The 137,691-nt window shown below is 50.3% G+C and overlaps 9 protein-coding genes across 15 annotated transcripts in view; 4 read left to right on the top strand and 5 right to left on the bottom strand.

The window, feature by feature from the left end:
- dph3 (diphthamide biosynthesis 3) overlaps nucleotides 1–2,712 on the bottom strand; it is a 3,066-nt gene extending 354 nt beyond the window's left edge. The window contains exons 1-2 of the mRNA XM_086148697.1: nucleotides 2,526–2,712; nucleotides 181–255 (exon numbers count right to left, since the gene is read on the bottom strand). Of these exons, the coding sequence (XP_086004823.1) occupies nucleotides 181–255; nucleotides 2,526–2,708 (258 nt within the window). The 5' untranslated portion in view covers nucleotides 2,709–2,712. The remainder of the gene's footprint in view (nucleotides 1–180; nucleotides 256–2,525) is intronic.
- Nucleotides 2,713–3,257: 545 nt separating this feature from the next.
- On the bottom strand, nucleotides 3,258–7,304 carry cavin2b (caveolae associated protein 2b). The gene is made up of 7 exons (XM_086148695.1): nucleotides 7,076–7,304; nucleotides 6,672–6,945; nucleotides 5,743–5,883; nucleotides 5,508–5,609; nucleotides 5,110–5,382; nucleotides 4,873–5,025; nucleotides 3,258–4,794 (listed from the first exon to the last, which is right to left on the bottom strand). Exons 2-7 carry the CDS (start codon nucleotides 6,924–6,926, stop codon nucleotides 4,357–4,359), a joined length of 1,362 nt encoding a protein of 453 aa, XP_086004821.1. The 5' UTR covers nucleotides 6,927–6,945; nucleotides 7,076–7,304; the 3' UTR covers nucleotides 3,258–4,356.
- Nucleotides 7,305–8,618: 1,314 nt separating this feature from the next.
- vps16 (VPS16 core subunit of CORVET and HOPS complexes) lies at nucleotides 8,619–15,537 on the top strand. The gene is made up of 24 exons (XM_086148694.1): nucleotides 8,619–8,900; nucleotides 9,529–9,617; nucleotides 9,693–9,784; nucleotides 10,169–10,297; nucleotides 10,384–10,528; nucleotides 10,618–10,733; nucleotides 10,811–10,933; nucleotides 10,997–11,052; nucleotides 11,125–11,214; nucleotides 11,374–11,545; nucleotides 11,765–11,896; nucleotides 12,319–12,446; nucleotides 12,548–12,583; nucleotides 12,665–12,773; nucleotides 12,908–13,042; nucleotides 13,273–13,381; nucleotides 13,544–13,641; nucleotides 13,810–13,914; nucleotides 14,172–14,249; nucleotides 14,336–14,422; nucleotides 14,695–14,777; nucleotides 14,860–14,956; nucleotides 15,033–15,136; nucleotides 15,222–15,537. Exons 1-24 carry the CDS (start codon nucleotides 8,851–8,853, stop codon nucleotides 15,361–15,363), a joined length of 2,505 nt encoding a protein of 834 aa, XP_086004820.1. The 5' UTR covers nucleotides 8,619–8,850; the 3' UTR covers nucleotides 15,364–15,537.
- A 132-nt stretch (nucleotides 15,538–15,669) lies between these two features.
- rgn (regucalcin) lies at nucleotides 15,670–21,465 on the top strand. The gene is made up of 8 exons (XM_086148696.1): nucleotides 15,670–16,013; nucleotides 18,502–18,672; nucleotides 18,891–19,073; nucleotides 19,143–19,243; nucleotides 19,326–19,440; nucleotides 20,528–20,659; nucleotides 20,914–21,068; nucleotides 21,140–21,465. Exons 2-8 carry the CDS (start codon nucleotides 18,510–18,512, stop codon nucleotides 21,188–21,190), a joined length of 900 nt encoding a protein of 299 aa, XP_086004822.1. The 5' UTR covers nucleotides 15,670–16,013; nucleotides 18,502–18,509; the 3' UTR covers nucleotides 21,191–21,465.
- Nucleotides 21,466–21,535: 70 nt separating this feature from the next.
- Nucleotides 21,536–32,626, bottom strand: fmnl2b (formin-like 2b). Its single transcript, XM_086148691.1, is given in 29 exon segments — nucleotides 21,536–23,226; nucleotides 23,305–23,428; nucleotides 23,555–23,647; nucleotides 23,721–23,822; nucleotides 23,912–24,072; nucleotides 25,090–25,219; nucleotides 25,304–25,384; nucleotides 25,455–25,523; nucleotides 26,116–26,350; nucleotides 26,423–26,625; nucleotides 26,805–26,929; nucleotides 27,032–27,052; nucleotides 27,413–27,598; nucleotides 27,669–27,696; nucleotides 27,698–27,773; nucleotides 28,221–28,441; nucleotides 28,682–28,783; nucleotides 29,023–29,172; nucleotides 29,249–29,359; nucleotides 29,452–29,526; nucleotides 29,610–29,703; nucleotides 30,214–30,290; nucleotides 30,370–30,496; nucleotides 30,577–30,720; nucleotides 30,813–30,896; nucleotides 31,024–31,100; nucleotides 31,480–31,560; nucleotides 32,015–32,098; nucleotides 32,350–32,626. Coding segments are annotated over 29 exon segments (3,267 nt in total). The 5' UTR covers nucleotides 32,467–32,626; the 3' UTR covers nucleotides 21,536–23,137.
- A 1,049-nt stretch (nucleotides 32,627–33,675) lies between these two features.
- bco1l (beta-carotene oxygenase 1, like) lies at nucleotides 33,676–40,263 on the bottom strand. 2 transcript variants are annotated; one of them, XM_086148692.1, is made up of 11 exons: nucleotides 40,103–40,263; nucleotides 39,635–39,763; nucleotides 39,421–39,550; nucleotides 38,847–38,994; nucleotides 38,612–38,759; nucleotides 37,916–38,136; nucleotides 37,556–37,822; nucleotides 37,377–37,482; nucleotides 35,836–35,930; nucleotides 35,474–35,585; nucleotides 33,676–33,909 (listed from the first exon to the last, which is right to left on the bottom strand). In XM_086148692.1, the coding sequence occupies exons 1-11, from the start codon at nucleotides 40,164–40,166 to the stop codon at nucleotides 33,752–33,754; spliced, it is 1,578 nt and encodes a 525-aa protein (XP_086004818.1). In that variant the 5' UTR covers nucleotides 40,167–40,263; the 3' UTR covers nucleotides 33,676–33,751. The 2 variants fall into 2 exon arrangements, with proteins under 2 accessions (XP_086004818.1, XP_086004819.1); XM_086148693.1 differs by having other exon boundaries at nucleotides 39,635–39,899; nucleotides 40,103–40,218.
- A 1,172-nt stretch (nucleotides 40,264–41,435) lies between these two features.
- On the bottom strand, nucleotides 41,436–86,248 carry kalrnb (kalirin RhoGEF kinase b). 3 transcript variants are annotated; one of them, XM_086148689.1, is made up of 57 exons: nucleotides 85,868–86,248; nucleotides 78,166–78,240; nucleotides 77,924–78,038; nucleotides 77,596–77,788; nucleotides 76,863–77,086; nucleotides 76,375–76,696; nucleotides 75,015–75,137; nucleotides 74,740–74,931; nucleotides 73,826–73,957; nucleotides 73,586–73,720; nucleotides 73,406–73,498; nucleotides 73,155–73,277; nucleotides 72,890–73,006; nucleotides 72,688–72,762; nucleotides 71,924–72,046; nucleotides 71,761–71,813; nucleotides 70,989–71,136; nucleotides 70,716–70,912; nucleotides 70,545–70,642; nucleotides 65,979–66,142; nucleotides 65,445–65,564; nucleotides 65,122–65,201; nucleotides 64,790–64,928; nucleotides 64,082–64,216; nucleotides 63,764–63,911; nucleotides 62,852–62,967; nucleotides 62,566–62,688; nucleotides 61,951–62,133; nucleotides 61,286–61,410; nucleotides 60,964–61,030; nucleotides 60,587–60,696; nucleotides 60,154–60,223; nucleotides 59,975–60,064; nucleotides 59,402–59,494; nucleotides 58,880–58,991; nucleotides 58,477–58,667; nucleotides 57,853–57,954; nucleotides 57,623–57,777; nucleotides 57,175–57,277; nucleotides 56,345–56,506; nucleotides 56,021–56,222; nucleotides 53,294–53,353; nucleotides 53,134–53,216; nucleotides 52,935–53,066; nucleotides 52,703–52,816; nucleotides 51,196–51,266; nucleotides 51,048–51,114; nucleotides 50,828–50,931; nucleotides 50,671–50,740; nucleotides 49,754–49,840; nucleotides 49,514–49,606; nucleotides 48,906–48,956; nucleotides 48,175–48,252; nucleotides 47,887–48,072; nucleotides 47,564–47,735; nucleotides 44,387–44,544; nucleotides 41,436–44,312 (listed from the first exon to the last, which is right to left on the bottom strand). In XM_086148689.1, the coding sequence occupies exons 1-57, from the start codon at nucleotides 85,920–85,922 to the stop codon at nucleotides 44,127–44,129; spliced, it is 7,095 nt and encodes a 2,364-aa protein (XP_086004815.1). In that variant the 5' UTR covers nucleotides 85,923–86,248; the 3' UTR covers nucleotides 41,436–44,126. The 3 variants fall into 3 exon arrangements, with proteins under 3 accessions (XP_086004815.1, XP_086004813.1, XP_086004814.1); XM_086148687.1 differs by having other exon boundaries at nucleotides 57,623–57,954; XM_086148688.1 differs by having other exon boundaries at nucleotides 52,703–52,813; nucleotides 57,623–57,954.
- Nucleotides 86,249–87,406: 1,158 nt separating this feature from the next.
- Nucleotides 87,407–93,968, top strand: iqcb1 (IQ motif containing B1). Its single transcript, XM_086148686.1, has 15 exons — nucleotides 87,407–87,543; nucleotides 87,716–87,826; nucleotides 88,326–88,494; nucleotides 88,588–88,705; nucleotides 88,783–88,858; nucleotides 89,307–89,406; nucleotides 89,591–89,757; nucleotides 90,390–90,493; nucleotides 90,596–90,714; nucleotides 91,286–91,352; nucleotides 91,585–91,660; nucleotides 91,766–91,929; nucleotides 92,571–92,708; nucleotides 93,022–93,178; nucleotides 93,267–93,968. Exons 2-15 carry the CDS (start codon nucleotides 87,727–87,729, stop codon nucleotides 93,479–93,481), a joined length of 1,770 nt encoding a protein of 589 aa, XP_086004812.1. The 5' UTR covers nucleotides 87,407–87,543; nucleotides 87,716–87,726; the 3' UTR covers nucleotides 93,482–93,968.
- Nucleotides 93,969–97,703: 3,735 nt separating this feature from the next.
- Nucleotides 97,704–113,868, top strand: LOC147233671 (protein EFR3 homolog B-like). Of its 4 annotated transcripts, XM_086147535.1 has the most exons (22): nucleotides 97,704–97,781; nucleotides 100,328–100,404; nucleotides 100,501–100,628; nucleotides 101,320–101,470; nucleotides 102,363–102,484; nucleotides 103,259–103,414; nucleotides 104,730–104,825; nucleotides 105,140–105,218; nucleotides 107,448–107,583; nucleotides 107,721–107,873; nucleotides 108,544–108,655; nucleotides 108,807–108,858; nucleotides 109,019–109,191; nucleotides 109,293–109,368; nucleotides 109,528–109,689; nucleotides 109,782–109,913; nucleotides 110,049–110,116; nucleotides 112,183–112,319; nucleotides 112,411–112,502; nucleotides 112,918–112,966; nucleotides 113,149–113,252; nucleotides 113,474–113,868. In XM_086147535.1, exons 1-22 carry the CDS (start codon nucleotides 97,775–97,777, stop codon nucleotides 113,606–113,608), a joined length of 2,397 nt encoding a protein of 798 aa, XP_086003661.1. In that variant the 5' UTR covers nucleotides 97,704–97,774; the 3' UTR covers nucleotides 113,609–113,868. The 4 variants fall into 4 exon arrangements, 2 of the variants coding, with proteins under 2 accessions (XP_086003661.1, XP_086003660.1); XM_086147534.1 differs by having other exon boundaries at nucleotides 109,293–109,689; XR_015106235.1 differs by lacking the exons at nucleotides 112,918–112,966; nucleotides 113,149–113,252; nucleotides 113,474–113,868 and having other exon boundaries at nucleotides 109,293–109,689; nucleotides 110,049–110,103.
- Nucleotides 113,869–137,691: the final 23,823 nt, after the last annotated feature.

Here is a 137,691-nt window from a genome sequence, read left to right as displayed (position 1 = left end):
TTCGCGGGCTGAGCTGGTTCAGAAGACGACCCGGGGAACTTTGCAGAACGCTCAAGGAGAACATCGGGAAAAGGACGAGGACCCGGGTTTACGGTTCATGGGTGACGCCGCCGCAGTGAGACGGCTTCTGGAAAAGGAACATCAAATGTGACTTTACGTCACGGCTTTGGGTCGACTCACCTTGTCATAGACGACCTTCACGATCAGAGAGCAGCTCGGACACGTCGCCACCTCCTCGCCGCTCTCCAGCTCCTCCTGCCACACGTCACAAACATCTCAACGTTAACTTGCAAAACAAGCCAGAGGCACAAAGGGGAAAGTGACAGCTTGGCGTTCTGTCACACACACACACACACACACACACACACACAATGAATGATGAGTGACTGCCTGCTCCCATGGTGCACATCTCCAGGATGTGTGCATGTTGTTGGTCTTTGGTTTGGCCCTTGTATTGATTGAGTTCATCTTCTTGGGTTTGACGATCCTATCGATGACCTTGGTTCCCTCGTCGGACCTTTGTTTCGATGTGCGGAACCTTCTGCGATTTAAGATACCGGCGAATCCCGATGGCCGGGAAAGCGATCACGGCGATGGAATACTGAGCGCCAACTTAGGCTTTTATGGTCATTTTGGATCTCGCTTGATCAGCGAGGACGCCGACAAACACGTCGAAGAATACGACAAACGAAGCATCGCTAGATATTTGTCGGACCAAAGGATCGGCAGCGTCTGCAGAGCTGCTGAGGAGACGCGATGTTTCTCCTTTTTAATCGCCGAGGAACTTCAGCCGGGACTGGTGATGTTGAGCAGAGCTTCTGCCTTCCAGCGCGTGAAGGACACCCGGGTCAATAGCGCTCGGTTTGTACGACGCCTACCGACCGACGTCACGGACACATTTGTGGACAGCGGCTCCTACCGAGGAGCTCCTACCGAAGATCGACAGAATCATCCCCGCGATGCGAGCCCACGCCGACCGGGACCAAACACCGGGCCGGCTGGACCAGAGGACAGAGGAACCCCGTCGACGGCGGGAGCTTCGATGGCTCCAGGGAGGGTTGGACCGGGACGCTCAATGCCTCATTGCAAAGGCGGTACTGGATGATCGCAGGACGTTCAAAAGAACAGACGTCCGTCCCGTCAGGTGATTGACGCTCAGGCCAGCCGGTCAGATGACCTCTGACCTCCTGACACTGAGGTCACCTGAGGTCACCGCACGTGCGACGGCGCCACGTGCAGCAATAAATGACCTCCAACTTTTAGCCCTCGGTGTTTGCTTGTAATAAAGGGTTGGACATGAGAGGGAGAGCTGGGCCGAGGAAGAAGACACTAACTCACAGGGAACATGAGGACTTTCTTTTCACGTTGACTTTTTCAAGGTGCGTTGGCCTCCTCCGTCGGTCGACCTTCTCAATACCAAAGGAGGGAACGTGGAGCGGCATTTTCGGACCGTTAGCGGAAAATACGACATGGATGTCCTGACGAAGAGAGCCGAGGAAGAGAAAAGTGAAGGAACTCACAGCCCAGTTCTCCGGACAGCAGTCACTTTTATCACAACACACTTGGCGGCCAGTGTGTGTGTTTGGCGGCTCGTGTGTGTGTGTGTGTGTGCTGCAGGCCGGCCGTCAGCAGCCGCTGTCTGCACCATCTTCCACCCCCTACCTGTGGCCGTGGGCACGACAAAGAATGTGCTGGCCAATATTGGCTCAGCAGGTAAGCAACCTACATTGTGCGTCTCAAGAATGCTTTGCGTTTCTGTTGCGGGCAGATCATGTTGACTTGGTCCGGATCCCGACGGCACCAAGAGAGACGCCATTTCCATCGGCCGAAACCTGCTCGCTCCTCCTGCTCCACCATCTCCACCTCCACCAGCAACCAGCTCCAACATCCATCTCCAACATCCAGCTCCAGCTCCTGCCTCCTCACAGCCCGGTAGGACACTGGGCTGCACACCGAAGCAGCTCCTCCAGCGTGTCCCTGGACTGCCTCCCCCCACGGAGCTCTGCCTCCTCCCACGGAGCTCTGCCTCCTCCCACGGAGCTCTGCCTCCCCCACGGAGCTCTGCCTCCCCCCACGGAGCTCTGCCTCCCCCACGGAGCTCTGCCTCCCCACGGAGCTCTGCCTCCCCCCACGGAGCTCTGCCTCCCCCACGGAGCTCTGCCTCCCCCCACGGAGCTCTGCCTCCCCACGGAGCTCTGCCTCCTCCCACGGAGCTCTGCCTCCCCCCACGGAGCTCTGCCTCCTCCCACGGAGCTCTGCCTCCCCCCACGGAGCTCTGCCTCCTCCCACGGAGCTCTGCCTCCCCCACGGAGCTCCTCGCCACACTCCGTAGTCATGGACTTCTTCCCAATAGTTGCGTGTATGTTCGGTGTCTTCTGTTTTGTGAAGCGTCTTTGAGTGCCATGACAAGCGCTATACAAATCCTATGTATTATTATTATGATTATTATTGGTCATTTTGTAAGTTAAAAAGTGTGAGCACCCGTGGGAGCAGCCCCGTGGCTGCGGCCGCGCCCCGTCACGCACCTTGGTGATGGCGAACCTGTCCCCGCACGGACACGGGAAGTAATAGGTCTCCGTGTCCTCGTCGTACTCGAAGTCTTCGATCTCCACTTCGTCGTGAAACACCGCCATCCTCCCGCAGCCCGCGGCCGCTTCACGCAGGAACCGACGCGGGGCGGCGCGCCTCGATGGCGTCACTTCCGCCATCCGCGGGAAGCCCGCTCAACGCGTGAACCGACCGGCGCGGATCACGCAGAGCAGCGGAAAATGAATGTAGAGAAGAAACAAGTTGTGATACGAGCAGCCGAAAGACTGGAGGCGGAGTCCACGCGGCGGGACAGTCAGAGGAATACAGGTGATAGGGGCTGAAATCAAAAGAAATAGTTGTAGTTATAATCCCGGTTACTAAAATAATAATAATAATCATAGTAATAATAATGATAACAATAATAATCATCATCACAGTAATGATCATAAAAATAATAATAATTACTGTAACGATCATGACGTGTACAGTATGTGACCGTTCCCGGCAGCAGGGCGCCCCCTAGCGGCCACTGTCGGTACTGTCAGCAGAGCGGCCGTGCAATGACTCCTCTGGAAAATGTTGAAGGAAAAGTTTGAAGTCGCTCTCAGACGTCCATGAATAGGTGAAAGAATCGACCCCGTCCCTTGACAAACGCCATTTACACCCGAGTTCTCAAATGTGCCCCGCACCTTCACACGTGACCCCTTAAAGATGGCGAGTGACAGGAAGATGGTCACAGCAGACTTTATTGGTCGCATGCGAGCTTCATTTCAGTCTCACCGGATCGGCGTTTGACAAGAATTCAGCTCGGCAGAAAATGCTCTTTGGTGGCGCAAATATTGACAATAAAAAAGGAAGGAAACAAACACAGCTTCATAGCGCTCACCGGGTCTTCCGGCTTGCTTTTATCACAGCAACATGTTTCCAAATGGTTTTAATACTTATGTGTCTTAAAGCGGCTATATTAGCGTTGTGTGTTCTTAGCATTGAGTGAAGCTTGATACAATAATAGTGTCGCACACACACACACACACACACACAAACCAATTCACACTATTTCTGTGAAAAGGATCACGACTGGTCGACGGGACGGCAGGCAGATGGAGACACAAACTGATGGAACTTGTGAAATGGACAGGAGAGCGTCAGAAGATGAAGGGCCAGTCGCTGGAACCTGAGAGGGAATGTGTGCTCGGCCCTCCAGGAGCTCAAGGGAACTCCAGGGGAAATGTGAGAGGAACCTTCCAGGAGGAACGTGAGGGGAACCAAGTTGGAACTTTGAGGAACCTGAGAAGAACGATTGGAAAAATGTTGTAAAGCGGTTTCATTTGAGGGGGAAAGTGAAGGAAGAGTGACGGGCCTCGGCTGACATGTATTTGTATTGATGCGGCGGCATTCGTCACACCGTGAGAGACACCTGGACATCAGCGGAGCGCGTTTAGAACTTTGCTGGATTTTAGCGCCCACCTATAGTCGTGCTTCTAGAAAAAAACAAACCTCGCTCAATGTTGTTGGGACACGAGTGGAACATTCTGGGTGGGTTCAGGAGCAAACCCGGTGACCTGCTCAGGGGATCATTTTACATCCCGCCAACTCCTAAAGAATCATCCGTCGTGCTTGTTGTCAACAGTAAACAACTTCAAAACAAGGCCGACCGAAGGATTGAAGGAAATCTTTGTGGTCCTTCAAAGTAAGCTGAAGCAAAAATGTGACGCAGGTATTGGTCGGGTAACAGTGGAGGATTAGGATGGTGAACGTGCGTGTGTTTATCAGTGGAAATAATACTGGGAGATGAGTGGATCTGCTCGATGGTCACCCGTCTGGATGTTAAGACTGGTTTTCCTTCTCTTCCTGGGGCAGAGTGGCGGACAGGGCGTATTCTGCCGCCAGGCCTTCAGAGGCCAGCGACATGTTGAACTCTGCACCCGAGGCTCCGTCAAACTCCTCCTCCTCCTCCTCCTCCTCCTGCGCCTCCTCCAGCCCCCTCCTCTGCGCCTCGCCCAGCTCCTGCCCCGGCTCCTGCCCCGGCTCCTGCCCCGGCTCCTGCCCCGGCTCCTGCCCCGGCTCCCCTTCCACCTCCTCGGCCGGTGCTTTCCCGGGCAACTCCTCGTGCTCGGCCGGGGCGAGCTGGGAGTGGATCTCGGTGAAGGAGGCGGCCTGCTCCGCACCCTCCAGCGGAGAGAGTTGTATTTCTGCCTCGGCGCCGACGGAGTCGCCGGTCTGGACCGGGGCCTCCTGGGGCTGAGAGTCAGAACTGCTGCGGGGCTGGAAAGGAGAAGGGGTCGGAGGTCACCGAGAGCGCGGAGATGTCAGGAGTCACGCGGAGATGAAGATATGTCGTACCTTCCTGATGCCGAAAGTCAAAGGGGAAACTTTTAGGCTGGAGGTTTTCTGTTTAATCTTCTCGCGTTGCTCGGCGGAGACGATTTTGGTTCCGATTTTTGTCATCTTTTTCTCGATGTTTTGCCGGGAGAACGCCTTCTTTATGCTGTCCACCTGCAAGAGGAAAGACAAGTTCACGCGGAGACGCGTCCGCCGTCGGTCGGTGGGTTCGGACTGCCGGTCCGTCCGTCTCTCTACCTTCTTCAGACTGGACCGCTTCAGCTTCTCCGCTTTGGACTTTTCCATGGACTCCAGATCCAGAGGCCAGACCTCCTCCTCCTCCTCCTCCTGCTCCGCCTCCAGCCCCACTTCCTCATCGGAGGACAGGTCGATTGGCTGAAGGCCGTCCTCCTGGGATCTATTACTGTCGGCGGCCCCCGGCGCAGATTCTTCAGCTTCTTCCTTGATCTCGTTGAAAGGGTACGGAGGAAGATCCTTCACAAAGACGCTAGAGGGGATTTCGTTCTCCTCCTGCGGGGAGGAAAGGGAGAACCCTCAGGAAGGGGAAGAACCCAGCCAGAGCTTCCGGGGACGAGATGAGGCCGGAGAACGGGACGGGTCGGGCGATGAAGCCGCTCGGATCGGCTCACGCACACCTGGAAGATGAGGACTTTGAAGTTGTTTCTGTTGATCAGGTAGGCGTGGTTGGCCTCCAGCTTCTTCACCTGGACGCCCTGACGCTCCATCTTGTCCCTCACCTGAAACACAAGCGGCACAACTGTAACCCCGACCCCGGCGGCCACGGCGAAGGGAGCGAGAGCGAACCCCCCCGAGAGGCGAGGATCCTCCCGGCCGTGGAGGATCTGTCCGAGGAGGGAAAGCCGGCGTTACCTCCTTCATGGTGACGGACAGCCTGCGGCTCTTGTCCAGCAGTTTGCTGACAGTGTTGGAGGTGTGACTGTGACTCTTTGACAGTTTGGTCATGTCTGCCTGGATCCCTCGGACCACACCCTCCATCTCCACCTGGTGTCCCTGCAAAGCCACGCAAGAAGCGGAGCGACGCTCGCGTGAATGGAACTCAGCAAAACTGCGGCCGGACGGACGGACGGACGTCCTTCCGGTCACCCGACTTCTTCCTGGCGGTTGGATTTCAACGTTTTCCTTCATCGCCAGAAGGATCGGGAAGTCTGGCGGCAGAGGGAACCCGTGGTTTGATCTTGAGACAAAAGCTATTGTTCGGAGGCTTCGAGCGAGTTTGATTTGTGGCCGACGGAGCGATTTTAACTGACGTGACTTCATATGGCAAACATCTGTGGAATGTAACCCGGTGAGCGGCCGCCCGAGACCGCGGCCTTTACGGCGAGGAGAAAACACAATTCCGTATCCACTAATAAACACGTCACCCTGTTGGGCGGGGTGGGACGTGACGTTCACTGTGCTGGGCATGAAGGGGAAAGGATGTTTCTTGGACCCCTTGAGGACAAAACAACCGTACAAAGTTAGCCTCTATTCCCAGATCAAACTTGTTCTCTCAGGACACTCTGTCACGTTGCAGAGACTTCAGTTAGTTGTGGAAATGGAAAACTGCCTCTCGGGAACGCGTCCGTCTGGTACGTTTATAACGTTATAAATCCACGGGTTTCATGGGACGGTTTGGTTCCGACACTTTTTTTAGTGAACTTGGAAACGCTGGGAAAAACCCCGGCGTTCAACACGGTCAACTTTTTGTGGGAGCGGAGTGCACGTTAAACAGTTTCACAGCAGGAGCCCATTTTATCAAGCGTGCCGCCCAGGTCCGGACGGCCCCACCCTTCTCTTACCTCCATCTTGTGCTGGTTCTCCTGCACGGCGTCCAGCATGTTGACCAGCTTGTCTAACAGAGTCAGAACCGTGATGGCATTGACGGGGCCTTGGCCCGCAGTCTCTGGGTCATATCTGGCCACGGCCGGACTCTGCTCATTCTGCTCATTCTGCTCGTCCTGGTCCTGGAGCTGGTTCTGGATCTGCTCCTGCAGGTCCTGAATCTGGGCTGGGACCACCAGGTCCTGGCTCTGGTGGCTTTCAGTGGTCACCATGATCCTGAGCGTCTGAACACTGCCGAACAACAAGTGGTTGCCAAGTCTGAAAAACACTGGGAACTGTGTGTGTGTGTGTGTGTGTGTTTGTGTGTGTGTGTGTGCTCGAGCTGTGATTGGCTAGCCGTCAGAGAAACTTTCCACCTCACCTCCCAGCGGTGAAAACATCCACACCCTTAACTCCTTCAGTCCACCAGCTGCCTCAGGAAGGAACACCAAGGGCTGAGCCGTCTCTGTAAAACGCTCTGCAACTGCGACTGAAAATAGATCACGTTCTCAAGGATGTTAAGATGATTCACCTCAGATTATTACACACATGTTAAAAGGTAACACGTCCAAAAAAACTGAATTCAAGACATAGAAAGCGGTGTCCTCCCCGCCCATGGAAAGAACGCAGTCCAGTGGCCAAAACACAAGCCTTTCCTGGACGGGAAGGGGTTAAACTCCTTTCTGCAGCTCAGTGCCGCCCCAGAGACGTTCTCATGGCAACCGTGTGTGTGTGTGTGTGTGTGTGTGTGTGTGTGTGTGTGTGTGTGTGTGTGTGTGAGAAAGAGAGAGAGAGAGAGAGAGAGAGAGAGAGAGAGAGAGAGAGAGAGAGAGCTTGGGGGGGCAGCAACATGTCATAGAAGTGAAATCATATGGAAAGAAGGAAGGAAGGAGGGAAGTCAGCCGTCCCTGGCCCCTGGTCCCCTGGCCCCTGGCCCCTGGCCCCTGGTCCCTGGCCCCTGGTCCCTGGCCCCTGGCCCCTGGTCCCCAGTCCCCTGGTCCCTGGTCCCTGGTCCCCTGGTCCCTGGTCCCTGGTCCCTGGTCCCTGGTCCCTGGTCCCTGGTCCCCGGTACCCTGGTCCCTGGTCCCCTGGCCCCTGGTCCCTGGTCCCTGGTCCCCTGGCCCCTGGCCCCTGGCCCCTGGCCCCTGGTCCCTCGTCCCTGGTCCCTGGCCCCTGGTCCCTGGTCCCTGGTCCCCTGGCCCCTGGCCCACCACCGGGCTCATCAAGAGGTTGTCACCAAGTTTGGCTCAAACTTGGTGGGAATGAAGGAGGGAATGTTCACCTCTGTGGAGCCTGAGGTCTTAAATCTGCTCCACTGTTTCGACCGAAGAAAACGACACATGAAATCAACAAACAACCTCAGTTTGTCAAATGAAGTTAACACACCGAATGCAGAGAATATTGTATGTTGTGGCTGGAACTGGCCAGCAGAACCCCAGGATCCTTTGCGAATGAAGATGAAGATGATGATGATGATGATGATGATGATGATGGCTGTCGGGAGCTTCTCTTGGATTTATGTTAAAGAACTCCATGGTTGAATGATTGTAAAATATCGGATGTGTGACACTAACCGGCGCCGTCCGGGACCATAACGGGGGAGGGAGGGAGGGAGGCTGCACCCTCAGGTGGACTGTTCACACTGAGAGTCACCCCAGGTTCACACTGAGAGTCACCCCAGGTTCACGCAGAGAGTCACCCCAGGTTCATGCAGAGAGTCACCCCAGGTTCACGCTGTTCACTGTCCGTTTAATTAGAGCCATCTTCTAAAGAGCAGCTTATCTTTACTCCCATTGTTACTTTGCTCGCCAATAAAAGCAATATGAACGGATCTTTTCTGCAGCGCGGTCGGTATTTAATCCCATGTTGATCAGATACTGTCGTGCGTTTCAACCGCAGGGGAATGAAGTCCTGGGATCAAGCGTGCAGGGGGCGCGCCCGGCCGCCAGGGGGCGAGCACGGGCACGGGCACGGGGACGAGCACGGGGACGAGCACGGGCACGCACGACAGGCGCGCCGTAGAAGAAGAAGCAGCCCGTTGTTGTGGAGGCAGTCAGCTGACCGAGCTAAAGCCTAGCCGAGCCTAGCCTAGCCTAGCCTAGCTTGGACTGCAGCCCGGAGACATCGCAGGCTCCGGGAGAAAAGAAACAACAGGCCATGGCGCTCATCACTGCCAACTGGAACCCGCTCGGAGAAGCTTTTTACCGGTGAGTTTCCTCTCGGCGTGTCATCGGGCAGCAGCCGGACTCCACACAGCCTTGGCTCCAGAGCTAACTTACAGCAAGCTAGCTGACAGCACAAGCTAGGCTGCGTCTCCACTGGCCGCCTTACGCAGACCAGCACCCGGGCACGGCTGCTCACACACCCGCTGAACCCGGGGGGCAGCCGGGGGGACAGCCGGGGGAGCCCGGGGGACATCCAGGGGGACATCCAGGGGGACATCCAAGGGGGGACAGCCGGGGGACATCCAAGGGGGGACAGCCGGGGGACATCCAGGGGTGTCCAAAGAGCCTCCCAAAGCTCCGCTGAAGGATCACATTAGAGTTGGAGAACATATTTTTCTGGACTCAGTGACGGAGATGGATTTTAATATATATTGTTTAAACCATCAGTTCACCCCAGTGTTTTGTTACAAAGAGTTCACAGTTATATTACAATATTATTACCTTTATTATTCTATTTTATATTATAAAATAGACGTATGACTATCCATCATGACCAGCATCTTGCTCTTGATGTCCTGAAGTCATGCAGTAGTGTGTGCCATGATGTTAAATAATTGTGTGTGTGTGTGTGTGTGTGTGTGTGTGTGTGTGTGTGTGTGTGTGTGTGCAGGAAAACAGAGCTTTATGAGATGGGCTGGAACCTTAGAGATGGACTTCGAGACTGTCTTGTGGCTGTTGCTCCATATGGCGGCCCCATAGGTACAGAGACACTGGGACACACAGAAAGATGGCCTTGTAATGTGTGTGTAATGATAATATGTCTCTCCCTCCCAGCTCTCCTGAGAGAACCTCTGAGACGCTCTCCCAGTTCTCGTCCTCAACTGGAAATATATTCTGCCTCAGGAGCGGCCATCACCAGCTTCCCGGTGAAAACCGCTTGCGACGTCATCACAGCAGCGCACTAGTTTTGTCTCAAACGAGGTTTCTTTAAAAGGCGACTTTCGATAAAACATTTCCAGCGAGACATGTTAAAATATCGCCACTGTGCAACACTGGAAAATATGACGGCTGTAGCAGCACAGCCTGCTGATCTGGAGGCAGGGACCCTTTACCTCGCCTGGCATTTCTCTAAACACGAATCTTTGGTTTAAATCGGCCTCGTCGTTGGCAATCGTTATGATTTCTGTCGGTTCGGAGAGATGGTAACACTTGTTGCCCTTGTGCTTTCTATTTTATCAACGCAGTCACAGTTTTGAATGAGTTTAGTTGCATGCTGTAACGGCGGCGTACTGACTGTCTGACTGTCACAGTGGAAAAGCGGGCCGGTGGTTCAGCTGGGTTGGACTGTCAGCGACGAGCTGTTATGTGTGCAAGAAGATGGTTCCGTTCTTATCTACGACCTGTTTGGTGCCTTTAAGAGACACTTCAGCATGGGGCAGGTACAGGTGGAGCGCTCTGTAGAGCCATGCAACAACCACCAGAGCCAAGCAATGCAAACTGAACCTGGTGTCCCCTTGTCACACAGGAAGTGGTACAATCTCAGGTTCTGGAGGCCAAAGTCTTCCACTCTCCGTACGGGACCGGGGTTGCTGTCGTCAAAGGCTCTGCCCGCTTCACCCTGGCGACCAACATCGATGATCTGAAACTGCGCAGGCTACCCGTTGTCCCTGGTGAGATGAACACCGTGTTGCCACGAGGAACTGTTCTAGAGAGAAGGTGTGGTTCTGGATCTGCTCCCGAGCACGCGTTTCTTCCTCAGGTCTACAGGGTGTGCCGTCCTGCTGGGATGTTCTTACGCAGGACAGAGAGACCAAAGTTCTGCTTGCCATAGGACCCGATCTCTACGTTCTGGACAACACGTCCTGCACCGCCGTGGTGAGAGAGACAGGAAGTTACATCGTACAAATTTATATTTGAGCCAGTTCTCACCTGTGTCACCTGTCTGTCCTCAGTGTCCCCCAGGTCTCGGGCCAAACCTCGGAAACATCGTTCACATGTCCCTGTCCTTCAGTTACAAGTACCTGGCTCTTTTCACTGACATGGGACACTTGTGGACGGGCCCCTCCAACCTGCAGGTGAGATTTCTTAGGAGAGGGATGATGTCTTTGTGATGGACTGACAGACTATTTGGCCATCAGGAAAAACTGAGCGAGGTGGACACCAAAGTCAGGACTCCTCCGAGACAGATGGTGTGGTAAGTGTCCGTCCCTCCCTGTCATCATCTGTGTCCGTCTGTTCCTCTCACCTGTCTCCTCCTCTTGCCCAGGTGTCGAAGGCCAAAGTCACAACAGCCATCTGTGATTTTGAGGTGGGACCAACTTCTCCTGGTGGTCGGGCTCTGTAATGACACGATCCAGTATCTTTTTGTAAACATTCAGCCCAACGTCCGGGTCAGTCCAAGCCAGGTAAAATCTGGGTCAGAAGAGAAATGTTTGCTTGTAAAGATTTACGGTGGCAAGTTAAAACGCTTTTTAAAGAGGCTCAAAGTTACGGTGTCGCCCTTGACCGAGCTCAGATTCCCCGTGGAGGATCAGTGCATATGTGTCGGTGAGCTTGATGGTGTACGCATTATTAGCTCGTGCAGTCAGGAGCTGCTGCAGGAGGTTCCTTTGGTATGTCAGGACATCTTCAAGATAGCGTCCATGGCACCCGGAGCGCTGCTTCTCGAAGCTCACCGCGAGTACGAGGTATTGTCAGGTTTGATTGAATGGCAAACAAACTGACTGACTGACTGACTGACTAACCTGTGTGTGTGTGTGTGTGTGTGTGTGTGTGTGTGTGTGTGTGTGTGTGTGTGTGTGTGTGTGTGTGTGTGTGTGTGTGTGTGTGTGTGTGTGTGTGTGTGTGTGTGTGTGTGTGTGTGTGTGTGTGTGTGTGTGTGTGCTTGCACACATGCCCTTGTGTAGAAATCCAGTCAAAAGGCCGATGAGTATCTGCGGGAGATCAAGGAGCAGAAGATGCTGGGAGAAGCAGTCCGCCAGTGCGTGGAAGCAGCAGGACACGAGTACGACACAAATACCCAGAAGTCTTTGCTGCGGGTGAGCACTCCTGAGGAACCTCCACCACGTCAAGAGAAATGGGACAAGGGTTAACCCTCAAGCTTCATCCTTTAGTACACGTGTACTATTTTTGCACGACATATTTGAAATGGCTGGCCTCAGACACCTGTAATTTAACAACTTGCTTTTGATACTTATTCCTGGTAGTTGACCACCTCAAATCAAACAGGGCTCCAAAAGAAAAGGGAGACCATCACATTTGCTCTCAGTAGGTAGAAGACTCTGGAGTTTCCCACAGCACCTTGAACTCAACACACACAGCCAGTTTAGAAGTTCCTTTGTTACGTGTTGTGCAACATGCATGCAAGAGCGATGGCGTCCCTCGGGGGGGGATTTCCTGCCCTGTGCTCGGGTAAACTGTGTCTTTCTAACTTGTGATATCTAATGTGGTCGTTCCTCAGGCGGCATCCTTCGGGAAGTGTTTCTTGACAGACTTCAGTCCCGATCCGTTTGTGGTGACGTGCCGAGAACTGAGAGTTCTGAATGCCGTCAGAGACAGCCGAGTGGGTTTGCCCCTCACACATGCTCAGTATCCTCCGTCTGTCCCGTCACATCCTGGGGAATGTTTTTCCTTCATCTGTTTTTTGACCCCTTTGACCCCCGTTTCACTTCCTTCACTTTTGGCATCAGATTCAAACAGATGACGCTGCAGGTGTTGATCGACAGGTGAGTCCCTTCGATTGTACATGACCGCAACCGACATGTGGTACTCAGACTTGACTGTCTCATTGACTGTCCGTTTTTCAGATTGGTGTATCGTCAGTTTTATCCGTTGGCCATTGAAATCTGTCGATATCTGAAGATTCCAGATTATCAAGGTGTCAGCAGAGTTCTCAAACACTGGGCGTCCTGCAAGGTAACAGACTCCACTCGCACCAAGTGACCCAGCCTTTTCCAGCCCAACCCTAGTGAGGCCTAGTCAGGCTTTGTTTGTGCTGCACAAGTCTGGACCTGTCAGGTCCTAACTCTTGTTTGTCGGTGCGAGATCAGGTGCAGCAGAAGGACCTATCAGATGATGCCATTGCCCGAGCAGTCTGCCTGAAAGTGGGAGACTCGCCCGGTGTCTCCTACTCACACATTGCAGCCAAGGCTTATGAATGTGGACGCACTGAGCTCGCCATCAAGGTGAGGTCACCACGCACTGTTACGTGTTGTGACGCAGCTTTTGAAACACATTAGATTAGTTTATTTCAAAAGGGGACGATGCAATTTCATAAAACACATGAATAAAACATGAGTAAAAAAAGACAGAATTACCCAAAGAAGCTATTTTTCATCTGTCGTCCCCCGGCCATGATTTCAAAATGGCAGTAAAATGGACTTCTATTGACCTCTATTAAAACGTTGTTTTTCAGCTGCTGGACTTTGAGGCACGTTCGGGTGAGCAGGTTCCCCTCTTGCTAAAAATGAAGAGGAGTCAGTTGGCGCTAAGCAAGGCTGTGGAGAGCGGAGACACTGACCTGGGTGAGCTTGCATCACCTGCACATCTGGAGAACCCGTCATAATCGATTCATGATTCGTGTCCTCCGTGAACACTGTAGTCTGTAGCCATTTATTCATTGACGATCACTCGGTGATATGCGGCTACGGCCAGTTATTGATCGTTCATTAAAAATGTGTCCTCAGTGTACACGGTGGTCAGCTATCTGAAGAACGAGATGAACAGAGGGGATTTCTTCATGTTGTTACGAAGTCAGCCGGTCGCCTTGAGTCTCTACAGACAGGTCACCGTTTTATCTTTGTCTTCCTGTTCCTGCTCCACATTCAGCCAGTCATTATTTGTGAAGCTGATTTAGATACTGAAGAACTCACATGTATCGTAAAAGACTTTTAAGTTTAATGACTTCTTAAAATGCTGACATGTTCTTGAATGGATGTCCTTTGTGTATTAGTTCTGCAAACTACAGGAACAGGAAACACTGAAGGATCTCTACAATCAGGACGATGATCACCAGGAGCTGGCAAACTACTATGTCACTGCCAGTTACAGAGAACAGGTAGTGGGCGACCGCTTTGACGCCACAGTAACCACCTTTCGCATTGTCTCGGTTATGAAGTCACGTTGGGTCGAACGGCTTGGTTCGGGGGCATTGTTGTCTCCAGAGCCTTTTTATTTCTATTCACTGATCATTTATTCTTTAACAATAGAGTCCATTAAAAGATAAAGCGGAGGCAACGGCTGCTCGCTTTCCTTTAGCGAGAGACTGAACTCACCCCTGTCTGCTTGCCTTTTGTCGGCTCTGTCTTCCTGCAGAGGTTAGAGACGCGCCTGTCTTACCTCCAGACCACTGTAGATGAGTACAACAAGGCCAAGAATGAGTTCGCAGCCAAGGTAAAGTGTATCTTCCTGTTGAAGACCTGCTTACACCACAAGCGTCAAACAGTCGGTTGAATCGGACGGTCATGCCTTCCCTGCAGGCCACAGAGGACGAGATGCGTTTACTTCGATTCCAGCGGAAACTGGATGATGAGAAAGGGGCGGGGCTACAGGGTCTGTCTCTACAGGTACTGTACACACTATTTACAGCTGTCTCTGCAAAAGGATGAAGGGAAAGGGCCGTCACGTCCGTCCCTACGGATCGGAGTGAAGCTCCCACGTACGCCTCGACAGATTCAGGGTTTACTGGTAGATCGGGGGTCGGCCGCACCAGGTCTGCCTCTCAAGGCAGATAGGCAAAGGAGCGGGCTAAAGGATGGGATTGTTGCTCAGTAAGCAGATGATTTTTAGCGTTTTGTTTGTAATCATTCCTAAGGCTTCACTTCCTGTTTGTTGCCAGGCAACCATGGAGGCTTTGCTTTCGTTAGGACTTCACAAACAGGCTGAACAGCTTTACAGAGATTTCAGAGTACCCGACAAGAGGTGAGATCCATTTATCAGCCCAAATGGGTATACTTTTGTCCGCCTGCCTATTTCCGATTTGTTTCTGATCACGGTTCCTAAGGTATTGGTGGTTGAAGCTCAAGTCTCTGGCAGAGAAGGAGGAGTGGGACGAGTTAGAGAAATTCTCCAAGAGTAAAAAGTCTCCTATTGGCTACCTGGTAAGCCCCCACGGTCCTCCCGTGGTCATATTTTTATTTGCATTTGCAAGACGTCTCAGGATTGTCTCCTCCTCAGGCTTTTGTGGAAGTGTGCATGAAGAGTAACAACAAATATGAAGCCAAGAAGTATGTTTCTAAGGTGTCGCCTGAGCAGAAGGTCAAAGCCCACCTTGCCATCAGGTGAAAACCGCAGAGCCTGACGTCGGAGCCTCTCCCCTGACCCTTGTTGTCACGCTGACATAATTCTTTCTCTCTCCGCCCTCAGCGACCTTGAGGGAGCGGCCGAAGCGGCGATCGAGCGCAGGAACGAGTCGGAGATGTCTGTAGTCCTCTCCAGATGCTCCACTTCTGACCGGCTATTGATCGAAAAGTTAAATCGAGCAAGAGCATCCATGGCCAAAAAGTGATTCCACCTAGTCTGTTAGTACGACCATTACCGTCTGTGACATCTGCATGTTAAATAATCCAGTGGAAATCATCCATCTTAATATTCATTAGTTTTTTTTTTCTGTTCAGTAACTCCACACTTGTCAAGCCAGTGAAAATTAAAGTGAATGATCAATGCTTTCCTCTCAAGGATACACCTGTTATTCCTTTGGCCTTTCTTTCTTTCCAAGCAGGTGTCCAAAGACGCAGCATGCAAATTCAACATAGCTGAAGGGACTGGATTTATCACTTTCACTTTGTTTAACTTCACACTGACAAGCCACTGCAACTCATTTATAGGATGGGATTTTTTTTCCTGTTCCAAACAGGTCCGTCTTCTTTTTTTCATATTTGGTCTCTCGTTATTCCCGAGTATTATTTGTTTTTCCACTGCATATCATTGGCACCGATCCAGCGGATGTTTGTTTGGGTCGCCGGTGCGGGAAGCTGCTAGCTCGTTAGCTCGTTAGCTAATAGCGGTGTCAGATGGGGTCAGTGCGCATGCGCCCAAGGGCAGGCTAGCTGGGTGTGCTTGACCCCCAGACGCGCCGGGTCGCTCGCAGGGCAACAAGCCGTTCTTCCACAAACTGGATCTGCGGGAGGTGGAGCGTCGTCTTCCTACCGAAAAAAGGTTTAAAATACAGCCGCCGAAACACCGAGCTGTTTTTCGGTGCCGTCTACTGTTTACGAATCAACTGTTTTAACCCGGCGACATGTACATGTGAACAACTCTGTCACCAGATTGTAAAAGGTTAGCTAACTAAATCAACTCCGTCCATCTCAAGATTGGATTAACAATCATAGGATAAATACCCAGTGTAATCCAGTTTAAAGTCCACCTCTTAAAATGGTCAGCGTGAATTGTTCAAGTGAATTCGTTAGTGACGCGCAGAACACCGAGTTAGCACTATTAGCTTTCCAATGAAACTGATTGCTAAAGTTTGGCCTCTAGAGGGCGCAGTTTCGTCCATGTTCGTCGGAGCTCCCGGTCAAGAACAGTCTTATTTTCACTCCCAGAACTTTCACGGAAACACGCACGGAAAGAAATTCCGTATGAAGCAACATAAGAATCAGAAACGTGATCATTCGTATCATAGTTTACATGTAATCATACTAATTAGACATGTCAATGGCATGACTCCATGGAGTGGCTGTGTTGGAGACCCCGGTGAGTGGGCGCGTTCGGTCGCAGCGGACTTGATGTGAACTAATGAGTTGCAAAAGGTGAAGAATTTACTCAAAAACTAGTCGTGTAGTAACAGCAGCATTGTTTCCAACGAATTCTGGTGCCTTGTTACCTTTGTGAACGCCACGTTTGATACATTGGATGCATGGAAGGCTGCCCGAGGTCAGCTAATCTGTTAGCCTTCAGCCGCACACTTTATGTAACGTTAAGATTATTGATAGGATGGAAGAAAGAATTAGAACATAAGCACTAATGATGCGACTCTTTTACTGGCAGTTTATTATCTTTATAACAAGTGTTTCCTCTTATTGTCACTGTGACGCATGACTTTTTATTGTAAGTTCTTGTTATTTTCACTGTGTGTGATTACAAATTGTGCAGCAATAAACTTCATTTGCTCACCTTGTGAAGCTTACCTCTCCCTTGAACCTAAACAGATGTTTAGTGCTTTGCCAAGTATTGCTTTGCCCAGATGAGCACGACCCAAGATAGCGGCAATCCAGCCAGGAGAGGTTTTGCTTCTTTTCACTGAAGGGTTGAACTTTTGATAGTTTTACCTGGGTTTATTTTCCCTTTAAACACTTCGCATTGGTAAATAGTTTACACGAGGGAGATAATACAGAAAGAAAACCTCAAAGAGCCTAACTCACCGCCCGTCAGTGGTTTAACCAGTGATGTGGTTGACAGTGGTGTAATGGAGTACTTGGGCACTCTCGGTTCAACCTACAGCACAGTCAAAATGACTGGTGATGAGCAGCGATAGGGCAGTAAACATCAGCTTGGCCCATTACATTTATGAGTGGCTCTTTGCCGGTGATCCAGATATAACCCTCCTCATTCAACTTCTCTCTGAAGTGGATGTAGCAGACAAGCTTCACTGACACTTCCTTAGCCAAGCTCAAAGACATTGGAGCTGATATCAAGAAACTCTTAGAAGAACTCTATGAACTCCAGAAGTCCACTAAAGCACCCGGCCCTAGAACACCGCCCTCCGATTAAAGTGTCACTGCTGTAATTGGTTTAGACCCCCTCAGGCTGCAGCCCCATCTTCCCGAACGTTTTGCCCCTCCCCAAGTCTAGCATGCGATGGAGAACAGTGACTTACCTTCGTCATAACAAGACCGTGTCAAGTTAAGCCCTTTCTGGAAGAGTCTCGTGTCCTCGTCCTCTGTCCAACCGTGACACCCGGTGCAGCAAGTACAGTTCCTTCTCACTGTGTGTCTGACAAGCACTCTCAGGAAGATAGCAGAAAGTCTTCTGCCTCCCGCCGCTCGCATTGTGAAGCATCTTGGACCGTCACCTCACGGCTATCTCACCACCGTCTCCTACACTCAGGTTACGACAGTGTTGAGCATGGGCCTTACATCCCCTGGCCCTGGCCTCCTTCCCAGGCCCTCACCTCCTCCCCTGGCCCTGGCCTCCTCCCCAGGTCCTCACCTCCTCCCCTGGCCCTGGCCTCCTCCCCTGGCCCTGGCCTCCTCCCCTGACCTGCAGACTGTTGGCGTTGGCCAAATTGTACAGCAATAAAGTTGTGGCCTTGTGAAGCTGACTTCTCCCTTGAATCTAGACACATGTTTTGAGCTTTACCAAATACTGGCTACATACAGCGCTGGACACTGATACTATGACTTATTTTACTACCACTATGGTGATGATAATTTAAGTGAATAGTTTCTTCTTACAGTTTTAATCTTAAATCTCATTTACAAAAGCTGTCAAGAGGCAACAAATATACACATTCTGAAATAGCAAATTTAAAGTCAAAGTCCAAGTATTTCTACTGACTTAGAATCAAAGAGAACAAATAAGATATTCCTTTAATCAATGTATACTTGTAATGAAATGTTTAGCTCTGTTGTGCACATGCTGCGATGTCCAATGATAGGTTAAGCTTTGTCACGGGTTCAGGTAGATGCTACAAGTCTGATTGCAGGTGTGAAGATGTCATCAGTGAAGGTGGAGCCTGTGGTGAAAGAGGGCGCTCTGATTGGCGAAGGACCCGTATGGGAGGAATCCGAAAAAACTCTGTTGTTTGTTGACATTGTCGGGAAGAAGATACACCGCTGGGGTCCATCCGCCAACCGGCTGGAGTCGGTGGAAACAGGTGACTGAGTCGCGGTGCGGCGGGGATTTGTCTCTGCGTTTGTCTTTCTGTCGGTGCGGATCATGCCGCTGTGATGCCTCGCCGTCTTCACAATTGTGTCGAGAAGCTCAGTGATGAGATCCGTCTCAGGACAGAAGTTCTTAGATCATTTGAACATTTTACCCGTAAACATCGTTGTCAGAATGGTAAAGTTACTGTGACGTCATCGCCCTCTGCAGGAAACGTGGTCGGCTTCGCCGTTCCCCGCTTGTCCGGTGGTTATGTTGCAGGAGTGGCTCGCAGCATCGTGGCTCTTGATTGGTCAACCGGCACTATGAGCTCACTGGCAGAGGTCGATGAGGAAAAGCCAAACAACCGTCTGAATGATGGGAAGGTGGATCCGATCGGACGTCTCCTGGCAGGTCTGTCTATCTACCCGTCGCTCTCTTCTTTTGTGACGTGGCCATGGAAAGACTTAGTCCTCTATCCAGGTACGATGGGGATGGAGGAAAGTCCGGGCGTGGTTCAGAAGCAGCAGGGGTCGCTCTTTTCCTTGACCTCTGACCTCAGCATCACCAAACATGTTGACAAGGTAACGAAACATATCTTCTGTGTACCACAATGCTTTGTAGATATACCATAATTGTGTCTGCCTTTCCTTGTCTGTCTGTCAGGTGGACATTTCAAATGGGATGGACTGGTCCCTGGACCAGAAGACCTTCTTCTATATTGACAGTTTGACTCTCACAGTGGACGCCTTTGACTACGACATCAATTCTGGAACTATGGGTAACTTTTTTTTCCCATCGTAAACTGTCCATTCACACGCCTACCAGCTTTAACGTTAACTCTCAGGTGAAATGACAAACATTGATTATTGGCTTATAATGGCACCTGTCAGTGGTGGAACGTATTTCTTGAACGTTTCTGTGTTTCAAGCTTAAAAATAGCCAAGCATTAGCGGCCGCATACTGTGTTGATGGTTAGACGACTGCATCATAGCACCTCCAAAACTTTGGCTCTTGTTGAATCTTTTCTAAGATTCAAGATCCAAAGTGTGTATCGTCATATGTGCCGCCTGGAAACGTGTTTCCCTGTACAACGAAATTCTTATTTTGCCGTCTACAGAGCATGCAGATAGTAGTAAGTTGGAGGTTGCCAACTGAAAGTGAGCAATGGAAGGCAAACTGAGGAACCCGTGACAGTGACATAAACAAATCCCCATCAAGTTAGTCAATTCTGACAGAAAGACCTTGTCACCGACAGCGCAGCCCTTCTTGTTGTGGGTCTCAGGCTGGTGCAGGTGTTCATGCTGACCACTGTCCTCACTGAAAGCACCGACAGGGGGTACGCAAGCATTCGTACTGGACTAAGTAGCAATAGCTCATTCTAGTAGATCCCAATTCCTTGACATCTTGTTAATGGCAGCTGTGTGGCGGTGGGCATGGTACCTGGAAGTTGTTTTGATAGCTTCAGATTGCAGCAGACCATGTGCTCCCCATAGTGGACCAAGCGTTCACTAATAATACTGACTACTAATTCACCCTTAACGCACTGCAAGAATGTCTCAGACACGTCCTGAGGAGCACAACATGTTCAATGTTCTGGCACCTTCGAATTCCCCGGATCTCAGATCTATCAAGTAATTGTGAGTCTTAGCGAAATGCTGTGACTGATCAGGGTTCTTCTACTCAGCAGTCTGTTTATGAATTCCAAAGGTGTGTTAGATGTACTCCTAACATTTGCTTTAGCTTTTTTTTTTTTTTAAATTATACTTGCTTTTGTATTGAATAAGGCTGTATAGACACAGGACTGTCTCCCTACATACAACTGCTCACGTCCTAAATGTCCCTTTTTTATCGTGTCCGTTACCCAGGTAACCGTCGTGTTGTTTATAAAATGCAGGAGGAGGACGGACTTCCAGACGGGATGACTATTGATACAAATGGTCACCTGTGGGTAGCTTGTTACAACGGGGGGCGAGTCATCAGAATTGACCCCCAAACAGGTGGGTGTCACAGGCCACGATCTTCCCAATTATGTAATCATCTTTTGAGTTTATGTCATCAATCATTTTCAACCACATCCTCAAACATTTTGCAATCTATTTTCGGACTTCAAACAATACACCGTTCAACTTAACGTGCTACGCCATCAGATTGATGTCTTCAGAGATGTAGACACTCGGTCTTTAGATACCAACTCTACATCCTAAGAAGGCGGCGGTGCAGTGGGCCGGTCTGACCTGCTGTCCTTTGTCAGGTGTTCGTCTGCAGGCGGTCATCTTGCCAGCAAGTAAGACGACCTCGTGCTGTTTTGGAGGTGCGGACTATTCTGATCTCTATGTGACGTCAGCGAGCCTCGGCCTCAGCCGGTCGGAGCTGAGGCACCAGCCGCTCGCCGGAGCAACATTTAGGGTGAGTTGTCTCACCTGTGTGACCACGAGATGTTGTACGTCACTGACCCGCCGACCGCCGTGTGTCTACAGGTGACAGGACTTGGGGCCAAAGGTCGTCCTTCAAACAAATTCTCTGGATGATCATGGGGTGGCACTAGTAAACCTATTACTCAAACCAACCCATCCCACCGCAGCCAACCAGAGGAAATTACACAGCATGATTCATTTCTATCCAAATTACAAGCTCTTTTTAGTACCGATTATGATGATCGATAACCTGATTTTTATTTTCAATTATAGTCTGTATTTGACCCTTTTGATAGGAAAAGACAATGGAAGGACGATAGTTAATTAATGTTAGTGAGTCTGTATAATGGCACAGAATTGATTAATAAATCACGCAAGTGGTTGCGAGGACTGTATTTTATGTTTTCAGTCTATTGACTGATTCAGGGTGTTTGGATAAAACACACAGGCGGCGCGTTCTGCGGCTATTACTGATTGTTTTATTTACACCAAATGTAGATTCACATACATCAAACACAAAGAAGCTTGAAGCTTCTAGAAAACATCTGTACATGTAAAAAAGTTTGTGCTCTTTTTTTTTTTTTTTTTTGTTGTCTCGACACAATTGGTAATCATTTAAAGGTCTGCCGGGGCGGGTCTGGGTGCAGGGGGTCCCAAGTCCAGGGGAACGATGTCAGAAACAAAAAACAGATGAAATTGTCCATCAATTCAATTCACACAAAAAGTAAGAGAAGGGTGTGAAGTAAAAGTGTTGACGGCAGAGAGGACCAGCAGGACCCGCAGGACCAGCAGGACCACCAGGATCACCAGAATCACCAGGTGACACGCCAGTCTCACTTGGGTTGACACTGTTGAACACATTCTGCTCGTCTCTTCTCTTACCACCGTTGAAACCTTGTATTTTTATAAGATACCTTTGGTGAAATCCGGTGCGTTTCACCCAAATGTCATCTCCTACCCATCCCAGGATGAGAATGATGAGGGTCGACAACTGGTTATGTAAAAAATATGCTGATGTTTCCTGGGTCGGGGGACCCCCTGGAGAATTTACAACAGAGAGAAACGTAATCCTTTCAAGGAAGGAAGGTGAAACATCGCTTGGAGACGGTTCCTCGCCATGATGTTTGGATGGATGCCTGTATACTGTATTCTATGACCGTAGAGTGTTTGCAAAACATAGTGACCCTTTATTGGAGACAGTCTGGCTCAGATTTCAATCAGAATTTGGAGGTTGTTTGTAACAGCAGTTTTGGGTGTTTTTGATTTTCCAGACCATTGGGAAGTTTCCAGCAGAAGTAAAAAGTTCAGTTGAGCCACATCATTTTTCAGGCGGGATTTGTCAGATTTAATCTTAAACCCAAATTAATGTTCAGATGGAGAAGTAAACCGGCCTCGTGTTTGTACTTCCTATCTTCTGCTTTGAGCACCAAGTAGAAGGTACAGTTAAATGTCCTTAGGACCTTTCCAGTTCTCCACAAGTTATGCACAAACAGTGTTTTCTTTTTCTTTTTTTCCCCCGATGTTTAGTTTTGGAAAGGGGGACAGAATTGTGACCGTTGGTTAAGTTTGAGGTCATTTTGACCATCCGATGCTAAGGGGTTGATGACAGCTGGCAGGTTGGCAACAGGATTTCTGGAATGTAAAGAGTGTTTTCTGGCCTCTGGTCAATCAGCAGAATGGAACTCAGTAGAAAACAGTCCAGGCCTAACCTGGAACCCTGTACAAGGTCCTCTCAGGCGACCAGCGGCGCTCCTGCACCGCTGAGGAACACACTTGGCCTCTGAACCAACTTTTACTAACCGATCGAGAATTTCTTCTCCGGTTAAAATTGCGGGCGGCACCCGAAGTGGTGAAGGGAACGACATCACGCGCCTCCGGTCCTTCCTCTTCATCTTACCAAACGCCTCGGTTGTGCTCTCGAACAGATAAATAAAACGATATATAGAACGTGATGTCGCCGTTGGTCAGTTACATCCAAAGTGCTGATTGGTTCATGTCAAAGTGATATGGTGGCCACATCGGCGATGTTGGCGACACCGGTGTTGGTCGTGATGTCCCACGTCAGTAGTGTTCGTCGGAGTGTGCGGGGTCGCAGAAGAAGCGGGAGCTGCGTTTTGCCGATCGGGCGGTGAACGGGACGGTCTTCAGCGCTGGATAGGAGAGAACACCGTTCGTTCAACGGAGAGACGCGAGTTAATTTGCTCTCTGGGTTTGTGAAGGAGCATTACCTGTGATGATGTCCTCGATGGCGCCGTCTTTCCCCTCGTAAACATGCCGATTGTCTTTACCCTGACGACGTCTCAGCTCAGTGATCAGTTCCTGCTGCTGCCGCTTCCCTCGATGCGAAGGAGACTGAGGAAGAGAAGCATCGAGATCTTTCAGCCGGTACGTTCGTAACATGGTGCGAGTCGCATCGTCACTTCCTGGTTTTTCTTAGATCGTCATGAAACGCTTGTGTTTAATCCAACATGTCTGCACCTTGGTCTCCTCCTCCTGTTGCTCCTCCTGCTCAAGTTTCTCCAGTAACATCTGCTCCTGACGCCGCCGCTGCTCATTCTCCTCCTCTGCCAACTGAGCCGGCGACGACACGCAGTAAATATGATTGATTTATAGGTTGACATTTTGACCGATTGACTCGACTCACCCTGTACGCCTTGATGAAACGCACAAAAATAGGAAAGAAGACAGACGGCGGCATGGTTTTGGAGCTTTCCCCAAAAAATTTCACCACATCTTCGAAGGCATCCTGTTAGGTGACAGACACACGACGGCCACGGTGGCGTTACCATTGAATCGGGCGCACAAGGACGACCGCCGGCACATCTGTGCGCTCACCTGCGCGATGCGTGCGTCCTCCTGCAGCTTGTTCAGCCGCGACTCATTTCTACTGATAAAGTCTTTGAGTGTGGCGTTGTGCTGCACACTGAACTCCCTCCAGGTGAGCTCCATTCCACGTTGAAGATCCTTCACGTCACACAAGACATTCTCTAGACTGACTGCATGGACGAACACACAGACGGACACACACAAGGTCACCCGGTGTCGAAGAGGAAGTGCGTTTCGATAGTTTCGTTAAACCGTCAGAGTTCTACTCTTCTATGAAAAAACGACGGGCTGTAGTTTTATCCTTCCTAGTACTTCTTTGCTGCGTAGACTGGCAGGAGCATCATCGCACCATCTATCAAAATTGCAAAAAACTGAAGCCGGAGAGCTGCTATTCTGGCTACGATGCGTGTTTCCTCTTCCAGTATGCCAAACATGACAAACAGTCCTTTGTCGCAGCGGCGCAACAGTTATATTTTGACACGATAACTGTTACGCTGCTGTGACAAAGGAATTTCCCCTTTGGGGATCAATAAAGTTGATCTTGTGATGACATGCTCGAAAGGCATGACCCAAACTATTTGGCTCAAGGTATCTTGTCCTGCATCTTTGCCAATGGCGGTCCATGTTCCTCGCGGTCCTCGTACTCTGAGGCACAGCGACGAGACACACCGGCCCGTCTCACCTGCAGTTTGACCTGCACGTCCACCTGCAGATCCACCTGCACATCGACCTGCACATCGCTCTTCCTGTCCGGGACAAAGTCAGTCACCTCTGTTCATCCCGTATTGTAAGTGTTAAATATCACCGCTTGCCCAAAGCAACCGAGGAATCATTTTTTTTGGCAAAGCTGTCAAAAACCATTATTGTATATAATTCTGATTGGACCCGTCTGCGGCAGGATCAGGTTTTGAAGTGCGCTTTTTGTAAACACCAGACAACACCAGACTTCAGACCGGCATCGTGTAAAAGCGCACGTCGCCATCCGACCGCTTTGGCTCTGTGGTCGTTGTAAACGTCGTAAACGACTCCGGGGAATCGATATTCACCCGCAGGGGCCCGAGTCCATTCAACATGGCGATTTCACTTAGCGGTGCGAAGCCCGACCACGGCGGCGCTTCATGGTGTTCCGGTTGTCTGTGTGTGCTTGTGGTCTCGGTACCCTGGTGGTTCCCCTCCGGGGGCCTCACCTGCGGCGGCCTTGTCCACGTAATGCAGCTCATTGTAGAAGAGGGACACGGCAGCATATTTTTCTCTCACCACATTGGCGATATAGTGAAGCAGTGTCTGCGTGCGGTCGGTGGACTTGGTCTCCAGGAGCTGCGACGAAACAGAGAAACAACCTCAGCCCTCCTGTCCTAACTTACAAGGAAAAAAAATACGCCAAAGGAGACCTTTATTTACCAAATCTAAGCTCTGCAGTTTGAATCCATAAACGGCTCCTCTCTTGCTGCTGTTCATGTAGTTGCCGAGAGCCAAGATGATCTGAACGGCAGACGGTGCCGGTTAATGAGGATGTATTTGGTTTCAGAGCGTCTCACCGGGACACACTCACCTCCAGGATCTTTTTCAGTTTCTGAGAAGATTTGATGGACACGGAGGCGGCGATGATGGCATGGAGTTGCTGAGAGAAGACACAAGCATAAGAGAGTGAGTGCTTCTTCGGCGGCCCGTCTTTCTGCGTGTTAGTGCCATTGTCCGTTTTTTGTAACTTAGTCTCAGATTTGGATATAATATTATTTACATTATATTTTGGTGATGGTTGATTATAGCATAATTATTTATGATTACTTTATTGGATTGAATTTTGCTTTTTTGTTGAGTACATGCTTATTCATGGCATATGTATTTATGTTTAGGTTAACCAAATTAGGTTAGGTGCGGGCGCCGAGCTATGACGTGATCAGTTCAAATGTGTGTAAAGGTAAAAACTGTCGGAGACCGTGGCTGATTCAGTAAAGGACGGAGCGAACACACTGTTTTCTACCGTCGTCAACAGTAAACACGCGTAGAGACTCGTTCTTTCCTTCTTAGAGTGGTTAAATGAGTGAATACTTTGGCAAATACTTGGAGGGAACTTTAGCCACTACACTGCGTGTCCCGTGTTTTTCTACCCGTGTCTTTCCACATGCTAGCGTCCCGCACTGCGTCGCCTGTGGCTCGCCCTTCGCGTCCGTCTCTACCCGTCTGTCCCGTCAAGCGTCCGCGAGCCTCACCGGCATCAGCATGGTGACGTTGTCGTTGAAGTTGCCCATGAAGGTCATGATGGCCATCCTCTGATTGACCCTCTCGATGCGGCTGAACTGCATCATGAATCGGTCCTCATCGCTCAGCGCCTCGAGAGGTTTCCTGTCTCTCTCATACTGCCGCAGCAGCTTCACTTCTGCCTCTGTCGGCAGGAAACGCATCAGACACTCCACAAAGTCAACACGGACTGTCCTCAGGTCAAACCTACACAAACACAGGTGTGGTGAGTGACCGCGCTCGCTCGCCGTCCGCCGCCGTCTAGCACCTTGGCCTTACATGTGGATGGCGCGGCAGATGACCTCCGATCCCTGGCCGGCCTTGCGTAGCGTTATAGCTAGGTTCTTGGCCCTGTTGGCCTCCAGCAAAGACACTTTGGACGGAGCCTTCTGAGGAAGCTTCTGACGAGACAGTGTCAAATCCACGGCCGGACCCTGTGCTTTGGTCTTGAAGAGCTCTTCGAAGCCTTCCACGTCCAGATCCTGCAGAGAAACGAGCCGAGAAAGACACTCGTAGACGGAGGAAGGACCCGTAGATGGTCAGCCGGAGACGGACGGACAACGTGGCAGTTAGAAAACCAGAAGGGCGGATAGGATGTTGACAAATAGGGAAGAAAAAGCGTGACGCAGAAAGCGACTTGAGCCGGCAGGCGATGGTTCACCTGCAGTATGGACTCGTCGTCGATGTCATTGAACACCGTCCCGTTGATCTGACTTGGTTTTAGAGCCACCCAGTTTAGGACCGGCATCCGAAACTTTGTTTGGATGGGCTTCTTAATCTTCACCGCTGAGGAGAGATGAGACGGGCGTGAGAGACAGACGGAAGGACGGACGGACGGGCAGGTCGAGTGCAGACGGTATAAAGAGTAAAAGCGAGAGGAAAACGTACAGAACAACTTGAGTGGCCCCTCTGACGGCAGGAGGAGGGAAAAAGGGTAAAGAAGAGAAGCGTAAAAGCCTGTTAGCACCCAAACTTTGTGCGACTGTAAATTGTGACCAGTTGAAATAATTTACAGAAGCAGGTTGTGGACAGTTTCTGTCCTAGAAGCCACGTGCTCACAATGCTAATAAGAAAGTATTGGCCCTGTCATAGAAACCCTCGTCGTTATCCTTTGCCAGATCCGGGCACGTGAAACTAATGTGGAGCTGCTTCGCTTCCGTTTCCCCCGAAGTCCTCGATACAATCGATACAATCGGAGCAGCCGTGAATCTGGTGCAAAAACAAATGCATCCTCTCGGGTTACCGCTCAACTGGGGAAATGGTACTCACCGGCGAGGCCCGAGTTGAAGATGACAGTAGGTGACCCCCCGGAGCCCGGGAGGGGGGGGGCCACCGGAGGAGGCGGGGGGGGCATCGGGACGGACGAGAGCTCGCTGGTGCGACAAGGAGGAGGCGGCGGCGGTGGAGGCGGCGGGGGGGCCGGGGGAGGCGGCACGGGGAAGGGTCCGTTGGATACTGTGGGGAGAGACCGGGTGAACGGCGGCGTCCCTCGTGGGCGAGCGGCGGCGCTTAGCTTACGCTTTACCTGTCCCCGGCATCGGAGGAGGGGGGGGGCGGGGGCGGAGGGGCCGGCACGCCCGGGGCCCCGGAGGCTCCCGGGCCCAGGCTGTGATAGGACGCGGTGTCCGGACTGTACGGGGGCAGGGATTGGCCGGTCAATACAAACCATCGGCAAAAAAGTGGCCCGTTGGCCTCAAATATACCAGGAATCGCCGACATCGCGAACAAAGAATTCTTAGCGTCTTACAATTAACACAAAACATCAAACTTATTGAACGTATGCCGTTTAAAAACAGGGTTTACCCCGTTGATGGACTATTCTACAGTCATTCTCTATTTATCTATTTTCTGGTCGTTTGTTAATCACTTTTTCTCCCCCTTCACATTGCCGAAATAAGAATCAGAAAAACGTATTTGTCCTCAAGGGGCAGTTGGGGGCTCGTGGGCAGCAGCATCAAAATTACGAACATCAAGAATAACATTTTAGAAAGGAGAATAATATATATATATATATGTGTGTGTGTGTGTCTATATATCTCCCTATATATCTACATCAATCTCTCCATAGGTGTTTTACCTCGGGGAGAGGTTTGCGCAGGGAGGAGGGGATGGAGAGGCGGAGTCGAGGACTCCCCCGTCTCCTTCCCCTCTCTGGGGCTGAGGAGCCGCCGGGCCGCCGGCCTGCTGGGCGTCCGCGGCCTGACGCTCTTGCCGACTCTGGCGCCGGATGGTCTGGTCCTTCTCGCGGACCATTCTCCTCAGAGTGTGCACCTGTGTGTTGGCGCTGGCGTACACCTCCTGGTGGGCGACGGGGGACGACCACACATGAAGCTGTTTCCACGGCGACCGCTTGGAAAAGATCATCCGGATATACCGGATCCATTTCGTGCAAACGAACGTCTCGGTTCGTGGCGCCCGACCCGGAGGTGACGTGCGCTTTTCTGAGCTAACCGCGTGTTTCCGTGGTAACTGACGTAGAGCTGGCGTGCACCTATGTTTTCATGCTAACTGAGAACAGACGTTTCCACGGCGACTTACCCGCAGCTGGTCCAGTTCCTTGTTGGTCTGCATCAGCTGTTTCTCCAGTTCCACGATCTTCAGCATCGCTTCGTTTTCCACGTCCAGGAGACGCTCGGACATCTGTGCGGGAGACATTTTGGTATCTCCCGACTTTGTCTGGAGGGCCACGTGGAGCCACGTGGAGCCACGTGGAGCCGCCGGCCTGTGTCTGCCCACCTGCCCCCCGTCTGCCTGTTTTTCCTCTCCTACCAGCGTTCTTGTCCACGTTCCCGTCCACCTGCCCGTCTCTCACCTGCGTTTGAATCCCACGCCGCCTCTTCCACCCCCAGACCCCGACCGTCTCCACCTTTCTGTCTCACCGTACTGAGATTCTCTTCCAGCTCTTCTACTCTCTCCAGGGCCGCCGTTTTGGTCTCGGCGTCCTCCAGCAGGGTTCCGACGTCGAACACGTTGTCCAGATACGCCTGGATCTGAACTTGCAGCCTGTCGCTCTCCGTGTGTTTTAGCCTCTGGAGAAGGGACGCGGGACCCCAGTTGTCACAAACCGCCACGGGTCAAGCGACGGGCGCTCGGGCCCGGTCTTACCTCCAGGTGCTCATCCAGGTTTAGTTTAGTGAAGTCATACTGCAGGTGAACCCTGAAGTTCATGTCCTCCACCGAGTGGACCACGATGTTGATGAACTGCATGCAGGCCACCTGAAAGCCACGGTCACAGTCGCACACGAGGTCCGTCAGCGGCTTCCGCCAATCTTATTATGGAATTCGGAAACGAAAGGATCGATTTTTACCAGGAAGTCGATGTTGTCGTCCTCGTTCTTAAAATGTTCCATCAGCTTTTCGAAACGCATGGTCTCCGTGCACACCTGCAAGAACTCGAGCGGTCATTCTGCCGGCCAGACGGACAGTCCGTCATAACTGAGGATCTGACCGCAAGCCGGGATCTTACGGTTTTGAAGTTGTCGAAGGCGGAGAGAATGATCTCGTGTCCGCCTCGGACCAAACACACGGCCGCCAGCAACTCCAACACCAGAGCCTTTGTCCTAAGAGGCAGACAGGAAGGCGGTGGACAGAGACAGACATGGTATCATTGTCACGGGTGCCGGCGAGCTTCACCATCAGCTTTTTGCACGTTAAACGTTGGAGACGATCTCTTGGTGGTTTTCAAATGTTTGTCATTCTAGGTGCTGTCGTCGTCCCTCCGTGCAGTTAGCGGACGGTGTTTTTTGTGTCGCTGTGAGAATGCGGTTTTGAGGTTTGTGAGGAAGTTGTGCGGGTCGTGGCTTCACGCGGTCGGCGTAGCATTACTTGTGTCGACGGGTGTCGGGACGCCGTGCGTGACGTAATGTGCGTAGTCTGTCGTTTGTGTGGCTGTGAATCCGAGAGGCGGCGGTCGGTGTCGTCCCTTTATCTGCTGGTGGTTGTGAGTGCAGTGAGTGCGGACGGCGCGGCCGCAGAAAGTGCATCTACTGAGGTTGAAACAAGCGTCATTTCGGTCGCTGGAGACCGAACACCGGTAGCGAGTGTAGTTTGTGGTTGCCTCTGTCACTGACCGGGGGTTGCGATTATTGAGACTCAAGGCGATTTCATTGACGGCGTGCGGGTGAGACATGACCATGTTGAAGCCGTACTGAGAAGAAAGAAAAGCTTGTTTAGACCTCGACGGTGAATTACTGTCGCTTGAGATGCTCCGGACTTGAGCTTCTGACCTGGTAGTTCATGATGGCGCGCAGGCACATGATGCAGACGTGGACGTCGTCCTTCTTACAGACGAGGCGAGAGTTCTTTAGGGTGCGGCGGCTGGGCAGCGTGTTGGAGCGCATCACCAGGGTGGAGCTGCCGGAGACAAAGACATCGTGGGGCGTCCGACAGCGTCGCCGCCGACCTCCTCCGTCGTCTGGATGTTGTCAAGGTACCTTATGGAGAGCCGAGCCGCCCGGGGGACGGAGGAGGACGGCGACGGGAGGCTGCAGTCCCCGTGGAGGTCTTCGATGGACCGGCTCCAGGGAGAGTCGATGGAGGACGCGTCGCCTCCCGCGTCCGACTGCTCGCCGTCAAACCTGTGAGGTCAGAAGGACCCGGCCTTACGTCAGACCGCACCGAAGCGGGAGCGTTTGGAATCGTGCGACGAGATGCCGATCCCTAGACTTACGTGACGGCGTACTGAGCGAAGGAGAGATACTCCACCAGCACGTCCAGACCGCGGTTCTCCTCGTTGAGAAACTCTCGGACCCACCTGGACGGAGGCCGACGGTCGGGTCAGAAAGAGTCGGACGGCGCGAGCCAGCGACCGACAGGTCGGGACGGGTCGGCGGCGAGCAGAAGTGTGCGCCAAAGAGCCGCCGGAGACGGTGCCAACTCACCCGATGTGGTTCGTCCGTAGCGAGATCTCAAGTTCGCGGAGCGTCTGAGTCGATTCCTGGACTCTCCTTCGAAACTTCTGCGGCGAGACGGTTAATTCAGTTTGTTTTTGATCAACGCCGATCATGATTTCAGAGGTGACCCGAGGGGACAGGGTGACGGCTCCGGCACCCTCTCGCCGCCGCTCGACACGGCGCCGCGGCGCCGAGGGCTCAGAACACTAGCATGCTGCGGGCGCAGTGAGCTACCGGCCACTTGAAGGCATGGGCCACCGGCCAGCGGGCCAGCGGGCAGCAACAGCAACTTTGCTTTTTCATTCATTGCTCATCGGCTGCTGGTCACAAAGGTGCTGTCGTCAGGGTTTCACCCCGGAATGATGGACGGTCGCGGACCGACGCCCCCACAAGCGAAGCGGCGGGTCTGCAGGGCTGTGGGACTGCGAGGTGTCGTTCTCTTACCTTGCGTGTGACGGCCGGGTCGAGGAAGCCTCGCAGCTTCTGGATGTAGGTGTGGGGCGGGTTCTTCACCTGGAACCTTTCCTAGAAACGCAGAGCACCGGCTTCACCATCATTAGCTCCGGCACGGCGTCTCGTTTTGCGACCGTCCCCCTTCGTCGTTACCGCCTCGCTTCGACGTCGCCGTCGCCCTCTTTCTCCCTATCGTCAGGATTATCTTCACCGCGTCATCGCATCGCCGTAACGCTCCTGGTCATCGTCCGTCGCCACCCTTATCGCTGGACCTTCTCATGCGCTCCGCGGTCGCCGCCATCATGGTGTTCATTCCCCCTCCTCCTCCTCCGCACCTCTGTTCCAACCGTGTTACGCCGCCGTCATCGTCAGCGTGAACATCATCACGCCGACGTTCCCCTCAATTTACAACCGCCGTCATTTCCAAAAGACCTCACGCCGTCGTCCTTGTAATAACCGTCATGGTCCGTATCTACCGGCGTCAGGACCGGCGTATCGGAGGCGGCGGCCTGAAGCTCAGACCTACCTGGTCACAGATCAGCTCCCACTTCTTCTCGTTGTCATAGGAGCGCAGAAGACGCACCTTGTCGGGTGGAAGATTCATGGAGTTCTGGAAGCGAGGGGCCACACGGGGAGCAGGGGTCAGCCTCACGCAACAAAGACCACACCATCCCTGGTGTGTGTGTGTGTGCGTGTTACTTTGTTGTGTGTACACACAGATGTGTACCCATGTGTATAATCTGTGCAGTGTGCGCACATAATGTGTGTGTTTGGATAGATAGATACTGCATCTAGATTATACACTGTATATGTATATTGTGTGTGTGTGTGTGTGTGTGTGTGTGTGTGTGGTGCAGTCACCAGTGCGATGGAGAACCTCTCCTCCAGCTCGGCAGCGTCGGGCATCGGCAGCCGGACCGGCGCGGCCCTGGACCGGATGACGGCCAGCTGGCTCTCCATGCTCTCTGCGTTCCCCATCGGACACACACGGACACACACACACACGCACGCACGCACACACACACCGAACACACCCACCTACAGTGACAAACGCAGCAGCCTCTCACACACGCACAGCTGCAGGAACATGCGGTCGGCCATCACACAGCGAGGACGGCGAGCAGTGATGATGATGGTGAAGATGATGATGGTGAAGATGATGGTGGTGATGATGGTGAAGATGGTGATGGTGATGGTGGTGAAGATGATGGTGATGGTGGTGAAGATGATGGTGATGGTGGTGATGCTGCCGCCGGTGGGTGTGAAGGCCTGGCGGATGCTGGCCTGTCTCCCGTCCGGTTGTCTGAGGTCCGGTCGCTCTCCCGTCCTCCGGCCCGTCCGTCTTTGTCTCCGGGCGGAGATGCGGCGGAGCTCCGCCGGTGTGTCACGCGTGATCAGCCGGTTAATCCTCCCCTTCCACTCCCACGCGAGACAGCGAGAGTTCCCCGTCTCGGTCTTTGTCTCTCTCTCTCTCTCTCTCTCTCTCTCTCTCTGTCTGTCTCTCCTCCTCCTCCTCCTCCTCTTCCTCCCCGGGTCTTTGTCTGCGCTCCCCTCCCCCCCCACTGCCCCCCCCACCCCAGACAATGAGGCTCCGCCCCCCGCACGCACACGCACACGCACACGCCACACGCACAGGCGATCAATGTCACATCCTGGAGGAAAGTTGCTTCCCCCCCGTCAGAGAGCTGACTCGGTTCAGCTGATGCGTCCCTGACGCACGGCCCGTGCACGTTGCGTGTGAGCGCGGCTCCGGTGCTTCCCGTTGATCCCGCGGGTGTTACCGGCGGGTGTTACCGGCGGCCGGGGGGTGAGACGCGGCGGCCAGACGCGTCCTGCCGGGCCCGGGGTTCATGTGTCCGGCCGGGCGGGCAGCAGCGCCCCCTGGCGGCCGCGGCGTGAAATGCAAGAGCGAAGAGGCGACGTCCAACCGTTCAGCGTTGAACCTTCGGAGTGTCTCCGTCTCCTTGTCGTGGGCCTGAGAGGCCCGAGAGGAGGCAGGCCTGCCCGGCGTGACCTGGGTTTATTTTTGCATCCCTTTTACTCATTTACATTTCCCCTTTTTTCTTCCCATACCCCTCTTGTTCCCTCTTTTTCTATAAACTATGTTGTTTCCTCTCCTGCGACTTCCTCTCACCTTCGTGCAAACCGAACTCAAACTTTCTGTTTCTGCGCTCGCCGCCGGTGGACGTCACCGCGGGTTCATCTGCGACGTCCCGATCGACCGTCGGCGGAAACGGAGACAAACATGAGTTGCATGAACTCTTTATTTCGGGTCGGCGGGAATGAAAAGTCCGTGCAGGTCCATGTGGACGCTGGCGGCGACGGAGGCCCGGCCCATCTCCTTCATGGTCCTGGCGTCGAGCACCAGCATGAAGGGAGAGACCTTGGGATCGGAGGAAACGATGGAAGACAGTATCACACCTGGGGACGGAGCAGAAGAGGTCGACGGTCAGCAAGAAGGATAAGAAACGGCTCCGGAAGCCTCGGCCGGCGGCGGGTCGGCGTCTGTCGCAAGGATACAAATGCTGAACTCCCCGGCATCGGCTGCCTTTAACCGCATGTTTGGAGATGGAACTCAGTTTTTATCACTTATTAGCAATCAATGCCGACACATTTGTCAAAAGTTGTTTTTTTGTGTTTGTTCGTTTCATTGTTGTGTTTGTTTTCTAATGACAGGGTTTCAGAGTTTGGATGACAGATGCCAAGTGAAAAGCGTAAAGAATCATCCAAATCTCCAAGCGGCTGCAGTGCTGGAAGCCTGTCGCCGGCGGCAGGAAGAGTCGCCGCGGATCACGAAGCAGTTCCTGTCCTGAGGAGGCGGCGAGAGAGAGAGCGAGGAGAGGGAGGACCGACGGAGAGGTGGGTCCTCCTGCAGATCCAGCTGCTCCCGGCAGCCGTTCAGGGTGCCATGTGACAAATACCATCTCCAGCATGTGTCAGCACCGTTTACATGGACATCTGGAGCGCACGTGGCGTATAATCTGGCCCTTAGTGGCCGTCACAATCATAGTTTTTAAAGTTTACGTTCATGTGTTTTTTTATTCTGTGCATCACACTCACTGCGATCCATGTCCTGCACGTTCATGGGCACTAATTGTTTTTGTTTCATCCTTTAGTCACGCCAATCACACACACTCGGTTATAAATGTGCAGTCGCAGCATGGGAGATGTTTGTTGTGTTCATTCATGCAAGTCCATGTCTCTGGTTCTCCTCTTACTGTCCTTACTACTACTGCTGCTGCTACATCTTCTTCTACATCTTCATCTACTGCTGCTGCTACATCTTCTTCTACATCTTCATCTACTGCTGCTGCTACATCTGCATCTAGATCTTCTACTGCTGCTGCTGCTGCTGCTGCTGCTGTTAACACTCAACTTGCCCACTGAGGGGCTAATAAACAACTGCCTTATCTCATCTCATCTCATAAGAAAAAAAACTTATTATAATTAGTATATCTTTATGAAATATCTTTTGGTTGTAAATCTACATACTAACGCGTGTTGGTGTAAATACATTCCTTTTTTACTCCTTACTGCTTATGTGGTTGATAAAAGATCCCCTTTGCCCCCAACAGGAAAAGATAAAAAAAGATAAAACTATAGCCAAACTGCAATAAAATGATTAGAATAACTGTGATTGAAATAAATAAATGAAAAATAAATATATATAAAAAAACTGTACAGTTACTTTTGAAAAAACAAGCAGTGCAGAATTCATTTTTATACAATGAATTGTGTATATGTATATATATATATATAATGTTCATTCAGCATGTATCATGCTAAACATTCATGAGTGGGACGTTCTGGAGATAAAGTCAAAGCCAGAAAAAGAAGATCGTGCAAAAACATAGAGCTACTTATTAAATCTATGTACATTTGACCGGATTGATTTGAAGCCCAGATCGGCGTCGTCCACTATCGTGCGTGTAACTGTCGTGCATGTTATCCTCAGCCTTTGTTTGCTGCGAGGCGAGACGCTCACCGTCATCTTCCTCCGAGGCGCCCGGCGACGCCACGAAGACGGGCTCGGAGGGGTAGCAGCTCTCCTCCTGCCACTCCAGGTGTGTCCGCGAGACCATGTCAAACTTGGTTATCTGTTGCAAGAGGAGCAAATATCAGGTGAAGCTGCAATGGAGAAAAAAACCCATTCTTGGGAATGTCTGAGAATCAGTTCAGTTTTTTTGTGGAACAATAAAAGTAATATGTCTTATTCTCTGATGGTTTGTGAGGGTCATTATGTGTGAAAAGACAGCGCTGGAAAACTTCTCATGCAAATGAAACTCAGAAACACATTAGAGTTCATAATGTTTGTCAGATTAAACTAAATCCGCTCCCGGCGATCACCTTGTTGGGGTCGGGGGTCCAATCGATCCTGGAGCCGTAGAAGTATCGGTACTTCTTCCCGTTGAAGTTGTAGTTGATGCCTGGGAGCTCCAGACCTGCAGGGAGGGAAGAGCCTTTACAGGATGAAGCGTGATCGGGTTCTGGCCTCACCAGACTCCACCTGCTTATCCAAGGGCCTAACGGGCCTAACGGGGGTCCAGAGTGCCAGCGGTGCCGGAGAAGAAGACACGTTCTCACAGGGCCGACCCAACCTGAAAACAACATCGTCTTTCATTTCAAACAGAAGCAAATTTAAATTGTGTCATTTGTCCAGGAGTTGTTTCTTATTTATATGTTTATGTATTCAATGCAGCCTCAGGGGACCCGGGCCGGCGTCCCCCCGAGTCGGTCCCAAGCCCGCAACAAAGGGTTGCGTCACGGAGGGCCTCCGGCCAAAAGACCAAATATGCGAAACGAACCTGACCCGGATCGGGGGAGGCCCGGGTGAACAACGACTGCGTTGATGACCAAACTGGGCTACCGTGGGTGGAAGAAGAAGAGGAGGAAGGCTCGTTTGGAAGCAGAGAGAGAGGAGGGAAGGAAAGAGTCTGAAACTGAGAGGAGGGACTCTGAATATCAGGACTATGACAGGAAAAGGTAGAGAGTTGGTGGACATGATGCAGAGAAGGAAGGTGGAGATACTGTGTGTCCAGGAGACCAGGTGGAAAGGTAGTAAAGCTAGAAGCTTAGGAGCAGCTTTAAGTTGTACTATTATGGTGCTGACAAGAAGAGAAATGGAGTAGGAGTTATTTTGAAGGAGGAGTTTGTAAGGAACGTCCTAGAGGTGAAAAGAATGTCAGATAGACTTATGAGTCTGAAACTGGACATTGAAGGTGTGATGCTCAATGTTGTTAGTGGCTATGAACCACAGGTGGGATGTGAATCTGAAGAGAAGGAGAAGTTCTGGAATGAGTTGGATGAAGTGATGCAGAATATTCCCAGAAATGAGAGAGTGGTCATTGGTGCAGACTTCAATGGACATGTTGGTGAAGGCAATAGAGGAGATGAAGAAGTGATGGGCAGATTTGGTATCCAGGATAGGAACGCAGAGGGACAGATGGTGGTAGATTTTGCAAAAAGGATGGAAGTGGCTGTTGTGAAAAAACAGGAAGATAGGGTAACTTCTAAGAGCGGAGGTAGGAGCACGCAGGTAGACTACATCCGGTATAGACGAGGTAACCTGAAAGAGATCAGTTGAAGGTGAGAGTGAAGCCCCACATTTTTGATGATCATTTTTGAGTTTGAAAACACATTGAGTGATGTTGTAGAGCTGAAAACAAGGCTGTTCCTGTTAGAGTTCCAGTAATGTGAAGGTAATGGAATGGATTCTCCAAATCCTATGGTTGCACTCAGCGCATCCATCATTCATGCTTCTCAGGTTCAATCGGTCAAGAGGGCCGGAGCCAATCCGAGTTGAGAGGACAGTATTTGGGGTTTGTAGCGGCAAGCTTTCAGAGGACGAGGCCGCGTCAGACTGTGGACTACAGGCGGTGACCTCTGACCTTGGAACAGCGTGTCAGGCCGGCAGTAAACCGATCCGTCCTCCCGTGAGACGGCGCTGGCCGCGGTGTCGGTCAGCGTCACCAGGTTGGTCCCCGGGAGCGAGTCCTGCGGGCGACGTGGCCGTCAGGGCTCCGCTCGCGGCGCCGTCGCAGGCGCGGATGTGCTTCGGCGGCGTTACCTGGACGTCGGCGAGCGGCAGCACAAACCTCTGGCAGCGCGGCGGAGGGAGGCCAGAGTTCACCTGCGTGAAGCTGCTGCTGCTGCGGCGCATGTTGTGCAGGTAGAACATGTCGTACAGGCTGGCGTCCTCGTAGCTGATCAGGTCAAACACCACGTGGCGCTCCTCCTCATAGGCGTTGATGTGGTGGAAGACCACCAGGGCGTCGCTATAGAAACGCTTTCTCAAAACCTTCCCCGTCTTCCTGTCGATCAGGTGGAACAGCGTCTGGAACGGAGACACGACCTCTCGTGAAGCCGACGGTCGGCCGCCACTTGGACGCACCGTCCTTCGGCGGCGGCGGCGGCGGCGGCGTCCCACCACGTCTTGGGGATCGAACTTCAGGCAGTTTCCCCAGTTGATGCCTCTCAGGTAGGCGGTGGCCAGACGCAGGACGTCCAGCTTGTAGGGCTGCTCCACGAACACGATGAAGTTCTCCGTCAGGCCGAAGCTGTGGAAGTAGCTGGGGAAAAGAGTGGAGCGGAACGGCAGCGCGCAGACCGTCTGCACCTTCCTCAGCGCCGGCTTTCCTCGCGAAGAATCTGCCGCATAGAAGTCGCATTCGTCATTGTCACCGAAATGAGAGGTTCTTCTTTTCGCGCCGGTCTAAATAAAAAAAGAGTCCGTGAAATGAGAGCCCCGCTTTCAGCGTGTGCGGGTGACGTGCTCATGTTTAAACACAATCTAAACTTTAGATTTAATCGCCGTCAAAGGCGGTGTTCAATTTTGAATTGTTGTTGTAACGACTATGTGTTCTTGTTATTCACCCGTTTTTAATCTGTTCTAGATAATGAGCCCACGGCGTGATTTAAGTTATAACACAATAACTGGGACGAAGGCGGGTCACAAACCGACCCCAAACATAAACATCTGTCTAACAGCAGAACTCTGACAGGGTTTCTCCTGCGACGTGTTTTCCCGATGCCGGTCTCATGTCCGTCTGGATGCTGACTGACGGCTCGGGAATCCGTTCCGTTCGACCCCGAAGGCCGCCGGGATTCGGCGAACACCTCTGACCTGAAGCGTCAGCCGGGACTCTGAAGATGAGGTACTTGGGCGGGCCCAGGCCCATGATGGCCGTGCCCATGTTGTAGGTGTGGCCGTCCTGGTCGTAGTGCGGGTGAGCCGTGGCCAGGTTCAGCGCGATGTGGTTTCTGTAATTTACCTGAGGGCGGACGGAGAGGCGCGAGGATCCGTCAGAAGGTCAGCATCGAGCGAGCGGCGGCGGCGGCGGCGGAGGGTCGAGACTCACGCGGCCCACGGTCTCCAGGGTGACGGGGTCGACCTGGTTGATGTAGTTTATCTCGGACGAGGCGTAGTAGTCTTGACCGTAGCGCACGATGTTGATCAAGTTGTTGTCCGTGAAGTCGGGGATGAGGTTGCAGAGGTGGGTGAAGGCTCTGCGAGGCGCAGGGAGAGGACGGCATGGATTAGGCTCCGTTTGTTCCGGGGACTTAAGCATGAAGATGGCGCGTATTAAGTACAGAAAAGACGCTTAAGCCCGTGACATACAACAATCTTCTTAACCGGCTGAGAAATAAGTTTGTCTCCAAATGTTATTTTTAGCTCACGTGGGAAACGTGGGACGCAGATTCAGCTCTTGTTTGCATTAAATGAGCTTGAATGATGATGCGGAGTGACATTCTGGTGATTTTATGGAGGACGGCATGTCGTCACGTCCCACAAAGCTCTCTGTTCATCGGGCCTCGGAGGGTCTGAGAGTTTCCCTCTCCCGAGTCGAGCCCGACCGGTAGCCAACCTTTTTTATTTGAATTTTTCCCCCGATGCCGCGAGCTCCGTCTCTCTCTGCCGGGGCACATTCCTACCTGGAGAAGATGTTCTTGCAGGGGTCGGGGTAAATCATCGTTCCAAACTCCGACACAACGATTCGGTTTGCCTTGATGTTCCTCTTGTAGGTGTCGCTCTTCAGGAATTTACTTCTGTAGAAAACCTCACCTGGAACATCGACACATCGAGCGATTTGAGCCGAAGCCATACGGCGTGTGATTTATCGGCATCATGATAACGACAGGATCTCACCGTCGCCGAATGTGAAGCTGTGAACCAGCGACATCCCGTCAAACCAGTGGTTGTATTCGGTGCTGCCCACGGAGAACAAACCGGGCCCGTTTCTGAGCAGCGTTCCCCGTAGCCAGGCCGGGATCACGCCTTCGTACGGCAGGTCAAAGGTCATACATAGGGTTACTTCACATCGGCCTCTTTGCTCGTACACGTCACTTCAAATCCAACTGAACATCAGTGAAAAGGACATCAGGACGGAAGCGCAGCTTTGTATGCAGAGTGTCTGTGAAGCAGACAGATACTCTGGAGGAGCGGCGAAGCAGCAAATCATGAGCGACCTCCATATCCAGACCAACATGATGGAACGGGTGTCCATCAAACCCATTACAGTCGGAGGCGCGACTTGCAATGCGAACAATGAACAGACGACCCAGAAAGACAGAAAATGACCTTTTTACTTGGATCGATTAGAATTTCTAAACTCACCTTGAACCTCGGCTTTCACCGGGTCTGGAGTTTCCTGTCCGTTCTGAGCGATTATGGATTGCATTGTGCTCGATCTCCGGGATGCACGTCTGACGCGCCGTCCTCACGCCGGCTGGAGCCGAACTCTGGCAGGCTGAGACCTCTGAAGCCTAACCTTCTGAACCGCACATAAAAACACTTATGCAACCACCCTCACTCTCGACTGTCACAATAAAAGATCACCGTTTGGTGAGACTTCACAGTAAAAGCTGACGGTTAATTATTGCCGGTACTGCAGTTTATTATCATATTTAGGTATTTCTGGTTTACTGCTTTTGCAGCAATATGATCATCTTTTTTAAAAAAGATGATCATATTTAGGTATTATTTGTTTTGCTGCTTTTGCAGTATCTTTGCAAAAATCCTTTTTTAAGTATCCATGTATCTGCTGAAATGTAAATCAATTAGCGAGCAGCCTGTGCTTTTCGTGTTAAGTCGGCGGTGGTCCGGATTAATCTTTGAACTCAAATCTAATCAGAAATAAAGGACTTAGTCAGAACATCTGTGTTTGCCTTTAGCGCTGTGATCGGCCCACCACATTAGAAATGCTTTCATTTCAAAGAGAAGTCAAATATTTATACATTGGAAACCTTTTGCCTGAAACCCATCTTATAGCTCTATTTTATATACTATTCCTATTGTTGTCATTTGTTAAGTTGTATTTTTACAATGGCAGCGTACGAGGCCCAACGGTCCTTTTTTTGAACCCCGCTTTCCACATTTCATGCCGGATTAGATATTTGCATTTGTGAACGTGATGTTTATTTATAACTTGATTACTTGTGTGTTGGTAGTTATAGTTGTGAGCACATAAAGGTTTAAGCGGATGATTCATTTTATCTCTGACACACAACACGCCTGAAATAGGATCCCAGTCTGAACTTCAGCCCCTTCTCTATAATTGGCCTAATGAGTTTATGTCTTTATGGCTGCTCTAATCCTGATCTATCGAATGACGGAGGCTTATTATCGCTGATAAAAACTGCCTTTTTCACAGGACTTTCAATGTGCAGACAGTTTGTTCCTTAAACTTGTCTGGCAAGAGTGAAAAGTTCACGTCTGACGTGGCCTTCGGGAAGCTACCGGCCAGTTCTTCACGCAGATATTTTGTCTCTTTGTACCATCCAGTGACACGTCGAACAGTGCGCGTTTCTCCGTCGGCGGACTTCCCGCTTCATTTTGGGTGGTATTTAACAGGGTCGGCGTCGGCCCTCGAGCCGATCTGTCCGCAGCGTGAAGATGTGGCGAGCCGCGGATCCTGACATTGCTGACGTACACCAGAGAAACAACCTTGTTTTGGATGAAAAATGAAGTTTATTACAAACAACAACAAAGAGCTGTTAGCGGTCAGTTAGCAGCTGTTAGTTTTGTACAAATAACACTGTTTGATCGGTTAGTCAACTTGGCCTGCTGGCAACGAGGCCGGGTCTCAAACGGCACCCGATGCCCTCCGAAGTGCACTATTGCGAAACCGCCAGTTTTTCAGAGCGCACTAATTACCATCTAAAGAAGTTCATAATGCAGCGCTTTGCATCTTTAGACGGGTACGTTGCCCCCCGGGACCTTCACGGTGCACCACGTCCGTACCGAACAACTTCATAATGACCTTCTCTCCTTCCACCCGCCTTCGCAGTGCACGACTCCCACCGTAAGAACCGAACTCCACCTGTTCTCCAGACCCAAGCTCTCCATAGTGTGGTATTTGAACCCCTACTAGTGCACCGCGCCGTTCATAAACCCACAACAGTGCACTTATTATAATATTATGAACTCTTTAAAGAACAATGTTTTTCATCTTAACCCTTAATTCACTGTTCATGCTGCGTAGCTCCTTAAGGACTAGGGTGTTGTCTGAGAATGGCACCAGAGACAAAGACACAGAGGTAGAGAGAAGGGGAGAGATTGTTGAGAGGGAGCTTCAGAGAGACAAAGAGGAAGGAGATAGCAGGAGAGATGGACAGGCAGAGATGGATAGAGAGAGAGAGATAAAGAGACGAAGCAAGCCGGTGGAGAGGTGGAGGCTCTGCGGACAAAGAGACGGACGGACGCGGGGCCTCGGCCTCCGGAGCCACGACTCGGCAGAAACACCGAACGGCCTCTGCGGGTTTGAGACGCCGGAGAAACGGAAAATAGACGTGAGAGAGGCGGACGGACAGATGGGTGGCGATGGAGAGGTAGAAAGATGGAGGGGGACGGAGAAGACAGAGAGACAAAGCGTTTTCCGGGTTTAAGCTTGACCGTCTTACTTGGACAGAAAGACAAAAGGACGGACGGATGCGTGGATGGAACAGACAAACAGTCCGGCGCTGGAGGATAGCAGTCAGAGGTCTCGTCTATTTACACAAACAAGAAATGCATATTTAGAATATCCAAACTGACCATAGCTGCGGCAAGAAGGCTGCCGCAGGGAGGGGGTGCAGAGCGGGGGGTCTTTGCTGTGTGTTTTGGGGCGCGGGGCGGCCACTCGCAGCAGCTCTGGTCGGCTAAAAGACCCCAACACATTAACAACTGGTGTCACTGCCAACACAACTAGTCGTCATGGCAACGCTACACCGGGGACAACGCCACACTGTTGGTGGATACACAGACATACGGGACGTGCGCTCTCTCTCTCTCTCTGTCTCTCACACACACACACACACACACGCACGCACGCACGCACGCACGCACGCACGCACGCACACACACTTCAATATGACAAACAGTTTGTTTCTATTGAGGTGAAAAACAGATTCTATTATTCTTCAGTATAATAATCTTCATCTTCTCAATGTGTGTGTTCTTATGTATGTGTGTATATATGCTTATGTGTTTGAGTGTGTGTATTCAGTCTCTTTATACACACTATTAACATGATGCGACCTCAGTTCTGATGGGTCCTCCCGTCCGCCGAACCTCCAAACTCTTTTCCCGCTCTCTCGTTGCTGGGCGGCGCAGGTTCTCGGAGGCCCGGTTCGACGGTTTCGCTCGAAGGCAGTAAACTGGAGACGGAGCCGACCTCGAGGTCCGACGGGTCGGGCGAAGCACCAGGGAGGAGGGAGAACCTGACGGCAGCCGCTCTTCTTTTTTTCCTCTTCTCGTGTGAAGGTGTGCGTGTTTGTGTGTCGGGCTCGATGGCGCCGTGGAAATGGTATCGTCATCTTTTCGATCGCTGCGTAAATAATAAATAGAGACGGACGGCAGGCGGCGCCATCCGTCCGCTCGCTGGGGTTTGAGCCGCGGAATCGGACGAAACCAAGCGATGAGGTCGTTCCGTCGAAGGTCGAGGAGACGCCAGTTCATTCTCTAGCTAATCTGAGTTTTGCTCTCAGAAAACCAGCATTATAACCGCCGTCGAGGCCGACGCGCATCCGGGGGGGTGACATCGCTATCGACAGATTGGACTTTTGGGGGGTTTTGGAACTCAAGTTCCACAAATAAAAACACCACGATGGGGATTCTGTGAGAAGAGATCGGGCCGGATGGACTACAGTGTTGGACCAAGCGTCATGCAAATCACCTTTTCAACTTTTTCAAACAAGCACATTTTCTTCACCTTGTGGGAATTTCATTCAATAGTATCATTTTATAAAGTGATTATAAAGAATCATCAAAAACGGAAAGAAATGGTTTCGTAAAGTGAATTCAAACTAAATTCAATTTGTTCATCTAGAAGAAGTAGGACAAAAACAGCCTCGTGATGCCGTTTCAATCATTGCTATTCTTACTGCAATTACATTGCAGTTGAATCTACGTCGGACAAAGCGGTCGGCGAGACTCCGTCCGTTCGGACGATCGTCAAAATGCCTGTTTTCTGAGAGGCCCGGAAGATTCCCTTGATCGGATGCTCTGCGGTGAATGTGTGTGGACTGGCGGGCGAGCCGCCGCCGCCGCCGCGTGATGTGTACGTGCGCTGTCACCAAACCCATCTCCCTATCATTTCACCAGGCCAAGATGCAGTGTGTGTGTGTGTGTGTGTGTGTGTGTGTGTGTGTGTGTGTGTGTGTCAGTGTATGTTGAGCACGCAGCGCGGCACCCAGCCCTCGGCCGCAGGGGAGTCACTATTAGCTGGCCGGTAAACTAGACTCTGACCCTGCTGGTTGGATGCCAGAATCTGCACCTTCTCGCCGCAGAACACTGAGATTTCGTCCTCGCGCACCGCCACGAAGTCCTGGAGCACCACGACCAGCTCCTGAGGGGCGACATGTCAGGCGGTCAGGGTTTTGGCCGCGGGGGGACCGACGCCGCGCAAAGATCGACTCTGACCTGGTCGTCCTGGTCGCTGTCGGGCGGAGGCTGGGACGTGTGGCCGTTGGGCGTCGGCGGGACGGAGGGCGGGACGGAGGGCGGTCGGCCCGACGACAGCGGGCGGGCGATGGAAACGCCTCCCTCCTTCCTCTGGTACTCGATGGGAGACTGGAGAGCTGAGGGAGCAAGACCACATCGGCTCAACGCGGCGAGTTTCTTGTTATTATTTAAAGGTACTTTTAAGATTCACTCCCGGGTCTGGAGGCCACACCTTCTGGACCCTTGGGTGAGGATGGAGATGAGAACAACTTTATTTATCCCCAAGGAAATTGTTGTGCCAGAGTTTCAAGCAAAAACATAACCGTAATAGATAATAGTAGGAAGGCGGAAGAATAAGAAATACAATGAAATATAAAGTGTCTTAACTGTTTTAAGGTCTTAACTACAAAGATTTGAAGATTCCCTTCGGCTGAAGGAAGAGGAATTAAAAAGTCTGACAGCCTCAGGTAGGAAAGACCTCCTGTGGCGTTCAGTGGAGCTCCTTGGTGGTATCAGTCTACGACTGAAAGAGCTCTGACGGGACGTCAGTGTCCATGCAGGAGGTGATGGACGTTGTCCATGATGCTGAGGAGCTTCTCTGACACCTGCACCACAGACTCCAGCTCTACTCCCAGGACAGATCCGGCTCTCCTGATGAGCTTGTCCAGTCTGTTGGTGTCAGCTGTCTTGATCCTGCTGCCCAGCACACAACAGCGTAGAAGATGACGCCGGACACCAGCGAGTGGTAAAACATCTGCGGCATGGTCCTGCAGACCTTGAAAGATCTGAGCCTCCTGAGGAAGAACAGACGGCTCTGACCCTTCTTGATGATGGCGTTGGTGTTCAAGGTCCAGTCCAGTTTATTGTCCAAGTGGACACCCAGGTATTCGTAGGTGTCCACAATGTCCACTTCTGTACCCCTGATGGTGACCGGATTCAGGTGGGTCCTTTGTTTCCTGAGAATGTTGGGGGAGGGTGTTGGTCACAGTCGCCAGACCCAAACGTATCGCGAGGGTCTGTCGGCAACGTCTAGCAGAGACTCAACGGGGGCCGCGGGCTCGGACCGGGCGGCCTTCAGCGCCTCCGTGGTGGTGGGTTCGGGGGCGTCCCCGGCGGTGAGGGATGCCGTCGGGCCGGAGAAGGAGTCCCGCCGAGTCCTTCTGGGCCGCGGGGCTCCGGAGGCAGCTGACGGGTGCCGGCAGGCCGAGCGGCACAGCTGTGGTGGTCGGCGAGGCAAAGACTCTGGCGTGGGAGGAGTTGGGCGAGGCCACGGAGAGGACGTCCCAGGGCTGGTCTGCCACCAGGCAGCTGGCGAAGGGGAAGCGCTGCGCCGCCGACACCGAGTCCAGTGGGGGCGGCGAGCCGCTGACCTCGACGCCGCAGGTTGTGGATCGGTGGCAGAAATACTCCCAAGGCCTCCATGAGGAAGCAGAGTCTGGGGGACTCATGTGGACTCTCACATTCCCGGAACTGAGATTGCAGAGGTTGTGGAAGAGCTCCTTGGCATCGGAGCCGGGGCTCAGAGATCCCGGGTTCCTCAAGGCCCCGGATGTCGTACGGCTGTTGCTGTCAGCAACGGTGCAACGGAGACAGAAGAGGACAGCGTCTCCGGACGGGCAGAAGTAAAAGGGGGATCAGAGGGTGTGCGCCGCCTACAGGGAGTCACACTCCTCAGCCTCCCTGGAAAAGTCTTAAATGGGGCGCCGGAGAGGAGGGTCCCACGGGTCGCTGAAGCTCGGATGCAGGAGGAGCAGGATGGTCTTCCTCCTGGTGTTTGAACAGTGGACCAGGTCTTCACCCTCTGCAGGGTTCAAGGCAGTGCCAGGGGAGTTTGCCCGAGCGGTCTGCATGTGTTTATGGACCTGCAGAAGTCATTTGTCCGTGGGACTCCTGTGGGAGCTCCAACAGGCCGGGGTACCAAACCCTGTCCTAGTTCCTGGTGAGGGTCGGACTCGGCCAGGACCCTTTGTGGATCCTGGGTCTTGTTCAGGAGTGGAGCAGGAGACGGATGGGAGGACCTGCGGCGTCGGCAGGGAAGAGGACTCCGTACCGGTCTGTCCTGGTGAAGACGGAGCAGAGCCAGAAGGCGAAGCTCTCAGTTCACCGGTGGATTTCCGTTCCTCCCCACACGTTTGGTCGCCAGCTGCCGGCCTTGACCGAAAGGACAAGGTTGCGGATGCGAGCGGCAGAAACGTGTCTTCTGCAGGACTCAACCTTAGAGACTGGGTGAGGAGCTCGGCCATCCTGGAGGGGCTCGGAGGAGAGCAGCCAGATGAGGCTCGGCATGCGGTCAGGACGCCTCCAGGACGCCTCCAGGACGCCTCCTGGAGGCCTCCTGGACACCTCCAGGGGAGGAAGAACCAGGCGGCGCTGGAGCCGGAGGACCTGCATCTCCAGGCCGGCCGGGAACGCCTCGGCATCTCCAGAGGAGCTGGACCGGCGGCCGCTGCCCCGCCACCCGGCCCGGAGAGGCGGTAGAAGATGGATGGATGGATGGATGGAATATTTCAGGGGATTTAAGGATACTTTTGCAACACACAGTTTGATAAAATGAACCACTATAATAATTAACTGAATCCAGTTTCAGCCGTCTTGAAGGATGTTTTGGAGATCGAATGTTTTCTGGCGAGTTGACGGAAATACATTGCAAAGACATTTCAGACGTTCAAGTACTCGGTCGCCTTTTTCCAGCAAACCTTGAAGGTTCTGGTTTGAGGGTGTTTGCGGTGAGTCTTAGGAACATGTAGCTCATGATGTTCAAGGCAGACTGAGACAAAATGGGAATTCTGACCCTCTTATGAGGGTTGAAGGTATTTCAGAGATTCAACGTGTTCTATAAGGAATTAAGTAGATGCTCAGGAATCCTTGGATTCTGACTGCAATCCAAGGACGGACTGATGTTGTGGGGATGTTGACCGTATCATGAAAGATACATCAGATGTTTCCAGGAGCACCGGTCGACTGGGATTTCTGAGAAGGTTTCGGTGTTTATATGGGATTGAAGAAAAAAAGGTCAAGGGAGAGTCAACGCTTTCACTCTCAATATTTTTCAGAGGTTTGTAGATGAATGACATTCAAGCGATGTCATATTCAGGGGTTTCAAAGATGACTAGGAAGATTTGAGGGAGACGGAGCCGATCCGGGCTGATCACCTACCTGACAGGAAGTTGTTCTGTGCATCCAGAAGGGCGGTGATGTTCTCCACCCAGGTCATCTTGATGTTTGCGGATGAGGCTTGAAGCGTGAATCGTTCGGCCGAGCCCCGAGACCAGAGCACGAACTTACAGGGGTCTCCGTCCACGCTGTCCTGCATGGCCAGGTAGCTCACCTGAGGAGATCAGATGTTCCGCGCCGTTACGACTCATGTAAACGTCTTCCAGGACAAAAACCCATTTGAAGCGGCGTAATCTTGTCTGACCTCGCAGACGAGGCCGGAAACAAGCGAGCGAAGCGGACGGGGAGCGAGTCTGCCCGCCTACCTTGATGCTGTTCTTGAACTGGTATCCCGGGTTGCTCGATCCTTTGCGGAGGAGCTCGCTGAAGATGACGATCTGCTCGAACAGGAAGACTCTGCGTTCTTTACTGCGCGACAGAACGCCTCCGTCCTGCTCCCAGACGCAGAAGGTCTCCTGCTGCAGCAGCTTGCCCTGAGACGTCAGCTTCCCCTGGGAGACAGGCGGGACACGGACGGGTGAGGAGATCCGGATCCTCCGCCGAAGAGACCGTCCTTCGGGGTTTTCTCATGGAGACGGGAGTCTTTGTTGTACCTCGTATCCCTGCAGGCGTCCCAGGTTCATCATGTCGTTGCAGCGCTTCGGCACCAAGGACATCAGCTCAACCGCTTTCTGCACAGTCCAAAAACATGCACGGTTATTACATACCAGTTTGTTCGGAGGTCGATCGTGAATTGCCGTGCACCGACCGGCGCAGTGAAGGAGATGCTAACGTTTAGCATTCTCCCCTTTTAGTTGTGTCATTACCACCATATATACTGCTCAAAAAATAAAGGGAACACTTGAACAACACAATGTAACTCCAAGTCAATCCCACTTGTGTGAAATCATAGTGTCCACTCAGGAAGCAACACAGATTCATTTGGACTTGTTTTAAGGACATTACATCAAAGTTGGATCAGCCTGGAGTTTGTTTTTACACTTTAATTTGGAGTGTGAGTCCTAATCCAGACCTCCATGGGTTGATACAATTGATTTCCATCGATCATTTTTGTGTGATTTTGTTGTCAGCACATTCAACTGTGTAAAGAGCAAAGTATTTCATAAGAATATTTCATTCACTTAGATCTAGGGTGTGTTTTTTAAGTGTTCCCTTTATTTTTTTGAGCAGTGTATGTGGTCATGAATCACATCTTCACAGTGATGCTACGTTTTCCCAGTGATACATTTGAACGGTTCTTTCGGTCGGAACTTTGAAAAGAACATCCGTCAATTAACATGCCCGGCGCTGAGACCACGACACGGACGATGCTGAAATTTCTCACCTCGATCTCCTCGCTCTCCAGTCCTGCTTTAGATGTGTACTTCAGAAAGTCCTGGGCAAAAAAATGAAACGTGCGTCAGCCGCCTTCATGAATGCACCGCAAACCTAACATGACGGCCGTCATCGGCCTTAAAGCAGACAGACGGGGGGAAAATATGAATTGTGTGAAAACAAATATCTGGGATATCTGAACATCTGGGGGGCTCACACACGAAACACCCTCATGAAAACTGTACGCTGACCATTGTTGGCGGTTGAATTTACAGCGAGAGCGTGCGGATGGAGGACTGGGTTGGATTAGCGAGGGTGAGACGGAGGAGGCCGAGGAGCCGAAAGAAGAAGAAGAAGAAGAAGAAGAAGAACGGAGTGAATTAAGAACAACTGAAGAAAAAGGATTTTAAAATAGTTTAAAACTGAAACTTGAAACAACATTCAGGAACTTTGGGATTTGAATGTCCTGAGCTTTAATACTCGGGTCACGGGTCACGGGTCATGGGGTCATGGGGTCATGGGGTCATGGGTCAACGCCTGGCGCTCTGACGGCTGACTGGAAAAAGGTTTTTTGGCGTCAGCGGCGTGAGCGAGAAGAGCTCCAGTCATGTGACCGACCTTGAGGAGCAGCTGGTACTTGGTGATTCTCTGAATAGGTTTGATGAGATAATCACTGATGGACATTCTGCAGCTGATCTCGTGCTGGATCTCCTGTAGACGGTTCGCAAGACGAGAAATCACCATTGGAAAATTATAACATTAGATTGAAAGCCTCTGGAATCATTTCATATTTACTTGTAATTATATCAATAAAACCAGAGTCATCTGGTCACATGATCAAACTCCAAACGTTCCTACCTCAAAGAAGGTCTCGTATTCGATGACGATGAATTCGGAGCGTGGCTTGTTCTGACAGTACACTATGTACATGTGGAGACGACGCTCCTGTCACACACACACACACACACACACACACACACACACACATATGCATGAAGATCAATACTGGTGATGTAGAGCTATGTTGTACATACAGCAGTTTGCGGGAGCTGCTCCTGATTATGTTCTTATGGTTGCCGAGCAACCGGTGCCTCCTGCTTCTTTGGCTAATGAATGACTTTCATAGAAGTGAATGAGAAGGAAGCTTCCACTGATCAGCCGTGACACCATGACCCTCCCTGGGATGACCTGCAGAGTTCATCCCAGGGAGGGTTGGGTCCTGCAGAGCCCCTGCGGTGGAGCGTCTCCTCACTCGGCCTTCGGCGGTTGGTTCTTTTCAAAATGACAGCGAAATGAGGAACGTAATGACAAGTTCGACTCGGGATTCTCCAGATCTTCGTCCGCTTTAGCGTTCGGGAACGTGCTGGATAATCACGTCCGACCCATTTCACGACCTCCAGGGCCAACGGGGTCAGATGCTCATGTTGTGGTGAGTTCTGATGGACTGACACTTCTATAGCTCATGGCTGTTTGGTGCAAGAAGGGGCCGTCCGCCATGTCCGTGGAGTTATGGCTGAACATTACAACACTCCATATTCTCCACATTGATATAGTAATAACAATTAATAATATGATATATATGCAAAAAATGTATAGAATTGCATGCAACAATTCTCATCATATAAGTGTGTAGATTTGTTCGAAGTCATTGTTGTCCTGAAGGATGAAGACCTGAAGGATGAACACCTGAAGGATGAAGACCTGGAGGATGAAAAACTGAAGGATGACGATCTGAAGGATGAAGATCTCCAGCTGGAGGTGGAGCTCGTACTCACATGTCTGATGAACAGGTCAGCAAGCAGGTCGTGATTCTGAGCACAATGTTCCAACTCCACCAGGAAGAAACTGCAAGACACGTTCAGTCGGTGATTGTGAGGGTACCTTGTGTGTGTGTGTGTGTGTGTGTGTGTGTGTGTGTGTGTGTGCACCCACTCTCTGTGCCAGTCATAGATCTGTTGGATGTTCCCAAAGACAATCTTGTCTTTGCCTCTCATGTCCTCTGGGATCCCTCTGACCTCCAGCCTGGACATGAAGCCCTGAGACACAAGGACGCACATGGGTACACATAGGCACGTACGCACGCACGTGTGCGCGCACGTTTATGTCCGTGGACAGTAACATTATGACGCGTTCATGTGCCGCTCAAACCCACCTCAATGATGACACCCAGGTCTTTCACATAGTCCTTCTCTGACTGAATCATCTCATTGACCACAAACCTGAAGACAGACAGACAGACAGACAGGAGTCAGTGAAAGATCCTCCACGTCCGCCAGGTTTTCCTCCGACGTTCATCTTACATTCTCCCTCGGAGCGCCTTGTTCCGCTGCTCGCTGTCCGATTCATTGGATCCCTGGTCGGAGTCCAGGCCCTGCGGCCACGTGAGAAAAGAAGAATGTTGCTTGTTTCCATATTTCTGCTTCGTGTCTGCTTGGTTATTTGTTAAATGCGCATTTCTTTTTGATTTCTCCAATCTTTACCAGCGAATGTACTTGTTTTCATCTAGATGACTAGATGTGCTAGTAAAACAACATTTTTTTTTACAGAAGGGAGTGGCAACTTGTCCAATGAAGTGCCAAGAAAACTACGATCCTAACAATAATTCCAGCAATGTACTTCATGGTGAGTTTCTTTACCATGATTCACAAATTGTATTTACTGACAGACTGGAGGGATTTGTCATCTGGAAATGAGTCCTGTGAGTTTTGTTGCATAAGCTCAGTGGTCTGACGCTCCTGTCGCTCCGCTATTGAGGTCAAACGGGTCAGAAAGCGCCGCTCTGCAGAATCTTCTTGCCCAGAAATGATCGGCGTGGAGCCGCGAGCGGCTGGAGGAGCGGCCGGAGTCAAAGCGGCGGAAGGGACGTGTTTGCATTTAAATCCATGAGAATCAGAACAAGTAATGACAGGCCGGGTGAGGAATGGACGGTAATCCTCGCAGCGCCGGTTCAAGACCAGCGCCGCGGCGCTTCGGGAGCCCGACAGGCAGAGGGTGTGTGGAGGAGGTCAATATCATGAAGGAAACAGACAATAGCTTAACGCTAACGATGTCGGCGCGCCCGGACTTGACCGAATATCGACGACGTTGGCGTGGCCTGGAAAAATGCTGGTGTATTTTGTAGTGCGATCCCTGCGCGGTGCCTCGAGTCCAGCAGGTTGTGCTGATGCTGCTGCTGCTTTAAAATGTCCCAGTTTGGGCATCAGCGAGGCGCATCCTGTTCTGCTCCGGCGGCCTTGTGGATGACCACGTCCCTTTTTTTAATCTCGGGAAAATTTCAAGCAAACGGTCAAAGTGAACCGAAGTGGGATCGTTTCGTCAAACAATTTAAAAGTCGTCCTTTTGTACTTTTGGAATTGTGAAATGAGCTCAGAATCACAGCTGCACTGAGCAGGCGGCGGCACCGGCAGCACCGGCAGCACCGGCAGCACGGAGGAGATGAAACCCACCACAACATCCAGTCATGAGCAGGTGAAACCAAACATCAGGAAGTAAACGAGAAAGGTTTGGTTCTAAAAGGCCGAAGCACATTTTTTGTCCTTTCCTTCCAGTAAGCGCCGGAGCGACCGGCTCGCCCAGACGCCCGGGCCGGGACGACCCCGCCGTTCCAGCGCTTCAAGAATATAGGCGGTTTAAAAAATGCAGATGACTATTTCATGTCAGGGAGTTTCCGAGCCGCCACTTCGACGGCATCACAATGGGTCGACGTGAGCGAGCCGCCCCGGAGTAACGCCAGTTAGCTCACGTTCACGTCAAATCGGGTTGACGTTCAAACAAACGGGACGGACGGAGAGCCGGAGGGCGGGTCACCTCGGGGTTGTTGGGGTCCTTGATGATTTGCATGGGCGGCGGTAACGGGGTGTGGCTTTCCTCCTCCGGTTCTTCCTCTCCACCGCTTTGCGCCGCCTCCTCCTTCCTGGCCTTCTGCACAGACAGGCGCTCATGAGGAGGACCAGAGGGTTCCATGTTCATCCTAAAGCTTCCTCCGCACCCACGACGAGTGAGCGAGCGAGCGAGCGAGCGAGCGGCGTGACTTTCGTACCGAGGAGGCGCCGGCGTTGAGGGGCGTTGTCAGCTCCGGCCTGTTGTCTCGCCTCCTCGTTCTGATCGGAGGTTTTTTCTGCGCGTCGGCTTTTCCCTGGCTGAGTCTGCGCACGGGGCTGGTGAGCCAACGCTGCGAGGAGACACGGCTTCAGACGGCGGCCCTCCGGCCGGAAGCGCCCGCCCGACACCAAGCCTACCTTCAACGTGTTCCCCGTCCCCGAGCCGCTGCGTTTTGGACCCGGCGACCCCGCGGCGCCGCACACCGTGGGAGAGATGGCACCTGGGGGGGCCAGGAGGCGGGGTCAGAAATGTCGGCGAGGTCGCGAACCGCGGCGTTTGTCGGCGTCGGAGTCTTACTGTGGCCGGGCGGCGGAGCCGAGGGCTGAGCGGAGCCTTCCAGAGCCAACAGGGCAGAATCTGAGGAGGCGCACAAACACAAACACAGGCGCAACAAGTAAAACATCGGGAAGACGAGCCTCCGGACAAACCTGCCACCGGCCGACGGCGACGTCTGATAGAGGAGGTGAGGATAGAGGTGTGAGGAAGATCACCGCAAAACATCACGTCTCCTCAAGTCATTACATTTTTTGCAAACAAAAGAGACGCGCTTTTGAAATACAAGTCAAATAATGATTAAGCCTGGAACTATTTAACATCTGCACAAAACTGCTTCGAGACACTGATCGTGGCAAAGATGGACGATTAAAATGTTGAAAGTTGCTGAATATTTGGACTAAAACACAAGAAGCTACACAGCAAATGACGGCTGTTTTGTTCTATTTTAACGTTTTGTCCTTTCCAGTGTTATGAAGTCGATCTTTTCCCAACAGAGCAGGTTAAGAAGCTTTCAAACATTGATCCTTCAGTTAGACATTAGACTTCCGTCAGTGTGTGAGTGTGTGTGTGTGTGTTTGCGCACGAGAAGGTCTGTCTGGCTTAGTCGTCTGCATGACTGTGTGTGTGTGTGTGTGTGTGTGTGTGTGTGTGTGTGCGCACATGTGCCCATGCGAGTCTGTCTGGCTTGGTTAGTCATCTGCATGTGTGTGTGTGTGTGTGTGTGTGTGTGTGTGTGTGTGCGCGCGCGCCGGCGACAGCTCCAGAAACTCGCTTGTCCTGTTTCCGTCCTGCTTTTCTTTCCCTCAACAACATGATAGAAACCCACCTGTTTTGTCCTCCATGGCTGCACGTTCACACAAACCAGAGCAGTCCCAGCGTGCACGCCTGCCCTGCCACATGCTACCGCCGCCGCCGCCGCCGCCGCCTCAGGAGAAACGCCGCGGTCCAGGCGTGGACACCGGGCTCATCTGAAAAGCCGGGAGGCGAGTGCCGAGGAAGTGCACTCTCGGGGGCGGAGACACAGCGAGAGGTGGGGCGGCGGCGGCGGGAGGAGGCGACTTCCATCCAAATGTAAGATATCCAGGTTAAAAAGTGAAACTAAACGCTGGTGTTTAGCAGCTCCGAGAGGGACGGTCAGATTTCAACTGGAAAAACTCTAAACTTCAAACTGCTTTGAAGACTTGAGGAACATCATTATCCTCGTCTTCTTGGGGGTTTCAGTTTTTACTTTGCTTGTAAAAACAAATGTAGAGAAATTAAAAATGCATTTGATAATATGAACATGGCGACAATCATTTCCAGCAGCCTATCAGCATGGATCGAGATAAAATAAACGTAAAATAGAATTGAGCGTGCCTTTCCGCAGATCACGGCCAGACATTCTTCCCAACAATGGAAAATAGATTTTGTTTTTGTGACATAACATGAAATCTATTCCTGCGATGCACAGGGACGCGTGGGATTTGTTTTTAACACGACAGAGCTTTTCAAACAAATGGGGAATTTTGCTTGATTTTTGCAAAGTCTGAATTTAGTTTCTGCCATGACAAACAAGTCATTTATTGTGACAACGGATATTTATTTTACATTTGGGAAATAAGGGGACATTATCTTTGCTATTTGGTGAAACTGAAGGAAATTCAAATGGTATTTCAAAAGCGTGGGGACATTTTCTGGCTCTTACATGCAACATGGGAATATTTCCTTTACGTAGATGTTCATGTTCACCAGTACTTTACCAGCTGACCCAATCTTTAATGATGTTAAAATTCAATTTAGTATCTATTGGATTCATTCTGTGTGTCCTCTCATCACCTGTCCTGGAAGCACGTGAACAGTGAGGTGTGTGTTGGCCAGCAGACACGAGGTCAGGCTTGGCGGACGCCGCCCGGCCCGACCCGACCCGACCCGGTCCTGGACCACGACCGCAGAAAGACCCGACCCGAGCGTGGTTAGGGTTCGGGTTTGGGTTTGAGGAGAGAGACGACCAGCGACGGCGCCGTGCGACCCGTATCTTGTGGTTTACGAGCTCGTTCCTCGCCGTTCGATGTTCGTCGTTTTCCTTTTTTCCCCCGAATGAACGCAGACACACAGATGTGAACTGGGTCGCCGAGGCGGTGCTTATGTTTTCTTCCAGCAGTGCAGCCCGTGAACGGAGGCCGATCCGAAGCCATGACCTCGCTGCGTCGCCTGGATCCCAGCGGAAAACACAGATCGTCGGCGTTCCGCGTCCGAGGCAGAACCGCCACCGGAGTGTGTTTACCATCCCAGACTTAAATATTTACAGGCAGGATGCGCCGTGATGTCGGAGACGGCGGCGCGGGATATTTTTAAACGTTTCCTTTGTTTTCAACAGGACGCGACACGGACGACCGAACCTTACGGATGCGATGATGGTACTGTGGCGGCGGTCGAGGAACACGAGAGCAGCCCGGACGCACACGGAAGCTACTGGATCATCCACGGGGGCCGGACATCGAAACCGTCATTTGGGCATCGGTGACATTCATCCGAGTTTCGATCTCATCTGGGAAATCGGTCGGAGCTTTTGTCTCCCAATGTCTTTCCTCTAAATCCAAATGTCTGCGCGAGCTTGTTGATTCCTGCTACATGTCCAGCATTCCAAGCCGCTAACATTCTACTGTAAATCCAAACGGGCCCCCGGTTACAATCGGTAACGCTAAGACGTCGGTTCCGAGGGATTTGAGGAAGCCACGGGGAAACCTTCACCTGGACGGGAGGACTCACCGCGGCCGCCGCTCACAGATGAGACGGCGGAGGTGTTGCAGGAGGAGGTGCCGGCGGTGGTAGAAGATCCGCAGGACGAGGACGTGGTGGCGCAGGTGGACGAGGAGCCGGAGGAGGTGGTGGAGGCCGGGAGGAGCCCCTCCATATCAGCGGCGCTGTGGGAGTGCGACAGGCAGAGGGCGCTGGTCGGCAGCATTCCCTCCTGCGCACAGAAGGAACCGTCAAACGCCACGACCGCTCACGGAAACCATCCGCGCGCGCATATCGACGTCTCTATTTGCCGGGTCCGTCTCAGATCCTTCGGCGCTTCGCTCGGCGTCTCACCTGCTGGGGAGTTTGATCGGTGGTCCTGACCAGGCACCAGCCGGGCCGCTCGCCGGACCGCTCCACCAGCTCCACCGTCTGACCGCAGCGCACGCTGATCTCTCCGGGGGACCCGGAGGAGAAATCCAGCAGCACCACCACTAACTCGCAGCCTCCTGACAGCTGGGCGAGGAGAGGGAGCGGGTGAGACGGCCATCGGAAGGATGCTCCACGCCGCCGGACGCGTCGCCTGACCCGCCCTGGAAAATCTGAACACGGTCACGTCCGCGATCGCTCTTCACTCTTAAGTTCAAACTCCGGGATGCATTTTGGAAAAGTGCACGAGACTTAAAAGAACCGCATTTTTAGAAACCGGACGCTGAACGACGGCACCCACGCCTTGCCCTTCCTTCCGCGGAAAACTAGGAACGGACCGGCGACGGTCCTTCCACGTCCCGACCCTGCACGAGTCATGTCGCACCAGAATTTCAACACCTCCTAACAACCGGAATCTCAGCCTCTCCCCTCCTCTGAACCATTCCTGCACAAAGAATTAACTCTCACATTCCTGCACAAAGAATTAACTCTCACATTCCTGCACAAAGAATTAACTCTCACATTGCAGCGTCCAGATAAACGAGCAGGAACCCACCTTGTCTGAGGAGCCGAGAAGTTTCCACAAGTTATGACACAAACAAGAAGAGGGAACTCCCGGCACACACATAAAACACACACACACACACACACACTCGACAGCCAGCTGCAATGGTGAGGTCACCAGTTTGCTGGACACACCCCTCTGCACTCTGTGTGTGTGTGTGTGTGTGTGTGTGTGTGTGTGTGTGTGTTACCTTGTCGCTGTCTGCAGTGTTCTGTGAGGTTCTGGAGGCGATGGACACGGTGTCCGGCTGGCTGCTGGCGTCCCCCAGACTGTCAGCGTCTTCGCTCGTCTCCCTGGACACAAACAGATCATCAGATTTCTCCACGGGCCGCTGAGACGCCGCCTCTCCGCTCTCAGGCGGCTTCTACGGCCCAGACTTTAGGAGAAGGAAGTTTAGAGGTTTACATTTAGGAAGGTTCAAGTTATTTTCCCCTGCAGATGTTCTCCTTTTGTCTGCTAAATACATTGCGATTCCTCGCTTTGAGCAGACGGTGGACCCGAGGCCACCGCTCGGCGGTATCTTTGTAAAACAGAGCGCCGCCTCTGTGACTCGCAGCCGACTTTGGCCAAACAGAGTCTCGTGTGTGTCCTTCAGTCAACCGGAAAATGTGTGCGGCGTCTCAGCCGTCCGGCGTCACCTGCGTGAGATGCTGCGCTGCCGACCCAGAGTTGGGTTGGGTGTCTTGGGGAGGGGGATGGGCTCCCTCAGCGCCCCCCTCAGGTGGCCCCGCCGCTCCTGGATCACCTGCCGGATGCTGCGGACCCACTCTTGCTTGAGTTCCAGGGACGCCGCCTGAGACGCCAGAAAAGGTTTGCTCAGCCGCGGCGCGCAGACGCAAAGACTTAACGGCGCGCCGGCTTCGGTTACCTTCAGGACCGTTTTGTTGTCGGACGTCGGCGTTCGACCGACCCAAAGAGCGAATTTGCACGGATCGCCCTCGATGTGCTCGGTCACTCCCAGCTCCGAGGTCTAGAGAGGAGAGAGGTGCGTGCGAGACGCCGTCGGCGGATCAACATCTCGAGCGTTCATGATGAGGTGGGACCTCGGAGGGGGTTTTTCCCGCCGCCTCTCGCCGGACCTGATAGTAAACTGGACAAATGCTTAATTGTTGCCATTCAAAGGCGACTGAAACCAAGAGTTTCTACGGCACCGCAAACCCTGAGGACTGCTTGAGGACTGCTCCAACAGTCGTTCCGAAATAAATAGATAAATAGAACTCTGGATATTCAGTTCAAATGTGCCGGCCGTCCTCTGACAACCGCAAATGGTCACTGTTTTGTTTAAAGTGAGGAAAAGAGCTGCGGCTTCATTCTATCCAAAGTGTGACCACGTGTCTTCATGAAGCTGGACGGAGACGGACGTCATCTCACGTGTCAGTTTGAAACACAGATGTTGCCAAAGGTACAGAACTGCTTTATCACAGTCAGTTGCCCTGACTGTGTGTGTGTGTGTGTGTGTGTGTGTGTGTGTGTGTGTGTGTGTGTGTGTTACCCTCAGACGATTCTTGTACAGGTACTTGGTTCGTCCGTTGGAGTCCTTCATCTCTTTGCTGAAGATGAGTGAGAGTTCGAACAGGAAGAGGTGCCGGTCTCGCCCCTTGCGGATCAAAGACTTGGGCTCCCAGACCAGGAAGGAGTCCTGGAGCAGGAGCTCCCCCTGGACCTCCAGCCCCTCCTCCAGCCCTGCGGGGACACCACGCCAGGTAACGTCGCCGTGACGTCCGTGCGTCTCAAAGCCCTTCTATCGCTGCCTCACAACAAGCAAAGTGAATGTAAATAAAGCCAGGCGGCGGCGGCTGCACCACAAACCACCTGCAGCTCACAGTAACACGCCGGATCTTCCTTTCCTGCAGAGCCAGGCGCATCGTACCAGATCGGACGGCGTGAGGCCTCACCTTCCAGCATGCTCACGTGCATGGCGTCGTTGGCTCTCTTCGGGACGCTCAGCATCACCTCCAGACCTTCCTTGATCTCTCCTTTCCCCTCCTCGCAGCACGCCAGCAGCTCCTGCACAGATGCACGCCAAACTCAATCCCTTCAATCTTCAGCTTCTATTCAGGCAGAGCTGGACATTAATATTCATTGGTCTGAGAAGCAAAGACCGGAGGCTTATAGTAAATAGTAATCATTTTCTCACACCTCGTAATCTCCTCCTTTCTTTTTAACTCAAACGCGTGATAACCGACGATAAACTGTGAAGCCAAATACTGCACATCGACATAAATACTGTTTATAGCAGCAAATTAATGCCAGTCAATGGAAAAGTTCAGCCCTGTCCTGTGAAAAGAGAGAATCTGGTGTGTATAAACATTTCAAAGAACAAAAAAGATCATTTTAACCTTAGCGGGGGATTATAAAGAAGTGTTTCGCCGCAGAGCCGCAGCCAGGTCAACAATCCTTTAAACGTAAATGTTTACCTTTAGCAGCAGCTGATATTTGGTGATCCTCTGCACAGGTTTGATGAGCGCTGAGGAGATGGAGTTGGTGAGCGCGTGTCTCCGCTGGACGTCCTGCACACCACACACACCACACACACCCACGCCATCACTCACGCGCCTGGAATCCTGCTGTATTTGTTGTATCGCGCCGGTCGGCTTTCTTGCACATTTCGTATTATTTCTTCTCCTTACTTGGCTTGTTCCTCTGAGATCTTCTTCCATTAGTGTGTGTCTGGATCAAATTGGTTTCTAACTTTCTACCATGAAATATATCATTACTGACTCAGCGTGGAGTCTTTGGATCACAGTTTAAAGCCCGTTTTTCATGGAAAATTTAAAGAAACTATTGTGGCGTTGCATATATGTATATATATATATATATATGTATGTATTTGAACACAATATCTATGTTTGATATTAACATATTGTCAATGTGGAAATATTTTCTACCTTCAAAAATAGACTGAAAACACTGGTTCAATTGGCCGGGGCTTTGCAACCAAGTATCTTTTGTAACAAAAAGTGTCGATTAAATGTGAATATCTGGAAAACCTCAAAGAATCCGCCGCCGTGCTGCTGTATCAGTAAACTGGAGTCGGGCTTGTTTCGGCAGTAAGTCACATACATGTGGAACTTGTCGGCCTGGAGGAAGAAGACCGTGTTTAATGAAGACGCGTTCCTCTTCGGCGTGGAGTTTAAAAGGAGGTTTTCAGATGGTGAGCGGTCATTACCCAGGTGACAAAACAGTGTCCAACGTCTTCGGGAAGCTGCTCATAGTTCTCCAGCTCTTTTAAGAAAATACTAAAAACAAAGAAGACGGGATCAGGACACAAACAGAACACGCGGAAAACAGAACGCGCGACACTCGCGGTATTTCTGGTCTACGACGCGCTCGTGTATCCGGCGGCGTGGAGGACGAGCGCCGCCTGCCGGGTCAAGACTTTGGCTTTTTATCATTTATATGGAAGTGAAATACACACTTGAGCAGGCTTTCAACTCAACTCAAAGGCTTCGATTCATCTCACAAACGGGTGTTCAGATTTTGCATTGCTGTTTATGTGTGTGTCCATTACAGTCTGATGTCTGAGTGTGTGTGTGTGTGTGTGTGTGTGTGTGTGTGTGTGTGAGTCCACAGTGTGATGTGTGGTTTATGCACGTGCGCACCTGTTGTGGAACTCGTAGATGTCCTGGATGTTTCCAAACACGATGTCGTCCTTGTGCGTGAGGCCCGGAGGGACGTCTTCCGAGCCGCTGGTCATCTCCCACAGGTACGTCTGCGGCGGACACACACACACACACACACACACACACACACACACACACACACACACACAGTTCTACACACTTTCAATGCACGTGAACGCGCCGTACAACACGCTGCCACACGAGGCTTCAACACAAAATAGCAAAGCGTCAAACACAAAGAACGGCTCTCCAAATCTTAGGTTTGGAAGTGTCGCGGAGAAACTACGAGACTCACGTTCTCCGCTTCCAAACACCAGGTCACTGAATTCCAGAAGGATTGCCCGACGCGTTCATACCTCAATGCACTCCTGCAGGTCTCGGACATAAACTCTCTCCGTCTTCAGCAGTTCAGCCATGATGTACCTGAGAACACGAGCCAGTCAGCCGATGTTCTCGCCAAGCTGCCGCCTCACCGGTTACAATCATCAAATCAGTTTCTCTCTCTATACATGTACATATACAGTATATATGTTTATCACCAACTCCCGCCATGACAGTTTAAATGTGGAGCCCGGCGAGGACAGGCTGCCTTTGTGGTTCAGAAACCTTGAGCTGTGCGCGGCCTTCTGGCGGCGGTGAAAAGAGCGGCGGCGGCGGCGGCGGCCGGCTGTCACTCACTCTTTCTTGCGGGCGGAGCGCCTCTTTTCGTCGCTGACCTGGTGACCCGGGTCCGACAGGTTCACCTCGGGATCTGAATCCGACAGACTGTTGGGGATCAACTCCAGTTCCAGGTCCTTGTTGTCCTGACGGGAACAGAAAGTTACCGCGTCAATTCCGCCTGCATTCCTGCCGCCGAAGACGTCGGCCATCCTGATAATCCACACTGGTATTTTGCGTCACGTTGTCGCACGCCGCTGTTTGGAAGACACTCGTCGTTTCCATCTTTTGCGTTTTTGTTACTGTGTGTTTTTAGGGCGCCGCGCTGCGCCCCTCAGCTCGGTGCCATTTTAGATTTGAAGTAGATTCATTTATTGACAGCCTTTTGTTCGTCACCAGAACCTCCACCTCCACAAGTGGGATCTCAAAAATACTCAATAAATTCATTCAGATATGAAGTCATTTTTAACATTTGACCGCAATTTCTTCCAATTTGATAACAACAGACTATTTTCAAATCTAAATACACAAATCATTTTTGTGATCTTTTTCTGTTGCACAATCCAGGAAACTGGACTCCAAGCTGACTTTGGAAAGAACCGGACATGATATTTTTGAATCGATTCACAGATTGTTTGCAGGAGGAGCGTTTGCTATCAGCTGTCGGACGTGCGCTCAGGTCTTACCTGGGAGCAGCCGCCCAGCGCCGTCTCCAGCAGGTGACGGTACTGTCCCATTCGGACCGTGAAATCGCGATATCGCTTGTCCACTGTGGAGACGCAGCGGCGCAGCTCCACCCGGTGGGCGTGGCCCTTGGCCAGCATGCTCTCCGCCAGCTGGATCAGCAGGTGAACCTTCTCCTGGGTGTGCTGGGAGGCGGGGGGGGAACGTTAGGAGATGTTTTAAGAGCCGGACCGGGACGGAGAACCGGGTCAACCATATCCGCGCTCGGCGGTTTCAGAGGCTCGAGAGGCAGAGCCACACCGGGATGAAGACGGATAGAAATGGGAGGTGAAACTCAAGCGCCTCCTGAGTTGAGCTGAGCTTCAGGAGTTTGGATGCAGAGTTTGGATTCCAGCTTCGGAAATGATGCGGTGGAGCATCGGATGAAAATTGAAAAAAAATGAAAACGTCACCGAACCGTTTTCACTATTTGATTTATTTGCCGAAATTTGATCGATGAGAAATCCGGGAAAAGAATTGAAATATTATACTTTTGTTCTTGCGAATAATCAGATCAATCAATGAGTCAGCGGCAACCATGGGAAGGGAGACGGAGTGTGTGATCTCTGCCGTCTCACCTTGGCTGAAACACAGAACTCTCTGTGCTGGTTGAGGAGCTCCTGGGTCTCCACCAGCGTCGCCCCCGGCGACGTGTGCGTGGCCAGGTAATGGTCAGCTGACTGCTGCAGCCAATCCAGAGCCTGTATTGGCAGACGGCGCCGTCAGCCGAACGCAAGCGACGACGACGATGAAAAGTTCAGGTTTTGCGACACTGATATCTAGCGGTCGGGACATTTGTCCGAGCGAGGAAAAAATAAAAATAACATTGAGGGTGAGCAGGTGCATGTTTGCGAGCGTGGCGACCTGCTGGGTGTGGTTCTGGAACATCAAGTACTGCTGACACTGGTCCAGGCGACGCTTCTTCAGGGTCCAGAAGTGAAGAACTCGGTTTTCTCTCTGGAGCAACTCACTGAGGATTCCTGCACACACACACACACACACACACACACACACAAGATATTGACAAATGATGCTAGCCACCGTACGTCCTCAGTCAATCCATGGATTATGATGGCTGAAAGGATACAACTTTAATATTTTTCATCCGGCCCACCAAACTATTTGCTATGTATTTTCAATCAATATTGAATTTAGAAACTCCTTATTTTTTCCTTTTGTTTAATTTTGTATGGATGATTACAAACAAAATAATGGCAGTATATTTATATGATCATTAATGATTTTCAAGTTGAAATAAAATGCCAAAATATCTAAATTGCAATTTTCATTTTGCTCAATTTACATGATACCTAGTTGGCCGCGGCATAAAAATTAAATAAGAAATGTGGCCCGGCCGTTCAAATAATTGCCCGGCGTTGGGCTGGCCTGAGCCAAGCCTTGCTACAAGCTTTCTCAAGGAAGATTTTAAGCCTGTTCTCAAACAGGAAGGACGTCCGGTTCCCAAATCCAGATCGGAGGATGATTCTGCAGCCAAAAAACAATGTGCAGTAAAACTACACAAAGCAAAATGGGATAAACACTACTCACTTTGCATGTAGCTTTTCATTTTTTTAATTTCTAAAGATTCTCTCCGTTGTCATTTTAGGGCCTGAAAACGGGAAGGCAAACACGTCGGGCTGCGCAATGGAAATATTAGCCTGAGCTAACACCTTCCTTCACTGGTTAGCCTCGTACTTTCTGACGCGGCGCTCCCCGAAGTCTACGGCGCCGTCGCAAAGACGACGACGACGTGGCTCGACAGTCACGACGTCTCACCTTTGACCTGCTGCTCTGGGACCCTGGAGTGTCCGGTGATCTCCGTGACTCCGGTCACCCCGTGGCCCGAGATGTTTGCCATGGTGACGCTGTTGCGGTGGATGTACTTGAGAAAAACTTCGGCATTCCGACGAGCCAGCGTGCAGGCCTATCGCCACGGAAACAAGGCAAGACCGACGCATTCGTGATGATACAACGATGTGCGAGCAGGACCCGCGGCGTCAGATTAGCCGTCCCGGGGTCCCCGGGGCTTCGGGGGCTCTTCCCCCCCCCGGGGCTTCGGGGGCTCTTCCCCCCCCGGGCTTCCCCAGGCCTCACCTTTAGAAAGGCCTCCTTCTGCTCCATGTGCTTGTTTATAAGGGGCAGCAACTGCTCCGGCTGACGATCCCCTCCTCCGCACCAGTCCTCCTCCCGCCGGTACTCCTGCTCCAGGCTCTCCAGGACGCCACACACCTGGAAGAGGTGCAGGTAGATCAGGAGACTAGCAGTACCTTTTTCTGGCTCTAAGCGATCTCAGGCAAAACTGTTCTCAGTTCTACTACCTCAGTGGTGGAACAAACTTCCGGAAGCAACAAGACTAGCATCATCTCTCTCAACCTTCAGGAAACAGGTAAAAACTTTTCTCTGTCAGGACTTTTTACTGCGCTGATGCCCCAGATCAGGTTAGGCAGCAAGTTTGGCTATGCAGTGTGTGTGTGTGTGTGTGTGTGTGTACGTTTGTGTATGTCTTTGTCAAAAAAAAAAACAACTCACTAACCCCAGCTTACTGTTCTGTATATTTCCTGTGCATCTTGTATTTGCAAGTGTATTTGCAGTCCCTATATCCTTTATTGTAAGTCGCTTTGGATAAAAGCGTCTGCCAAATGTAATGTAATGTAATGTAATGTAATGTAATGTAATGTAATGAGACGGGGGAGGAAGGGCCCGTCCAGAGGGAACCGGGTCGGATAGATGGACAGAAAGCCAAAGAGATAAGGGGGTGACAGACAGCTTGGCAGTTAATCAGACGGGCGGACGGACGGGAACCTGCTGGGACGTCCGGTAGAAGGCGGCGGAGGCGTTGACCAGTTTGAGCCGGTCTTCGATCCTCAGCATCAGAGTCTGCCAGTGCAGAGCCACCGTCTGAGCGCACGACCTCACGGCGTCCGGGTCGTAGTGGCCCGACCTGCAGGGGAAATGAAACAGCAAAAATGAAACGGGCGAGGGAAAATAAAGCTGATTCCAAAAGACGATCGACAATCAGGAAAAACTCCCTAGAATGACAAACACATTTGAATGTAAAATTGGGGCGCAAGATTTGTCATGAAGTTTTGTGACACAAACACTGAAAAGCAAATGCCAAACTAGCAAGAAACAACCTGACGAGAAGTTCTGCTCGCTGCTGCAAAGCCAGAGCCACCTGGTGAGTCCTCTGCAGGGAGTCAGCATGGAGGAGGGCCTGGAACACACACACACACGCACACACACACACACACACACACGCACACACGCGCACACACACACACATACACGTAGTACTGTCATTAAGACAGGAAAATAAACATGCATATTTGTGGAGAAGTCTGGATGTCATTAAGTGTTCTATCTCTGAGTTTCACATCGCATCAGTCTTTCGTGCACGGATGAATGGAAGTACGTGTGGACGGATGATGTAAAGGTGTGTGTTTGTGTGTCTTGTCACCTCGATGGCCTGCTGAAGACGTTCATGTTCCCTCTGCAGCTGCTCTGCTTCAGATAAGCAGCTGGAGTTCAGCATGCATGATGACAACATGACCTCCCCCTCTGAGATCCAGCCCAGCACCTGACAAACAGCCACAGACGTCTCATCCATCCAGATCCTACAATTCAGGTTTTTCTTCCTTACATGACGTTACATTCCAGTCATTTGGAAGACGCTTTTATCCAAAGAGACTGACATAAAGCGCAATTCAGTCACCGAAGATCCGAAGTACCAGTGGTCGGAAGTCAGAAGTGACCACTTGACCAAGTAGCCATCTCAGAACCACATACACACATTCTTTTTGTTTTTATTTTTTTTTCTAGGTGGGTTTGGGGGCTCAGAGTGATTAGTGTGGCAGTGCTTGGTGAAGAGGCAGGTTTTCACCTTCTTCACGTGGTGCAAACCAAGCAGACACATGATGCTTTGACGCCAGAGGGCTATGAGTTCAGAGATGAACGGCAGTGTGTGTGTGTGTGTGTGTGCGCGCACACTTACCTGCTTCACCTGGCTCTGCAGGTGTCTCAGCTGCAGGTTTTGCTCCAGGTGTGTGTGTATGTGATCTGCAATCTGCTGGAGCTCCTTCTGCTTCTCCTGGAGGATGTGATGCAGGTCGTCCACCTGGGAGGAAAGACCTCCTTCGGCCTCTGAGAGCTCCATACCTGGTGCGCACGAGACCGCACGCGTGAGTAGACGTGCACACATACACACACACACCGATCGGTGTTCACAGTGCACAAGATGTAGCGTACGAAACATCCTCATGCGCAGCGACACCGCAAGGAGCTACCGGCGGTTTGAGAAGAAAACAAAAGTTGTGTGGGCCGGTCGGTCAGAGTCTGGGTTCTGTAAATGGGTAAAGCGTGTGTGAAAGCGCACGGTCAGACATGAAGGAGACTCAGTCACATTACGTGTTTGGAAAAAGTCTAAAAGAGGAGTTTCAAGAAGCTTTACAAATGTTAAAACACGTTGGTCGGTCCCATCGCCTGCCAGCCTAAAATGTAACTGTTGACATTAAGTCAGAATCAGAATCTCTCTATCCGTCACATGTCCAGTGAACAAAGGTACGACAGAACCCTGGAGAAGGAAGATTTAAGATTCCAGAATATGCTAGAAGAAAAAGACATGTTAACTTAGCAATAAAGAAATAAAAAAAACAGAAATCACAGGCTGTGCTTTGAAACTAGCTTCACTTTAAGTGTGCTGCGTTCAGAGTGAGACAGAATGAGCCTCTGGGAACGGCGGCGGCCGCGAGGACCAGTTGAGGAAGGTGACGGCCTGCGGGAAAACCTCTGGTCAAACGTGTCCTGCTTGCAGCCCTGATGGACCTGAGCCTGCGGCCGTGGACGGGCGGCGAGCGCCATGTGATGGTCGCCCGCTATCCTGGAGCCACCGTGCACGAAACCTCGAGGTTCTCGCTGTTGGCCGGTGAGACGACCGTTACGGTCGGTTTGTTGCGCGCAGAAGATGCAGGAACCACTCGGAGATGGAGGAGGCGAGGACGTCCTCGATGGCGACCACCGCCTGAACTGCACGGCTGTTACTGAGCAGCAGGAGCTGAGTTGAGAGGTTGAGTGTCTCGGGATGTTCTCGTCGATGTTGAGCTCCAGGTCCTTCGGTGGCACCGCGTCCCCGTAACCGGACTCTTCCTTGTCCTTGACGCTCCGGGCTTGAAGGAGGGGTGCTGGAGGTCTGGTCATGGGTGAACAGGCCGAGCAGACGACCAGCGAGGACGCGACCTCGTGGAGCTCCGGCGCTGTGGGTCGGGGGGGCGATCAAACGGCGCCCCGGGTTCCAGGAGCTGGAGTGTGTGTCGGAGGCCGAGGTCGACGGCACCGTCCGGCGAGCGCTTCGCTCTGTAGGTGAGGCGTCACGGGTCCGAGAGGGCCGGTGATCGGTTTGAGGGATCAAAACTCTTCATGAGCACAGATGTCAGGCCCTCCGGTCGGCCGCACTGAGCCCGGCAGCCTGGCCGTCTTTGGAAACGCTGCGCCGGAGGACGTCCGGAGGCAGGAAGGCACCCGGCCTTCAGAGACGGACCGACGGAGGACGTGCGCGGCCTGAACACGTCACCCTCCGACCCTGAGGTCGCCCTCTCTAAGCTGCTGGAGAAGCTCTGGTTACTGCACCTTGCGATGGTTTCGGTTGAGAGGCAGACCTGCTCGCAGAATGCTGATGCACCAGCAAACTGTCAGCTGTCATCCTCAGGGACCTCAGAGTCTCCATGCGGTCCTGGAGCAGGTCCACGGCCTCCAGAGTCCACCTCCTCGCTGTGGCCCTGAACGCTTGGACTCCTGTCAGTCGCTGCCTGAATGCAGGGGCCGCCTGTATGAGCCCGAGGTCCGAGGCCCGAGGCCCAGGGGTCCGAGGCCCGGGGGTCCGAGGCCCGGGGTTCCGAGGCCCGGGGGAAGGAGCGGGGACAAGGTTTGACGGTGCGGTCCGGGTGGCTCCCGGAGGTTACATGAGTTTAGAGAACTATCCAGGTTTACTGAGTTTTCAGCAGCTGATCTGCTCAGATCTGCTCAGCCGGCCGGCGTGGTGCTGCCCGTCTGGGCTCGCAGTCTAACCCGGGCTCGCAGAGGGATGTAAAAATCCATGAGGAGAACGGAGGAAAACGCTCCGAGTGTTCTGGTTTACTCTCAGTAAAAAGCCATTCCTGGATACTACAGGAGTGTCGGTGTAACATCACCGCCTCCGCGCCCCACTTATTATTTAGGTAAAAGCGCAAACTTCCTCCCTTGGTTTCCTGCAAGCCTGCGCGTCACGGTCCGCTCCAAACCACGAAACTTCACCGCCGGGTTTGAAACGCCGCATGAAGCCAGGTTTAAAAAAACAAAACCGAGCCGTGCTCCCCCGGCGGTATGAAGTCATTTAAAGTAAGCTGATCTCGTCAGATGGCGGGGGCGGAGAACGCTACCGGCCGGCCGGAAAGGACGCTCGCGTGTCCGTCTGCGTTCAGACTTTCCTCCGCAAGACTTCAGCTCCTCCAATGGAGCCAAAAAAGTCAGAGAAAACTTAAGAAGCGTGGATTCCCTCGGGTGCAGGAGGGGGTTCTGGTTGTAAAGGTGGCCCATATGGATAAAGTGCAGCGATAAAAACACTACGAATAACAAAGATGAATAATTCAATGAAAACACGGCATATAACACAGTCATAAAAACCACTTCCAAAAAGCACATGGAGTCTGGAGCGCTGAAATACGGCGGCTGCGCAGACGCAGATCAGGCGGCAGGAAGCAGCCCGGCAGACGTGCACGTTCAGATGTGCACTTCAGCAGGGGAAGGGACAACAGGAAGTTCGTTGAATGTACCCTCTCACACACACACACACACACACACACACACACACACACACACACAGATGGTGTATCATTGGTGTGTGTGTTCCAATGGCAACATTCAATACGGTGGTTTCCATGGGGACCAACGAAGTGCTTCAGAGAGCAGTTTCCATGGCAACCTTATCCCTCTTTTCCCCCTCCCCCACATCATCTCTGCCCCCTTTCCCCGAATATCATCGGCGCTAGCGAAGCAGCAACTGGCTATGACTCTAATGATTTAGACGTGGTAATCAAATGAATCCTATCAGTTTTATGTGGAAACAAAAGGATCCGTCTTGTTTTACACCTTCAGGAGACTTAGATGTGCTGTAGGAGACGGACCAACACTGGAAAACCATCAGTCCCAACTCTGGACTCCTCACCAACTCCAAGAAAAGACCCACTGATTGAATGTTCAAAACACACACACACACACACACACACACACTTATTCACTCACTGGACATGCTCTATTTTTGTACCAGCGCAGGACTGATCCAAGCGTCGGTGTGTGTATTGGTGATTGGATATGCTACATGCTGATTTCTTGTGGTTTGCAGAGTGTTTCCTTATTTCACGCCTACCTGCGGTCATCAGTCATAGGAAATCCACCAGGACTCTGCAGTCTTGGTTTTGGAAAAAATAATGTACTATTTGACTAGACAGAGGTAAATATTTCTGGACGCACGCCCATGAGGACAAAGCGGGAGTGTGTGCGATCATCCACACGACACACTGCAGGGTGAACGGACGGAGGGTTGGATGAATGGATGCTGTGTTTGAGCTCTTTCATCATCAATAATTAAGATGAAGTGAATATGACCTTCTGAATTAGTTACAGTTAGCTATACATGAAATGTCAGGTAATGTAAGCGTAAAGTAGTTTGGTTGTGGCAGCAGGTCTGAGGCATCCAGTCATCCTGCCCTGCATTCACGGGGTCCTGGGGTTCCGGACCCGGTCCCGGTCCCGGTCCCGGCCCGGACCGCTCGCCAGCTGCTCGCAGAGCCACGTACGGACGCACGGCCACTCGTGCGCTCGTTGAACATCTTCAGGACAGCTTCACGGATGTGGATGAACTCCATAAGCTTGTAACTACCGTACCTTGACATGGTTTCACTGTCGCTTCCAGAGAGAGGGTTACAAAGACGCTACTTCAACCCTGAGGCCGTGCCCAGAAAACTATAAAATTCTGCCTAAGTGATGCAGGTCGATCATTTGCATCAAGCGTAGAATAATGTGCTTTGGGTCCATCATCACCAAGATAATGGCGACGTGAACGACAGCGCACACGGTTGCATGACGATTCAGCGTCATAAAGTCCAGGTGGGCCAGAAGGACCGGAGGAGGTCAGTGCAGGGCCAGAAGGACCAGAGGAGGTCAGTGCAGGACCAGAAGGACCAGAGGAGGTCAGTGCAGGGCCAGAAGGATCGGAGGAGGTCAGTGCAGGGCCAGAAGGACCGGAGGAGGTCAGTGCAGGGCCAGAAGGACCGGAGGAGGTCAGTGCAGGGCCGGCCAGCGGAAGACAAAACAAGGCTTCAAATCCCACAAGTTAATGGCGTCTTGCTCAATCATGTAAATGTGTATGTCCGGTGAAGGTCGACGCCAACGGATCTCTGCTTCAAACGACCCCTCCAAGACACTGCCGATAAGTCCCGACGGTCCCGACAACAACCTCCAGAAGATTCAGCCCCTTTGAGCCATGACACCCGCAGCAGGAAACACCGTAAGGAGAAGTGGACCTCACCTGTCGCCTGGACCTCGGTGACGTACTGCTGGAGGTCGTGACCCTGCTGGATGACCTCATATATCATGTTGTTCATGGCCAGCCGCCTCTCCATGTGCCTGCAAACCATCCATTCGTCAGTTCGTAGCTTTTCTTTTTGAGTTGCGCGATGGATACGGTCACTGGTTCTACCTGTGGATGCGCTGCTGTGCGAGTGTTAACGCCTCTGGGCTGGCCTCCACCAGCCTGGACTGGCCAAGAGCTAACTTGTCTGGCGCTAGAGCTTCCTGGTTAGCATCCGGTAGCCGTGGCGACGCTAGCTTCTCCGCAGAAAAGTCCTGGGATTGTTTCTGAAGATCCTGCTTCCAGGCGTCCATCTCCCCGGTTACCTAGAGAACATACTTCAAACATGTTAGCCCGGCTGGGCCCGACAGAGCCGCTGAAATAAAAGGAATAATGCATCACCTCCAGCATGCACTGCTGCAGAATGCGCAGCTGCAGATACACATCCAATCGAATCTTCTTCTGGTGGAAAAGTTCTTCCAGCTGCCCGTGAGATTCCTCGAGCTGCTGGAGCACCGACTCGACGTGGGCCACCGAGCTTCCCTGGGGCCTTAAACCAACACACCCGCTGTCACCATACCAGCAAACCTGCGGAGCTCTCGTAGAACCAAAATGAACAACGTAAAAAAGAAAACAAACTCGACCGCAACGAGGAGGCGACGCTCGATTTGACAAACGATAGAAAGACACGTCCAAACAAACGTGCGAACCTACTTGGTTACTGGATAAAAAAAGAGAACAAATAACACGGATAATGCAGATAACGGCACGGTCACCCAACCGACGTGAACAAATGATTCTACACGATTGAAAACAAACACCCCGAACAATAACACAGCAGAAGGACGGCGACGGAACTGAAACCAGAAGCTGGACCACCAAACACAGATTATGGAAACCGGAGAGCAGAGGCATCCTGGCTGATCTTGGTGAGCGGGAAAGAAGGGAACTGAGATGATGATGAGAAGTAAAAAAAAAAAAACATCTCACCCAAACCGGTGATCCAAGCTAAACTACGCTAAACCGATGGGAAGACCAACGACGACGGGTTTACTGTCATCACACAGGAAACGCAAGCGTGCAAAACGGCCGTTCGAAGTCAAAGACGTTCTACGAACTCGGCGCGACAAAACCAGACCTCGGACGAGCGGCGCCGCACCCTGCATCCCTGTACCTGAGCTGCAGGATGAGGTCTTCTCCTTCCCGGATGACACTCATGGCCGCTTCCTGTGGCCAGGGTCAGAGGAAGGGTTAGCGAGAGGGTTAGCGGCTCCGGCTGGGAGGGGGATGTTACCCAAGGTGTTAGTGTGAAGCGCAGGCGTCCCAGAGGCCGTTACCTGCGTGTTGGCCTGTTTCTGCTGCTGCTGGTTGATGAGCGTCTGCAGGGCCTCCACCGTGTCGGGACACACGCACAGGTCAGAGGTCAGCTGCTTCTGAAGACCCTCCATCCAGGCCGACAGCTGAGGGGGAGCATTTCGATGCCATTGAAACCACCGCGGCCATGATTGAAGCGATACAATCCACTTTATTGATTTGCCCGATGATCTTGAGTCTCAGTGCTTAATTAGTGAACGACTTTCCTCTCGTTAATTATCATCATGTGAAATTCATTCACAAACTAATCCGCTTATCTACCGCGCGGGCTTGTGGAAGGACGAGAGCCAGTTCTCGGAGACGGTGGCGAAAGGCAGGTTTAACCTGGACCAGTCAGTCACACGGCAGCACAGAGACACACAACCACGGCTCGTTCATATGTTCGGAAGATGGAGAAACCAAAACAAACGTGATGAGGCGTATCGATCGATCGATCGATCATCAACAATCGGTCTGCCAATCCGTCCATCCATCCATCCTTCCATCTCTCTATGGTGGGGTGACGATATTTTCATCGAGACATATTTTTGGAAAAAGATTCCCTACATGAAGCATCATCTTGAGGAAATCGCATGTTGATGTTTTCATAAAAAATAAGCATTTTTACGGCGGGCATCAACTTTGAAGGAGGTAAAAATGATTGTTTCCAGACTCAAACCCCAGGAAAGACACATGCAGAATCTCCTTCTGAGCAGACATGAACGTCCTCCCTGCTTGGCCTTCTTACCTCCTTGGTGTGAGTGTAAAAGGACACGGCCAAGTCCAGCAGAAGCTTCCTCTGCTCCACCCGCTGGATGAAGGCCTGCATGCAAAACATATTGACATCCCACATGCAGCGCCGCCTTTATGTCGGCTCGGATTTCGCTCCGAGCGTTTAACCGCCCGTAAAAAGGGTATAAAAATGAGAGGATTGCGAGAAGTGGGTTTGCCTGCATGCGGAGCTCCAGGTCTCGGGCGGCCCGGTAGATCTCCTCCTCCTCACACTCCCCAGACTGAGCCAGCTGGTCCGCCGCTTCGAGGAGCTTCTCCGCATTTGTGTAAGTGTTCTAATTTCCAGACAGGAAGGAAGCGTTTATCTCTCCCGGTTTTAGCTCCCGCATCAGAATTCATCCCTTCCAGTTGAAGAGACGCGACGGCGTCCGTCGGCAGCTCCTCGCGCCTCGCCTGACCCCGATTTGACGGGCCGCTCATTACCTGGGCCACCTGCTGGAAGTCATCGTGACGTTTCTGCAGCGCCCGCGCCCGATGGAGAGACTTGCCGACGCCGCTGTGCTTGTTGAGGAACACTTCACCGTGCTGCTCCACCCAGTCCAGGACCTGCGAGAGAAAAGGCAGGAACACACCACCTTCACCGGTGCGAAGCACAACGTACTCTGGAACTGGACGAGAACTCCTTTAACCGTAACATTTCCTGAACGTTCCTCCGGAAAGACGGCGCATTGTACCTGTCTCACGTCCTGCTGGAACACACACAGCTGCAGACGCTGGTGGAGGCGAAGCTTCCTGTGTTGCCAAGCGCCCTCCACCTCATGGTGACTCTGCAATCAACCGAATCCAGACCGATCTCATCCGTCTGTGGACCGACCGCCCGTCCGTCTACCGGTGCGATTCAGAAAGAGGTCTACCTGCACGATCTGGTGCAGGACTCCCATGATGCCGTGCGTCGCAGCGATGAAGTCAGGCTCGGCCGCCGAGGCTTCGCAGTCGGTGGCCGGGCAGAGCTGCAGGACGTCCAGCAGGGCTTTGCCGCTCTCGCTGACCTGAGGAGAGACGGACTGCTGACATACAGACGGACAGATGACCAGCGGACTGAACCGCAGGGAGAAGATGCTCTTCTGACCAGGACACACAGTCAGGCACGGCACCTGGGAGAAGTTGGCAGAGATTTCCTCGTTCAGTTCTTGATGCTTTTTCACAGCGGCTTCCAGTTCTGCTGTTGCTGACGGCATCGTTCCTTCAGAACACACTTTCACCCAGCTCTCCACCCTGAGAAGAAACTGCAGGTACAGGAGGAAGAGACGGACAGCAGGTCAGCAGGCCTTCCATCCATCCATCCATCCATCCATCCATCCATCCATCCATCCATCCATCCATCCATCCATCCATCCATCCAAACCCTAACCTTAATACTTTCTCTTTTCATTCATTCATCCCTCCATCCATCCATCCATCAAACATCCATTCATTCATCAATCAATCAAAACTTTGATCAAACTATTCAAAATTGCATCCATCCATCCATGCATCTGTTCGTCCATCCATCCATCCATCCATCCATCCATCCATCCATCCATCCATCCATCCATCCATCCATCCATCCATCCATCCACTGCAGAGCCACAGGCCAACCATTTTTCTCATTCCTTCCCACAGTCTTTGGCCTGTGGTTGGAACCCCAGGCAGACGTGGAGAAGATGCAAAGCCTCCACAGAGTCAAAGGTCCTCTGCTGGAATCTTCACCCTCCACAGGCTACGGTGCCGCCTGCCTTTCTTCCTCAACAACCAAAACGATGATAAAAATAAAAATCTTTGACTCCACATTGTTGATCCAGTTTTTAACCGCGGTTCAACATGACGGCGAAAAACAGCCAAAGACTTCACTTGATTATTTTTCGGAACACAGCAACTCCAAATGTCTGTTTCTCCGGAAGGTTTTCAAGACGGCCTGGAAACGACCAGGGCGACTCGTCCGTACGACGGCATGCGGAGGTTGTCGGGCTCAGAGTGAAGCCAAACTACTTTGAGATGTTCTTGAAGCCGCTCATCTCCTCCGGCTCACCTGTTCTGCTCCCTGGTGGAACCCGGTGGCCATCGCAAGGGTGTCGCTGCGCTCCTCCAGCGCCGCGGTCAGGGCCTTCCAGTCCTCCTGCAGCCGCGACGACACCGTGGCGATCCTCTCTGCGCCGTAATGACCCGCCTCCGCCAGCCGCGTCGCCACGGTGACCACGCTATCCACGTTGACGCTTCCGTTCTTGGCGGACAAACACAAAGGCGGAAGGATGAGGGACGGCAGCCTTGGCGGCGCCACCCTGGGGAGGAGGACTCTGCACTGACCATGCAGTTGGCAGTGAAATGCTGATGCTGAGTTTGCAGATCCAGAGCATGTTGATGGTTCTGACCCACGTCTGCCAGACTCTGCACAAACAGCTCCTTACTGTGGGCGATCCACTCTGACATCTAACACACACACACACACACACACACACACACACACACACACATCATTAACTGCTCTATGATTTACTTCAGTCATTAGAATCATAAACAGCTTGATTTTAGTGGTGATCTTAATGGTCCTTCAAAAAATTCAATATCCAGCAGATGTATGCGCCGTCTTTCTGCATCTGCTTCTTTCTTTTCCTCCCTCTCTGCCTCTTTCCTTTGCTTTCCAGGCCACTCGCCGCTCAGCCGCTCAGCGGACGCCCCTTCCATGCAAATGTTGGCGGTTGGATTCCCAGCTCCTCCCGCATACGCCGAACTCCAGTGCCGTGGAAGGTGTGTGAGAGTGTGTGAAGGGGTAAACGCTATCTCGTGTAAACTGCTGTATAAGTTGTGACCCTTTCTGTCTCTTACTCTCTGTTTGAACCATTTCTTTCCCCTCTCTTTGTTCTTCACATCCTCTTGTAAAACAGCTTCTCCTTCTAACACTCACTTGTGGCTCTAGAAGTCCTGTGAATCCAAATTAGCGTCGTATGATTCGGCCATTGTGTTGATACAACAGCAACGAAGGCTGCGCTGAATGTTTCCTCGGAGGGAACGTCCCTCGCAAGCTGTGGATGGTTCATTCTGAGGTTTAAGGTCACTTATTTTCTGTAGCCTCACCGCCAGGTTCATGACAAACTTTTCTTAAATGTCATTTTGGGCTTAGTTTTATCATAGTGTTGCACATTGCCACGGTCTGAGAGCAGATCAGAAACCGAAGCTTCCGGTTTACGACGGGACGGATGAAACAAAAATGCATTCCAGATTAAAGGCTCAGTTATCTTGGTCAGCCTTTCACTGTTTAACACAAATGGTCGCCGCTGACTGAAACTTTCACCGCCTTCCTCAGTCTTGTCTTCTCACTCCTTTAGATTTTTCTCTCCCCGTCATCGTCACTGCAGTTGCCACACGAGTGCCGGCTGCTTTCCTTCAGAAAACATGTTTTCCACGCTTCCACCCTGTGAAGGCCTGCCTTATTTAGCAGGCCTTCACCCGCTCGGCCGTCACGCACAGGTAGGATGACCCTTTTGCTTCGTGGTGTAGGAACGTAGAGCTGCCGGTTATATGCGATCTAAGTGTGTAGAGCGACGAGCTATGTCCGAGCTATGTCGGCTCATGCTGCGGGCGTCTGGACGGGGATGCCAGCGCACCTCCGTGCGACCTCTGAGCTGGGGTACCCGTCCCCATGAGAAAGGGAAATGTAGCGTCTCACCTTCGTGGCATCCTGCTCAAACAGGTGCAGCTGCAGGGCTTGCTCCAGGTGTAGCCTACGGTCACTCCAGCTCTGAAGCAGGCTGCCGCGAGCCGCCTGTAGCCGCTCCAGCAGGGACGAGACCTTCGGTGCCACGCTCTGGAAGTCCGCCCCGCCGGACAACCAGCTACCGCCGCCGCCGCCGCCGCCGCCCTCAGTGGAGGTGTCACCTTGGGAAGGGCCGAGGCGCATCCGCTGGAGCAAGCTCCTCCCCTCTCGGTCAAGGGTGTCGACTGGCGCGGTGGCGATGTTGTTCCGGAGGCGAGCGTGCTCCTCCAGAAGCCTGAACGGGAAACGAGTCCACCAAAGGTTTATCCTTCCGACCCACCGTTCAAGTCGGGGATGATGTGTTTTTCAGAGAAACGGTGGGACAGAAGAGCAAAGAGCAGCGGCACTCCCCCTGCAAGGGGCTCATGACTTGTCAATAATTGATAAAAGCATCTCCTCACTTGCGGGTCTCGTCCACATCCTGCGGCTCGGGGATCCGGTTCAGCCCGGCCTCGAGCTGATCTAACTGGGCGAGCAGCTGCGTCGCCGACCCCAAGAACTCCTCCAGACCCAGACGCAGCTCGGTCCACTCCACATGGTCGTATTCCAAGGACCCGCTGAGGTCTGAGGTCAACTGGGACGGGTCGACGACACGTGACAGGCCCTCCACTGACACCAGGCTTGTCTGAACAAGGAATAAACCCATTTCAATGAGAGACAGTAGAGCTAAAGGGAAGTTAATCAAGAAGGTAGCTGAGGTATGTCAACAAAATCGGAGGTTTCTAAGAGGTTTCTATCTTGATGGTCTCTAAGGTCGGTCCAGATGTCTGTCGGGGGCGTCTAGAGTCTCCTGGTAGCAGTCCATCAGTTCATTTACTGCAACAGCACTTAGAGCCTTAGCCTCGAGCTGCTCATGCTGATCGCGTCTTTCTTTCAGATGTACTTTAGTCAGCAGCAGAAAGCGAAGGAGCGCCGCAGTAATTGTTTATTCGTCAGTACTTGTGGCGGTTGTGATACTACGTCTGCTACTACTCGAGTCCAGGCGACACTGCGAGTGGACTTCGGGGTTGAGCCCGGCACTGGCAAGGCTGTTCTGATGTTTCAATCGGCAACCTGGATTGTGGTGTTTAGTCAGGACTGGGAGCGGTAGTGGTTTTTGGGACGGATGGAGCAAGACTGGTATGCTCGCAGTACCTCGAAGCTGAGCTTGGCGCTGCCCAGATTGGTTTTGTGTTTCTGCCAGAAGGTGTCAGGTTTGATGAGCAGCGCCGTGTGGATGTTGGAGGAAAACGACTCCTGCAGTGTTCGCAGCACCGGCTTCACGCTGTCCCACTTACTTCCGCGCATGTCCACCACCACTGTAAAGCCACGTGCACGCACATCCTCACTGAGACAGAAAGGCAGGGTTTAATATGTCGTCTTCAAAGAAAAACTACAAGTCGTCACCGAGAGGCGGGCAATACTCGTGCACACATCATCACTAGAGACGGCCGGGTTATTTTTCTACGACACTGAGATGCACCTGGGAATGGTCGACAGGTAAGTCACCAATCGACTCAGGTCTTCCTGTTTTATTCGATCGTGGTTGGTCCTGGCGGGGAACGTCAGGATCGGTCCGCCGCGTTTGTCCCTTCCACCTGGACAACACACTCAAAAAACTCAAAAAAAGGACCGAACGAGAGCGGGTACCGCTAGAAGAAAGAAGAAGAAGAAATTCTTCTTCTTCTTACTCGACAAACAAGGCACATGGGCGAGCATACTTACCTGACACAAAGGCCACTTTCTCTCTGAGCACGGTCAGGACGTCCACCGCCCGAACTCCCTCCGGCTTACCAGGACCTGGGACAGATAAAGGAACTGTCTTGAACACATCTGAGTCGCGATGTTGCCGGTCGTCTTTTCTCGTAAGACTTAAAACTATTCTCAATGTTTGAGCGAGAGCCCTGCTTTATCGTTCAGTGCTAACGCTTTGTCTGTCTTTTTTTCCCACAAGCACTAATATTCACTCAAATGAATTGTAAAAAAACCCGAGGCCTGTGGTTTAGAATCAGTTATTGGAGCACAAAAACAATGACAAACATAACTATCTTCATTTTTGCGATCAAATACACAAACGGAAGCATTACAATACATTTTTTAGGCTAAGTGGTTAGCATTCCGCCTCACAGCACAAAGGACTCTTGGATTCCCACAGCGGGCCTTTCTGTGTGGAGTCTGCAGGGTTTCTCCAGGGTTCTCCATGTTTCTCCCACAGCCCCAAAACATGCAGGAGGTTCATGGGAATCAATTGGAAAAAATGCCCGGATATGTGAATGAGACAGTGAGCGCCTGGCGGTCACTCTACGTGGCCTGGCTCCGGGCCGAGCCACGGCTGGGAAAGGCTGTCATTGGCGGTTCGTAACCTTTTTCAACTGGACATGAACGTACATTTTAGTGACCAAAGTGACCGAGAAACAAGGCGATGTGTGAACGTCATTTTGAATGATCTCCGGCGTGACGTCCGCAACTGCACCGAGCAGTGTGTGTCAAATAGGAATATTGAAGGAATATTGACTGGTAAAGACACACAAGCACACAAGCACACGCGCACACACACACACACACACACATATTTCTTGCTTTGAAAATCTGAAATAATAATATCAAATAATATTTCTGTATTTATTTTATATTGACTACATTTATCCCTGCATAAAGTACTATTTAAATAGACTTGCAAAGCACTCTTTCCCTGCAGAAAAGAGGCTCCGCCCAAACACGGGTCTGAGCCAATCACAGCTCCCCAGCAGGACTTGATGGACGTTTCAATTAAAAAGCTCCTCCTGCAGCTCAGGGTGTGTAACTGGCTGACATACAGGCTTCTCCGTGCGCCAGATCATCCGCCACAGCAGGGATAATCCAGGACATGTGTGAATGCACACACACACACACACACACACACACACACACACACACACACACAAGGTTTTTAAGATGTTCCATTAGCAGCTGGACCAGCAGTCATACATTAACAGTTTGAGACAAAGCAGCGTAGTTAGCATCCCCCAGTCGTACCCTGCAGATTTACTGTCTGTCGCTGTATCACTGTTCACAATCATGATACTTAGAAATGGATCTGATCTGTTTTGGGAATTGAACTGCGACCCTGTAGAACATAAAAGTGCTCCTGGCGTGTTATGAGCGCTACGGATCCCCGGTCTTTTCTTAAAAAGAAAAAAACTCAGAAATCAAGATGGGCCTGCGTATTTGATTTAAAAAAAAATGCATTCGAATTGACAAAAAATGGTGGGTATTTTGCATCGAATTACCCAAAATAAATATAATCACTCAAAGCCAAAGAAAAAAATATATCTTATGAAAATATGTGTTTTGTTTGCACACAATTACAAAAGACTGGACTGACTCTAAAAGTACCAGGGAGGAGTTATCTATAATTTAAATCAATATTTAAACAAATAACCTGCCATGAAAGTAATATATTCACTCACAACACAATAACATGAAATAATCCAAAAAATGATTTGCAAACCAGAGGGGAAATATCTATATCTTTAAACCCATTCATGGAATTTGACAAATTGTGCGACAAACAGAAAACAATAGTTAACAGAAAGAGGTCCAACATATCTGCAATGTTTGAGGAGCTTCATTCCATGCAGACCAACACTCATGGGTTCCATGCAGACCATCAATCATGGGTTCCATGCAGACCATCAATCATGGGTTCCATGCAGACCAACAATCATGGGTTCCATGCAGACCATCAATCATGGGTTCCATGCAGACCATCAATCATGGGTTCCATGCAGACCATCAATCATGGGTTCCATGCAGACCAACAATCATGGGTTCCATGCAGACCATCAATCATGGGTTCCATGCAGACCATCAATCATGGGTTCCATGCAGACCAACAATCATGGGTTCCATGCAGACCATCAATCATGGGTTCCATGCAGACCAACAATCATGGGTTCCATGCAGACCAACAATCATGGGTTCCATGCAGACCAACACTCATGGGTTCCATGCAGACCATCAATCATGGGTTCCATGCAGACCAACAATCATGGGTTCCATGCAGACCATCAATCATGGGTTCCATGCAGACCAACAATCATGGGTTCCATGCAGACCATCAATCATGGGTTCCATGCAGACCAACACTCATGGGTTCCATGCAGACCAACAATCATGGGTTCCATGCAGACCAACAATCATGGGTTCCATGCAGACCATCAATCATGGGTTCCATGCAGACCAACACTCATGGGTTCCATGCAGACCATCAATCATGGGTTCCATGCAGACCAACAATCATGGGTTCCATGCAAACTAACACTCATGGGTTCCATGCAGACCAACAATCATGGGTTCCATGCAGACCATCAATCATGGGTTCCATGCAGACCATCAATCATGGGTTCCATGCAGACCAACAATCATGGGTTCCATGCAGACCAACAATCATGGGTTCCATGCAGACCAACAATCATGGGTTCCATGCAAACTAACACTCATGGGCTTCTTGGAAAAGGTTGCTAGGAACATTTGAATGTCACTAAGGTTTGCCCAGAATGTGTTTTGCAGTTTTATATCACTGTTTATTTTCCCTGACAGTTCCTGCACTCTCAGCTTCATCCTGCAAAGTCCAAACAAAAAGCAAGTCGATGTAAAAGCCGCTTTGACCCGTCGTCTCGGCCACAGGACCTTTTTTACATTTTGGTCCGACCTGAAGAGGTTCTCAGTCCGAGCAGATCTGAGCCTCGGTCCTGGTGTGTTTGCAGCCTTCTTGCCGGGCGGACCTTCAAACAATTACAGGGAATGGACACGACGACCGTAATGCTATGGCAGCTTAGCATCAGCTAGCGGTGGGTGGAGAGTCACCGACACTCACTCATTGGAATGATTCAACTTCCTTAGCTTGTAGCGATGCATATTGTGTTGCTTCCTGAGCACACGCATTACATACATAGCTATGTGAAGCAATCTGTCAAGAAAATCTGAAGAGTTGGCGAGAGCGTCTCCGATGTATTTTCAACAGGAACGCTGAGATTGATCCAAAAAGTCTCTCAAGTCTTTGGTTTATTGAGAAAGTCTCTGAGGTTTTTCCACCGCTCTGAGGTTTCTTACGAATGTCTGCAAGTGTGCCCATAAACTCTGAGAGGTTTGTCCAGAAAGCCTTGAAGGTCTATTCAATGCGTGCCTTGCGATTGCCCAAGAAGTCTAAGGTTTGAAGACAGTCTCTGAGGCTCGGTGAGAAAGTCGTCAAAATTTGTCGAGAGTATCTTGGTGTTTGTCCACAAAGTCTCTAGTTGTTCAGAGCCGCCAACGTGAGACCACAACGCCTCTCGGTGCTTCGGGTTGCCCGAGATCCCTTGGAGGCTCCTTTTGAAGACTGTAAAAAAGGCTTGTGCTCCATGTTGGGGAATGTCTATAAAGTTTGTCCAATTAGCAAATAGAGGATTTCCTTTAACTGTCTGAGGATTGTCATGTCAGTCTATCAGGTTTGTCCAGAATACGTTTCAGGAGTTTCCATCATATTAGATGCGTCTTTAAAACATAACAGATGCTGTAACAGTGATGTTTGTCTCAAGACAAGAACAAATGAGAAGTAGTTGCTTCACCATCACCGCCGGCCCAAAGCCAAAGCTTTGCATCCTCAAGAAATGTTTTTTGATCAAATGTGGACCAAACAATATCCCTGTGTTTCACTCTTTCATGACGGGGAAATTATTCAGTGAGAAGTCGTCTTGTTCTGTTGTGAGTTTGCAGCAGCTGTAACAGGGTCAACCAGAGACAGCGGTATTATAGTCGTACCAACATAGCAGTACACACTGTACACACACACACGCACCTTCACACGGCCAATGTAAGTGCAGAAAACAGCAGCAGATACTTTCCATGCTGAAGTGTGGTGGACGACGTGTGGCGGTGGAAGAATCCATCGGGGTCAACGGTGGACTTTGCTTTGTCAGCAAGCGTATGTTGTTGTTTGGTTTGCTGCTCATCTCTTTGGTCAGGGACACCTGGTTCCAGAGAACTGCTGCCAGTCAGCGGTGACTCAAATAGCACGATATGGAGGTGTGGTGAGACACGGCGCTTCTCGGCCATTAGAAAAAACATGAAGCCAAATCTAAGCCCCCTTAAGCATTCAAGCCCTCAGTCCTCGGCCTCCAGACCAGCCGGACGATGCTCCGAGGACCGGTCTTAACCCCGACGGCCCGCTAAGCTTTCATCCCTCACCCAGGAAAGGTCTTTGTTGACCCCACCGTATCTTCAAAGCTTCCCCTTGCAAATCTCCAAACTGATTGCTTGATAGCTGGACAGTTCAATTACTTGCACTCAAGACATTTTTCCTGCACTCAGGCGTTTACATCCAGGTGTGAAAGCACAAAATATGAGAACATCAACTATTCATAGCATCTGCTATTAGGAATGACACATTCACGCCGGTCTCGTTCAACATCCAGCCCACTTAGTAGGAACCGGAGAAGCGCATCTGCAAAAATAAAGTCGAGTTTCCACCGAGCAAAGCCGACCAGCTCAAAGAAGAGATTCGGGGTCGTTGTAGCAAATTAACCAAAACCTTGCTGACGGAGTTGACGAAGCGATCCGTGTGCATTTCACAAGCTGCGCCCAAACAACCACATTCGTCTCCCTTGCAAAAGAAGTGGGAAAAGAACCCCCCCTCCCCCCGACCACCCCGAAACTGGACATTCAACTCATTCTGTAAACAAGAATGTTCTAAACACCCGGAAAACTTCTGTACTGGCAAGAACAGAAGACATCCGCACTGCCCACCGCGCTGTTTAGCAGCTGTGAGGATGAAAGCATGAGCGAGATCCTGCGGCCGTTCGAGAGCCCTGGAACACCGGCCTCTGCCAAGAGCACTTGGAATTTTGGGAAGGAGCTCTTGGGCGAACCCTCGAGAAGTACCCTCTTGGTTGAGGGGGGTAACGTGCTCAAAATGGGGGAAAATCACTTCAATAATCTTCTTCATTTCACACCTTTTGCAGACGCTGACTTTCCAATCCACAAGGTCTTTGATATCTTTTCCACTACAATGAGAGGGGAGTTCTCCCGAGATGAAATCAACACCGCAGTGCGTCGGACGAGGGACGGAAAAAGTCCCGGTCCGGCCGGTCTACCGCCGGTCGGAGAAGCTGCCCAGAAGCTGAAGCTCTGCAGTGCAACCTACTTTGGGGGCAGGTCCAGGGATTGGCCCCTATCGGCCACCTTGCCCGTTCCTTGAAAGGGTGATCTAAGCAAGCCTGAAAATAAAGGATCTCGCCCACGCAAGTAGCTTCAGGGATCTCCGAGCGTTGCCTTTTAAATCCCATCCGTCCGGCGATCGATGAAGTACTTAGATCGCACCGAAACGGATTCCGACCAGGACGATTAAGTGCTGCCATCATTCTGGCGGCAGGTCCTGCAGTCAAGGAGCCACAGAGTCATAAGAGGGGAGCTGTTGTCACCTCCGCTAGCTTCCAGAAAGCCTTCAATCCGGGGAACCTGGGAAAACGTTCAAAATTCTTGAAGCCTATGGCATTCTGCCTGATGTCGTCGCCGCAATCAAACTAATGCACGAGGACGCGTCCGCAGCGAGTCTGACGGCTGGCGGAGAAACCACGCGATTTGCAGTTGAGGCCGGCGTGCTCTGAGGAGAGCCTCTTCGTGGTCAAACGCTTGCAAAAGAAAACGCTTCCCACCCGTGGGCCCACCTGACCTTGGCTGTTCACATGACATCGCTCTCTTAGCGGACCGTATGGATGCTGCGCCAGATCTCCAAACTCGAGTGGAACCGGCGCGTCAAAGCACCGGCCTCTTCCCAACGTAATCCAAAACCGATACGGGCACGGTTCGTCGTCTAACCTCTTTGGACGGCTCTGGTATCGACCGCGTCCGAGAGTCGGACTACCGAAGTTCATTCAACGACGCTGACCGCGACATTAGCGTTCCAACAAACCACCCGCTCGCACGGATCCCACTCGTAGAACCCAACGCTGCCGGCGGCAGAGAGATCGGAAATTTCCGAAGCCATCTGATATCAGACCGTCTAGTTGTTGCCGGCCAGGTTCCGAAACACGATGAAGAAGCTGCAAAGTTACTCTTGTGGTCAAAATGCGAGCCGCAGAGCGGGACGTCCCGTCGTCGGCCTACAGAGCTCGTTCCATCAGGACACTCGGCCATCTGAGCCTCAGCCGCCGGACGCAACGAAGGACGACGTTCTGCCACAGAAACCGGCTCGGTTGTGATTTGACATTCGGCTGATGAGAAAGAAGGAGAACCAGAGAGAAAGAGAGGAAGTCGATGTCTTTCTCTCTGTCGGGACTCATCGTTACACAACGGCAGCTAATGAAGAAGTTTGACCCTCGGGTCCAAAACGTCGGATGACGCGACGTTGTCGAACATGTCGGCTCTATATTTAACCGGAAACGACAAACGTGAGGACAGAAGAGAACAATGTGGGCGGAATCCATGATGATGATGATGATGATGCTTGACAACAAAACATTAACAAGGTTAAAACTGTTACGGACAAAAAAGACACAACACAGAAATGATTCGAAATAAAGCACGGACAGAAAGATGTTGTCGGACCGACAGCCACATCATGATGCGATACCACCGAGAAATGAGAAGCGATGACATTGTTCTGAAGGTGTTTTTCTCGCTGGACACCACGCATGCCTAATGATTGAAAACCCTTTGGGCGGTCATGGCGCGGGACGTGCTGGACGGTATTACAGTAGAACAGGAGTGTGAACCAAGCAGAAGTGACCAAAGAAACGGAGCTCTCTATGGAGATGGAGACCCTGTAGAGGAAGGAGGGCAGGTGGATGTTCCTCTCCCAGTTACACCTCAACCTGCCGGAGAAGACCGACTTCCGTGGAAATCATCCGTAACCGACGGAAGACCAAGCACACCTATTTGAGCTTTATGCTCCGAACGCTCCATTTTGTTGACCACGTGTTTCCTCCTTACGACGTTCTCCTAACCGATCCCGACCTCGCCAGGAGACACACCATGGAGTAGAAGCCCAGATGTAGTCACCTTCAGAACCGTAGCTGGGTGGTCGCAGCGGCAGAGATCTCCACGTTCTGCTTGAAAGCTTACGAAATATTACAGCGAGTCTGTGGCCGGTGCGGACGGAGAGAGAAGAAGCTCAAGCTTGAGAATAAGATCTCAAAAAGCAGAGTCACATGCGGAGGTTGAAGTGACGCTTCTCCAGGAGCCAAGCCATTAATTCCATTTGTGCTCAAGTTTTAATGGGCAGCTGTCAGCCAATCAGGGCGCAGCGCTGTTCATCCCACGGATCTTCATCTTCGGTCACATGCACGCGTGACATCTCACACACGTCCACGCAAAGCTGCGAATCAATGGGCGGATGTGGAGGCATCATGGCGACAGCACACACACACACACACACACACACACACACATATGCACACACACACCCTACCTGCCGTCGCTAGGCCGTCGGGGCCCGCCTCGCCTCCTCCCTCCCCCGGGTTCATGCCGCCTCCCAAATCGCGTTCCCTCGGTGGATGTTCGGTCGGCCGCCGCTCCTCCCGCTCCTCCCGCTACCCGTCCATCGGTGCAGCCCGGCCGCGGTGGCCTCCCCCCGGTGCTACCGAGCGCTCGGTGTGTCAGTGGTGCATCCTCCCCGCTGGAGCCTCGACGATCCCGTCCTCCTCTCCTCCTCCTCTCCTCCTCCTCCTCCTCCTCCTCCTCTTCTTCTTCCTCCTCCTCTTCCTCCTCCGCCGCCGCCGCCGCCGCTGCCTTGGACGTTACCGTGATTCTGCGCGGCGTCTCATCGTATCACGTCAGCGTCGCAGGGCGCGTTTCCTTCCCCGGTGCACGTCCCGTTATCAGCAGCCCCGGTGTGTGTGTGTATGTGTGTGTATGTGTGTGTGTTGCCGCTCCGGCGGCCCCTTTGATGCTCACTGAGGCTCCAGTGCGCAGGCGCACGGCGGGAGCGGGGGGGGGGGGGGGGGCTGCTGTGCACGCGGGGCTGCAGCAGCTGCGCTGTGCACGCACGCGCACGCACGCACGCACGCACGTTAATGACACGGTGATTGCCTGATAAGTCCAACATGTCTAATATGTCCAATATATGTAATAAGTCCAAATGTCTAATAAGTCTTAATTTGTTAGGTACTTGTTTGTTTCATTTGACTTAAATCTACCTCTCTAATTGTATATTCTATATTAATAATAAATTCATGCCATTGTGTTATACGGTAGAATTCCGTAATTTCGTCAAATATTCATATTTATTTTAGAATGACTCTATTTACCGCGTTGTGTTTTTCCATTCACTAAACAATGATATTTTATTGGGTTCGGTGATGTTATAAGATGTTTACGTTTCTCATATTGTTTTATGACTCAAGGATTAATATACATCGCATCTGACAAAAACATGAACGAGCAGATAAGAACAATAGCAACAATAAGTGAATGAAAAGACAATGAAACAAAGAGAGACATTTAATTGAACCCCATCGGTTATTGCCAAGTCACACAGGACGCTCACCGAGCGGGACATTTAACACATGCATCGCAAATGAAAATCGCTTTCAAGTGAATTAAGTTAATTTGGTGTCTGATTGTAAATAAATGAACAACTTGAGATCCAACCACCCTTTTCAATAAAGAAAAGTTAATGAAAGTATGAAGTTGTGGAAAATGCAGCGTAAGACCGTGCGACGGGACGCGGCTCTACGGCCACCTGCTGGTTGCAGACGCGCGCCCACACCTTTAGCGTTATGCCAAATGTGCAGGATCTCTGCTTTCTGACTGTTTTTCAACTGAAAATTAATAAAATCAACTCATCCAGATGAACGGATGAGTTAGAGGTAAGGCGTGTGTGTCCGGCGGCTGAGCGGCACCGCCGAGCTCTGACGCCGTGACGTCATGATGTACGACGCCGTGACGTACGGCGTCACGTTACCGTAGAAACAGCAGACCGGGAGCGAGCTAGCTAGCTAGCTAGCAAGAAAGCACCTGCCGACGACGCAGAACAGATGGTCTCCATCCACAGGCTGCTTTAGAGCCGCCGAGCAGCCGCCGAGCCGCCCAAGGATCCGTGACACCCTTGACGAAAGTGTGACTTGGGTTTCCGGGACGGTGGGGGTCAGTATTTAAGACGCAGATATGACAAATTACCGATGCTAACACGGCTAGCGACGCTGTTCAGCACGATAGAAGCATTGAAGCATCTGGAGTGACGGGCCGACGCTGCCGTGCTTTAAGAACTAAACAAACACATTGTTTTGAAAGAGCACTGCCGTTTTTAATCACTTAGACGTTGCGGGGATGAATCCGCCCGAGGAGGTGATGCAGTTAAAGAGCCAGCTTGAAGCAGAAGAGCTGAGCGCCGAGCAAAGGCTGGACCTTGTGACCGAGCGCCTGAACAGTAAGAGCCCGTCCGGCGGACACACCTGAGCGGCGCCTCACCGGCGCCTCACCGGCGCCATGTGGGTCAGTTTCAAGCCAAAGCTAGACTGACATGTTGACCACAATACCGGGCCGGTAGAGCTGTAGAACACTTGATTTGGATGCTCTTCAAACCTCCTAACATTTTCATCCATTCTGTTGTCGATGCTTTGGATTTTGGTTGGAATGTTGAAATTCAACTCCAGATGATTTCATTGTGGACCCCAATTGTTAGAGCTCTTGATGACATTTGTCGTGACCTTGACATCAAATGGACGTGTTCAGCGTGTTCTTCCTTACTGTAACTCAAAGTCCAATGGCGCTTGTGCTATGTGTTTTTAAGACCGTTCTTTCTAATGTTTGACCCAGTCTGATCATACAGCTATTGAAAAAGACGACACTCGATGCTCATGAAGCCCCGTTTGCACAAATTGATCAATGAAATGTTGACCTGCTGTGGTTGTCCCTGTGTGTGGAAGAGCTCCTGAGCGTTGCAGCAGTGCAAAGGAGCAGCGACGTGCTGACGGATCTCAAGTCTTGCCTGTACCGCAGCGGCGTCCTGAGTCACTGCGTCGACCTCCTCGCACAGCATCCTGCACGGCCGCAGAGCGACTGGAGTGCCGCCGCCATGCTCGCCACGCTCACCAGGTAACCGTGCCAATTCATTATATTTCCAGGATCCTTGCTTGCCAGATAAACTGTAAACTCTTTTAATGTTTGCCTGAATGACTGCGTTTCCAGTTCCTGCTGTGTTGGGGTGAAGCCTGGTGAAGATTTGGAAGCCTTTAACAGTCTCTTCTTACCATCAGTGATGGAGAACCTGCTCTTGCTAGCCAGTCAACTATTAAGGAGAGCGGATGTAAGCTGCTTTATGTCTTCTTCTTTGTCTGTCTCTCATCCATTTGTGGACCCGTCTGATAGTTTGTTGTCCGTCAGTGTCTGTCTCTCCTCAGGAAAGTGATGGACGCCATTGCCTGGGTGCTCAAAGCGCACACACACCTCACCTCACAGGGTCGGTGCTCTGACTGCTTATTCAATCCTAAACCAGGGGCGACAGAAATGATGGGTGCATCACCACCACATACGGACGCGTCATTTGATTGAAATACATCCGCAAATAAACCACATGTGTTTTCTCGCATGAAAATCTGTGGAATTCATTACATAAAAAACTCTGTAGAAACAAAGGGATTTTTGTTTATTTCTGCACTGAACTCATTTCAAGTAGCGTGTTACCCCTGAAAAACATAAAGATTAATCCATCAGCGTGTTAAGGGCTCTCCGTCACTCCTTTGTAGGTCTCGATCAAGCATTAGATATCCATCACTTTGACCGATCAGTTGACTTGATCTCCGCCTTACTTTTTATTGCTGTGTATCAAACATTTACGTCCATCTTTGAGTCTGTTGTCATATTTCAATGTGCATGCTTGTTCTCACTTTGCCTTGTTTTGTGTTCAGTCCTGAGCTCTCCTCACTATGAGCACGTCCAGATGTGTGACGATGTCCAAGTGGCTTTGCTTTGTGCCCAGATGTGGACCGAAATCTGCTCGGGCAGCAGGTGATACACAAACACAATCGTCCGAGGGAGATGGAGTAGAAATTAAATACACAAAAGAATCGGGGAATAAAAATCTCTTAAAAGGACGAACGATTATGTTACTTGTGAGATGAGAAGTTAAGATGGAGATGGGTTGATCTCTCTCTCTCTCTCCCTCGCTCGCTTTTCCTCTCTTTCTCCTCAGCAACTTCCTGTCGGGCCTGAGTGACGATTCCATCCTGCTCCTCCTCAATGAGGCGATTGGCCAGTTAGCCTTCAGCTCAGCCTCCACGGTGGGCAGAGCTTATATCCGACTGATCCTCCTCATGGCTGATCATCTGAAGCTGCATCCATTTCTCCTGAAGTTCAGAGGTGTGAGAGTGCTGCGTGTGCTGTCCTGCCACTACTGTGTGAAGGGCCCAAATCTGATCAGATGTTTCACCATTAAGTTGAAACGTGTGAAAACACCTGGTGTGGTTTGTGGAGAAATATATTTTTTGGGACCTTTTTTTCTGTTCCTAGTTGTTTGTCTAAATATCAACAAATTAATAAAATCTGCTCCTTGATAGTTGAGCTATGTCGTAGATATTTAGATTTTCAGGTTCAACAGATGCTTTGGGTACTAGCAGACCTACAAATCCAGGAGACAAAAAAAGAGTGGCTCCAATTTGAAATGATAAAATTCCACAAGGGGACACATGCCGTGTAGCCGGGAGTTACCTGGGAGCTGTTCATTTACCTGGACAGGTTGTGACCAAAATTCAGCCAGGCAGCAATTATTACACCCAGACTGGAGCTAATAAACTTGGAGGACATAAATATACCTGAACACAACTGCAAAGGCTCGATGTGCCGAGACATCTGTGGAGGCTGAGCTTGCAGTCCCCCTTACTTCAGGGGACTTTGGAGACTTGCTGCGTGATTTGTTTTTCAGTGTAAAGGTAAACATGAACTTGGACCTGCTGGTCTCTAGTGATGATGGAGGCTCTTTTGTGTGTCTGCAGGTCTGGACTCCTTACTGGCCAAAGACTGGAGGGGCAGGGGTTTTGACCAGGACGTAGACCAGCTCATCATGCTCGTCCAATTGGACATCAGCTCAGAGAGACATGTGCGTAGGTCACCTCACCTCTCACCCCTCCGTCCTTCTCCTGCCTCCATCCTGACCTCTGACGCCCCGGTCCTCTGCTCTGCCCACTGCCGCCTGACACAGGCATCTTCTGAACGTATGCGAGCAGCCTGTGTGATCCAGTCGGCCTGGAGGTCGTATCAAACCAGACGCAGGGTGAGGAGTCTGACGCAGGCGGTTGGAGTGCTACAGCGCCAGTACAGGTAGGAACCACAATGCTCAACCGCTCTTCTGTCATCATGGCTGCTGCCATATGACACAGAGAAGCTGGCATAGTAGAAGAAGAAGAAGGAAGACCTTCCCAGAGCACAACATGGACAACATTTGACCACTGCATTGAAGCCATCTTGGATGAAGCTGAGCAGAAGGCAGCTACTGAACAGCGCCCGGGGAGCAGTGAGGTCTTCGGCGTCTTGCTCAGCCACACTTGGACAGGCTAGGAAGGGACGGGAATATTAGCTGGGTTTCTAGGGTCTTCTTCTCCTTTGAAGGGTCTTCTTCTCCTTTGGGCTTTCCCCTTCAGGGAATCAACCTTCTCCATCCAACCCTGTTCTCTGGATCCTCCTCTCACCACAACTACCTTCATATCTTCTCTGAAGGTCGTTGCTTGGAGTTTGTCCGAAACAAGGAATTACTAAGGAATTGCTTGCTGTTTCTTTCGCTTCCTCAAAGTTTGTGGCATTTGTTTGTTCTTTTTACAGATGTAATTCATTTGTTTCTAAATGATCAGACACGGCGTTGTAAGTCTGCTGAGAGCAGATGTTAATGTTTCAGGGCCCAGAAACGACAGCAGCAGCAGCAGCAGGAGCAGCAGCAGTGGGAGGAAGAGCTCAAGTACCAGGTGCGACTTGGAAGACTTAAAAATAAGCCAACAGATCAGTGACCTTAACTTGTTTTCCTGGTGTGCCTTGCTTTTGTCTTCTTCTCAGAGAGAGTTTGTGATGGTCGGGTTGGAGTGAGTTGTATCATTGCCTCCTTCAAATGCCATTCTCTTTTTCTGAGCTCTATTTTTCCTTTGTTTGTTGTGTCCTTCTATCGGGCCCAGCCGACCAAACTCCGTTGTGTGTTTTCAGGTGTGTTTGAGGCGTCAACAGGCGAGGAGGAAGTTCCACCAAAAGCACAGACAACTGCTGCAGCTTCTTCCTCATGGTACACACACACACACACACACACACACACACGCACACATGCACACACGCACACACACACACACACACACACACACACATTTACCGTGTTATGTTGCCTCCTCAGGCCAGGTGCAGGCGTACCTTCTAGAATGTGAGCATCGTGCCGCTGTCATCATTCAGAGTTCCTGGAGAGGCTTCAGGGAAAGGCAGCGCTACAAAAACATCACGAGAAGCACAGTGAGACCCACAGATGCTGAGCAAGTGGCTGCCAGGAAGTTGCAGGCAGTGGTAACTTCTATTCTCTTTTGTTATTTGCCAAGAAAAATGGCATGAATACCTTTTAATTACCTACTATTATTCATTATTGTTATGTTTTACAATTTCCTTTGGGATAAATAAAGTTGTTCTTATTCTTATTCCTGAAAATTGCTGGTAATTTTGAATCCAAAAACTAGCGAAGACAACCTTTGAGGAAAAAAATCTGCACAGGGAGAGTGCTCCGAAAATAACAGAGATCATGTATTTTACAGAGAGTACAGAGAATGTGTTCTCGCGTGATGTTTTGAGCAGAAATACGCCTTTCGTCAGCTTTGGTAAGATAATTCGGTCAATAATAGAACCGCGACCAGAGAAACAACAGAAAACCATCCGCTCTCCCATTTTACACTTCCGGGCAGCTGAAAGCCAAAGATGAACATCCTGGTTTTGGACCGTAGCACCCCGTGTGGACTTCACACACACAATCTCAGAATCCTCTCAGAGTCAGTACAGGAACGTTCTTGCTCTGAGGAGGTTTCATGAACTATTTACCGCTGTCTCTTTTTTGCATTTCTTTTTTCATAATTGAGAAAAAGAATCCGTGGGTGAAGTGTACGATATTTGGTTAACCAGCTGAAGCAAAGGCTAGTCGGACTCCTTCCTCCTTTCAGGTGCGGCGCTTCCTACAGAAACAACGTGCAGCAAAAGCCCCGGCCCTTAGTTGGCCATGGACGGGCCAGAAGGGGCTGACAGACGGCCGAAGGGTGGAGCTGAGGAGACACGTGGAAGAATATGTCACGCTGCATCCTGTAAGATTCATCGAGGGTTTTTCCACAGCTAACCCGTCGTCTGTTTACCGGCAAGAGCCGATCGTCACAGCACATTAGCCATCGGTCATCTGTCACGGCCGATTGACGGAGCTGTGAGATCCAATCGACCGTCAAAACCCGTTTCCACGCCTCATTCCGGAGCCAAAATGTTGTCACATCTTGTCATTTGTCAGGACCAATGAACTGATAAAGCCATTCCACCAGTATTTGTGTTTGTAGTGGAGGTATTTCTGTTGTGTGCACTGTAGATAATGCACGTGTAGCTGTAATTCATGTGCGCTCGTATCTCCAGTCTCCAGGTATCAGTCGTGAAGAGTGTGAGCGCCTTCACGTGGAGGTGCAGCAGAGTCTGGCTTCACATTTAATGGGCGTGGCTGGAAGGACGATGGAGGAGCAGAAGACGGCGGCGACTCTGGCACAGATAAACACTCAGCTGGACCTTCTGAAAGGTCAGCGTGTCTTTGACCAGCCTCCTTTTCATTGACGATCCTCCTTGTTAGCGCGGCGTTACTGAGGCGCCCCGTGTCTCCCGCACAGATGCCCCGAGTCTTTCTGCCGTGGTGCAAACAGAGGTCCCGCCCTTTCTGAGCCCGTCGGCTCTTATAGCCAGTCGCGCTCGTGATGCCCATCACGCCCGGCTGCAGGCCAGCCGGCTGCCCTGGTGGAGGAGGCTTTGCGAGTCGGAACTCTCCGACAACCTGAGTTTGGAAGAAAACACAGAAGCAACGGGACGGCTTCATGTTGCGGACTAAGAACGGACGGTAAATCCAGACTTTATTTAACGAGCGGAGAACTCGTTTGTGGAGTCGGACCCGATGGGACGAGACAAGCTGCCCGTGCGGGTTTCATCTGTTGTCGTTCCATCATCAATGTTTGACGCTCGGGCGGAGGAACGGGGCCGTGGGAAGATGCTTCGGTCAGAAGAGGACGGCGGGACGACATCAGCGGCTGGAGATCGTGCAGTTTGCATCGGTCAGGTTGAAATGTCTCACCTGCCGTCAAGGCAGTTGTTGCACTGTGACATCAAAATATCCAAATGTCCACTAACTGTCCTGCTGAGGGCCGTCAACCACATCGGGCTACAAAGCTAGAAGTTAGATGTTCTGCACAGGACGGATCGGGTTCCGGCTCGGGAAATATTCATCCCAAGTAATGAAATCAACTCTGTCACAATTTGTTATCAGACTGTTGACGAATATATGACTCTTGTTTAAGCGCATTAAAAAGCACTCTGATACTGGGTGGTTTGTATCTGCGACTGACTTACATTCAAGTTTTTCCTCATGTCTTCTAGAGAGCTTTCAAAAGAAAAGACGCTCCTGGGGCGAGGCCTGCAAGGGAGCGCCCTGGAGAGCGCCTGACTCGACTCAACTTCCACCTTTGAAACAATTTGGCCCACATTCCAGGGGAGGCGGCAGACACGGACCGCCATCTGGTCCGTGTTCAGTGTCGGCCCTCGTGTCAAGCTGTGGACAAACATGGATCTTTTTGCTAACATGAGAAGCTGCTGGTGGACAACAACAGTGACGGAGGTCGTGGAACAAAGAGGCCTTCCAGGCACGGCGTGCCCACGGGTCTGCTGGAGCCTCGGGCAGGTACTGGAGGTGCGGACGGTCGGAAGAGCAGAGCAGATTTCTTGTAGAAATGACATGACATCGCAGTCATTCGGCAGACGCTTTTACCCAAAGAGACTTACAAAAGTGCAAATCAGTCACCGAAGATGCAAAGTACCAGTCGTTGGAAGTCAGAAGTGACCACTCAACCTAGTAGCCGTCTCAGAACCACATACATACATGCAGTCATTTCTTCGTTTTTTTGTTTTGTTTTCCCGGGGGGTTTGGGCCTTAGTGCTATATGTAGGGTAGTGCTTGGTGAAGAGGTGTGTTTTCAGCTCACGGGGAAAAATGGGCAGCGACCTCTTTGTTCTGACCTTCTTTGGGAGTTTGTTCCACCACTGAGGAGCCGAGACCGAGAAGAGCCGGGACCGGTTGGACCGGTGGCCGGGGCTCGGAGCGATGGGAGCGACGGGAGCGATGGGGTGGACGGTCGATCAGAGGGGACGGAAATCTTGTCTCGACAACTGGACTCGAATGAGTTCACACGACGATGTTTGGCCCCTCACCTGAGAGGCTTCTTCTCTTCTAACGAGGGTTCTTCACTTCCAATGGGTTATATTATGGACCAGTACATTGGGAAACTCCCCTGTAGGTCAGTCGAAGTGAAGAAGCCTCTCAGGTGAGGGTGAAACATCTTCGAGCAAACTCATTCAAGTCCAGTCGCCGAGACCAGAAGAATTTGACAAGACTTGAGAGCTGCGTCTGCGTTCTTCACGCTACCTTAGCCGTGGCTGCTGCGCTCCGCCAGGCTCGGCCTTCCCACCCACTCTGTTCAGTATCTTCATGGACATTAATCCAAGGTGCAGCCGTGGGCTGGAGGATGTCAGATTTGGAAATGATAATCTCTTATCTCTAAATGAGGCGGTTTACTGTGGAGCGCCAGGGAAGCAGCGTCCATAGCGCCGCGTGTTGGAACATCCTGTCTCTGTAGGGCTACTTTCTGCAGGCCAACGCTGCCTCCTAGAGGAACATCCTGAGGGCGACACAAGCAGCGTTCCTGCGGTGACCTGGGGATTCCTTCTGCAGGTCCTGTCTGAGGCATGGCTGAACCATCTCTAGCTTGTGGCTGTGGGAGGGAAAGGGGTTGAAATGAGAATCAGCACCTCCAGATCAGAGCTCATGGAAACTCAACTCTCAGAAACTCTCAACTCATTCAGACTTTAGAAAATTAACTGTCAACTTCAACTTATTAAGTCAGATTTACTGTTTGTTTTTTTTTAACCATGGATAAGAAATGGGTTTCCGGTCAAAGCATACATTATGCACCAAATTCTTTGCCCGGTCTTCATCTGCTTATAGGTAGTTTCTTGACATTTAAAGTTATTTTTCAGGTCATCATTTTTTTCCCCTCGCAATTTGTTTCGGAAATTGATCGAATGATCTTGATAAAATGCAACAAATACAAGTAATACTTTTGGTGAAGGAACAATCATCAAACGCAGATGAACTCTGCTTATGTTGTTTTATTTTGGTGTCTATTTTCACCCCTACAGTCTTTTTTTTTTCATTTTTTTAACTCCTGTCCATTCCTATCCTCGATGCTGTTGCTGCTGTTCTCTACTGTCTTTCTGTTTGTGGATGTCTTTCGCTATTTTCTAATTGTCTCTATATTCATATGTATTGACATTTTAACTGTCACGCTACTGTGATAAAAGAAGTTCCTCTACGGGGATCAATTAAGTTTATCTCATCTTATTTTAACATGGATATGGAGCCGGCTGATGTGACATGACTCTGACACGGCAGGTCTTAAAACGACTGGAATAAATAAGAGAGAACTAGGTTCTGTTTGATGGACTAGGTTTCATCTTTACTAGTCTGCCCATCATCATGTGACATCAGGGTGAAAAACGTGACGGCAGCCGAGCTCCATCTGATTATTGATCAGCAGCAGAGGATCGGCAGCAGCATCTGCCAGATGGAGAGCAGGGACGCTCTGCAAAGTAGCAGGTAAGATTCCTCGCCTCTGCTTCTGAACTTCTGTCCGTGTCAAGTTTTAAGGGGCTGATTTATTGACAATCACATTCAAAGCTGCAGAAGATCTGAATGCATTCAATCTTTATCGAGTAATTATAACAAGACATGAATGCCAACGTTTAGAAAATCCATTGCAGATTCTTAAAGTCATTGGAAATTAAGGGAGTATAAAAATATAAGAGGTCCTTTCAAACCTGTCGGTTACATCTATTTGAAGATTTTCATACTCAGTTTAGAAGAAGCATCTGTCCTCAAAGTAAGAAGAGTATTTACATATGAATTGTGTTTGTGTGTGTGAAGGTGAGAAGGGGTTAACCTTCCATAGGATTGATGCTTAGATTTCCGCCGTGTGTTTCTCTGCCCTGCTTCCTCCTCGGGACCACCAGCCGTCTTCGCGGGGATGCCGGCCTCTTTCCCCAGATTCCCCAGCGGGCTGAGGGGACTCAACCCCCCAGGTTTGCCCGGTCTGGTCAGGTCCATCGCCATGCCGACGCTGCCCCAAGGGCCTCGAAGGTTTCTGCGGGACTGTTGCTCCGTATTGGACCATCAGACAACCAGAAGTAAGACGCAGTTTGAGCTCTCTAGTATGACTAGTACTATTTCCTCGAAAAGAACCGGGACGGCTACTTTAACCAGCACTCTTGCCACACCCGATAACAAGAAGAGGCCTGTCTCGCCTCTCGTTTAACAAATCTTTAGTTTACTCTCCTTCTTCTCCTTTTGGCTTTTCCCCCTCAGGGGTCGCCAGTCTAACCTTATTCTCTGGATCCTCCTCTCTCACACCAACTACCTTCATATCCTCTCTCCCTGCGTCTGTAAATCTTCTCTTTGGTCTTCCTTTTACTGGTAGGACTAACTGTGGGTGCTGTGGACATGCAGAAGACCTGCGTAGGTTGTAATCTGGGTCAAAGGCATTATGTTCAGCGTGCTGCACCGCTATCAATCCACTGTGATTTGTTTGCAACGCACAGCATCGGGAAGCATTAAAAAACAAATCATTGCAAAAAAATACCTGTGGAAAATTGAAAAGCATGACTGTGAAAACATTTAACCATAAGATACATCCCCCAAAAAGAAACAAAATGACACAAATACCGGTCACGAAAATTGAAAAAATATCAATAAATGAATGGGTTTGGGATTAGATAAAAGAGAGAAAATGTGTTTGACAATAATCCTGTGGCAGCAGAAATGTTTTTTCTGAGGAATGGAAAAAAATAAATCCTGAGCAGATTATTGACTATGAGCTGCTGCACATGGCTGGCCACACACACACACACACACACACACACACACACACGTGACTAGGTTCAGTGAAATTTATCTGGTGGATTTCTGACCATAATCTGCAAGTGGACAGTGCATTGAGTAAAAGGAGTGGAGGCCGCAACCGTTTGTGTTCAGGAGGAAAATCTGCATTTCTGTCCACCTGTGAAAGCTGAGGGAGTCTTCATGTATGGTGAGACACATCCAGACCCCACCTTGTTCTTGATTTCTAAACATGAAATGTGAACATTTATTGCTTGAAATAGAAATATCAGTAAGTCACCAATTGGTTTATGTGGTGAATTTTGACGGTAACGGCAGTAATCTTCATCGAGCTACAATGATCATCCTTCGGTTGTGGTTATGTTTCAGCAGTTTGTGGTGTTTTACAACAGCGAGCCGGGTTTGCAGCGAACATCAGCAGCCGTTGACAAGAGTTAAACGCATTGAAAAGGATTTATCAGCATCTGTCGCTTGTAAAAACAGTAAGCGGTCGTCAGCAGCAATTAGCAGGACACCTCCACCGCGAGCAAGCTGAAGATAAACCTACTGAGACATGGAAAGGTCTGAGAGAGGCAGCGATGAGGAGATCAGGCCAGAGAAGCCACACTAAGATGGTTTGGTCGTCTGCAGAGGAGAGACAGGGAGTCCACTGGTGGAAGGATGCTGTGGTTGGAACTTGCAGGCAGGAGGTTTAGAGGAAGACCAAAGAGAAGATGTTGGTGCGAGAGAAGAGAGACAGAAAACGGGGTCAGATGGAGAAGGTCGACCTGCCGTGGCGACCCTGGAAGGGAGCGGACGAAAGGAAAAGACGGAGGTCTGTAAGTTGACGGCCAGTGGATGCAAGAAGCAGGCCAGTCGGACGCAGGACATCTCACGGCCTGCACTTCCACACGGAAGTCCATCACATCTCCAGTTAACCTTTCCAAGTTCTCCTAAGCTGACTGTTTTCAACCCTCTTCCAGAAACAAGGTCCATCATAGCTATTTACATCTGACATGCTGCTGGCCTACCGGCCTGAAAGCCCGTCGGCCTCACTCATCTTACCTCCTGGAAACAAAGTGCGTGGAGACTGATGTCTGCCAGAAAACACCTCTTGGAACGGTCACGCTCAAAATTCTCGGCACGAAGCTGCCAAAAATGTCCGAGGCCTTCCGATCGTGCCGCCTTGCTCTCGCCGGTCACCTCGTATGTCAAAAGCAAGCAGCCGGAACGGTACTCTCGTGTGAGCTGGACATCCCGTCATTATCCGAATGAGCAGAGAATGGTTTGGGTGGTTAGGCCTTTCCCTTGTCTTTGCTAACATCCGAAGCACACCTGTGGGCGGAGAGCAGAGGACCACTTTGGGCCTCTCGCAGGGAGTCGCTTCATTCAAGATGTATCCCAGGCTGCGTCGGCGCTGGTGGAGCTTCACTCGGCAACTTCCGCATCCAGCCCTTCTGGAAGTGGGCTGGGTTGCAATCTCCCAACCCTAACGTATCGCTGCCATGGCACTTTTCAGAGTCCTCATTTAGGAACTAACATTTTGCCTTCAGAAAAGGGTGACTTTTGCTCCGAGTGGCACCGTGAAAACAATCGTCGGTCGGAAAGTTCTGACAGTTGCGTCTCTTGTTTGCCGGGAAGCTGCTTAGAAAGGTAAAAGGATGAGAGGATCGCAGAGTGCACCGATAAAGTCCTTTCTTACAAAATAACTAGAACACCAAAATGTCTCGCTGGCGTGAATCATTCTGTTCCTTTTCTGGGAGGCTTGTTTGTTTCCGGCTTGTTTGGTCCAGGACGGCACTGCCATGTATTCAATGAAAGCCGGGGCAGCATTTACACACTCTGCCTTGATTCAAACACAATCCACTTTTGCAATGCAGGAACTTTTGGCCGTTCCTAAGACCTTTTTAGGAAATGCTTTTTCGTGCATCCGGACAGCGCAGGGACTCGGCTTCACCGCCCCTTTTGAAGCATTTTAGATCCCACGCCGAACCGCAGTGTTTTCAAGGTTCCACTGGAACTCGTATGACGGAGCTGCTTGGTGATCCCTGGAACTCGTGAGCGGTCCTCGTGGAACACACCGGCACCAGCTCGGTATGGATCAGCTAACTGAGGGCTTTTTCAAGCCATGAAGCAGCGCAAGGAGAAATTAAAAAAACATTTAACCCCATTTGATGGTCCGTGGTTCTGATATCTACGATGCCGCGATCACAAATGTTGCGGCAGCTTTACTCTCCTCCATGTTCCTCCGGACCTCCAAGACGTGTTGTTTTCTGAGTGTACAGCTAATAATAATAATAATAATAATGATAATAATAATAATACATGGGATTTTTATAGCGCTTTTCATGACACTCAAAGACGCTTCACAAGTAAAAAACAGAAGAAACAGAACATACACAGAATTATTGGGAAGAGTGTTGTGTGAAGCTAAATGTTCACATCGCAGGTGCTTGTGTTGCACCAGGCTCCTCTGCGTGACACACACACACACACACACACACACACACTCAGTTAACTTGTCATTGAGCGGTAACGATACCAAAACTGATCTTAATGTCTGTTCTTGTGTTTTACATGCTGAGGTCAGGAGTTGGGAATAAAAAAATATTGAGTTTAATTTGATAGGTTTTTCTGGAAATAGCGGGACTCAATTCGTTGCACTTGAATATTTGGACAGTGATATGGAGACGTGTTTGCATTTGTGAGTCATTTTATGGCTAATTGCTGATCGGGTTAATCCCTCGTACCCGGCAGGTGTGTGTGCTTGTTGCTGGGCTCTGCGTCCTCGCTACAAGAGGCTGGTTGACAACATTTTCCCAGAAGACCCAGAGGTAATTATACTTTGAAAAGTGGCTGAGGAAGCAGTGGGCCTTCACCATTTCAACTTGTATTGTGTGTGTGTGTGTGTGTGTGTGTGTGCGCGTCAGGACGGCCTTGACAAAGCCAACATGGAGAAGCTAACCTTCTTTGCACTGTCAGCACCGGAAAAACTGGACCGCATTGCTGCGTACCTGTCAGAGCGTCTGAACAGGGAGCTGATCCGTCACCGTTACGGGTGAGAGATCAACACACACACACACACACACAACTCTGGATTAGCGTCTAGTGTGGAGAATGTGATTGTCATCAAGCAACATATCAGACCAGAGAGCGACAGACAAACACCCGATGATCCTGATCCTCAGCGATGATGAACCAGGCAAAGTGGATGTTCAGAATATCGGCTGAGGCAAAGGGTGAGAACTGTCAAGCTGGAACTGGAACACCGACTTCAGTGGACGTGGAGCGTAAACCTATGGAGGATGGAAAGGTGTAGGACAGGCAGGAGAAAAGGTCAGACAAGCCTCACCAAGATGGTTTGATCATCTGCAGAGGAGGGACAGTGAACATGGCGGTAGACGGGTGCTGACGTTGGAGCTTCCAGGCAGGAGGCCAAGCAGAAGGACGGAGAAGGTTTCTGGATGTAGAGTCGGGGGCCAGACCTCCCGTTCTGCCTGGCCACCAGTATTCTGGCACCATATTTCTGATTTCCCGCCACTGTGGTGAGGTTTCACACCGTTCTTGGGTTTACCTGTGATGGACCAGGAAGCTGCAGCTTCAGCTACATGTGACTGTGGTTTCAGCCAAGATGTGCCTATGGACATCTTCCATTGTTTATCTGGAGCGTCCTCAACTCTGTGTGTGTGTGTGTGTGTGTGTCTGTCTGTGTGTCTGTCTGTGTGTGTGTGTGTGTGTTCTATCACCAGGTATGTATGTATTGCCATGGAGGCGATGGAGCAGCTGTTGCTGGCGTGTCACTGTCAGAGCATCAACCTTCTGGTGGAGAGTTTCCTGAGCACCTTAAGGCTGCTGCTGGAGGCCAACAACACACACCTACAAGTTCTGGCCACGCAATCTGTAAACTCCACCTTCATGTCATGACTGCACCTTCTATGGGCACAAATAACAAAACAAACTGCCTGTAACAATTGCTAAATGTGTGAACAGAAACATGTCACGTCTGCTTCCAATTCCTGGCATGGCATTGGACATCCATGACATCCATGACATCCATGACATCCATGACATCCATGACATCAGCAGCAAGCACCCCCACCACACACACACACACACACACTTGCAATAAAAAGCTGCAAATCCCCACCACCAAATGTGTTCTTACAAATTGACACCATGAACCTACAAACTTTGCAGCGGCACACACTCCCTGGCTTCAAATGTATAATTCTATAAATTATACACATAAAGCACACATAAAGCAAACAAACATGTCAGTTCTGTTCACAAATATGTGTCTCGCTCGGTTACATATTTAATCCTGATACCGATATAGATAAACGTGATATGAGGTTTATGTTGGGATGGTGGAAGTGGTTGGTGCACGTGGAGAAAGGTGGACATGTTCTGAATGAATGAATGAGCGGCTCATCCATGTCTTCATGTCGTCCTCTCAGCGGCTCAAAGTCCAGAGTCTGTGTTTCAAACACATCTGTTTGATTTCGACAAAATCAAACTAACACAATGTCAAATCTTGTTGTGGCAGCTCCGTTCAGATCTATTGATGTTGTTGTTCACATAAAGTGGGGTTCGTAAGCAGATGTGGTGACTGCTGGGGTTGGTCGGCGCCGGTTCAAGTCAAAAGGGGTTTGTTATGATAATAAGTGAGTTGTTTACAAGGATTATCATGACCTCCACGTCTCAGATCCTCCACTGACACGTGAACTGACACTTGGTTTCTTTGCATGTGAAATCTTTCGCACTTTCACAAGTTCATTCTTCTCTTCTGCAGTTTGTAAAGTTTGCCAACATTGAGGAAGACACGCCGTCTTACCATCGGAGTTATGACTTCTTCGTCACTCGTTTCAGCCAGATGTGTCATTCGGAGCACGAAGACCCGGAGACTCGCAGCAAGTTAGTTTTACGTGATGGTTAATGACAATTAATAGAACTGAAAAAAATAATACGATTGTGTCTAATGGCACAATTTCATTTTTCATTTGTCATGAATCATTCTCATCTCTTGACACGTTCACTTTGGTCGGACTGTATTTTCATGCCATTCCAGAAAATTCAAACATTCTATGACTTAAAAAAGGGGGGAAACTTTGTTATAGAAACCAATGATATTCAACCTACATTTTATATGCTGAAGGAAAAAGCTCAGTGCACATCTAATATTATTACCATCATTTTATCTGTTGTTGTTTTTGAGCCAATCTAAAGTATTAAATGGGTTCAAGATAAAAATAGTATGAATGCATTTTAATATTTGTTCTCAGATTAGCAAGTAATTAAAGTAATCTGAAATGTCTGCTGAGATTCACACCTGTATAATCAGAAAACTATGCAAGCGATTAGATTTCTGCATTTTTGATGAAGTCTATGATCTAAAAAAATTTGTGATTGATTTGCAAAACGTATTTTGCTTAGTTTTTGTCAGTGTACCTTTGCATATATTTGTGAAAGACCTGATTGTGGAGCAAGGGGGATATTTTCTGATGAAAACACACCTGAGAAGCCCTCACACACACGGAACCTGGAACATGCAAACTATAGACCAACACAGTGACATAACTCCCTACATATATTTGCATATATTTTCCCACATTCTTACTTTAATACTGCATGACTTACCTGCGTGTGTGTGTGTGTGTGTGTGTGTGTGTGTGTGTGTGTGTGTGTCAGACTCCGAGTATCAGGGATCCTCGGCCTGCAAGGTGTGGTCAGGAAGACGGTAGATGATGAGCTGCAGGTGAACATCTGGGAGCCTCATCACATGGAGCAGATTGTTCCTGCCCTGCTGGTCAACCTGAGGCAAGACACCGACACGCAAATCAACAGGTACGAGCTTGGACGTCCGATGTCACACACATTTACATGCTCACTCAGACTGACAGGCACATGCACTGTTGGAGGTATGAATACAGAGACACACACATTAATAGGAGGATTAACTCTTGTGCGCACAGTGACGTTCACACACACACTGTGCCGGGTACTTGGGTGCTGACACACACACATCTCCCTGGGTCTCCACCATATGGTGGAGTTTGCGGCTCCACGCCGACCTGAGCTGTATTGTCTTGAGCAGAGTGGAGGTCCAGACTAAGCACGGGATGATGAACAACAGCGAGAGGTAAAGTGGTTCCCGTTGAGATCAGGGAGAAAATAGCGTTGAGGCGTTGCCTGCGCTGACCTCACCGTGTGCAGGGAGGGATTTCTAGTGGTGTCTTCAAGATCAAAACCTGTGCACGTGGACGCCAACTCTCTGACGGTCACTGAGCCGGAGGTGGCCTGAGAGGAGCAGCTGTGCAGACCACAGATAGGTGGTCTCTCCTCGATGCATAACGTTGGATCTGCAGACAAACCCCTGGACGGGCTGGGGGGGCGCTCCTTTCTGGGGTCCCCAGAGGTGATGGGCATCAGGGGGCCGTGGGGAAACTCAGAAAGCCTCCACTGAGCACCAGTATGTTCATGTTTTCCCCGCTCACCTCCTCGGAGTGTGAGGAGAGGGGAGGAGAACTGATGGTATTTAAGCACCTTCACCCTGCCAGAGTGTCCGGCATTCTCGGACTGAGAGCACCACCTTCCAGTCCAAACCCAAATCCTGTTTCAGCACCGGGTTTGAGGTCAAGGCACCGATCGGTCCCAGAACACAACAGGGGTGTAAGTGGTCCGGGAGCATCTTAGGCCAAAGATCTATAATCAAGTTAAGAGGAAGAAGAAGAAGAAGAAGTCCCTATATTGTCACCTTCAGTTATACATGGTGTGCGACATCAGGGAAATTTGCCCCCTGCATCGAACCCATCATGGATGAACCTGAGCAGAAGGTCGCTCAGGACCAGCGCCGGGGAGCAGCTGGGGGTTCAGAGTCCTGCTGGATCGCAGGAGAGCTGCTGTCGGGCTTTGGGAGCTGCGGTCGGTTGCCTGGGATATTCAGGCGAAGGGAGGAGCAGAGCTGCCTGATGATTGGATCGATGGATCCGGTGGGAAGTAAACGTTGATGTGGAGGTTCTTGTTACTCCTCCATCTCCACGACTCTGAAATGATTCAATATTCATTTTGTCTGTGTGTGTGTGTGTGTGTGTGTGTGTGTGTGTGTGTGTGTGTGTGTGTGTGTGTGTGTGTGTGTGTGTGTGTGTGTGTGTGTGTCCAGTGTGTCTCCAGCAGAGCAGACAGAAGTGTTTTTCAGAGAGTTGTTGGGTCGAGCCGCTTATGGGCACATAAACAACGCGATCCGGCCTGTACTGATGTAAGACCAACTCACACACACACACTTTTGATGGAAAAAAAAATAGAGAGGTTTAATAAGGCATGTAAGAATTTACCTCCAAGTTTGTGCTAAATCATTTAAAAAAGAAAGATCAATTTGTTTTGCTTTTGCATTTCTAGTTGTTTTCATAATTTGGACTTTGCATGAACAAATTCTAATTCTACATTTTTAGCAAATTTAAGACCTTGGAAATGTTCTAGAATCCAAACACAGTAAACGACTCATCACTAGAATTTTCTTACTGAATGTGAGTTTTCCTGCGTTTAAATGCTGGTTCTTATGTTTGTTTTCAGGCACCTGGACAGTCATTGTCTCTGGGACGGACAAAGCTTTGCTGTTCGATGTTTTCAGATCATCATGTTTTCCGTCCAGGTAGGTACTCACACTACATACAGTTTTATCCAGCATTAATTTATTATACTGCCGCTCCTTCAGGTTTTTTTCCCCTGAAACAAGAACTTATGATTTATAGAAATGCTATTCTACGACTCTATCCGAGTCAGTGCTAACACCCTTACTGATGTGCACTGATTACTAATATTATAGAAATACTGCATATAAGTCAGCGCCAACACATGTCCGACCATTTATCAGTAATGTTGCAGTACAACCATCCAGTTTGCCAAAAACAGCAAGTGTTAAGTGTTATTATACTCCAGCTCCTGTAGGGCAGGGCTTTGCTCTGCTCATCCCTTCAGTCCGTGGACGGGCTGACGCTGCTCCGGTTCGCCCACCAGGCCGTCGCAAATGCACAGAAATTACAAAATGGGAAACTGCAGATGACATGAATGTGGGCTACAATGATCAGCTCTCATGCATTTGGTTTTAAATACATTTAAAAATAAAAGCCATGTTCATTTACTTGACTACTGTAAAACTGTAATACCGTAATTTCCGGACTATTGAGCACCTTAATATAAGCCGCACGTGCGAGTCCAGGGGTCGGCAACCCGCCGCTTTTCCATCTTTACACTGCGGCTCCGAGCGGCTTGGGAAAAGAAGTTATAAATATTTAATAGAAGTGTATTTCATTTGTGTTGATTCCTTTTTTTAACTTTTAGTTCTAAGTTGGAAGATTATTGTGATCTTGACATATTAAATAAAATTATATTTATTATTTTTCGCCGCTCAAAATAACGTCACCCTCGCGGTCGCCAGTAAAGTCCCGATTTGCAGATGCTGTGCGCAGAAGTTCAGGAGCAGAAGTCCCATAAACCAGGTAGAATAAATATTTATGAAGATATTTTGCAAATATTTATTTTTTATTGTTTACTGACACTGTGATTTTTTTTCCCGATTTATTTTTAAAATTCAGGTCAAGGCTCCGCTACACGCTCTGAAAGCCCAAAGCTCAAAATGAGTTCATTACATAAATAAAAAAATGTAATTTGCTCCGTAATACTTTGTGAATTTCAGAAGCAACACACTACACACTTATTTATACAAAGTGTAAAGGTAATAAAAAGCAATATATACAGTGGTACCTTTATTTTAGACGTCAAAAAGTAAATGCGGCTCCCGGTGTTTTCTTTTCCGAGGAAACCGGGTCCAAATGTCTCTGGGTGTTACGGGTTGCCGACCCCTGGTGTAGCCGATCGCTATCTCAGGCTTCCTCCTGCGCACTAAAACCGTCAAAGTCGTCGTCTTCGGTGTCGGAGTTGAACGGACTCAGAATTTCCCGCTCATTTCATCGGTTTGATGTGACGAGGATAAAGGTTTTAGCGGCGTGAAGCTCGTTAGCGTCCCTCACCAAAAAAAGTCCATAAATTAGCCGCATCGTTGTTTACGTGAAAAAAGTCGTGGCTCATTGTCCGGAAATTACGGTAGATAAGAAGGAAATGTTTGCTAGTAAAATGATATTCAGGTTGGGATTGCTTTCATTATAAATAAGAAATATTAACTTGTTGTTTTACTTGAGTGAAGTAAGTTGAATGGTTGTGTGTGTCCACATGTGGCCCTGCGATCGGCCGCCGAGCCTCGCAGTCCTGCAGTCCTGCAGTCCTGCAGTCCTGCAGTCCTGCAGTCCTGCAGTCCTGCAGTCCTGAAGTCCTGCAGTCCTGCAGTCCTGAAGTCCTGCAGCCGTTACAAAATGAATACCATATTCATTTGAATGTACACTGCTCAAAAAAATAAAGGGAACACTTAAAAAACACATCCTCGATCTAAATGAATGAAATATTCTTATGAAATACTTTGCTCTTTACACACTTGAATGTGCTGACAACAAAATCACACAAAAATGATCCATGGAAATCAATCGTATCAACCCATGGAGGTCTGGATTAGGAATCACACTCAAAATTAAAGTGTAAAAACAAACTCCAGGCTGATCCAACTTTGATGTAACGTCCTTAAAACAAGTCCAAATGAATCTGTGTTGCTTCCTGAGTGGACACTATGATTTCACACAAGTGGGATTGACTTGGAGTTACATTGTGTTGTTCAAGTGTTCCCTTTATTTTTTTGAGCAGTATGTGTCTTCCTTGGAATCCATCAGTGGCGTCTGCGGCAGGCGGGAGCCGATCCCTGAGCGTCGCTCTGCCGTCACTCTCAGAATACACATTTCAACCAAATGCATTTCATCTAATTCTGCCACCACAGTCCCAGCATTCCCACCTCGTCATCCAGCAACTGCTGGGTCACCTGGATGCCAACAGCCGCAGTCCGGCGCTGGTCCGAGCCGGGATCGTGGAGGTTCTGTCCGAAGTGGCCGTCATTGAACCGTCGGGATCAGTTGGTCAGAAGTTTATTCTTTGGGATTTTACGGTCAACCAGGTACTGACACCTCCATGACTTGTTTCCCCTTACAAATATATATGTGTGTGTGTGGTTGTGTGTGTGTGTGTGTGTGTGTGTGTGTGTGTGTGTGTACAGGGCCGGCTGTCCTGGAGGTCTTCAACACGTTGCTGCGACACCTCAGACAGAGCGTCAATTACCAGATCACCGGTCACTATGACAACGGCGGGGAACAGAGAAGCGGTTGCAGTGAGGAGGAGACCCTGCAGGAGGCCGTCATAAAGACCATTGGTCAGCTGAGACAGAAGTGAAGATGCCTAAAATTTGATTTAGAAAGCTCAAAATCTGAAAACCTTGGTCTCATTTGAGCATTGTCAAAAATATATGGAAATGAAGAGGGATGAAAAAGAACCAGAGTAAATTATTGAATCAGCAATGAGTCTTTCAGAGGGACAGCACATGTTAGATGTTTTGGAGAGAAGATCAGAGCAGCCAGACGGAGATGGTTGGGTCGTGGACGGAGGAGGGAGAGACAGATGCTGGAAATGGAGGTCTGGAGGAAAACCAAAGAGAAGATGGATGGACGTGGTGAGAGAGGATGTGAAGGTGGTTGGTGTGAATGAGGAGGATCCAGAGAACAGGGTGAGATGGAGAAGAAGGATGGGCTGTGGAGACCCTGAAGGGGAAAGACCAAAGGAGAAGAACAAGAAGACTAAAATATTGACTGAGAATGAGAAAACGGCCATAACAGGCCCTCAACTTGTCTTGTATAAAGTGGCAGGTTAAAGACATTGAAGGTGGAATGTCACATTTCGCACCAGGATTTAACTTTGGCACAATGGAAACCGTGATGCTGAAATGTTTCCAAATCATTTTGTTGTTTAACATAATTTAAGTTCATTGAACCACAGCTCTGTAGCATCTGTTGAAGTGTGTCTCACACACACTTTCGTCCGTCCAGGATCCTTTGCCAACACACTGCCTGTCTACCAGAGGTCGGAGGTCATGCTGTTCATCATGGGGAAAATTCCGGTGCCTGGAATTTACCCCGCCTTGGGATCGCCCAACGCCGGGTAGGTCCCAGGCTGCCGCCTTGACGCTGGCAACTTTCCTTTGGCTGTTGTTTGGTTTGTCGCTTCTTCTGTTTGTGATGATGTTCTGCAGTGGTTTGGTCTCTGTGTTTGCGACTCAAGGCCTGGCTTGAAGTGGCTGCTCTTCTTCTAGGTTTGAAGGGAGCAGGATGATCCAGGTGATGCTGCTGAAGTCTCTGGCCCTGGTGAGAGGAAACACCGACGTTTCAGCCAAACGGCTTCGTAAAAACAATTGACCGAAAACGTTTCCGATGCGTCGACCCAGTAAATGATAATAATAACAATGGAGGATAAGCGGTTGATATCTTCGGCGGTGATGAATTGAACGCCGGTCCCGACCTCCAGGTGTCGGAGCGTTACGAGAGTTCGAATCTGTTGACGGCGCTGCCCTCTTCCTTCCTGGAGCCGCTGCTGTCCTTCACCCTGACGGAGGACGCAGAGATCCACCTTCAGGTCCTCTCCATCCTCACTTCGCTCATCGACCGCAATCGCAACGCAGCCAGGCTGGCGGGGGCCGGGTCAGCGCCTCCGCTCGTTGCACCGTTAGCATTTTCATCTATTTCATTTCACATCTTAGCATATTCATCTATTCTCACCGTTGTCCTCGTTCGACGTCCAGCGTGGAGTTGGATGTGGCGTCGCTCCAGCTGAAGGAGGAGAAAAGCTCCCGGCAGGATGACCTCTTCATTAGAAAGGTGCCGCGCAGACGCGGGTTCGAGTCACGGCGTGACCACGACGAAGGATTTGTCGACATTTTACCCCATCATGTGTTTTTCTGCTCAAACATTTTAGCTTCTGCGGCTCATCCAGGCTTGATTTTCAGTCACATTGTGTGTGTGTGTGTTTGCCATCAGTACGCCCAGCGTCTCTACAGACACATATATCTGACCTGTAAGGAGGAGAGCTGCGGGCCGAGCCACTACCAGGCCCTGTTTGTCCTGCTGGGCGTGATGAGCGTGGAGCTGGCCAAGGAGGAGGTGCTGCTGGATCTCCTGCGACTAGCTCTTGCACTTCAGGTCGGTCCGACGCTCTCCGGTGTTTCCAGCCGAATGAACTCCGTCGACCCAAACTCCTGCGGTTTCCCTTCTCCCCTGCGATGGGTGGCTAGGATCTGGCCGTGAATGGAGAGGAGAGTCTGGCTCCTTCCAACCGCTGCGGCGTGCATGCGGTCTGCGCCGCCTTCCTCAACCTGCTGGCCCAGGTGGGCCCCATGATGCACATCCGACACCACGTGCTGCAGGTGAGACCACACAGAGGCTGGCCTGTAGAGCTGTTTGATGGGAAGTAACCCATGATACTCTGTGTGTGTGTGTGTGTGTGTGTGTGTGTGTGTGTGTGTGTGTGTGTGTGTGTGTGTCTGTGTGGGTGAGAGTAGGTGATCAGGAGACGCCAAAGGACCAGTCCAAACCTGTTGATAGATGCCATCCTCGGTGATATGCCAAAGTACACTCACACTCACACACACACACACACGTTATGCACATTCAACTTTTTTCACAACAATTTATTAAAACCCCAGAAATCTATTAGTTATCTTAACTTTGAAATTATGATAATTATTGTATCTTTTTTTTGTCCCAATTTTGAATATTATTCTCTAGTTCCAAACATCCCCTTTGGCCGACTGTGAAATGATGTTTTTGAAGTACTTACTAGTCACTAGATGGTTTATGGAAAAGAATCAGAAACTCATCCTGGAGTTGTGATGGATGAGGAGAGACCAGGATTAAATGCAAATATCTCAACAGCTGCTGCCACTGAACCCTGTGGAAGCACCTTATTTAGGAAGATCATGTTGTGTCTTAGGTTGGAATGTTATTAAAGGGTTTCATTTATTGAATACTTTTGAGAGCAGACAACAGGTAGAGGAACATCTAGAGAGGTGGAGGTATGCTCTGGAAAGGAGAGGAACGAAAGTTAGTGGCAGCAAGACAGAATATATGTGTGTGAATGAGAGGAACTCGGGTGGAACGGTGAGGCTACAGGGAGTGGAGATCAAGAAGCTGGAGGATCTCAGGTACTTGGGGTCAACAGTCCAGAGCGTAGGAGAGTGTGGAGAAGAGGTGAAGAGACGGTCCAAGCAGGTTGGAATGGGTGGAGAAAAGTGTCAGGGGTACCAAGAGATAGAAGAACATCAGCCAGAAGGAAAGGAAAGGTGTACAAGACAGTGGTGAGACCAGCGATGATGTTTGGACTAGAAACTGTTCCAATGACCAAAAGACAGCAGGCAGAACTGGAGGTTACAGAGATGAAGATGTTGAGGTTCTCTTTGGGAGTGACCAGGATGGAGAGGATCAGGAATGAGTCCATCAGAGGAACAGCACATGTTAGATGTTTTGGAGAGAAGGTCAGAGAAGCAAGACTGAGATGGTTGGGTCATGGACAGAGGAGGGATAGAGAATATATTGGTAGACGGATGCTGGAATTGGAGCTGCCAGGCAGGAGGTCTGGAGGAAGACCAAAGAGAAGATTTATGGACGTAGTGAGAGAAGATATGAAGGTAGTTGGTGTGAGAGAGGAGGATCCAGAGAAGAGGGTGAGATGGAGAAGGTTGACTCGCTGTGGCGACACCTGAAGGGAAAAGCCGAAAGAAGAAGAAGAATTTATTGAATACTTTAGACAAAGGGACACTGATTTACAGTGAATTGGACGAATGACAAATCAGAGATTTTGATAATGTTCTTTATTTCAAAAGGCTCTCTGTTAAGTTACTTTCAAGTTTTTTGTGAAGTTAATTGACTGTTTTTTTACTTTGTTTACTTATTATTCTCGGTCGTGCTAGATTGGCTTTTCATAGAGGCGGCATCATTTCTATGCATATGTTTGTATAGAAACACAGTCTGAAGCATCTTTATCTATATATTCCGATCTCTTGGACTTGAGGATGCAGGGTGTTGGAGTGTCGCAGTGGTTTGTGCCTCATCCTCACCGCACAGAGGGGAGGCGCTTCCAATGGAAAATGGCATGTATGTGATGGATGCGACAGCTGAGAGAGACTCCGGCATCTCCGTGAGCGGCGGGTTCTTCTCATGCCTGCGTGTGCATGAGAAAGACAACAACATGAACATCTGTGCAAACTTCTACTGGCATCCTGCTGTGTGTGTGTGTGTGTGTGTGTGTGTGTGTGTGTGTGTAATACATTGGCTTGAAATTATGAGTCGATTATGCAGGAAAAGTTGATTGCTGAATTAACAAATATTTACAGATCTTTCTATTTCATTAGAGCTTAACTGGTAAAGGACATTTACGCCAACGTCAATCTTACGTGAACTGAAATGCTGATCAGCAAATGTTGTTTATGAAACAGAAGTAAAGAAGTAAAAGTCTGTGTGGAAACCGTGGCATCTATAATTTCTGTTCAAATTTCTGTGAGAAGATGCGATAGCTTACTGTGAACCAGAGGGAGAGAAACATCATTTGTTTTGTGTGTGTGTGTGTGTGTGTGTGTGTGTGTGTGTGTGCGCGTGTGCCAACCTGTGTGTGTGTGTGTGTGTCCTTGTGTTTGTCAGATCTCCAGCAGATGGGGAACTGAAGGTAGATGATGAGCTTCTGTTCGCACAGTCAAAGATCTGCGAGGCTCTGAGGGAAAGCAACTACCACGCTCAGGCCGAGTTCATCAGCACCAGATACACACCTCAGCTGACAGGTAGTGTACACACACACACACACACACACACGCACGCTCTCACACACACACACACACACACACACTGACACGCTGCTTGTACTGGGTCCAGATGAGGAGAGTCTGTCCCGGAGAAAGAGCGTCGGGGACGTGGTTTCCGTGCAGATGGACGAGGACGCGCCGTGTCGTCCTCTCTCTCAGCAAGTAGGCGCCTCAGATCGCATGCTTGGAAAGCAGCTACGGCAGCGTTCCTTTTTCATCGGGATTTATTTTGCTTTTTTCATACAAATGTTTTTGGCTGAAATTTGTCGGAGTTTACCTTCCGTTCCATACGTTACCGTATCGACCCGGAGAATTTCCATCTTCATGACCAGCCGCTGCAACTGACAGCAGAAGCTCACGGTTTCATTGATCGATTACCATCGATTACCATCTTTTCGTCCGCCCTATCTTTAGCTGTAGCGGATAAATAAGCGACCTGCATCGTGTCACAATGTCCTGTGAGACTTTCTTCTCTCCTTTTCTTTGTAACGCCCCCCCGCTCCTCCTTTTCTCCTTTTGAAAACACACTATGATGTTTTTCAGTCCAACTCTCACCTGTTTTTTCTGTCGTCCCCAGAAGCTGGAGAAAGAAGCGATCACCTTCAAGACCTTAAAGAATGCCATCGGTATGAGATAAAGTTCTGAACAGCTAATGTTTGAAGGACAAGCGCGAGTCGATCGTCTTCACGCATCGTCTCTGGCGCGACGAGCAGAAGAAATCTCTTCGGTCCTTCAGCGAAACATGGCGTCTTTCAGCGCAGAGAGGAAATGTCCAGATGCTCATAAAGCTTTTCTTTTGGACCTCCAGATGACAGCGGCGGTGTGGAGGAGGAGGAGGAGCGGCGCCGCAGACTGGTTGAGAAGTTCCAGACGGCGCCCTTCGAGGAGATCGCCGCAGAGTGCGGCGCCCGGGTCAGTCGCCTCTGAGTCCCGAGTATTTCTCCGGCCCCGGATTCTGGTCCGACCCGAGGAGTACTCTACCCGTGACCCCCGTCCTGTTTGTGTTCTGACTCGCCGTGTCTCGGAATCCAAATTCAACCCAAGACCATCCACGCGTTTCTAAGTTCTGAAGCTATGGCTCCGCGTGCTTCTTGAAGCCCTTTGACCTTCTGACCCCGTTCTGTCCTCAACAGGCATCTCAGCTGCGCTCCGAACTGGACCGCGTGTTCCAGCTCGTGGTTCGTTCTCCTCCATCTCCGTCTGGGCTTTCGCCTCCGAGGTCGACGCCTCTGAGCCAGATGAAGTTTCCTGACCTGTGTGTTTACTAGCCACGTGCACGAACGAGGGCTTTGAGATGGTAAATGTTGTAGGATGCTAGACGACTGAAACACAATGTTCCATTGAAATGTGAAAATGAATGTGTATCCGTCTATCTTTGTCTCTGCATGTCTGTCAACTTAAATTGTTTATTGAAAGTACTTGATTGAATTGAAGTTGAATATTCTTAACTGAAAAACAGACATTAATGAAACTGCATATTGGATATTTGCTGAATTTAGCAGTTTGAGTCATGAAATGGTTACATTAATTCACCAGACTATAGTAGATCACTTGAAGTGGTTCAATAAATAATATAAATAAGAAAATATCATATATATTCATTATATGGGCTTGTAGACGGAGATGGTCGGGTCATGGACAGAGGAGGGATGGAGAATATATTGGTAGACGGATGCTGGAATTGGAGCTGCCAGGCAGGAGGTCTGGAGGAAGACCAAAGAGAAGATTTATGGACGTCGTGAGAGAAGATATGAAGGTAGTTGGTGTGAGAGAGGAGGATTCAGAGAACAGGGTGAGATGGAGAAGGTGGATTCGCTGTGGAGACCCTGAAGGTGAAAGACCAAAGGAGAAGAAGAAGGGCTAGTATGATACCTGCTCGACAAACTTTCAGTCGGACATGTTTGGATTGATTTATTGGCAAACTCAGATCAATTCTTACTGTGAAACAGATTTCTTTCCTCGTCCATCCCTCCGCTGCCGTTTACTTTGCCGGGTCAAAAGTAGGATTGCAGGTTGAGGGATTATTGAAACTGATCAAGAATATGATGAGGGGGCGTCACGGCGTCACGGCGTCTCGGCGGCGCTTCGGGCTCCCAGCATGGAGGACCCTGGTCGGATCCTCACCAGGGGACCTTTCTGTGTGGAGGAGGCATGTTCTCCCATGTCTGCCTCCATCTCCTCCCACAGGCCCAAAACATGCAGCAGGTTCATCGGACAAAAAGCCCCGAATGAGTGAGTGAATGTTGTCTGTCCGCCACTGAAAGGTGACAGTCCAGGTGAACCAGCCTCTCGCCCGCTGACGGCTGGGAGAGGCTTCGCCATCCCGCCACCCTGAGCGCAGGGAAACGGCAGAAGACGGATGGATGGAGAAATATTATAAATGTAACCAGGGGAAAAATATAAACGGTGAGTTCTTTGTGTTAAGCTCGAGTGTTAAACACTATAAGTAGATCCATGATGTTTGTCAAGGCAAGTCAGATTTGATTTGTGAAGCATCGGTTCGCACGTTACACACAGACTGACCCCAGACCAGCCTCCTGACAACGGTTTTCCAAATAGCAAGCAAGCAGCGACAACGGCAAGGAGAAACCGCCTCTTATCGGCAGGACTCTGGCCACCGGAGAGCGTCTGGGCGCCGAGAGGACTTTGGCCTGGACGAGGGTTCTGGCAGCGAGCGGGTGAACAGCTGGCGCCGGCTGGTGGAGTCGAGAGAACTGGAGCGGCCGGGCGAGAGGCGCCGGCGTGAACCCGCGAGAAGGAGCGAGCGGGTCAGGGAGAAGGAGCCAAAGAGAGGCCGTAAGGCTCGGATGGTTTAGGAAACAGCAACGAACGCCGGCGACGGTTGCCAGGAAGGAGCACCAGCCGTGCGCCTCCCTGATGCACGGCGATGGTCTGTCAATGGAACCAACGGAATGGAAAGGAAATGTAGGAGAGAGAAGAGCTCTTCTCAGAGCTCCGCCGGGCCCAAAAAGTGACCGTATTCAAGAAAGGGGACAAGGCTGAACGTTGAAACCACAGGGGTCGTCCTTCCTCGCGTCCTTGCCTATCCGAGGCGAGGGCTCTCCGAGGAGGAACTCCCCGAATCACATGTGGCTTCCGACCAACTCGCCGACTTCAGGAAAAGTGCCGGGAACAACGGCCTTCTCTGAACATGGCCTTCATAGACCTGACGAGGGCCTGAGATTCTGTCCACACATTCTCACTCCCAAGCCAGCGTCAGATACTCACGGGTCGGGCAGCTCTCAGCGTTTTCCAACGAACTGGAGAAGCGTCTATTTTCGGTTGCAGCGTCACCGAAGGAACGCGATTTCACATTTAGAGCAGAAAGATGTGGAAAACACAAACTCTGCTGGTGTTGAGGTTAGGTTTAGGTATAACTTCAGATTTACTGAACCGATGGCCCGCACTTTCACCTGAACAGGTTCAAAGCCAAGGGTAGAGAGTCAGTCATCATGGAGCTCCAATAGGCTGGCACCATTGCAGCTCACTCCCTAGAAGACCTCCAGAACATTCTCAATGCCTTCGCCAGGGAACATAGAGCCCTGGGTCTCGCCTTGAGCTCGAAGAAAACCCAGGTTCTATACCAACCACCAACCAGCCATCATACCAGCACATCATCAAAGTGGGCACCACCGTTCTGGAAAACGTGGACCACTTCCCCTACTTTGGGACTCTTCTCCCCTCCAAAGCGACATGGACTCTGAGGTAAAGCAGGTCCTGAGTTATGCTTGTAGGGCCGACGCCAAACTCAGAATACAGGCTCCGACAACCGAGACCAGAGGGCTCCGACAAAGCTTTGGTCAACTCTCCTGTATGGAGCGGAGTCATGGACCGCCTACAGCGGACACCTAGAAGCCTTGGAGTTATAACATCGAAGAGCTCTGCAGAAGATCCTGAGGATAAACCTGGGAGACAGACGCGGCGTCATCAGCATTCTTCAGGGGGAGTGACCACCATCATGATGTAACAACAACTCAGATGGATAGACCAAGTCATCTGCACGCCCAACAAAGCAGATCCTTAACTCCCAGCTGAAGGTGGACAGCGAGCCCCCGGTGGGCCGAAGAAAAGATTTAAGGAGAACATTCAAAGCAGCCTCTCCAGCCGGGAGAAGCTTGCACTGAGCAGGTACTGCTGAGGGAAAGCACTGCAGGAAGGTACAGCACGCCATGAGTTCGCCATCGGCCGCGCTGCAGAAGCAAAGCGGTAATACCGTAAGGACGGACGCGGAGGACTCATCAACCCTCCGCCGCTCTAACCTTCCCACGTCCTTCCCACACTGCAGAAAGATACCTGGGTCAAGGGTCGGCTTCCGCTGCCACTTCAGGACCCACAAATGAGACGACCCTCCTGTGTGAGGACAGTCCTACTCTACACCGCTGAAGAACAGAAAGAAGAACATATCCAGACAGAACTTTGGCTGGTGGTTCAGCTCCGTCTCCTTCCCCATTAGAGAGGTGACGCTCACCAGTCCAGGAGCCAGTTCCTGCTGCTCCTTCCTTCGGCCACCGCCCGGCTCACGCTGTTCCCGAGCTTCACCTACAGCTGGTGAGCCCGTAGGACGGAGGATGGGAGACCGTGGTGTCTTTCTCCTTGACTGTACCAGGCAGACTCCATGGGCAGAGGACCCAGCGCCGGGTGCTCGCCGTCCCGGGCATGGCTCCCGAGGGGGGCCTTGCTACCACAGGAGAGGGAAAAAGAGATTCATTTCTGTTGATCAGCATAGTGGGTCTTCTGAACTGCACTTTGGCTGCTACCTTTTGTAAGACCTTTTTGCCTCTGGTGGCCCTACCAGGGCAATAAACACTGCCAGCGACTGGGGAACTCATCCACGCAAACCCCTCTACTGTGTGAAGATATGGGGTTCAGGGAGAGTCGCTAAAAAGTACTTTTCATCTGTCAGGTAATTATTTCAACCTTTTCCCCTTTAAATACAGCAACTACTTCTATTGAAGGCAAGCGGATTCTGAACGCTGCCTTCACAAGCTTTGGATCACAGCTTCTCCCCGTGGCCGAGCCTTCCCTGATGTTGTTTGTGGCCATTCATTGTCCTCCCCGGTACATCCGCAATTTTATCTCCGAATTATCAGACTTTCTTCGCTTCTTTTCTGCATGGTAAGAGCAGTACGACCGCCGCAGATTTTAACATTCGCATCGATTGTGACGACGATCCTCTGGGGAATGACTTGACATTGTTGAGTGATTTAATGTGACACAATGAATGTGTGGTCCAACTCATCCGTCTGGACTCGCGTTGGGCTCGGGGGTGTCGGCGAACGGTATCCGCTCGTTCCCGTTTTCAGATCTCTCGCGGATTTTATTTGACATTTATGTTCCTAATTTATCGTCCGTGAGTATAGAAGCAAGGAGTATCCGGGCGAATCCGGCCCAGTGCCTGACAAGGAACACTTTTTCCCACAGGAACTGCCTGGAAAAGGTAAGAGATTCACAAAGACAGTTTCACACACGCAAAAAGAATACAAGGCAAAAGGTTCAAAGGAAAGGTCGTCACTGCTGGTGAAAAATGTGCAACGTTCAGAAACCGACTGACTCCGGACGGAAGAGTAACCCACTGCGAGTGGGTTAGCAGGTTAGCATCGCGCCGCTGGACGGACCACCAAGCCGTCTCCGTGTTTCTGACCGCGTCCAAGTTTATTTCCAGCGCTGAACGGACCAGCACAGCCCGGACGTGCGGCGCCCGCCGCTGCAAATGCTCGGTTTGCGGTTCCATTTTGCCGTCAACAAACCTACGCCGTCCCTGTGGCCCCTCTGTGTGGTTAGTAAGCTGAACGGCTGAATATATATATATATATATATATATATATATATATATATATATATATGTTATAAAGCCCATCTGTGCAAGGTGTCATACTGACAGCCGGTGTCATCAGATTTGTGCCTGTGGAAAATACAAACATTAAGAACGGGGATTTTCATGAATGTCAAGTTATTCATTGATATGATATTTGCCTCTTCGGATCCCGAGCCTTTAGATCGCTACCGGTCAGCGTAAGGATTAGATATTATGTAATTTATGTTTCGGATTACTTTCGGGTTTTTCAGTCTTGAAAAGAAACGTTTCTTATCGACCGTTTGCGTCCTTGGCCGGGTTTCACCTTTTAATCATTGCGAGGTGTTATCAAGGTATGATTAGGCTGAATGGTTTCACTTTTTGTTGTGAAGTGGCCGAGGAACTTTTTCTTTTTTTTATTAACGAGACCACTATCAGATTAAGACCGACAGACTGGAAGCTCAACCAACACTTAGAAAAACTAAAATAACCTTTTCATTTTGGATACAAAAGCCCGTGTAATGTTGCATCTGCTATTGTTGAACCTTCAATTTAGGTGGACACACTTTTGTTGGCAGTCTAGATGGCGATTGTTGCTAAGAAGCCCAGCTCTAGAATGTCCTCGCCGGCCCGAACGTCTGGTTGGAGGCTCCGTCCGTCCGCACGTTACTTTTCAGTCTATTGGGAGGGAAGATATCAGAACCGGGACCAATGAATCTTTGGGTTGTGAGGCACAGCGTTCTGTTGCTTGGTCTGTACATGAAGGGTAAAGCTCTCTAACTTACCTGTCCATGTTCACCCAATCCTCTGCCAGCTCGGCCTGTCGAAGAACGCTTTATTATCCATTCAATTCAATATTCCACACTCAAAATTTCAAGGTTTTAAAACGGCGAACCCATCGTTCTGATTCTCTCTTGTACAGCGATTTGACAGAAAGCGCCTCCTAAATACATGGGGTCTCATTCTTATCGACACCAGTGATAATCACAAGTGTCATTGTGCAGATCGCCGCGCCGGGTCCGAGGCGCTCGGCCGATTGTCGAGGCTCCCGTCGGAGGCGGTCCAGGAGGCGCCCAAGAAGAAGAAGAAGAACAAACGTCTTAATCGTCTCGTGCGGTTCTACACGGCGTCAGACGAATTTTGCCGTCGTGGATGAACCGCGACCAGAGGGCCGATGAGGAACAGCGCCGGGGAGCCGGGGAGCCAACCAGGAAGGTTCCCTCTGACCCCACCAGCCACATGGCATCTTGGTGAGATCCAACCAGAGGCTGTGACATTACGTGTGCGATGGCGTCTTTGTCATTTATTGCTGCCGCCTTTAGTCAATGATTGCTGCACTGTAATAAAGGCCGAATGGTTCTAAACCTGACACTTGACACGACCGCAGCTGCTCAGTACAATGGATTTCTGGATCTTTCTCATTCTACTAAGTAAGACGTAATTCTTTTTCTTCTTGTATCGTTATGATAATGTGGGTGTTGCGGTGGTGATTCCCAGTGTGATTCTGGAGGTGGAGTGTTTGGTGCTGTGAGGAGTTTGCATGTTCTTATCAGGTTCTTTATCTTATTTTCGCGTCTGGGATTCAGCAGGTTAATGGACGTGTCCGAAGCATTTCTAAATAGATTTCATCGACGGCCATAAAGTATTTTTAACGTCTAATAAATTAAATTGGTCTTACCTTTAATGTGACCTTTGGTGCTGCATGGATTTGTTCAAAGTGCCGCTTTTTATTTGATGCAATTTTATCATAGCATAGCAGACACAGCGCAGATCCAAATGTAAATTCCTGTAATCATCCTCTTTTTTTCTTTTCGCCATCTTTTCCATTACAAAGGTTGATGAGGATAAACTTGTTATCTGATAAAATGGATTTCCTCACCTTTACGACGACGTGCTCGGAAGCCGTCCGGTCCCGACCCGACCGACGGCTGACCTGTGAAATTTATCTTCAAAAGTAATTTCTGTTTCCTTTAAAATGACATCATTATGAAGAAATATCAAGAAGTATTTTAAAATCAGTCACAAACTGATTTTTTTTTCAACTCAAAATTGTCCGGGAGCCGTACGCCGTCAGGGGAGAGCCATGTGCGGCTCCACCGCTGCTCTAAATCATCTTTATACGTGAACGCTGTATCTTTGTCGTCATCGGTGATTCAGGACTCAGGAAGAGCTGCCGGCTGGTTCGGCCCAAACTGACGCAAAATGACGCTTTTCTGACCTGAGTACGGATCGAACGTCTCTCCGGCTAATTGTCGACATTTCTCACTTCACTTTTACTAATCTCTGCTAGTTTGTGGTCCACAGTAGTTACTTCCTCTCGCCCTCCCTCACTTTCATTTTCCACATTCAACAGCTCTTCAAAGTACTCTTTCCATCTTCCCATCTCTCTTCTAGCATCTGTCAATACATTTCCCTCTCTGTCCTTAATCACCCAGACCTGTTGTACATCCTTTCCATCTTTATCTCTCTGTTTCGCCAACCTGTATAGATCATTCTCACCCTCCTTACTGTCCAACCGAGCATACAAGTCATCGTACGCCCTTTGTTTTGCCTTTTCTACCTCTATCTTTACCTTACGCTGTATCTCCCTGAACTCCTGTCTGTTCTCTTCAGTCCTCTCAGTATCCCACTTCTTCTTTGCTCACCACTTTCTCTGTATAAACTCCTGCACTTCCTCATTCCACCACCAAGTCTCCTTATCTACTTTCCTTCCAGACAACACATCAAGTACTCTCCCTGATCGCAGTCTTCCTGATCGCATTAGCTGTAGTTGTCCAATCATCTGGAAGCTCTCCCTGAGCACCCAGAGCCTTTCTCAACTCCTCCCTGAAAACCAAACTCCCTTTTCAGCTTCCACCCCTTCATCCTCTGCTCTGCCTTTGTCCTCTTGATCTTCCTTGTCCCTGAATTTATCCGAGGACCCACCATCCTACGCCGTCTGGCTACACTCTCAGCTACCTCTGCTTTGCAGTCACTGGATGAATGAATGAATACTTCATGGATCTGCAAGGGGAAACGTGTGTGTGATATATCATTTATCACCACCTAATAATTCTAATTTGAGGATGTATTCATTTCTGAATCATCATCTTGTTTCACACAGTCTCTTATCAAATATATTTGTATGGTTTGATTGATGAATCGATCGATCAGCAAGTAGCTGGATTGAGAAATGAATCGACTCATCGGTGATGCTTTTGCAGCCATCACCCCAGCAAGTATCACAGTCTCAAACCAACCTTTGCTTTGCGAGAATGGAGGGCTGTGGAACGGCATCTGTTTCTGTGGGGAAGGATGGACTGGAGAGACTTGTTCAGAAGGTGAGCGGTACTTTAGTTCCAGGAACGTGTAATACACTAGATATTTAAAGGTTAAGTTTGAAATGATTGTTTCTGATTCATGTCACACTCACCAGTTAACCAGTCCTTCATTTACTCTTTGACTCGTCTTGAATCAAGCTAGCCATGGTACTTGCATGCCAGGTGTCACCGTCCTCTTCCAAATGTCTTCAGACACAATATCCTGAATAAAAAATGGAGTATAAAATGCAGTTTACCCCCCCCCCCCCCCCACACACACAGACAGAGAGTTTCATATGTGATTACAAGGCATTATTTTATCATTGATTTTTAAGTTATTATTTGCCGAAAAGACCATCTTGTATTTGCAAGTGTATTTGCAGTCCTTACGTCCTCTATTGTAAGTCGCTTTGGATAAAAGCGTCCGCCAAATGCAATGCAATGTAATGTAATTCAAAAAAATGTTCTTCTTTTATTGGTTTATTAATCGACTCATCGGTGAAGCTTTTGCAGCCATCACCCCAGCAAGTATCACAGTCTCAAACCAACCTTTGCTTTGCGAGAATGGATGGCTGTGGAACGGCGTCTGTTTCTGTGGGGAAGGATGGACTGGAGAGACTTGTTCAGAAGGTGAGCGGTACTTTAGTTCCAGGAACGTGTAATACACTAGATATTTAAAGGTTAAGTTTGAAATGATTGTTTCTGATTCATGTCACACTCACCAGTTAAACCGGTCCTTCATTTACTCTTTGACTCGTCTTGAATCACCTACATTTCCAACAACTTGAATCAAGCTAGCCATGGTACTTGCATGCCAGGTGTCACCGTCCTCTTCCAAATGTCTTCAGACACAATATCCTGAATAAAAAATGGAGTATAAAATGCAGTTTACACCCCCCCCCCCCCCCCCCCCCCCCCCACACACACACACACAGACACACACACAGACAGAGAGTTTCATATGTGATTCTTCTTCTTCTTTCGGCTTTTCCCGTTAGGGGTCGCCACAGCGAGTCAACTTTCTCCATCTAACCCTATTCTCTGTATCTTCCTCTCTCACACCAACTACCTTCATATCCTATCTCACTACGTCCATAAATCTTCTCTTTGGTCTTCCTCGAGACCTCTTGCCTGGCAGCTCCAATTCCAGCATCCGTCTACCAATATATTCACTATCTCTTCTCTGTACATGACCCAACCATCTCAGTCTGGCTTCTCTGACCTTCTCTCCAAAACATCTAACATGTGCCGTCCCTCTGATAGATTCATTCCTGATCCTCTCCATCCTGGTCACTCCCAAAGAGAACCTCAACATCTTCATCTCTGCAACCTCTAGTTCTGCCTGCTGTCTTTTGGTCATTGTAACAGTTTCTAGTCCAAACATCATCGCTGGTCTCACCACTGTCTTGTACACCTTTCCTTTTATTCTGGCTGATGTTCTTCTATCTCTTGGTACCCCTGACACTTTTCTCCACCCATTCCAACCTGCTTGGACCCGTCTCTTCACCTCTTTTCCGCACTCTCCGTTGCTCTGGACTGTTGACCTTAAGTACCTGAAATCCTCCAGCTTCTTGATCTCCACTCCCTGTGGCCTCACCGCTCCACCCGAGTTCCTCTCGTTCACACACATATATTCTGTCTTGCTGCGACTAACTTTCATTCCTCTCCTTTCCAGAGCATACCTCCACCTCTCTAGATGTTCCTCTACCTGTTGTCTGCTCTCACTACAGATCACAATGTCATCCGCAAACATCATGGTCCATGGGGATTCCTGTCTAACCTCATCTGTCAGCCTGTCCATCACCATTGCGAACAAGAAGGGGCTCAGAGCTGATCCCTGATGGAGTCCCACCTCCACCTTGAACTTCTCTGTTACCCCTACAGCACACCGCACCAGTGTCTCACAGCTAGCATACATGTCCTGCACCAGTCTAACATACTTCTCTGCCACTCCAGACTTCCTCATACAATACCAGAGCTCCTCTCTTGGCACCCTGTCATATGCTTTTTCTAGGTCTACGAAAACGCAATGCAACTCCGTCTGGCCTTCTCTGTACTTTTCTATTAGCATTCTCAACGCAAATACTGCATCTGTAGTACTCTTCCTAGGCATGAAGCCATACTGCTGTTCACAAATGCTGAATTCTGCTCTCAGTCTAGTTTCCACTACTCTTTCCCATAACTTCATTGTATGGCTCATAAACTTTATCCCTCTGTAGTTGCCACAATTCTGCACATCCCCTTTATTCTTAAAAATAGGCACCATCACACTTTGTCTCCATTCTTCAGGCATCTTCTCACTCTCTAAGATCCTGTTGAATAATCTAGTCAGGAAATCTACCGCTGCCTCTCCTAGACACTTCCACACCTCCACAGGTATATCATCAGGACCAACTGCTTTTCCACTCTTCATCCTCTTCAATGCCTTCCTCACTTCACTTTTACTAATTTTTGCTAGTTTGTGGTCTACAATAGTCACCTCTTCTACCCTTGCCTCTCTTTCATTTTCCACATTCATCAGTTCTTCAAAGTACTCTTTCCATCTTCCCATCACTCATCTAGCATCTGTCAATACATTTCCCTCTCTATCCTTAATCACCCGGACCTGTTGTACATCCTTTCCATCTTTATCTCTCTGTTTCGCCAACCTGTATAGATCATTCTCACCCTCCTTACTATCCAACCGAGCATACAAGTCATCATAAGCCCTTTGTTTTGCCTTTGCTACCTCTATCTTTACCTGTCGCCGCACCTCCCTGAACTCCTGTCTGTTCTCTTCAGTCCTCTCAGTATCCCACTTCTTCTTCACTAACCACTTTCTCTGTATACACTCCTGCACTTCCTCATTCCACCACCAAGTCTCCTTATCTACTTTCCTCCCAGATGACACACCAAGTACTCTTCTACCTGTCTCCCTGATAACACTAGCTGTAGTTGTCCAATCATCTGGAAGCTCTCCCTGAGCACCCAGACCCTTTCTCAACTCCTCCCTGAAAACCATGCAACACTCCTCCCTTTTCAGCTTCCACCATTTTGTCCTCTGCGCTGCCTTTGTCCTCTTCATCTTCCTTGTCACCAGAGTCATCCTACAAACCACCATCCTATGCTGTCTGGCTACACTCTCACCTACAACTACTTTGCAGTCACTGATCTCTTTCAGGTTACCTCGTCTATACAAGATGTAGTCTACCTGCGTGCTCCTACCTCCGCTCTTATAAGTTACCCTATGTTCCTGTTTTTTCTGGAAAAAGGTGTTCACTACAGCCATTTCCATCCTTTTTGCAAAATCTACCACCATCTGTCCCTCTGCATTCCTATCCTGGATACCAAATCTGCCCATCACTTCTTCATCCCCTCTATTGCTTTCACCGACATGTCCATTGAAGTCTGCACCAATGACCACTCTCTCATTTCTGGGAATATTCTGCATCACTTCATCTAACTCATTCCAGAACTTCTCCTTCTCTTCAGATTCACATCCCACCTGCGGGGCATAGCCACTAACAACATTGAGCATCACACCTTCGATTTCCAGTTTCAGACTCATAAGTCTATCTGACATTCTTTTCACCTCTAGGACGTTCCTAACAAACTCCTCCTTCAAGATAACTCCTACTCCATTTCTCTTCTTGTCAGTACCATAATAGTACAACTTAAAGCCTGCTCCTAAGCTTCTAGCCTTACTACCTTTCCACCTGGTCTCCTGGACACACAGTATATCCACCTTCCTTCTCTGCATCATGTCCACCAACTCTCTACCTTTTCCTGTCATAGTCCCAACATTCAAAGTCCCTCCTCTCAGTCCCAGACTCTTTCCTTTCCTCCTCTCTCTCTGCTTCCGAACACGCACTCCTCCTCTTCTTCTTGTTCTTGTTCTTCGACCCACAGTAGCCCAATTTCCATTAGTACCCTGTAGGTCATCAGTACCAATGGCGGTCGTTGTTAACCCGGTCCGCGACCGATCCGGTATGGTATAGTTTTGGTTGTCTCGCATATTTGGTTTTGGCAAAAGTTTTACACCGGATGCCCTTCCTGACACAACCCTCTGCATTTATCCGGGCTTGGGACCGGCACAGGGAGACACTGCTCCGTGCCCTCCCAAGGCAGGCTTGGAGAGGCACGGGCCAGTGCCGCCCTGAGGCTGCATTAGAGTTTCATATGTGATTACAAGGCATTATTTTATCGTTGATTTTTAAGTTATTATTTGCCGAAAAGGCCATCTTGTATTTGCAAGTGTATTTGCAGTCCTTACGTCCTCTATTGTAAGTCGCTTTGGATAAAAGCGTCCGCCAAATGCAATGCAATGTAATGTAATTCAAAAAAATGTTCTTCTTTTATTGGTTTATTAATCGACTCATCGGTGATGCTTTTGCAGCCATCACCCCAGCAAGTATCACAGTCTCAAACCAACCTTTGCTTTGCGAGAATGGATGGCTGTGGAACGGCGTCTGTTTCTGTGGGGAAGGATGGACTGGAGAGACTTGTTCAGAAGGTGAGCGGTACTTTAGTTCCAGGAACGTGTAATACACTAGATATTTAAAGGTTAAGTTTGAAATGATTGTTTCTGATTCATGTCACACTCACCAGTTAAACCAGTCCTTCATTTACTCTTTGACTCGTCTTGAATCACCTACATTTCCAACAACTTGAATCAAGCTAGCCATGGTACTTGCATGCCAGGTGTCACCGTCCTCTTCCAAATGTCTTCAGACACAATATCCTGAATAAAAAATGGAGTATAAAATGCAGTTTACCCCCCCCCACACACACACACACACAGCGTTTCATATGTGATTACAAGGCATTATTTTATCATTGATTTTTAAGTTATTATTTGCCGAAAAGGCAATTTTAAAAAATTGTTCTTCTTTTATTTGTTTATTATTCCAACATGAGGGAGTTTAATTTTTTTTTCCCGGATCATCCTGTTTCATACATTCTCTAGTTGTTAAATAAGTTCTGTCTATTTATTGATTGATCAATAAATAGATGGATTAATTGATTCATGAACCATGTGTCTCCACAGCTGTTACTACAGCGTCCACCACCACCACCACCACCAGCCGCCCCACTACTCCTGATGCTAAGAATTCCTCAACATCTGCTCCTCCTGTCTTTCCCAGTACAACTTTCCACACTGCCTCCACCTCCAGTTTAAAGACCGTTTCCCCCGCCGTCACTTCCACTGCTCCTCACACAACCAACACCACTCTGCAAACTCATCGCACCACTCGTCCTTCCAACACTTCTACTTCCACACAAGATCCATCAGCTTCTCCTTCAACAACTCCTTTAACAACCCTCCCTCCCAGTACAACTTTCCACACTGCCTCCACCTCCAGTTTAAAGACCGTTTCTCCCGCCATCACTTCCACTGCTCCTCACACAACCAACACCACTCTGCAAACTCATCGCACCACTCGTCCCTCCAACACTTCTTCATCCACACAAGATCCATCAGCTTCTCCTTCAACAACTGTATTAACAACCCTCCCTCCCAGTACAACTTTCCGCACTGCCTCCACCTCCAGTTTAAAGACCGTTTCCCCCGCCGTCACTTCCACTGCTCCTCATACGACCAACACCACTCTGCAAACTCATCGCACCTCTCGTCCCTCCTACACTTCTTCTTCCACACAAGATCCATCAGCTTCTCCTTCAACAACTCCTTTAACAACCCTCCCTCCCAGTCCCACTCCTCTGTTTTGCAACAGTGGCTCTCTGACGTTGGATGGTATCTGCCTCTGTCCGGATGAGTGGATTGGACCCACATGTTCAAAAAGTGAGTCGCTGTGAAATCTCATTCTCTGTTTTTTTTTTCCTGTCTTATTGTTTTTTTTTTTTTAGAAATGACATGTTTTTTTTGGTGCACAGTTCTTCATCCAGACAACACTTCATTAACATGTTACCTTGACCCCCCTGCTGGGGTCGGTGCTTGATATGGAGCCAACCTGGACCACAGGCTTCTCTTTATCCACCCCGTACAAACATCTAGGAGTTTCTCCAGGACGGTCCAGGGTCCGACCCAGTGGCTCCTTCACTTTGGGGAAAAGCCTTTCTTCCTCCCGGGACCGTAGACCAACACTTGTGCCGTCGGAGCAAAGTCCTGAGTGACCCATTCATTTCGGCGAGGGCTTGTATAGCCGGTCGTGCACTCCCTCGCCGTGGGGGGGGGTAGTCTAGCTCAGGCTCGACCTGAACCCGCCTCGGGTTCGGGTGTGGGTTCAAAAACCTAGTCTACGGGTGTGCGTAGTTCCTGCTCAAACTTGTGGACAGCCGGGGTACCCTTGGTGGATCGGTGGTAACTGGGGGTCCCAATCTTGCAGCTGCTGGCCAGTGATGGAGGGCAAAGACAACGGTTAATAGCTCCCGGCAGGTGATTCGGCAGTAGTTCCTCTCTGGCGACCGAGGGCGCAACTGAAGCAAGCCATGACCCGCTCTCCTTTCTCAACCTTCCTGGAACAGCACCGCAACATGGCCCGCATTACTGTATCCACAATGAGGGGACGCCGGGGCCTTGGATGAGTGCTGAACAGAGTTGTGAGAAGGCACCGGCACACTTCTTGCTGCCCATCCTGTCTGGCTCAGCATGTGTGGGGGGCTGGCGATGGTAGCGAGGTCCCTGCAAATAGGATGCCTATGAAGGGCCTATGAAGGGCCTATGAAGCTCCGCAGCTCGCCAACATTGCTCGGAGCCAGCCGGTCCCTCTTGGCTACTATCTGGGCTGGGTTGGTGGCCGCCACGGCTTGGTTCACAACGTGACCCTTGCGAGGCGAGGCGAGGGGCTGAAGGCGAAGACCAGCCTGTAGAACTTCAAAGAAGACATCTCTCAGGTTGCGCAGCGCGACCTGGAAGTCTGAAGCGTGGACAAGGAGGGTCGTCCAACGTTATACCTCCTCTTCATGGCTTTTCTTGTATTAAAAGGTCTTAAGTCTTTTAGCACAAGCATGATCCCTATCTATGTCCTGTTTCCTTATGCCACCTTGTCTGATCACTTTTAAATACATGTCTTTCAGGAAACTTTTGTGAGGAAAAACAGGTGGGAGTCTACACTTTCCCCAACACAACCATCGGCTGGTTTTCCTACTCAAATGAGTTGTGCCCCAAAGGAACACCCAGTGGTAAGGTTTCATCCTCCACCTACAGATCCAGCAGCATTTCCTTCAGTCTGATATTCTTCAAACTTCTCTCTGCACCAGCTGGCAAACCAATGGCCTCCGCAAAATGTTCCTCCGAGGGTTTCGGCTCCTTGAAGACTCTTCAGTGTGACCTCACACTCAGGAGCATTCTTGGAGATGTGAGAACCTTCAGATAACCTTGAGACATTTTTCAACCGCGGAGCTTGCAGGCAGGGACTCCTCAGTTCAGAAACTTGTAAGTGGTCAGATCAGGGCTGGGGTGAGCAGAGTGAGACCGCTCAGGTCAGGACGCCGGAGTTAAATCCTGAGGTTAGAGGGTTTGACTCCTCGGGTTTGGTCTTCACAAGTCAGATCAGCAGGTTCCCATTCTGCAAAGGACTAAGGCGTTGGTCCTTCACAAGGTACCGACGGGCAGGTCGCTCAAAGGATGAGCGATCTCAAAAGATGCCCCAGATGTACACGCTGAGAGCATCGGCATTAGTAGCAAGGTGACGTAAAGTCATTCAATTTCCCAAACACCGGTCGCTCGGGCCGATGCTGTCAATCACCCGTTGTAGCTGTAGGTTGTCCACTTGCATAGTGAAGCTACAGGGATCAGTTGGAAACGAAGTGACCAGCTGTTTCCACAGTAACCTTACAGTGATACCTTTAATTGATTGATGTACTCTCAGATTTCCGACATGAAACAACATATTAGGTGAACATCTTCCATGTTTTCAGCTCTCCAGCTGGAAGGATTTGGAGCAACTAGCTGCGAGCGCTCAAATTTTGACAGCTAAACCCGAAGAGCTAATGTCTCGAGATGTTCTGGAAGCCCTGACCATCACCAACCACCTGCTTTTAGTTGCTCAAACTGAGGTACTTCCGTTTATTGACATTCACTTTATCAATTCCCCCTAAAACCTGAGCCTGTTTATGTTGCCTGACTGCAGACGGTGAGGACGGCAGCTGCCAGTGTAATCAGCCAGCTACTGGAGTCCAGCTTACCAGAAGAGCCTGAGGACAGCAGCGTTTCATCAAAGTGTGTATTGTATTCATCTATAAATCATTTCTAGAAATGATGCCACTTACGTCTTCTGCCCATATGTTCATGCACGAAATTGAGAGACAAAAAGACGGATGGAAGGTGCCTGAAAATTCTTTGACGTTATCAAGATATTCCTCATTGTGCCTCTACATCATGTTTTTTCTGGACTTATTCCTTGTCATCGTCATAATCCTCATCCTTTTTTCTGCACTGTTAGACCTGAGACTTAATTGTCGTCATGCAATCGTAAAGGCCTTTTGTAGGGACTCCCGTCCAGACGCGGATTACAAAAGACAAAGCGTTTACACAGCAGAATAAAAACAGACATCAGTAGGTGGCGGCAGCATGAAAATGGACGATCGCAGCAAAACTACAGGCGTGCATAAAGTGAAAACCTGGTGCAGCGCAGTGAGTCGAGGGCGGTGGGAGTGTGTGATTGTCCTCAGGATGTGTTTGCGGTCCAGGCCGGTCGTCAGCAGAGGGAAGAAAAAGGGGCGGGGCTGTTGTGGCCAAAGTGCAGCCTTGGTGCGGTCGGTCCAGTGTCTGGTGGTTGGCGGGGCTGATGATGGCCTCTGGAGTTTGGAGTTCAGAGTGTTGGTCTGCAGGGTTGTGGGGGTTTGGCTGCTTAGAGGGGCGCAGCTTGTTTTACAGCTCTGGGGAAGAAGCCGGCTCTCAGCCTGGATGTCCTCGTCTTGATGTTCCCGGACCAAACAGACCAGAGCCCGGCCAGGTGGGATCTGGCCCTCCTCTTCACCCTGGCGGCATAAATGGAGTCCAGGTCTGGAAAGACCTTTGCTCTTCCCGCCGCTTCCTTTGTGTCTAGTGGCGTGAGCTGCCGTCCGGCACTGGCCAGCCCGGCCAGCCCGGCCAGCCCGGCCACAGGATGCTCTCTGGCAGCCACGGTGAAGACGGCCAGCTTGTTGGTCGTCTTGGGAGGTTCTCAGACCTCTCTGTTGAAAAAGTTCTTGTTGTTTCACCGCTTGAGTATTTAGGGTCGACAGTCAAGAGGGTAGGAGAGTGTGGAAACAAGGACAGGAAACGGGTTCAAGCAGGTCGGAACGGGTGGAGGAAAGTGTCAGGGGTTCTATGAGATAGAAGAACGTCAGCCAGAAGGAAAGGAAAGCTGGAGGAGACAGTGGGGAGATGATCTACAAACACTGACAACGACCAGAAGACAGGAGGCAGAGCTGGAGGTGGCAGAGATGAAGATGCTGAGGTTCTCTGACCAGGTGCAGTGACCAGCATGGAGAAGATCAGGAATGAGAGGAAGACCATGGAGAAGATGCATGGACGTCGGGAGGAAGGATATGAAGGTAGTTGGTGTGAGAGAGGAGGGTCCAGAGGGTGAGATGGAGAAGGTGGATCCACTGTGGAGACCCCTGAAGGAAAAAGACCAAAGGAGAAGGAGATGGGATTTCACCCCCCATCCTAGAGGCTTCTTCAGTTCTGATGTCCTGTGAGGAGATTCCCACTACAGCTGCCGGGCTATGACGGGTCCTCACTGTTGCTTATGAGACCTTATGAGACCTTATGAGACCTTATGAGACCAACCACGGTGGTGTCCTCTGTGACCTGTAGGCCGAGTTAGTGGGATGGACGGCAGGGCAGTCATGGATGAAGAGGTTGCTCGTGGTCAGGATCAGGGAGGACGTGGAGCCTCCGACGTCACCAAAGTCTGTCATCCAAGAACACAGTGTGTTGAAGGCTGAGCTGAGATCCAGGAGGAGCCTCCTGACCCAGGGGTCACCATGCTCCACAGGATGCTCCTCCTGTGGGAGCACTGGAGGCTGTCCAGAGTCCTCGGCGGGCTCCAAAGGACTTACCTTGAGAGGACGTCACATAGACGCCCACAGTTTTTAATCGATGGGAGATCTTCTTATATTTACGTCTGAAATTCCTATTCGGGTGTGATGGATGAGCTTTGTGCTCCCAACTGGAGGAGAAACCATATGCTTTGCTTCTGTTTTAATGAGCAGCGTGACACAATCTCTGGAGCAGCTGTCCTTGGACCTCGGCACGAACATCAAATCTTCCACATCTGGAATCATTCAGCCCAACCTGGTTGTCCAGTCGGCCCAGATCCCGATGGCAGGCACGCGGGGCGTCCAGTTCGCGTCTTTTGAAGGTCAGCAAGAACATCTGAGTCCAAAAGCTGCTTCGCCCGGGGTCCACTCAAGGAGCCCGGACTAATGTTTGTTTAGATGATAAAAAATGAGCCACGCGATAATGATTAATGATGACAACACATTTGTACGTTTCGTGCTTGCCATATCGTGGTCTTTGTCTGGGAAAATTCCCCCAACCCAGTTTTGGCCAAAACCAGGACTTGTAAAGAGTGAAGTATTGTGACCGTGCGGTCGCACGTGTGATGGAACGTGTGCGCAGGGTTGTCTGGGAGGTTCGTAGACGAGCGGCTCAAGCTCAACACCAACACGTCGGAGGTTGTGCTGGACAACTCTTTTGTCACGGAGACCCTTATATTCATGAAATTTTCACAAGGTAAGTTTTCCGCCCTCCTAACGGTTGTGACTTTGTGAGAGCTTCCGTATGTCCTGGTCAAACCCGGTCTTTCTGTCGGGTCCAAAGACTCGATCAGCCAGCGGACGCCATCCAACGCCTCCTTGGGCTTCGTCCTGTACCAGAACGATCGTCTCTTCAGGTCAAAGCTCTACAGCCGTCCGGACACCAGGATCAGGGTGCTTTCAGGCAGCGTCCACGACCAGCAGCGCGGCGTGCCACCGGAGCAAGTGGAGTTGTGGATCAGACCCAAAGTAAGACGCTTTCTTCGTCCTCAATCACAATCCTTACAGAGGCAAAATGAAGCGACTTAGTGCTGGTACTTTGAAACGAAAAATGGTTGTCGTGTCACATATTTCAGCTGTTTCGGACAAACCGAAGTGTAATTTCGACGTTACAAAAACTGACGACGGCAGCGATGAACTGGAAAGCCGTTTTCCTTGTTGTTTCAGATAAATAAAGGCATGACATTGTACAACTATGCGTGTGTGTTCTGGGACTACAGTCTGGGCGACTGGAGCACCGCCGGTTGCTACAAACTCAATGCAACAGAGGAATTTGTGCAATGCGGCTGCAATCACACGTCCAACTTTGCTGCGCTCATGGTAAGCATGACCAGAGTCCCGACACCAAGGGAGACGTTCAAAGATCTTATCAGAAGTTACGTGTCCAGGAGCGCTAGTAGAAATAAGGGTATAGACAAGCTGTCCTTCATGTCATACTGGAGCTCAAGTGTCAACACATTTGGTTTCAACTCATGAATAATCAGTGGAATTATTGTCATTCCCGCTCTTAAAGAAGTGCCCTTCATCAGTCTTGGTCGGCTGCTTCTGCCTCTCTTTCAGGGAAGCGCTTCAGGGCGTCATGTCTGAGGGAAATGCAAGATAGTCACCGAAAAGCTGGAGTCCCTGCTGAGAAGGATCCAGGCTCTGCACGATGTGCCGTCTGCTCACTTACTGACCTCGTGCATAGATTCTCTTTACCAATGATTTCATTGATTGCTTTGCGCCAGCCTCCTCTTGCTCAGCCACGTAACCGGCCGGTACTGCTGGAAGGCAGCTCTCCCTGGCTTGATTGGACCAAGGACTTGGTTGACGAACCGGCCCCTGATGATTCAGTGCCGCCACTGCCTCCAAATCAGGCTGGAGTCGTGTATGCCGTCCGGTTACTTTGCATCAGTACTGTGGATACCTTGCAGAAGAACGCTGTTGTTTTCAAAATCAATGGGATAAAATGTTTACACACCAAAAACCGAAAGAAATATTCTGGGGAGAAATGAATGACCGTGTATTTGGCGGGGCGGAAGAGTGGTGCAGTGGTGAGCGAAAGTCCAAAAACATGGACTTTTTTATCCATGACTGGAAAAATTGGGAGACTGGCCCAGATGTGGGAATGAGAGAGTGGACGGTCGTCTGTCTGCATATGTGGGGTCGGACAGACCGGGGTCACCGATCCAGGGTGAACCGGTGACCCCGACAGCAGGATAGGCAGTAGCTGGTGGATGGATTGCGTGGTCAGAATATCTTTTGGCTCATTGCTTCAGCAAGGACGCGACACTGTCTTTGAACTGATAACGGATCTAAATTCTGTCTGGATTCACAGAATGGAGTCTGAAACGTTATTGCAGTTGACTTGAAAACATGAGCCCCATGCTGGCAGCACACCTGGTCCAGTAATTCAATGATTGCATTGTGTTTCAGTCCCTCACTAAAAGAGAATCGACGGTCCTGGATGAGATTTCCAAAGTTGGACTCATGGTTTCCATCGTGGCTCTGGCTCTCACCGTCATTCACTACCTCAAAGAAACGTGAGTACGTCAAGATACCACGGAAAGTCAGTCTGATATTTGTTTGGAATCTTATGGCTATTATATCCCCGAGTAAACTCCAATGAGGGGCAAACATGAACAATCGGCATGAATAATTCACACATTCGGTAGGATGAGGAAAAACACCCGAGATCAAGGCAAGTTTAAACCTAATTCCTCAGTTCCAAAACCAAACTAAGCTTGGAACACCTTGTACCAGAAAATAACCCAGGAATGTAAATCGTGCCGCCGTCTCCCAGTCCGGTCGGGTGCGAGGCCCCCGAACCATCCAGAAGCAACTCCCGGTGAGAAGTTAGTCTCTCGCCGCAGGTTCGAGCGTCCGTGACGGGAGCGTCCTCTGCCCCCGCGGCCGAAGCAGCGGGAGAAACAAGGTCCGGCGCCGGCTGAGAAGCAGAATGTCGAAGCTGTTGGAGGCCGACCGGAGTCCTGGAGGGAGGGCGGAAACAAAGCTCCGTCCACCGCCCTGTGTGCCGGCTTAAGTCCGTCCAGCGTGACCCACTCCCTGCACCCACCCAAGATCAGGAACAGATGCCTCGGGACCCGTCTTCAGAAGCTGAAATGGGCCGTCGGATGGGGTTCAAAACATCAAAACAAGCCGACGTGAGCTCTGCGGGTGCAAAGCACACAGGAAAACAGCGGTGAACACGAGCGCTGTCAGACGAAGCACGGAAGTGAAGCGGCCGACCGAGAGGCAGCTTTGAGGGTAAAGGGTGGAGGTCCTCCTCAGGAGTGACCCGAGGTAAACGGAGGTAAGAAGGCTCTGGCCGGCCGGCGGTCCGAACCGCCATCCCGAGCAGGTGTGTTAAACCCCGTGAAGAAGGTAGAGGGATCACGAGGTCCACATGTGCGCGAAATGCCTGGCCAGAGTCGGAAATGCCTCAAGGGGCGACTTGGTGCGCCGGTGGAACTTGGCATGCCGATGAGCTTGGAACCAACCGAAGTCCCCGACGCCTGAACTCCGGGGTGGCCGAGGAAGTGACCTGAGGGGAAAACCCGACGGCGCCCGGCCTCTGGAGCAACGGGGCGGCGGCGGCGGCCGGTGGAGACATCACAGAGGAGGGGAGGACTGAACTAGGACGTAGAAACTAGGCTCGGACCGTTCCGAGAACATGGACCAGAATGTAAGACACTTTGGGAGAACGTGTTTCACTGAAAACGCCGACAATCTGCAAAGTAAAGCTGTAAGGTGACGTCATTTTTGATCCCGCAGGTGAATCGGCTTTGCTTTTCACAAGAGGTTTCAAAAGCGTTGGCCAAAGTAACAGAAGCTGATCGAAAAAGGAAACTCCTCTATTGCTTCAGCGCTTTCTTTATGAACTGAAAGTGAACTAAACCTAAAGTCTCTCAGTGCGATCCAACTGAAACGGCTAAATAACGAGATTGTCTCTTTGTCCATAGGTTTTATAACCAGCGTGACCGTCAGAAGGGACTCCTGGCACCGGTGTCTTTCCTCAGCATCTGTCTCAGCCTGCTGGCTGTGAACATCACCTTCCTGTCCGGAGTGCAGATCAACAACAAAGTGGCCAAGATAGGAGGCCGAGAGGACAATAGAATCGAGAGCTTGAACGAGCCGGAGAACCACACGTGCACGGCCGTGGCGGCTTTGCTCCACTTCTTCCTGCTGGCCAGCTTCTTGTGGAACAGCCTCTACAGCACCCAGCTGGCCCTGCAGGTCCTGATGACCCGCCTCCGCCTGCCCACCTTCATGGTGCCTCTCAGCTTGGCCGTTGGATGGGGTGCGTCCGTCTCCTCCAGGTTATTGTTATTGTTGTGTGTGCCTGTGTGAGATGGAAGACCCAACACTATGAGCTCGACTCTAGAACGTGCCATGATATCAGATAAGGCACGCAAACATGGACAACAGTAAGATATTCATCAAATCCAATCTGCTTCAATTCCACTTTTAAAAGACTTGCCTCCGTTCTGACATCTGACCTACCATTCTTATGACGATGGTAACAATGTGTGTCCATGGGTATACACACACACACACACACACACACACAAGCGCACACACACACACACACACACACACACACACACACACACACACACACACATATATATACATACATCTCCAGTATCCCTGCAGCCTTAAGTTCAGGATAAGTGGTAGATAATATCATGTGACTATTAAATACAGCAATTTGACCAGATTTTGCTCTTTAATGCTCCAGGATAAGAAGAATAGATAATAAATGAATGAATGTACGGATGGATGGATGGACGGATGGACGGATGGACGGATGGATGGATGATGGATGATGGATGGATGGATGGATGGACGGATGGACGGATGGATGGATGGATGGATGGACGGACTGTCTACACACCTGGATATCTTGAGGAATCAGAAACACAACAATTTACCAGCTACTAACTGATCCATCATCAATAGCTTATTCAGTTTGATTGAAGTGTTTTTGGGCTGTTGACGCAGAGTCTTTCACGTCTTGTCTTTGCAGGACTACCAGCGTTCATCATGGCATTGACACTGGGTGTGACTTATGACAGCAAAAACCCTTTAGAATACCGGCAGGAAACTTTGTGAGTCCAATGTTCTGGTATTGAAGACGTTGCACTATTTAGAAGTTTTTTCCCCAAAAAGAAAAAAAATGTACATCTATCCAAAATGGACACAGTAGATTTTTTGGCTTCACATCTTTGCAGTGAAGCAGAGCATTTTAATTGTACTTTTGTCAAGTGTACTTTTTGGTACTCTTTCCAGAAAGTGCACTATGTCAGTTTTTTCCAAGTCACGCACATATTTTACGTTAGAAAAATCACACAACACACCCCCAAATAACGTTTGTTAAAAACCTTTTTTAACGAAATAGGGTGAAACTGTTTGTATGAAGAAAATAGTCGGTGTTCTTACCTTGACGTGAAGGCTGTTTAGCTTGGAGATGGCGTTTAAGTTTGCTTGGAACAGCGGCACCGTTGGCCAGCTTTTCCCCGCCTACCAGGCACGACGGCGTGGACTCGGCCGCTATGCGCACAGGGCTAGCTGTGTTAGCATGAAGTTATTATCGTCTAGTCAATAATTCAGTATCTTTCAAGTTATAGTTGTGCGGAGGGACACGTGGTACCTTTATTTATCTAGTTATTTCTTTGCCAAAGTGCAAATGGCGGACGTGCATGCATGGTTTACGTCCAGCAGCAGCGTCTGCCGTCTCCCTCGGTCAATTAGCGGTAAAAGTCTTTACGTTCCAGTGACGAGGAATTCAGCCGAGTCGTGAAATTCAGGTTGTTTCACCGTTTTATTCCGGTTAATTTGCAGCTGCTGGCTGGCGGCTCTGGATGCTGAGGAGAAATTTGACTACTCAAAGCCAATGTTCTGGGGCTTCCTGCTTCCAGTTGGTCTGATCATGATCTACAATGTGTTGCTGCTGTTCTACATCTCTGTCACTGTGTGCAGGACAAATGCCAGCACCAGGTAAATACCAGCCACCGCTCTTGTCCTTTATAATGTCTCTCTCTCCGTTTTATTGTTATTGTCGGTGTTGTTTCCCGTCCTCTGCCCTGTGACACCTGAATTCCCCCCTGTGAGGATCCATAAAATATTATCTTATCTTATCCGAAGGCAGCCATTTGTTTTTCGCTCCGTGTAGCGACGTAATGCTCGAGGTCACGGTTATATCATAAGACCCGCGTCGGGGACGGAGCGAGCGAGGGCATCGACGCCCCGCCGTGAGCCCGCCGCCGCCGCCGATTCCACATCATCTGTGATGGCGGCGCTGTGATTC

Source organism: Fistularia commersonii, chromosome 6 (genome assembly GCF_037954325.1).
Source record: "Fistularia commersonii isolate RoL2024-O1a breed Wild chromosome 6, RoL_Fcom_v1.0, whole genome shotgun sequence".
Classification (NCBI taxonomy): domain Eukaryota; kingdom Metazoa; phylum Chordata; class Actinopteri; order Syngnathiformes; family Fistulariidae; genus Fistularia; species Fistularia commersonii.
Note: the sequence above shows the minus strand (reverse complement) of the source record. Positions and strands in the feature narration are given on the sequence as shown.

Bases quoted from the DNA above. Each gene is read 5' to 3' on its own strand.
- cavin2b (XM_086148695.1), bottom strand. From the start codon at position 6,926: ATGGTGACCACTGAAAGCCACCAGAGCCAGGACCTGGTGGTCCCAGCC. The intron at 5,610-5,742 runs GTAACGCCGGCT...CTTGTGTTTCAG, and splicing joins TGTCCGTCACCATGAAGGAG to GTGAGGGACAAGATGGAGCG. The intron at 4,795-4,872 runs GTACGACATATC...TCTCCTTTCCAG, and splicing joins TGACTTTCGGCATCAGGAAG to CCCCGCAGCAGTTCTGACTC.
- vps16 (XM_086148694.1), top strand. From the start codon at position 8,851: ATGGCGCTCATCACTGCCAACTGGAACCCGCTCGGAGAAGCTTTTTAC. The intron at 9,785-10,168 runs GTGAAAACCGCT...TGACTGTCACAG, and splicing joins CGGCCATCACCAGCTTCCCG to TGGAAAAGCGGGCCGGTGGT. The intron at 10,934-10,996 runs GTGAGATTTCTT...TTTGGCCATCAG, and splicing joins CGGGCCCCTCCAACCTGCAG to GAAAAACTGAGCGAGGTGGA.
- rgn (XM_086148696.1), top strand. From the start codon at position 18,510: ATGTCATCAGTGAAGGTGGAGCCTGTGGTGAAAGAGGGCGCTCTGATT. The intron at 18,673-18,890 runs GTGACTGAGTCG...CGCCCTCTGCAG, and splicing joins GCTGGAGTCGGTGGAAACAG to GAAACGTGGTCGGCTTCGCC. The intron at 21,069-21,139 runs GTGAGTTGTCTC...GTGTGTCTACAG, and splicing joins TCGCCGGAGCAACATTTAGG to GTGACAGGACTTGGGGCCAA.
- bco1l (XM_086148692.1), bottom strand. From the start codon at position 40,166: ATGCAATCCATAATCGCTCAGAACGGACAGGAAACTCCAGACCCGGTG. The intron at 38,995-39,420 runs GTAGGAATGTGC...TGCGCCTCGCAG, and splicing joins TGCAAGAACATCTTCTCCAG to AGCCTTCACCCACCTCTGCA. The intron at 35,586-35,835 runs GTGATCGCCGGG...CTCTTGCAACAG, and splicing joins GGACCCCCGACCCCAACAAG to ATAACCAAGTTTGACATGGT.
- kalrnb (XM_086148687.1), bottom strand. From the start codon at position 85,922: ATGAACCCGGGGGAGGGAGGAGGCGAGGCGGGCCCCGACGGCCTAGCG. The intron at 61,411-61,950 runs GTAAGACCTGAG...TGTTCCCGTCAG, and splicing joins CGCTGGGCGGCTGCTCCCAG to GACAACAAGGACCTGGAACT. The intron at 60,697-60,963 runs GTATGAACGCGT...TGTCCGCCGCAG, and splicing joins ACCTGCAGGAGTGCATTGAG to ACGTACCTGTGGGAGATGAC.
- iqcb1 (XM_086148686.1), top strand. From the start codon at position 87,727: ATGAATCCGCCCGAGGAGGTGATGCAGTTAAAGAGCCAGCTTGAAGCA. The intron at 90,494-90,595 runs GTGCGTAGGTCA...CGCCTGACACAG, and splicing joins ACATCAGCTCAGAGAGACAT to GCATCTTCTGAACGTATGCG. The intron at 91,353-91,584 runs GTGCGACTTGGA...GTGTGTTTTCAG, and splicing joins AGGAAGAGCTCAAGTACCAG to GTGTGTTTGAGGCGTCAACA.
- LOC147233671 (XM_086147534.1), top strand. The intron at 109,914-110,048 runs GTGAGACCACAC...GGGTGAGAGTAG, and splicing joins TCCGACACCACGTGCTGCAG to GTGATCAGGAGACGCCAAAG. The intron at 110,117-112,182 runs GTACACTCACAC...TGTGTTTGTCAG, and splicing joins ATCCTCGGTGATATGCCAAA to ATCTCCAGCAGATGGGGAAC.